Source organism: Malaclemys terrapin, chromosome 3 (assembly GCF_027887155.1).
Source record: "Malaclemys terrapin pileata isolate rMalTer1 chromosome 3, rMalTer1.hap1, whole genome shotgun sequence".
NCBI lineage: Eukaryota > Metazoa > Chordata > Testudines > Emydidae > Malaclemys > Malaclemys terrapin.
In genome coordinates, this window is record NC_071507.1 from 75,900,075 (window position 1) to 76,044,253 (window position 144,179).

Here is a 144,179-nt window from a genome sequence, read left to right on the forward strand (position 1 = left end):
GGCTCAACCCAGCCCCATCCCGCGCAGTGACTGCATGCAGGAGGCTCGAACGCGGCGGTCTAGACTGCTGGGCAGGTCGCGCGCACTCCGAGCCCACTCGCGAGCGCCAGAGCTCGTCACTTGACTTGCGGCGCGCACGCGCAGTCTCCCAACAGGCGGTGCTTTTTTTTTTTTTTTTTTTTTTTTTTGGCCCCCTTCAGCTCCACCGGTTCCGGGTCAGAGGTGAAGACGCTTTACGCACGTGGCTGCGGGGATAGGTCGTCTCGCTTCTCTGCATTCCAAGGCGCGTGCGGCGGGAGCGGCTCGGTAGGGACCAGTCCTCCCCCCCAGTCGCTATAGAGCCGCGGCTTCCCCTCCCCCCCCCGTGAGACGGGCAGAGCCAGCACCCCCAGATCCCGGGTGCTTGGGTGCGGGGACCCCCCATGAAGCTCGGCCAGAGCCAGCGTCCCCCAGCTCCTTCCTCCGCCCCCCGCCGCGCGGCAGAGCTGGGGTGTCTGGCCTCTGGGGCATGGAAACGCCCCGGGCGCTTGGGCAGAGCTGGTGCTCTGGGAAATCTTACAGCGCGCTGGGCCTCGGGGGGGGCGTGTGATAAATTGTTCCGTGTAGAGGCAGGGGCGTGGGGGTCACCGGGAACGCAGAAGTGTGAACATACAAGAACTTGGTCCCCGTTGCCCCCCATGGTAGGCCCGTGTGTGCCCGCACGTGTCCATTGAACGCGTTGGTACCCCCGGCTGAGCTGCTGTGTAACGAGAGCTGTAGTCCACGAAAGCTTATGCTCTAATAAATTTGTTAGTCTCTGAGGTGCAACAAGTACTCCTGTTCTTTATGCGGATACAGACTAACACAGCTGCTACTCTGAAACCTAGCCTTTAGTTAGGCTCAGCTGTTTTATTGTCGGTAAACTCATCAGGCTTTGCTGAAAACCAGAAAAAAAGAGTCTCCTGTGAGATCAAATGCAGTTTGTTGCAGGGTTGCTTTATTTGTGTGTAGTGAGTTTTATTTTATTTATTTTAATATTATGGCTTCTTCCACAGAAATATAAAACATGACATCCCTCGCCCACCAGCTGAAACGGCTTGCTCTCCCTCAGAATGACCCCAGCCTTTTGTCTCGAAGTGAAGCAGCATCCTTGCTGTTTGATTGCAAGGAAGCTGCCAATATTGACAGAGACACCTTCTTTGCAATAGGTAAGTGTGACTATAGGGACACCATCAGCTTAAACCCCACATTTCTATCAGAAAATGTTAGGATCTTCTGTTGTTGTGGGTAACACTGACTGAAAGTGGTTAGAGGAAAAACGATTGTTTTGTTTTGTGCCTTTGAAAGCACTTTGATTTAGTTAGTTTCCTCTTTCTCTTTTATAGTCTCCCTGGTTGTGTAGGTCTTTCCCACTGGAATGTAGGAGAGTAAAACTTCTTAAAATAGAAAAATGTGTTTGTAAAACCTCAGACGTTACTAGAGAGATTGGGGAGCAAGTGTAGTACCTGAAACTACTTTTAACCTAGTTTATTAAACTGACCTCATTTTAACATGACAATGACCTTTTAGCTTATCACAATCTATATCGGGGGTTGGCAACTTTTCAGAAGTGGTGTGCCGAGTCTTCATTTATTCACTCTAATTTAAGGTTTCACGTTCCAGTAATATATTTTAACGTTTTTAGAAGGTCTCTTTCTATAAGTCTATAATATATAACTAAACTATTGTTGTATGTAAAGTAAATAAGGTTTTTAAAATGTTTAAGAAGCTTCATTTAATTTTAAATTAAAATGCAGAGCCCCCCCCCAGACTGGTGGCCAGGCCCCAGGCAGTGTGCGTGCCACTGAAAATCAGCTTGCATGCCACCTTTGGCATGCGTGCCATAGGTTGCCTACCCCGACCTATATCTAATGTAGCATAGGTATTTCTAAGGTATCTGTTAGCTTTGTATTTAAGCACCAAAGGAATCCATGTATTTCAGTGGTTCTCAAACTTTTGTACTGGTGGCCCCTTTCACATAGCAAGCCTCTGAGTGTGACCTCCCTCTTATAAATTAAAAACACTTTTTTATATATATTTAAAACCATTATAAATGCTTGATGCAAAGTGGGGCTTGGGATAGAGGCTGACAGCTCGCTACCCTGCTCCCCCCATAATAACCTCATGACCCCCGGAGGGGTCCCGACCCCCAGTTTGAGAACCCCTGATGTATTTGAACATTTGGTTCTCTCATGTCTCCCTCTGTTTGTTGGTTTCCTTGCTTTACTTGCACCCAGAGTCACTTTGCACTGAGTTTGTAGTATTTACAAGCCTGTCTACAATAATGAAATAGGTTTTTTTATTTTATTATGCTGTAAAAGGAAGAACTCATTTGCTATATACACTGTTCTTTGCATCTCTGTATCTTATAGATCAGAAAATACTGTATTTTAGTTTAGTTCTAAAAAGTACTTCTCATTTCTTATGCTTGTTTGTTGGTGAAAAGTTGTGTTGTACTTTTTCCTCACCAATTTAAAAACTGTCTAAATGCAGCAAAAGCTCTGCTCCTAGACATGTAGAAAATTCAATATTGGTTATTCTGCTGTATGTTCTGTACATAGTAGACACTTAATACTTTTTACTATTGTTATAGCATTTTGCTCCTTGTAACACTCCTATAATGCAAGAGTGATAAGTACTGATTTTACAGATGAAGAAACTGAGGCAGAGGGAGGGTATGATTTGTCCAGATTCACAGATGAAGCTTTACTGTCAGAGCGGGGATTAGAATTACAGAGTTATTGGTTTCTAGTCCTGTGCCCAGATCTCTAGTGAGCTATGCTTGCCTACTTGGATTGTCATATCTATCTCTAGTATACAAAATCTACTTCGTGTAACAGTATGACCTTACAGTTATGGGAGGGGGGGGAAACATTTTACTATAACAGTTTAGTTTGCATGACTCATTCAATGAAGGTGATGTACAGGAGTGCAGTATGAAATATTGCAGACTAATGTTGATGATTCTTGGATGGGAAGGAGAAGAATGTTTTGAGGTAGAGAACTGTTGTGTTTAAACCATTTTCACATACTTCTCATAGGGTGCACTGGCCTCGAAGAGCTGATGGGGATTGATCCTTCCTTTGAGATGTTTCATTCTACTTTGTTCAGTCTCACATCAAAGGGCTTGGAGCGCAGTGTTCAGACTAAAGCAGTAAATGAGCAGCTGGATGAGAATATTTCATCATTCCTGATTCATGTGTCTCCTTACTTCATGCTTAAACCAGCACAAAAGTGCCTGGAATGGCTAATTCACAGGTAATCAAATAAATCACATGCAAGTCAATAGATAAGTTTATGAGAAATACATGGGTTTTTTTAGAATAGTTTGGGTGTGATTTGGCCCTAGTTTCCTTGAACTACGGGTCAAATCCTGGCACAATCAACTCAAACTTTCATTATTACTAGGCAAGATAAGGTTAGTTCCTTGCAAATCAGTATATGGGTCTGTTACAGGAGAACTTAACAAGGGTCTGTATTCTCTCTGGGACCACTAAAGATTCCATGACATTCTATGTACGGGTTTGTCCAACTGTCTTTGACCAAAGTTTCCCAGTTCTGTGGTTGGCTCTTCTGGGATGGAGCAGCAGCAGCTGCTGCATTTTGCAGGAGGTTATGATGCATTTATTTGATAACATTCAGAATGAAAGAGGCTATGTAAAATTGATGTATTTTCAATATAATATGTGAACTCTGTGCAATATAGTCTAGTCTAATAGTATAATATTTTGGTATGTGCTAAATATTTTTGAATTCCAAGGAACTGAAAAGAGTGGGAGAGAAAATGGACCAGATATTTTGTAATATGCTACTGTCCTTATTTACATAAGATGATTGCTGATATAGAAAGTAGAAAATACTTCATGACACTAAAGCATGAATGGCTGTTGCACACGCATCCCTTGGGTTGCAGAATTGCTCTGGCCTGTCTTATGCTGAAACTCAAACTAGATGATCATAATGATCCTCACTGGCTTTAAAATCTGCGAAAATGAAACAGCGTTTGTTTCCCTTTAACTAATTAGGGTAGAAAGATAATTTCCCTGTGGGCAGGTTATTCCATAACTGCTGGGTGCAGGGTCTCCTGCTTCTTCATCTGAGCATCTGATCCTGGATGCTACAGGACCAGATGGACTTCAGGCCTGATTCAGCATAGTATTCTATGTTTAATGTTTTTATTTTAAATCTGTGTTGCAAGAGTAGTATGTATGGACCTCGTGCTATGAAATTTCTGATTGTGTTTGCTTTTTTCCTTAGGTTTCATATCCATCTTTACAACCAGGACAGTTTGGTTGGTTGTGTTTTGCCGTACCATGAGACTAAATTGTTTGTGAGAGTTATCCAGCTGTTAAAAATTGGAGACCCAACTCATAAATGGAATTGGTTGCATCCAATTCAGGTAAAGTAGCTAAAAGATACAGTTCAGAGGATGTATGAGAAATAGTACTTAGTAAGGTCCTGGTCCTGATATTGTATCTATTAACATGCCCCCTCCCACCGCGTTTGCAGCCCCATGGTTGTGGGTCTTGGCTACAAGATTCTGTTGCAGGAATGGAGCCCCAATGTCCACATGTTGTTCCTGATCTCTCTCTTTAAGGGAAAATTAATTATAGCCCTTGTTTTGATAAAGAAAAAAAATCTTTTTATTATTAGTATGTTTGCAGCCAACTTGGAAATATATATTTATTATTAGTACCCCTTATAATTTTATAAAATTATAAGGGGAAGAAATGAAGTCCAGTGAGAGGAAACCATTACTTATTTCAATTTAAATCAGGGTATCAGTGATCATTTAATATGCTTTGGAGAGATGAATGAAGTCTGTGTGTGTGTATGTTTGATTTCACTTTAGAATATTCTTAAGTTTATTTATATTTTTATATCCCTTTTCTTTGATTTTTGTCATGGACAGAAACCAGGAGTCCCCCTTGCTAGGGGTGCTTTGATTACACACTGCTACAAAGATCTGGGTTTCATGGATTTCATTTGCAGTCTGGTGACAAAGTCTGTAAAGGTTGGTAAATTCTTCTAGTTCTGTTGGCCTGTGTGTGTCTCTTCCCCCTCCCCTCTTATGTATGTGCATCATGGTGTGCTGTTTTTGCACGTTTTGATTCGTGTAGCGGTAAACACACTCAATACACAGAAGTGTCTGAAAATCTTTTTTCTTTGAGCCCACTCTTATTTACTGAGATATTAAAACCTAATAGAAATTAGTGTAATGTTGTCATTGGGAACAATACTGAAAATTCTATGGATCAGACCATTGGTCCTTCTGCTCTGATGTTTTGCTTCTGGTGGTGGCCAATATCTGAGGCAAAATTGGAAAATCCCAAGTGGGAGAGACAAAATGAAGTTAGCAAACTGTGCAGTGCTGTATATACAGTGGGAGGTGAAGGGGAGAAGGAGCTTTAGCTGGAGGAGGCTGTGGCAAAGGAAATTGTTTTTTGGTTAATGCAGGAAATTGACTGATGTGCTAGAGTGACTTCACAAGACTTTTACTGTAATTTTTATGGAGAAAGCTGAGATGCTTTTATTTTATATATTTAAAAAAAAAAGCCACCTGATTCCTGCCACTCTATTCGCAAATAATTTTTGCGCTTGGGCACCTCTTTTCATAGGTGTCATGGCTATTTTAAGTGTGTGCTTTGAAATGTTAACAGTAGTTTAAATTGTGGGTGTTAGACCCATTGATCTCAGGGTGGTAGAAAGAATCATAGTTTTCAATCACTGTCAAAAAACAAAACAAAAAAACCAATAGTAATAAAATCTTAGAAGAACGATAGATGTAACAGTCACAATTCCTTAAACTTTTGGAATATGCCAAAATAAGCAAAATGCAAATACAGTGGATTCCACTTATTAGCAACTTCTCAGTTCCTGACAAAGAATTGCCATTATAAGTGGCAAAGCAGGTTTACTGGGCTGCAGCCAGGAAAGGGAGCTCTGGGACTTGCCAAGCACCATCCATAGGCATGTTTGCAGAGTTGAAGCTAGAAAAGTCACGTCCCAGTGCTTCCTTCCCTGGCTGCAGCCCTTCAAACCTGCCTTCAGTCAGGGCCTTTCTTCCAAAATAGTTCAGTCAGTGGCATGCCATTGCCAGTATCCAAATCCCATGAACAATAAAGTCAATGGGACAGGATTGGTTCCTGGCAAAATGTTGCTATTAATCAGAAGTTGTTAATATCAGAAGTGCTATTAAGCAGAATCCTGTAGTAACAGGAACTCTTAACATGAGACCTTAAATATTTTATTTATGTTTTTGATGATCTTCCTAATGCCTAAGTAACTATTTCCCCTTCGTTCTAGATCTTTTCTGTGCATCATGGTGGCGTCTCTCAGTTGAGGGTCCTGTTTACTTTTTATGCCTCCACCATCGTGTCTGCTCTTGGGGCTGTAGAGAAGATAACGGACACTATAATCTCCAAACTGCTCCCTTACATACAAAAGGTACCCAGTATTTCATTCTCTTGCATGATACAGTGTGGCTTATTTTGCCAACTAGAATCCTGTAATTAACTTCCAAGAGGGATTTTCACCCGGGAATAAATTAGAAAAGAGACTAGGTAAACAAAACACAGCTCACTTTTCTGTGTTCCTGTTGCTGCTTCTGCTGACTATTAAAGATGTACAATATGTGTTGACCTCACAATCCTGCGTGATGGACCAAACCTTGACCAGTTCAGGGTTGCTATTGTTGGACTGCATAGGGAGCTGTGTCTGCCTGGCTTTGATCTGATACACTTCTCATAATACAGCACTTTGAGGCTGAGGGAGTCTAGATAACTATAGCTAAGGCCCTCCCAACTTCACGGCTGTGAAAAACGTGTCATGGACCGTGAAATCTGGTCTTTTGTGTGTTTTTACCCTATACTGGATAGATTTCATGGGGTAGATCAGCCTTCCTCAAACTGGGGGTCCCGACCCAAAAGGGAGATGTGTGTGGGGAGGAGGTCGCAAAGTTATTGTAGGGGGAGTGCGGTATTGCCACCCTTACTTCTGCGCTGCCTTCAGAGTTGAGTGGCCGGAGAGCAGTGGCAGCTGGCCAGGCACCCAGCTCTGAAGGGAGCACCCTGCCGGCAGCAGCGGAGAAGTTAGGGTGGCAATGCCATACCTCTCCACCCTTACTTCTGCATTGCTGCCTTCTGAGCTGGGTGGCTGGAGAGTGGTGGCTGCTGACTGCGGGCCCAGCTCTGAAGACAGTAGCGCAGAAGTAAGTGGCAATACCATACAATGCTATCCTTACTTCTGCGCTGCTACTGGCGGCAGCTCTCTACCTGCTTTGCTACAGTGTTAATGAACATATGTCTTCTTTTTCTCTGTCTAGATTTGAGGTTTAATTAGCTCACTAAAGCTTTAACATGATGAAAAGGGGATAATGTACTTGCATTAATGTTGCCCAAAGAGTATTCCTGTACCGTTATTTAGACAAACTGTTTTTAAACTTAAACTTGGCAGAAATGCACTTTGAATTCTTTCTCTCTTGGTAGGGTTTGAAATCCTCTCTAGTGGATTACAGAGCTGCAACCTACATGATCATCTGCCAGTTGGCAATGAAAGTAACAATGGAGACCTCCTTGGTGCAGTCCTTGACGTTACAGATCAGCAAGAATTTGACAAAAACACCTTCTCTAGCCAGGGAAGGGCTGGCCTGCCTACTCGTTCTTCTTCAGAACCAAAAGGGAGAAGGTCTTGGGAAAAAGTAAGTATACACGAGTTGACAGATTCCCTCTTAATAGTTGAGTCCTAAAGATGGAAACTAATGATATTTAAAAGGATTCTATCATTACCATAGGGTGGTCACACCACTATAGTTAAGGTTGAGACTACCATACTGTTTAACAGTCAATATTTCAAAGTGCTCTAAAATCCACTTGCGAAATCAAGATTGTTTTGAAGATTTCTGTGCCTCGTCAGGGGTAGAGTTAGTGGTACAAGTTTGAGGTCTTTTTGTCCAGGCGTTGCTCAGATATAGTCTCTCTCCCCACCCCGCCTCCCCTCTGGAATAAGGTGCTTGTAATGTTCAGGTGTCAACCCCAAAAGCATGAGGCGATTAACTTGAAAATTGGTATGCCTCAAGAGGGGCTAGGGTAGAGTCCATAGTGCAAATTTGGGGTAATTTGGTCAGTGGTTTCCTGAGTTACAGCCCCCCTAAAATGAGCTGTTTATAATATCATGTTCTTACTTTTTGATGCAGAGTTAAGAAGAATTTTTCTTGAAATGTATAGCATGGGCTGCTCCTGGAAACAGCTGTTGACCAGTACAAAGGACCAGTTCAAAAATATTTCTAAAGTTTCTGCACCCTAGAAGCTTTATTGCTAATGCTTACAGATCTGTGAGAGCTATTGTTTACTCTGTGTTTCACTCCCTAAGGAGTTTCTGGGGAATGTGTTCACATGGTGGCTTAGAGGAACAAGCACTTGAGTGCCAGGGCCATTAGTTAGAATCCTCTTCTCTGGAGTTCTGCATTCGGAGTACATTAGTGCTGTCAACCCATCTTTCCCTTGGTGGGTGGGGCCATGATAATGCTCCTTTTGGAAGTGTTAGTAGTGTACGCAATTCTGAGGAATTTCAGCATCTACTCATCTGCCCAAGTCCTGCCCTGGGACAGTTTGGAGGGCAAGACTGTGTCCAGGATGTGAAGCCTGGCGTGGGGGCAGAATGATACAGAGGAACTAGTTGCCACATTGCAGATGATACCGGAGAGGCCAGTGCAAGAGTTCCAACCAGAAATGAATCCAATCTCTGGTGGGATAGGCTTGCTGAACTCCTGCTGGGCACTGGGAACAGACATCCTTGGTGCTGGGCACAGGCACACAGTGTTCATGCAGTATGGAAAGCTGGTAAGAGGCATGGTCAATGTGTGGCACAGAACCCAGGCACTGAGGCGGGAGTGAGAATATCCACTCAGATGAATGGAGCAGTTTTCAAAGCTCAGAGCTATTGTTTCAGGCCTCATTCATCACCAAAAGGTGTCTTCCTTTCATCTGAGCACATCCCATTGAGATGAGTATGCCACTTCACACCTCTGCAATCCTCTTGCTTCCTTTCCTTTCATATCAGCCCCAGAGATCACTCAGGACAGGCTGCCACCCTGATCAAAACTTCAGTGTGTCACCTCCCTCCTCATAGGCCTACAGTGGCAGATTTGGCCAGGCTGCCCCTCTGTCATGACAGAGGGACAGCCAGCCAAATCTGCTGCCTTAGGCAGCTGCCTGGTTCACATGTAGCTAGAGCGGCCTTTTCCAGCCCCCTTTTCCTCCCTCTTCCCCTGAAGTGGAGTAGGGATTCTAGGGCTCCCCTCCCTGTGTCTGTCTGTCTATCTCTAGCTGGTAGATGTGCTCTTCGCAGCCCACAAGTTACCACATTCCCTCCTGCCCTTGGATCCCCTAGCCCAACTGGGCACTGGAGGAGTGCGAAGCAAGTAGTTGAATGGTGGTGAGGTATTCCAAGAAAGACCCACTCATCTCTCCCCAATACACACAAGTACCCCTCAGTCTTTCCCTTTTCCCTACCACCACTTTCTTAAGAAACAAGGGAAATAGACTGCCCAAAAACAAGGCAGAGTTATGGTTGATTGGCAGTGCCTTGTACCTTTGCAGAATGTGATATGCACCAATCCTTAAACCTGTGAAAACTGGTAAATGCATCCCTGTAACCCTTTTTATTTTTTTCATTGAGGCTGAGCCACTTGACAATATAATATGGATAGTTGAAAGTTCTATATAATAGAAAGTGATGGATAAGCTATAACCCAGAGCAATATTCAGTCTTCCTTTTGGTGTTCTCCTGTGCAGGCCATTTCGCTACCTGTGTAACATTCCAGACCTGGTTATTATCCTACATGGCATTTCAGCTGCCTATGACATCACTCCCCTTCTGCATTACCTGCTGCCGCACCTAGTTTGCTCCATTATTAACTCCGCTACTGGTATGTTAGCATGTGCCCAATGTTTTTTCTGGGTAAACCCTTGTAGCAACTTTGCTAGATAAATCAGTTTTAATTGTTCCTGATGATAGACTGCTCCAAACTGTGAGGGACTGCTCGTGTTTTTCTTTCTGTGAGGCTTGTGGAATAGCATTTGTTTCTTTAAATGCCACAGCAGATTGCTAGGCACCTAGATATTCATTTGCAGTGCTCCGTTGAGAACAGATGATCTAGTGAGAGCTACTGTAATTTTACGAAGGTCCTTGACTTGTCAAGTACTGCACGTAGAACGTCACTTGATAGAACATATGTAACATTTGCCACAATTTTTACTCCAGGCATAGAGTGATAATACTGAGCAGCGTGTAATATTTAATCATTGCAACATCTATAGGAAATAGCTAAATTTTATGGTCCCCATTTTACAGGTTGGGAAAGTAAGGTACAGCACATGGTTACTTGGCTTGACCAAAGGGGCACAGCAGGTTAGTGTTAGAGACGGGGTACGTTCCTGTCTCCCCGTTATGTGCTTAATCCACTAGAGACTGCTGCCTATTTTTTTTTTGTGGTTGTTGGTGTAATAAATGTAAAGCGTTTATTTTAAAACAACTGTTCATCTTACAATTAGACATTTTTAAAATAATGTTTCTTCTTAAGAGGGGCACGAGGAATCTGAAGTGACAGATAACCATATCTATACGAGACATCTAGAAGCCATACTTACAAGTATACCACTGGAAAAGGATTTAGATCGCTTATTGGCCTGGTGAGCTAATTTCGATTATTTTCCACAATGTATGTTAATTTCAGCTACAATAGCACCTAATTTGTGACTATGTAATTAGCATTGTTTCAGAATATCTGTTATCTTCCCAGCTTTCATGGGTTCCTGACACGCCCTAATCCTGCAAACATATTGGTGTTTGAACACTGAGTGTTTGACTTCACTGGGACTACTTGCTTGAGCAGAATTAAATACATGGATAAGTCTTTGCGAGATTGGGGCCTTACAAAGAAAAAATTACTTTGGGGATGAAATTTAAACTCAGAAGAAAACCTGTATTTATAACATACGATATGAATCACACAAACTATTCTATTTGTCTCAATTAATAATGCTGATGATTAGTGTTGTCTTGTCAATATGTCTGTTTTGTTTGTGTTTTTGTCATTTTAGTAAATTTCTTGAAGAGTTTATTTCCTATGGTGTGGAGAATGAATCTGATTCTACCAAAATGGCTGTGCTCAATAAACAACTTCTTCCTCTCATCAGACTTCTTGAAAGAAAGTAAGTTAGTTTTTATTTCCTATGCATTTTGTGCAATATGAAAGTATGGTAAGTCACCTGTGAATCAATATATTCTTCTCTTAGTAATTTGTGTTCATATGGCATTTATCTAGAGTACCTTTAGCCTAATTATGACTTCATACATGTTACTTAGGTATGCTGAGTGATTTATGCAAGCATAATTTTGGTCTTTTACAGTACATGTAATTAAAGCCAAATCTATCCTGGTACATTCCCCATCACCTTAATATCAGAGCACCTCAGCTGCTAGCCTCTCCTAGCACTCTTAAGTTATACTGAGCCTTTTCTATTAATCATTTACACTAGTGGTCTGCATATTATTGACCAGCTTTATGAAAACACAATCCGATTAATACCCTCTGAAGAATTATTTACTGTAATTTATTGTAAGTGGATGAGGCTTTCTTTAAACAACTAACAAAATCATCCAAAGCACAGGACTTGGTGGTGATGGGGGACTTCAACTATCCAGACGTCTGTTGGAAAAATAACACTGCAGGACATAGATTATCCGAAGTTGTTGGAATGTCTTGGAGACAATTTTTTATTTTAGAAGGTGGAGAAGGCTACTAGGGGAGAGGCTGTTCCAGATTTGATTTTTGACAAATAGGAAGGAACTGGTTGAGAATTTGGAAGTGGAAGGCAGCTTGGGTGAAAGTGATCATGAAATGGTAGAGTTCATGATTCTAAGGAATGGTAGGAGGGAAAACAGCACAATAAAGATAATAGATTTCAAGAAGGCAGACTTCAGTAAACTCAGGGAGTTGGTAGGTAAGATCCCATGGAAAGCAAGTCAAGGGGAAAACAGTTGAAGTGACTTGGCAGTTTTTCAAAAAGACTTTATTAAGGGCACAAGAGCAGTCTATCTGATTGCATAGGAAAGATAGGAAGTATGGCAAGGGACCACTCTGGCTTAACCAGGACATCTTCAATGATCTGAAACTCAAAAAAGAGTCATACAAAATGTGGAAACTAGGTCAAATTAAAAATGATGAATATAAACAAATAACATAAATATGTAGGGACAAAATTAGAAAGGCCAGGGCACAAAATGAGATTAAACTAGCTATAGACATAAAGGATAAGAAAATTACTCTGAAACTATAGAAAAGAATGGTGATCTTGAAGGTGGATAGTCTTCAGAATCCTGTATGTTGAGGATGGATTCTCCTAAACAAAATAAGTCAATGCAGTTATTTAATTATTATTACCATACTACTCATTTAGTACTACTGATTGCATTCAGTGTCACTCAGTACTACTTAAAGGTGAAATTGTAAAAGGAAGATCTGCCTATTTCAGCTATTTATTTTTTATCACAACTGCATCTAAAATGATAGTACCATAGAGTAACAACTATATTTTTTGCTCAAACATGAGAATTCAAGAATAGTCCAGAAGGAAGACAGGCAGTCCTTAAGAAAGAAGTATGAAATAAAAAAGTTTACCAACCTGAAGATCCTGCATGTTCAGACCTATTCCTTTCATCATCTTCAGTGCAGCTTCCTCCTGAGAAGGAACACTTCCCATGATGTTGTTTCATTCGGGCAACCAGGCCCTGCATTTCTTTGTTGCACTGATTGCATTTTGCATGCATGCCTGTCTTACCCACAGGTAGAGGAACTACATTAAAATATTCCCAAACTAGGTCTCTTTTACGGCCTGCTGCCATTATAGGTTTTCCCTTCTAGTGGGAGAATGGTATGATAGATCTCAGATCAATGAAGGCTACACTCAGAAAGACCTCAAGACTTCTGGAATATGCTGCTCAAACAGTTTCACTTTTGTTTCTACTGCCTGTCCCTCCCTTCTCACACGTATCTCCAGACTTCTTCTCCTTGTCCAGATTTATTCCGCCCCCAACAATCTTCCGTTCATTGAACTTTTTGAAACTTTGCACTTTTAGAGAGAGGTAAGGGATTGACTCTACACAAATTTGCAGAGGGACAATAAGGTTAAGGTCTGTTATTTCTCACCTCTGTTATTTATTTATTTATTTTATTTTAAAACATTTTTGGTGTTAACAAGCATGTTATCTCTGGAGACACAAATCCACCGTTTGAGAACTGCAAAACTAAGCATCGCCAATGGTATCTTCTAGACTTAGCACTGAGTCCCATTGGGTAGACAGAAAGATTAACCTAAATTGTCTATACAGAAGCCCCTGGAACCTCATAAAATTGGGTTCCTAATCCATGAACTATTGGAACTCATTTACAAAACTTTTCTTAAACATTATTGTCTCCTACTATGGAATTAGAATTTATAATACCTACTCAGTGATAGTTTTTTTTTTTTTTCTCAAGCATTTTATCAAAAAAATCTGATTTAAATTTAAAAAAAAAAGATTTTTTTTTTAAATTGTTGATTTTTATCCACCCTGACTGGAGAGGACTGAGAAGGAACATGATAACAGTTTTCAAGTACATAAAAGATTGTTACAAGGAGGAGGGAGAAAAATTGTTCATAACCTCTGAGGGTAGGACAAGAAGCAATTGGCTTATAAATTGCAGCAAGGGCGGTTTAGGTTGGGCATTAGGAAAAACTTTCTAACTGTCGGGTAGTTAAGCATTGGAGTGAAGTGCAATGGGAGGTTGTGGAATCTCCGTCATTGGAGATTTTTAAAAGCAGGTTAAACAAATGGATGGTCTCAATAATACTTAGCCCTGCCTTGAGTATAAGGGACTGGACAGGAAGACCTCTCGAGGTCCCTTCCAGTCTTATGATTCAAACAAGTGCTCCCACATTCGCTATCCTCTGCATATATTTCTGTTGTAATTGGTGCATAACTTCTATAGTAATTCTCTGTGCAGAACCTGTTTCTCTTGGTTGTTGGCAGATATCCTAAAGCCTTAGACTTGGTACTGGAAGAGCATCTGAAAGATGTTACAGATCAGAATGAGCAAGATCTTTTCCACCAATTTATCTCTCTCTCATTGAGTGGCAGTAAATATCAGGTAGGTAAAGGCCCAATTTCTGGACCTAAATCAACTCTGGTATACTGCCTTGAAGTCAGCAGTATTATACCGGGGTGTATCTGTCCTTCCTTGTCTCAAATCAATCACAATACAAGAAAAAAAAATTAAAGTATTGTTGTGCTTGAACAAAACTGATAATGTCTACAGTTATCAAATGTAAAAAGCAACTTGAATAAATGTCTATTAGCTTATATTGTGCTGCTTTGGTCATGAAGTTCTGCTATGTTATGACAAGGTCATGTGCCCCAGTGTTACTTTGGGACACTGTCAATGTCTTGCAAGCTGGATAGAACTGTCAAAATTAGAAAAGGTGGAAGCGCAGCAACCACCATTCTAATCAAGGAAGATTGTGAAGACATTTTTTGTAGTGTTATCGTGTTGCTTTTTACTCTTTTCAAAGGCTGATATTCAGTGACCAGAGGAATTTAGTGACTCCAAGTTTCTTAGCATGCTGTCTCCAAAGGGTAACAGAGCCTGGGCATATCACATATCAGTGCACAGCAAAATCATTTGTACTCCACACTTGTTTTTGTCAAGAAAACTTTAATGTGTGGGTTTTGTGTGTGTGTGTGTGTGTGTGTGTGGGTTTTGTGTGTGTGTTTTTAGCATTCTTATAGCTACATTTCTTCATATTCAAAGCTGGTTACCTCCAAATCAAACATGCAAACTGGCAAAGATTATGGGCCATTAAAAGAAGTGTTTGAGACACTTTAGGCGAATTCAAGAAAAACAGGACTGCATAAATAGCACAGATTCTATAAATGGGTGGCCAATTGATAAAATCCTGGTATGTAAAATTAGGACATAGGACTCTGTTCAAGCAACTTCAGGGTTGCTGAGATAAGCTGCAGACATCTGGTCTATTCGAGTTACCTTCTTAGCTGTCTCTATATGGGTTCTGGTAGTCTGGTGTTCAGTCACTGGAGTTTTCTCAGAACCCTTAGATAAGTGCAGTGTGTTTCTAGGACAAAAAAGTGTGGGTGCTTCCTTACCTTGGCAGAGTGAGAATTTTAGGGCTTGTTTACACATGGAGTTAATCAACCATAGGTATTTCAATTTAAATTCACACCATACCTTAATCTGAATTAACTTTCTCATGTAGAAATGCCCTCCGGCTATAATTTTAAAAATACAGTAAGTCCATACACAGGGCAATTGTACTGTGTTATTCTGAAATTGACATTTTACAATCAGAAATATACAATTTCTATTCTGGATCAGTAGTTACTGGGGATTTTTTTCTTAGTTTATGTATTAATGACAAAGTTTAATTCATTAATTTTCAACATACATTGAGTAACTGTGCAATGTACATTTCAGTTTCTGGCAAACTCGGATACCTCTCTGGTGCTTAGCCTGAATCATCCACAGCCAGCAGTCAGGGTCTTGGCTGTTCAGTATTTGAAGGAGATCATTGAAGCATCAAAGGTTGGTACCTCTGAGTCTCTCATTTAAGTAACTTAATTGATGTCTTATCTTCAGAAGTTATAGAAACTTTTACTGAAGACAAGACAAACATCACACTAAAATATGACACCTACATTATCCTTAATGTTGTTTTCAATCAGTTCAGTTGTTGTTTCTTTAAACTTGGATCCTGTCATCCAGAGTCTTTAATTAAACAGGGTTTAATTCCTGTTTATGAAGCTGCTTGTAGTCCCACAATGGAGTCTGATACTTCTGTTTGTTTCTTCCATTGGTATTAGCAGTTAGTTTCTCCCTAACTGAGGTTTCTATTCTCCTGTACTTGAGTTGATATGTCATGAAAGTTATACTGCCAAGAAGGCTTTGGAAACTAATGGTCCTTAACCGCTTTTCCCTCTTTGTTCAGGAGGGCTTTGACAAGTCCTTCATAGAAGAAGCCATTTTTGCACGACTTATGGATGACAACGTGGAGGTTGTTATGACTGCTCTCAGTGCCTTGGAGGTAAGTCAGTATTTCTTGATAGGTCAGGTGAGATTTTAGCTATTTCTCTATATTCAGAAGCGGTTTGGAATTAATGCTTTATATTAATTGTGCCTTCACCTCCCTGACCTCTCTGGCATTGATGAGAATTTGTGTGTAGCTCTGTCCTGTTAATAAGACAGAGAAGCAAAAATCTAGCAGACTATTCCTTACTTCACAATTTTTTCTCTTTTCGGAGACTATACTAAATCCAGTGTACTATGTTGATCTGGTCACTAGAACATATTTTAATCCAGAGTTCTGCTCATCCTATAAAATACTCTGTCCATTTTATACAAATAAATAAGAGGAGCCTTCAGCCCCCTGCCCAGAAAAGCTCTAGGTGCTAGGAAAAGACATCTGTGTCAAAGTTTTTCGGTCTTGGTGTAGGGATAAGCATGCATTATTCGTTTTTTTTGTTTTGTTTTGTTTTTTAACACTGTTGATTGCAGCCATACTTACTAAAGTCCTGCCTAGTATTTCTACATCAGGCAATACTATGTGTTGTGGGGGAAGAGATCATTACATAAACTACTTTTAATTATTACATATATTAGTATTTCTGGTAGGATTTTTCCTTGTGACACTTGTAGAGTTGTTGATTTTAAGAAATGGTATACCAATGACCACAAAGAGATATGAGCAGAGCACATGAATGATCAGAAATAAAATGTTTTGTTAGCATGTGTTGGGTTTTCTTTTTATTTGCATGTAACAAATACTACATAGAGGAAAAATAATCCTTACTTCATTATGAAACATTCTGGTTGTTTTAAAATCAGTGCATTTTCCATCCAGCTGTGCATTCAGACCATATTCTTGATGGATCTAGCAAACCAGAGCATACTACACGTTACTGTAATTTTCTTTTTCCTTATAATAAATGTACTATCTGACCAACATAAGTTCACTTATCACCGTTTAATTTTTCTACTTAATATGATCAGTGATGCATTTGCTATCATAGTTTTGTAGATTATCTTATCTTGTATATTGGTAATTTCATTTTTGCATCTGTTGATTTGTTTGTAGATTTTCAAGGGACAAATCAGTCCAGAAATAACTGTTTCAAGTCTGTTGACTCTATTTCAAAGAGTTGATCTTTCAAAAGACGGGAAGTGGTATGTGCCTGTGTTTCTTCTGTCTTCCCCTTTCTCCTCCCCAACCTTTTAATATTAATGGGTGGAGCCTGGGTTGTGGGGTTGTTGTTGTGGGTGGTGTGTGTCATATCTTAACTTTGAATTCCTTTAGTTGTGGTAATTTTATATTGAGTCTTGAGAGAGATTTGAAATTACTTGATGACATTTTTTGTGAATTTCATTTACTCTGGCTTGCTATTCAAACTCTAATTTGAATCAATAGGAAGTTGACAACAATTTGGAGAAATGTTATTGGTGATGTAATCAAGTGGTGCTCCTTCAACTTTGTTTTTTTTCCGTTCTAGGTATAAGGTTCTTGAGGGAGCAATACACATTTTATTCAAAGAAGAGATTCTGAATGAGAAGGAAGAGCTATTAAATCGAGTAGTAATGCAGTTGCTACCATTTATGGTAATCACTAATAATAATTCAAAATCCGCAGAATGGAAAATGGCAGTTTGTCTATCAGAATCTGGCCTCTGCTCCCTACATCCTTTGTTGAAGGGCTGGCCAGAAGGTAAGCTATTAAAAACAAATGGTTTGGGGAAAAAAAGAAAAATTATTGGACATTAGAACTTGATGCTCATAGAGAGCTGGCCACCACTAAGAAGTTATCACCCCTAATGTGTGATTAAAAGTCTTGGAAAGTGGGTTATCTATTCAGACATCAAACGCTTGTAATTTATTTATTTATTTACTCAAATTAAGAGAAATACTTTGATATGAAGTGAGATTTTTTTTGTTTGTTTAACATTTATAATTGTAACTGATATGAGGAGTCTTTTTGGGAGGACTTTGATTTGCTGTTTTGAGGCCAAGTCATCTGGACTTTAATGTGGCAAAATTCTAGTTGAACTCAAGTTTAAAAGGGCCTTTCAACAATAGAGGAAACAGTGGAATGGGGTGGCTGACATGTTGAGTAGTGGGATCTTTTTTATTTTTGAAAGAATAACCTCTTAGAATAAACTCTTCTGATGTAAAAAGAGGAGAGGGAATAAGCAAGGGAGGTCAAGAAGCGATGCACATGGAAAGCATCAGTATTTTGAGAGCTTAGTAAAGAAAAGCAAGAATGTTGGTGATAAGAAAATTAATTGCTTAAAGTGTTCAGATATTTCTAAATATTGTCAAGCTGTCAGTATTTTCACTTGTGATTCATGTATCCACCTTTTCTGTTTTATGGAAATAGCTTTTGAAAAAGTGATAAAATCCATCAAGTCTGCAGATTTGGTTGGTGTGGCAAACCAGAAAATGATTCTGCTGTTTTCTGATAACATAACTTCAGGGGATCCTTCCTTAATGTTACAGATGGTATGTGCACAATTAAAATACATTCTTTTTAATGGTAGTCCAAATTTCTATACATACTTACAGACGATTGCTATAGCAGACAGAATGAGATTCGTGGGAGCTTGAAATATGCTGTTTGTTACATTTTACAGCATTATCCAGCTGCTGATACAATATATTTATGGCATAGTCACAAATGTAATGATCAGAATAAATTTAATGCCCATTAACTCTCTCATAATAAGGAAAACCTTGAACACAACACACAGAGTACTATATTTAGGTGCCTTATTAGTGTAACCATAGCAAAACTGTTTTGTGGGCATTATATTCCCCCAAACAATTTGCCAATCAGAGAACAAATATGTAGTGAATTTGGAGGTCTCTGCCCAGTTTGGACAGACAGATGTCCATGGACAAATGTTCACATTGCCTATTGCGATGACGTTTTCTGTATTGATTGGTACCCTTGTTGGAGGAGAGGCCAATGACTGAATTTGCCATAGAGACTGAACTCTAACCTCTCACCATGGAGGTGTTAATATCAGGTCATAATTAAAGTATGTTGATAAGGAAGTATGGGAAAGCTTAGAACTTCTTCTGCCTGTGCTGTGACATTGCTGGAGCAAGGACATAAAAAGAACATATTGTGACGTCTCTTATGCTGTTGTGGGTTTTTGATGTGTGGTTTTTTTTTTAATAGGTGGAAGATCTGATACATGTAGCTGAAAATGAATCTGACAGCGTGAGGCAGAAAGTAATTGCTCACGTAATCAGCTTTGTGCTTGTCCAGTGCTGCTGTAAATCACAAATGGAAGAAAGTTATTGGTCATTGGCTCTCAGAATCTTCAGACTTCTGGAGGGAAAAATAAGAAAACTCGAAGGCAGTCATTCTGCAGAGGTAAGAATTAAGTAATTTTGTAGCTGATACTCTTTTTTGTGAGGGTAAGGTCTTTTTCATAAGTGGAGTAGCAAGATCAGCAACCTTGGGATGGACAGAAAAATCTTGTCTCTGTTCCTTTAAAGAAATACCCTTGTCAGCATTTTCTTAAGGCTAGTATTAAGACTTTTAAGTTTCTTTTTTTAGTCATTGAAGTGAATGCACCAATAGAATTAAGGAATTGTTGTGTTTTACAATGATTGTTACTATGCTATAAACTCTTTCTAAAAAATAGAAAATTAAAGTTTGAATTACCAATATTAGTTGTCTGTCATCTGGTGGAAGGAAGAGAAGTTTAAATAATTGAGCACAGACATACCTGTAGGGTCTGATTTAACTGTAATCCAAAATAAGCATCCAAAACAATATATAAAAAGTTTTTCCTGAAAATAAAGGCAATTAATGAGGAAAGGAAGCCATAAAATCTGTTTGTTTAGAAAATAAAGCTGGTCATTTTTAACAAATGGGAGCCCTATTCCTTGGGAAGAGAGCAAGACAATTAATAGCATTCAAGGGACACTGTCAACTTGAAATATATAGTTGCAAAAAGACAAAGAAATAAAAGTAATTTTAATCCCTCACCTGCTTCTGAGTTTCCTGTTTTGGTTTTCTAAATATTTTCCTATTCTTTTAAAAAGCGTTTTTTTCCTCTCTCCCACACAAGACCCACACAAGAAGGGACAATTGGCCCTGATCTTGCAAACGCTCATGCGTGTGTGTTACATTCCACACATGAGTAAGTCCCATTGAACTCAATGTGTCTACTCAAGTACATAAAGTTTGTTGTGTATATGAGTATTCGGAGGAAATTGCCTGAGTGTATAGTGAAACTGTACACAAAATGCTATTAATTGCACATAACAAACTTCTAAAAAACTGGAGACATTTGTTCTTTTTATTAGTATTATTTTGTGTACTGCTTGTAACAGTAGTAATAATACAATAGAAGGTACAGATTTTCAGCCAGATATTTTTTGTGGTGATACTCCTTTTAACAGACATGAAGTCTGCCATTGGAAAACAAAGTACTAGTAAACTTCACATAGAGAAAATAATCTTGTGACTTTTTGTTTTTGTAATTTGCTGGCGTTTTAACTCTGCAGTCAGCAGCAGTCCCTTGTTTAGATAACCAGGTGATCGGGTCCGTTCAGGCTTTCAGCATTCCTCATTAGCAGCTGTTAGCTGATTACCTGCTGGAGTTAGGAAGGAATTTTTTTCCCTTTTTTGTAAAGTGTTGTACCTTTTGGTACTTTATTTTATTTCCCTGAAGACATTTAGTTACAGGCAACTGCTTAAGACAGGATTCCAAATTTTATTTGTGTGTTCTTGGAAATGGTATTAGAATTGCAGAAGAGACTCTGTTATCAATAGAATTCATTTTTATGGCACTTGCTGCTATTTTAATGTAACTTCTGGCTGATTTTGTAGTATGGAACAAATGCAAAAGCCTGCTTGCTCTTTCCCTACTCTAATTAGTTAATTTCTGTAGTGGTCTGATAATATCAAGTGCTATGCATAAGTGCTACAGTATGTATGATCATGAAAATAAGGACAGGTACACACAGGTAGGAAGGCATTTTGTAATAACCTATAGAGTTGTGTGGGTGTGCATATAAGTTATGTTTTCATTCTCAGGCGCTTCCTGCAAAATGGCCTATCGAGTCAATGCCTGGGGGCTTGGTGTCAGTCGAGTTGTTGAATAAATACATAGAAAAGCTCAACGTTGGTCAGGCTGTTGATGTAGAAGATTCAGCCATGCTCATGCTTCTGTTGAAAAGCTTTGTTAGTGGCCTGAAGCCTCCCGTATCCTTTCTGAAAGGTAAGCTTCAGAACTCAAACCGCGAACCTTCACAGACCACAGGAAGAAAAAATTATGTCCTACGTTTCCCCCCCCCCCCCCCTTTAAATTTCCTTTCTCTAGACTTGAAAACAGCCACGTTTCTTAGATTCTTGAGCTGCAAAGTTGTTGGGGGGAATCGTTTCAGGGGTATGGCTACACTGTTGGCTTGGGTTTGGGCTGCAGAGCTATAAAATTGCAGTGTAGACCAGTGGTTAATATGTGGAGATATACCTATCTCATAGAACTGGAAGGGACCCTGAAAGGTCATAGAGTCCAGCCCCCTGCCTTCACTAGCAGGACCAAGTACTGATTTTGCCCCAGATCCCTAAGTGGCCCCGCTCAAGGATTGAACTCACAACCCTGGGTTTAGCAGGCCAATGTTCAAACCACTGAGCTATGGTTCTCAAACTAGGGCTGCCGCTTGTTCAGGGAAAGTCCCTGGCAGGCCGGGCCAGTTTGTTTACCTGCCACGTCTGCAGGTTCGGCCGATTGCGGCTCCCACTGGCCGCAGTTCGCTGCTCCAAACCAATGGGGGCCACTGGAAGCAGCGCGGGCTGAGGGATGTGCTGGCCGCCACTTCCCGCAGCCCCCAGTGGCCTGGAGCAGCGAACCGTGGCCAGTGGGAGCCGCAATCGGCCAAACCTGCGGACACAGCAGGTAAACAGACTGGCCTGGCCTGCCAGGGGCTTTCCCTGAACAAGCGGCGGCCCTAGTTTGAGAACCACTGGTGTAGACTATCGTGCTTTCAGCTGGAGCCCAGGCTTTGAGACCCTGCAAAGGGGGAGGCTCTGGGAGCCCAGGCTCGAGCCTAAGTCCAAATGTTAACACTGCAATTTTACTGCCCCTCAAGCCTGAGTCAGCTGACGTGGCATGGTCATGGCCATGGCTTGGATCTTTTTTCACAGGGTGGACATACCCTGAAGGTATTTTATACAAATAATGATGGGGGTTTTGTCTTTCTCCACCCTGCTTGTGCCAATAGATGAAACCTGGTGGAATCCTGAAAGTTTGAATGAAAACAGCAGAGAGTATTTACACCTGTTGTTGGGGCTGTTTGACATCCTTGTCAGTGGAGCCAGTGAAGGAGCTGATGCTCTTCAGTTCAGAGCACTGCTGAGTCTTTTGTTCAAGGTATTTTTTTTGTGTGTGTGTTTTTGTTCTTAATGAATATTCTGAATTGTTTCTTTATTAACTTGTTTTGAACCACTACATAATTTTTAAAGAAAGCTGAGAACAGTTCCAAGGGATCCTGCTTAAATATTTATTTGCTTCATGGTAACATCTGAGTGAGAATGGAAGACTGTTTAAGCACTAAGCAATGCATTTCTGAAAAAGGTTTGGTTGTGGGTTGCCAGAAGTCCATTACTATTTCTAAATATGATCTAAGAGTAAATATTGTATGGCGCAATTCCGGTAATTTAACATAGCTTTTTGTGCACTAGTCTTCATTGATATACAGCAGAAAGCATTAAATAAACATCTATAATGGTTTAAAATTTGGTATCAAGGTCTTTTTACAGAAGATTTCATTATATGGACAGTGTTTTTATAGCGATTATGATTGCCTGAATGGAGAAATGTTTAACACTGCAAGGCAGATCTGGTTCAAACAGAGAAAAGTAGATGTGCTTAACTATGTCCAGTTGTATAGCTAGCTAAGTAGATTTCATGGGTTATGTTAGTTGTTTGGTTTACCATATAACATGATAAGAATCATGTATTGTGTTCAGGGGGGAAATGAGCTGGGGGCTTATCTGCAGGGTGTGAGTGGGGTGCCGGGGCCTGGCTGCAGGGAGCAAATCTCTTGGGCCAGGCAGCCCCTATTCTTCCCTGGCTGCAGGGCGTCCTGTGAGCCAGCAGGTGCCAGGACCAGACAGGGTGTGCTTAGTGGCCAGTCCGCATGGAAGGAGCCCAGGATATTATAGCCAGGACTGGGTGGAATCAGGTATTGGGCTGCCCAAACAGTGGAGCCCCCCATGAGGATCAGGAGCCAGGCACAGGTAGTGGAGAGGTGGGGATGAGACAGGCTCTGTGGGGGGGTCACTGCCTGATCCCCTGGCCTCCCCCATTTCCTCAGTTGCCCCTATCTTCTGCCCAGCTCCCTTCTGCTCCCTACCAGGGCTTCCCCCTGCCCAGCTCCTCTTTTCCACTGGGACTCAGCTTCCCCAGGGTCCCCTACCTCCACATACATCTTTTGCAGTGACCTCTGCTACTTAGCAGGTAACCTAGTCTCCCTCCTTAGTAGAATTCTGGTTGCGCCCCTGAGGATGGTGCCAAAGTGTCTTTCAGTACTTTACTCTCAAAACAGCTGTTTGGGGTAGGGGCTGTGTTTGTTCAACACTTAGGTTTGAGGCCCCACTGCACTAATTGGGGCCTTGGGCACCACAATGCTAGTATTAAATAATAATTATAAGTTAAAACAGATCATTAAATGACAACCACAAATCAAACTGAAAAGCTAAGGTTCCAGTTTGTATTAAAAGTACAAGAGCTTCAGAAATCCTTGTGTCAAATGACATTGAATTCCATAGTCCCTGACAGAAAAAGGGGTGGTGGGGGGAAGACTTGACCCTGGGAGTCTTCAGTTGAAGTAAAATTATAGAAAGCTCTCTGGATGGCATAAAGAATGCTGCATGCAGCAAGGGGTTAACGGCTGCCCCAAAAGAGGACAGAGTCCTCAAACAAGATGTTGGCTTTATATTATGCCCAACACTTTTAGTCTCAATCTAAATGAAATGGGTGTTTCTGTAAATACCTTTTCAAGCTATAATAGCAAGAGAAAAAGGACTTTGCATAAAAGAACGTAAAGATGCACAGGACAAAGAAGTAACAAATATATTTAACTTTTTATTTTAAAGGTTCATTTAGAAGATTCAGAGGATCTGTTCAAATTCCTTTCAGTTTTATGGACCTATAACTATAACCTTTCAAATCAGCTAAACTACACAGTGAATGCGATGCTACAGACTCAAGCTTTGTATATAGGGTGTGCAATGCTTATATCGCAGGCTGCCCAAAAGAAGAAACAGCTGGTATCAGCCTCCTCCCCAGGTATTGGGAAACTGTATACTTCTGGCTTGCTAAGGCTTAGTCACATGTTAATAAAAAGTAATATCTGTGCTCTAGAACAAGTGTTAAACATTCATTTTCTTGTCATATGTTATTTCTGTCTGCATTATGAATGCTACATTTCTTGTTGAAACCATACATCTGAATTTCCTAACGTTTTGTCTTTGTCAAATCATAACCATAACAGAGTTGTTTTGGTAGGTAACACTTGTGCATGCAATTGTCAAATAACCACATGCTTTTGAAATTTATGTCTGAGAAATCACACTGTGTTTTATGTAGAGCATAACAAATTTTAAACAAGAAAAGGATGCTATATAGGCTTTAGTAGTAAAACTTAAGTCCTTCATTTTTAAACAAATACAAAAATATAAGCATCTTGGTGCTGAAATTTATGGCCAGATTTCCACATGGCTCATATTAAAAATAGTTACTGTATATCCCTCAAGATTTTTAAGGAAAAGAGCAGACCCTTTAAATACAAAGGAATCTGTTGGTGCTGCTGTAGATGATAATGTAAGAATTCTAAGAATGCTCACTGTAAACAATTTTTTTTCCATTTTCATTTTTTAGTGGTAATGTCTTTGCTGATTAACTTGGGGAGTCCCGTGAGTGAAGTGCGAAGGGCTGCTCTTAATTGTCTTCATTCCCTGAGTGGGATAAAGGAATCTCCATTTCATCCCATTCTTCATAATCTGGTACAAAAAGCAGAGGAGATCATAACTGATCCCATCTATGTGACCCAGGTAAGATTTTTGTTGAGGTGCATGTGAGTGAAATAAATTTTCAGGGACCTATTTGGAATTCCAACTTCTCTATTGGTTAGTGGAGATCATGTTACAGACAAGGTGCTTGTCTATTCTCTCCCACCCCTATTGGTTTAGGAGACCACTCACTCTGCTTTCTTGAGTGGGAAGGAAAGGGCCATAATGGCATTTGAGAAAGTGGAACGTCTGGGGTTGGGGAAGGAGTATCAGAATATTTGCCAGGAAAACCAGAATGCAAAAGAAATTACAGTGGAACTCACTTAAATACTTGAGGACTGAATAAATTTGTTTAAGCCACTATTCATATAGTGAAAAATTAAATGCGACTTGAAAGTCAGCATGTGTGTCTATAACAGAATTATGTAATTTGCAGATAATTTGTATTTCAAAACATCCTAACTTTTAAGATTTTTTTAAGAGATCCTCTATTGAATAAATAGCCACATTTTCATGGATAATAATTACTAATAAAACTAGATGTGGAAGGCAGGGCAGCGAGGCTATTGTTGAGAGAGTTAGCATTATTGAAAAAGTTGGGTGTTCTAGTCCTGTGTCATTTTCCCTTGGAATCCCAGGCAATTTCTGCTGGGATGTTGGGGAGGAAAGACAGGCCACAAGCCACCCACCCTCTTCTCCAAAGACTGTTCCCCTTCTCCAGAGGTTGCTCTTGCTTGGAGGAGAATAAGGCCCAGGAACTTGTCTGTTTTTCCCTGGAGAGAAGCTTGTAAAGGGAAAAGTAGACATTGAAGCCTCTTCCCACAGTTAGCCCCACGGATGAGAAGGATTGCAGAGAAAGGCAATCCCAACAATTTAAAAAACGCATATTGATTCTACATTATTCTTTCAAGCAGTGAATGGGCTGTTTTGCTAATGTCCTCTGAACCAGCCAGATTTTGTATAGAGCAATAGATTCATAAAAGCTTCTATTTGTACAGTACACAAATTCTTTGTATGTGGAATGTTCATACATCTGTCATGTAAAATGGTGTTTATTTCTGACTGAAAGAGAAAAATCAAACTAACTTAAGAAGGACTTAAAAATGAATAATATATTACATTTACTCACGTCTGCCTCAAATTGCATTCACTTTCAAATATTACAGCTTTCTGGGGCCTTTAACTTCTGTGGCAAGGACTTGTTTTTCACACTTTTTTTTTTTTTTTTTGTAAATCAACTAGAGTTTGGGAAGCTTGTTTGAGGAGCTGCAGACACAAAGTAAACAGAAATCCCAGCAGAAGAAGCTGTTAGAAGCTTTGGAACACATACTCAATTGTGTACAAGCCCCTGGTTGTCCATCATATGTTGCAAGAAGCTTGATGAAGATTCTTCAGCAGGTCAACGGTGAGGTGAGTGTGGGCTTTCTGGTTTCTGAATTTATTTTATGGATAGGATGTAAGGTTTGTTGGGGTTTTTTGTTTTAATGATGGAAGTGTCTCGAAATGTACAGAACTCAAAAGATGCAGCTTTATTTAGCAAGAGTAACTTTGAGTTACTGCCAATTAATTTTATAGTACTTTTGGTAGACGTTCAGATGATACTTTAGGTAACTTGCTCTGCAAAGGTTACACATCTGCAAAATATAACTCAAAGATTATCACAAACATTTCCATGCCCCAGCCATGAACTGTTTTCTATTGTAGGACACTGCACTAGAGTCCTTAGGCAAATTTAAAGTCCTGCTGACTCTGGAACAAGGTCTCAAGAACATTTTTCTAGAAGGATTTCACCAAGAGCTATAATGTAATAACAAATGCGCTGTGCATGTTCAATATTTTAAAAATAGATTTATTTTGTGTGTATTTAACTCCCTTTTAAGCAGTATGTTCAGAATTCCCTTCTCTGTACTGCTGCAGAATGCATTAGTTCATTGCGTTAAAACCATGGATGGTGATAGATATGATGTGAGCTTTAATACAGTATAACAGGTTATCCTATTTAAAAGGATTGTGAATGGCATACTGAATGATTGCCATTGTTGCCAGAAATTTAGGGTTTGTCAGAGCTGTAGTAATCATAACTACTCTGAAAATCCAAGCATAGATTTATGCCATGGTGTTCTATCCATGTCACTCCCAGGATATTAGAGACACGAGGCGGGTGAAGTAAGTCTTTTATTTCAAGTTTACACAGAGCTCTTCTTCAGGTCCGTAAGAAGAAGAGCTCTGTGTAAGCTCAAAAGCTTCTCTCTTGCACCAACAGACGCTATTGTCTCACCCACCTAATATCCTGGGACCAACACAGCTACAACAGTACTGCATAAATCCAGTCTTTCTGTTCAGTCCAAGATTTTTAGTGTCTAGCATAACTCATTCATAACTTTGCTAGACACTGGATATATGGCTTATTACAACAATCTATAACCCTCTAACAGCCCTGTCTCCCAGCTGTCTTTACCTCCCTTCCTTTTCCCCCTGTTACTGGAGGGGTATTAATGGGCAAAGTCCCCTGCAATGCCAAGTTCACCATGGAAGGCGCATCCTAGAGGTAAGGACATGCCCTGACACTTTTTATTATACTTACATAACGCACAGTGTGATGTCAGTGATCGATATTGCATTAAAAATGAAACTGCTCTTCTGAAAGTTTGTTAAAGCAACAGTTGATTAAAAAAAAAAAAACCCAACCTCTTATAAATGTTCTTCACTTGTAGATGATACTGTCTCACCTGTTGCCTGCAATAGATAGATTGCTGGAGAAAATGCTAAAGGAACCTGAGACAGTATTGAAAGATGAAGTTGTTCTTCTGCATCTCATCCTGGGGAAATACAGTGAACATTCAGCTGCCCTCTTATGCAAGGATCAGCAGAGTCTGGATTTGTTCATCAGAAGTCTGCACGTTGCAAAGGAGCTTTACAAAGGAATTCCAACTTTCCAGATCACAGCACTTGGGCAGGTATGTGTTTCTGAACAAAGTTCTTTTTCATATATTTTTTTTTTAATTCAGATAGCAGATGTGAGTGTTGATGAGTGAATTTAAAAGGACTCTTTCAACATTAGAAGGCCCTAAATTCTGAATGAAACTCTTTTACATACCAGTTTCCCAGATCCATGTAGCTCTTTTGAAGTGTTTTCCAAACGGATACCTCAAAGCTCTTTGTCTTTAAAATGTTGAAAAGTAAGTGTTTTTTCCCTTTTTATTTTTTTGTTTTTAATAAGGTAAGTAGCCAGGGTTGCTGCTGCTGCTGCTGCTCCATTTTATTTACTTTTCACCAGCTACTGTAGCAGTCTTACCTCAAATTTTTTTTTCCCAAGAAACAAAAAGAAAATATGTAATGTCAAGAAATAGTAATAAGATAAGTGAGAAATATCTTTGCTTGGAATAGAAATCAATTGTTTCTTTCAAATATTGTATTACAGTCACAAAAGTGGGACAATGTGTACATAAATGTGACTGACGCATTTGTGTGTATGTATGTAAATCATTATATATACAGATGTAAAAATAATTTAGATTTTCCCATGTTTCACATTTTGTCATTAAAAAGTGTACCTGGTTTTGGCTTCGTTAAATATTTATTTATTTTTTAACATTGCAGATCACTAAACCATTCTTTGCTGCAGTGCCAGATGGGAAGGTGCAACAGAAGTTATTGAGAGTTCTGTTTGATTTACTGTTAAATTGCAAAAACCCACTTTGTGCCCAGGCAATTAGCAGTGTTTTTAAAGGGGTAAGTTGCAGCCTGTTAGGACTTGGGAATCTATTCAGAATTGTTAAGATATTTCAGGTTAAATTGCAATCAATAATTATATTGATTGCTTATGGAATTCTTAACATGATAGACATCAGAAGCCATATAAATCACATTAAAATGCAATTTAATATGCATTAAAGATGCATTAAAATAGTATTCCTAAAAGATAAGTATCACATCTGTATGTATTCATTATGTTGTAATAATGAACTTCAGAGGAAGGAGGAACATTCCACTCGGCTTCATTTTTATTTTCTGTATGAAAAAAGTCGTTTTGTCTAAAATCAAAAAGTGTTTCTCCAAATACATTGAGAGTAACTGTTGCTTTAATAGTAATTTGTTTGTTGTAATACATAGATGAAAATTGTTCTTGCATTCTGATTGACATAAGAAATGCAGTTAGGACAGTCATTCAGAGCTATTACGATGATCAAGGCCAGATAAATACTTGGGTGGGTGGATAGATGTTTGTTGCTCATATGTACTTATTTTATTTTATTTTGCTCTAGATTTCAGTTGATGCTGAGCAGATTAGTGTAGAGCTAGACCCTCCTGAGAAAGCCAAAGCTCTGGCTACCGTTCAGCAAACTAGGAGACAGAAAATACAGCAGCAGAGGTAATGGGAATAGAGATGTAGAAGTTACAGCCTTTTGTCTATATACATTTAGAAAACACCACTTATTGAGAGAATGTCATAAAATATATAGAAGGCATAGGAACTTCTTTGACTACATCTGTAAAGAAGACGAAAAATCCCAAGGACTTCAGAGTTTAAAGCCTCCCCATATTATTTAAAAGAGCTGACAGAGTGCTTGATACAGAAGACCGCTATCCCTACCCAACAACCTTAAAATCATATATTGAACTTGATGTGCACAGTCAGGCCAGAGCTTATTTTTGTGTGTGTTTACTATTAACATAGATGTAAAGAAAGTGCATGGGTGAGGTTTTTAATGGATATTGACAAAATCTTCTTGCCGTTCAACTAAAAAGCAAAAGTAAAAGCTTTTTTAAGTAAAAGCTTCAGTCATGTTATTTTTATACCCTCACAAAGTAAGTTCAGGAGAGAGAACTTGCGTTCAGTTAGTCTTCCTCTTTCTATCGCTGTTCATCTGTATGCAACCCCTTCACCCACTTAATTTACCGAGGGTCTTGCTCATTAAATTACTTCTTAGTGTGTGTCTGTGTGTTTGTCAGAGGAAAACTTATAGAAATGTAGGCTGGAAGGGACCTCAAGAAGTCAATTCCAGGCTCCTGTGCTGTGCATGACCAAGTAAACCTAGACCATCAATGACCAGTGTCTGTCTAAAGTATTCTTAAAAACCTTCAATGACGGGGATTCCACAACCTCCCTTAAAAACCTATTCCAGAGCTTAATTACCCTTATAGTTGGAAAGTTTTTCCTAATAGCTAACCTAAATCTCCCTTACTGCAGATTGTCCATTACTACATGTCCTACCATAAGTGGACATGGAGAACAGTTGATCACCATCCTCTTTATAACAGCTCTTAACATGTTTGAAGACTGCTATCAAGTCCCCCCTCAGTCTTTTAATAGATTGTTTAATAATTTGTTCCAGTATCTTTCCAGGTATGTAAGTTAGGCCCACAGGTCTATAATTCCCCTGGGTCCTCTTTGTTCCCCTTTTTAAAGATAGGTACTGTGTTTGCATTTCTCCAGTCTTCTGGGACCTCATCTGTCCCCCAAGATTTTTCAAAGGCAATGGCTAACAGTTCCGAAATTGCATCATGTAGTTCCTAAAGTACCCTAGATGAATTTCATATGACCCTGTCAAGTTGAATACATCTGATTTATCTAAATATTTTTTCACCTGTTCTTTCCCTATTTTGGCTTACGTTCCTTCCCCCTTGTTAATATTAATTGTGTTGCATATCTGGTTACCCATAAACTTTTTAGTGAAGACTGAAAGAAAATAGGCATTGAACACCTCAGCTTTCTTGATGTCACTGTTATTAGCTCTCCTTCCCTTCCAAGTAGAGGACCTACACTTTCCTTCATCTCTCTCTTGTTTGTAATGTTTTAAAGATCCTATTATTGCCTTCTATGTCCTTTGCTAGGTGTAACTCATTTTGTGCCTTAATCTTTCTGATTTTGTACCTACTTGCTTGTGCTATTCTTTGTCCTCTTCCTTTGCAATTTTTCCATGTTTCCACTTTTTGTAGGATTCCTCTTTGATTTTCAGGTCATTAAAGAATGCTTGATGGAGCCATATTGTCCTCTTACTATTCTTCCTATCTCTTCTTTGCATTGGGTAGTTTGCAGTTGTTGTCTTTATTATTGTCTCCTTGAGAAACTGCCAGCTCTCCTGAACTCTTTTTTCCCTTAGATTTTTCTTCCCAGGGAACCTTATCTGCCAGTTCTGAATTTGTTTAAGTCTTCTGTTTTGAAGTCCGTCTTTTTATTGCTCTCTCTCTTTTTCCTTGGAATCATGAAATCATCATTTCATGATCACTTTCACCCAAATTGCCTGCTATCTTCAGATTTGCTACCAATTTCTCCCTGTTCATCAGAATCAAGTCTAAAATGGATGTCCCTCTGGTTACTGCTTCTGCGTTCTGAAACAAAAAGTTGCCCCCCTTACATTCCAAGAACTTATTGGAAATTTTGTGTTTTGCCATATTACTTTTCCAAGAGATGTCTGAGTAAAGTGCCCCATTACTACCAGATCTTGTGTTTTGGATATTCTAGAAGTGACTCATCCCCACATTCTCCAGATTTGTGGTCTATAGTAGACCCCTACCATGGTGTCATTCCTATTTTTTTAACCCCTTTTATCTTTACCCAGAGACTTTCAGCTGGTCTGCCTCCCACCTGCTTCTGGACCTTAGAACAAGTGTATATATTCTTGATGTATTATGCAATACCTCCTCCCTTTTTACCCTGCCTGTCCTTCCTGAACAGGCTACACCTCTCTGTACCAATGTTCCAGTCATGAGCGTTATCCCAACGTGTCTCAGTGATGCCAGTTAAGTCATAATTTAGCTTGTGCATGAATGCTTCCAGGTCTTCCTGTTTTTTCTCCATACACCTTGCATTTGTGAATAGACATCTAAAATGCTGAGCAGATTCTCCCACTGATTTTCCTCTCGTCACTTCTGTGACCCTGCTGTAATTGTCCATGTCCTTCCCCTGCACCCAAATATCTAATTCTCTGCTAAAGTTACCTTCTTTTATATTTATCTGTGGGCTTTTGTCACCTACCCCCTTTGAACTTGGTTTAAAGCCTTCCTTACTAAGTTGGGGAGTCAGTGCATGAAGATACCCTTCCCCTTCTTGGTCATGTGGACCAAATTCAGTCAGTGCCTAGCCAGCCAGTAGTTAAAATGAGACTATTGTCCATTAGCTGGATGCCCAGCGGGTCAGCATTGAGACAACTGACTAATAACAGAAAAATGATTTCAGCCGCAGGAACCCATCTTGGATTATAGGGTTGTGTTTGAGTATGTGTCTGTACAGTAGGCACACTGTATTTTAACTTTTTTTTTTTAACACAATTGGATCCATTTTTCTTTTGATAATCCTGAGATTCTATTTTTGTTTGAAAGGCCATGCAAAACCTTTTCAATCTGAACCCAAGTTGTGGAGGTTTGTTTTCTAACAGCGAACTGTGCTCAGTTCATTTTCTTTGAATATATCTTGATTTTCTTGAGTATAATCTTTTTAGAAAACCCCAAGTTCCAGAATCAGTACCTGAAATAAGCAGTGTGAACTGGCAGAGAGTTACACTCATCCTGGAATTACTGCAGCACAAGAAGAAGGTCAAGCGTCCTCAGGTGCTAGTACCTGCACTTTTTAATCTGCTGGCCAGGTAATATGTCATTAAAAATTAATAAGAAACGTCAGTCATTACCTGTTCTCTCCTCATTAATAGGGGAGGTAAAACATTAGAGTGTGGGCTAATACCTAAACATTGTGGCAGCGACATATCAGTGCGCCCTTTTTTTTTTTAACTCCTTTAGTCAGGAGAGTAGGATGCAGGGCTGCTGTCAATATTGTACACTGAATGTTACGGTGGGCCTTTGAGGGTGGTACAACATACACAGCTTGTCAGACATGTGCTTTATTTCTATATTAAGGGGCTTGAGAGTGCAACGGTTTCCCTAAACCCTGATTTTCTGTATGGTCATGCAGACCTGCGCTGATAATGGTGGTGGGGACAACACTGACCTTGTGGTTCCTAATTCAGGGCTGCTAAAGGATGATTTACAGAAAGTAGTAATATTGCCCTTTTTAAAGCAGGCTAATGAAATTACTGCTATTCCTCTCTTGCCCCATTTCCAAATGTTTACTGGTTTTTACATATACCTCTCCCAATCCCCCTAAGAAGCACTCAAAGCCAGATGTTACTCAAACATGTGATATCTTGGCAGGAAGAGCCTTGCTGAATTGCCTGTCTGCCTCCTTGGGACCTAGTCTGTGAAAATTAAAGCCCTAAATTTCCCTTTATTTTGTAACACAAACTTTTAACAGATTTGGTGACTAGTTTTCAAACCTTCAAATTTACCTTTTACAGCCAAGGGAAAGATAGACGTTTCAAAGGGAAGTGGGTGATTCAGTGACATTAAGTGTGCAAATGACATTTCAGTGCACAACAGTGATTATTTTCTGAGGTAAAATAATCTGAGATAAAATAGGAAAATTATCCGCATACTGTGTAAGATTAGTGATGTTTTTATGGAAATCTTTGTTTTAACATTATCTCTGGTTTGAATTTTTAAGATGTGACTAGTCCACTAATTTATCTGAAATTTATTTTTCATCCTTCCACTTCCTACCCCTGACTACCTCCTGAATCTTTAGGTGCCTGGAAACTTCAACAACAGAACAGGAAAATATGGAATATACAAAGCAGCTAATCCTAAGCTGTTTGCTAAACATCTGTCAGAAACTGTCCCCAGATGGCAGTAGGATCCAGTCAGGTAAAAATCACAGCTTCCAGTTCTGAGCACGAAAACTTTCCCTAGCTTTTGTACATTATCTGCTTTTTAGGATTGAAATAGTGTATCTGTTTGTTCTTAACATTGGTGATCTTCTTTTTAAAAAAGTACTAAGCAAGATTTTTTCCCCCTCTCTGCAGATATCCTTGATAAAGAGAAATTCAATGTGGAGCTGGTAGTTCAGTGTGTCAGGGTATCAGAAATGCCTCAGACACATCACCACGCGCTGCTACTGCTTGGTACTGCTGCTGGCATGTTCCCTGTAAGTTGTGTGTGAGGTTTATTAACAACTCTTCTCTTTCGTTTCTGATTTTAAGAGAGGGGAAGACAGAAAGCTTAAAGGTATAGAGGACTTCAGGAGAGAAAACTGCTACTGAAAGAAACGGGACAAAATTTCGATGTCCCTTAAATTCTTTTGAAGAGATTCCCACTCCCATTTTTTATTTAAAAACAGAAAGATACTTTGTCATGGTGTTGTTAATCACTAATTGGGATCGTCTTATCCCTCCCACAGAAAACCCCATGGGGAATGGAAAACTTATTACAAAAGGTCAATATGGTTCAGCATGACATTATCCCCCTCAGGCGGTTTGCACCTCCTTTTCTTATAGACTCATAGATTTTAAGGTCAGAAGGGACCTTTATGATCATCTAGTCTGTCCTCCTGCACAACGCAGGCCACAGAATCTCACGCACCGTCTTCTGTAACAAACCCCTAACCTATGTCTGAGCTATTGAAGTCCTCAAATCGTGGTTTAAAGACCTCACGGTGCAGAGAATCCTCCAGCAGGTGACCCGTGCCCCACGCTGCAGAGGAAGGCGAAACACCTCCAGGGCTTCTGCCAATCTGCCCTGGAGGAAAATTCCTTCCTGACCACAAATATGGCGATCAGTTAAACCCTGAGCATGTGGGCAAGACTCACCAGCCAGCACCCAGGAAAGAATTCTCTGTAGTAACTCGGATCCCACCCCATCTAACATCCCATCACAGACCATTGGGCATATTTACCTGCTAATAATGAAAGATCAATTAATTGCCAAAATTAGGCTATCCCATCATACCATCCCCTCCATAAACTTATCAAGCTTAGTCTTGAAACCAGATATGTCTTTTGCCCCCACTGCTTCCCTTGGAAGGCTGTTCCAGAACTTCACTCCTCTAATGGTTAGAAACCTTTGTCTAATTTCAAGTCTAAACTTCCTAATGTCCAGTTTATATCCATTTGTTCTTGTGTCCACATTGGTACTAAGCTTGAATAATTCCTCTCCCTCCCTGATATTTATGCCTCTGATATATTTATAAGAGCAATCGTATCTCCCCTCAGCCTTCTTTTGGTTAGGCTAAACAAGCCAAGCTCTTTCAGTCTCCTTTCATAAGACCGGTTTTCCATTCCTTGGCTCATCCTAGTAGCCCTTCTCTGTACCTGTTCCAGTTTGAATTCATCCTTCTTAAACATGGGAGACCAGAACTGCACACAATATTCCAGATGAGGTCTCACCAGTGCCTTGTATAACGGTACTAACACCTCCTTATCTTTACTGGAAATACCTCGCCTGATGCATCCCAAGACCGCATTAGCTTTTTTAACGGCCATATCACATTGGCGGCTCAGTCATCCTGTGATCAACCAATACTCCAAGGTCCTTCTTCTCCTCTATTACTTCCAACTGATGTGTCCCCAATTTTGGTTATAAATTCTTGTTATTAATCCCTAAATGCATGACCTTGCACTTTTCACTTTTAAATTTCACCCTATTACTATTACTCCAGTTTACAAGGTCATCCAGATCTTCCTGTATGATATCCCGGTCCTTCTCTGTATTGGCAATACCTCCCAGCTTTGTGTCATCCGCAAACTTTATTAGCACATTCCCACTTTTTGTGCCAAGGTCAGTAATAAAAAGATCCTCCCCTCCACCCTATGCAGCATAGGGGAGCGTCTGGTCCAGATATGACAGTGAAAGATATTCTTAATGGTTTTTATCTCATGCGACAGTGTAATGATTTTATTTAATAATGTTTTAAGTCTTTGAAACTGCTTCTGAAATAGGAGTTCTCTTCTGTGAGCTGATATGCAGCCATTGTTAAAATAGGTTACACAAGTGATGTTAAAGTGTATCAGTATATAAAGGCATATATTTGTTACTTTTTCCCCTGTTGTTCAGTCTACCAGTTGAGAAGTTGAAAAATAAAGTGCTCCTCCCCATGATTAAACTGAAATGTATTTGACAGGTAGTTTTTAATTGCTTTATGGGAACCCAGTACATGACATGAAAACAATTTTCCATCCTTCTTTAATACTGGGTCAGTGACTGGTTTTCATTTTTTAAATAAAGTAAATATTTGCCTGGAATATTAAATATCTTTCTAAACATGGCCTATTTATTCTGCTTGCTAAGCCTGGATGGGAAACCTGTTCACAGCTCCTTTCATTGTGCTCTTATAAAACCAATGACACAGAGGCTTTAGCAAGATGGTGCCACCAGCAGTACTCGAAGAATTGTCGGAAGTTATCTTTAGAGCTTTCACAGCACTAGGCTACGTTAAACTGAAAAATTTCAAATTGAATTTGTTTGTTCGTTCACATTGTGGTTGTGAGGTAGCCTAAAGTAGTCAGAAAACTAAAATTTAAAGCAGCTGCTCAATCGTTCCTTCACATTGTGTCATCTTTCGTATTGCAGGTATTTGAAAGATAGAGGGGCAGTTAGGTGTCCAACTTCCATTGAGAGTCATTGGCATTCATGTCTTTGAAAATCTACTCATAGGTGATTTTGCATACAGCAGTACTGCATTATCTGGATATAAGAGCATGACAGACTTAGTCAGCCTTAACTCTTAATTCCTTTTCTTTACCAATTTACTTAGATTTTTTGTTTTGATGTTTAAATATTACACCTCTACCCTGATATAACACGAATTCGGATATAATGCGGTAAAGCAGTGCTCCAGGGGGGCTACGCACTCCGGTGGATCAAAGCAAGTTTGATATAACGCAGTAAGATTTTTTGGCTCTTGAGGACAGCATTATATCGAGGTAGAGGTGTATATGCCCTTCAGCATAGTTGCTCTCTGTAACTTCAAGGGACACCGTCATCTTGAAATCTAGTCAGTTTAAAAAAAAAATTCTGTGAATAAAGGATTGTTTTCTCTAATTTCTTTCAGTTATAGTAAACTTCAGTACTATTTATTTAAAAATATATATTATTCCAGATAAAGAAAGGGTCAAAAAGCCTTAAAGTATATTGAGAGGCGGGGAGGGAGAATGGAGAAGAACAAAACCACAAAGACCTACAGACCCTTACAGAAATTAGTAGCTTTAGTATCTAAAACTGAGAACACTAACCTGGAGTTTTCTGGGGGCTTTGTTTTTCAGGACAAAGTTCTCCATAACATCATGCCCATTTTTACGTTCATGGGGGCAAACGTCATGCGTCTAGATGATACTTATAGTTTCCAAATAATTAATAAGACGGTGAAGATGGTTATTCCTGCTCTTATACAGGTGAGATTTGTTTTCTTTCATTCGAAGAAGGCTCTGAACAGTATTTTGGGTGTGTGTTTTTTGTTTTGTTTTTAGGGCACTAGTAAATAATTTATAGCATGTTCCTTGAGATTTCTACTGGTTATGACAGACATGACCAGCCCTAAGGTCCAATGAAAAGTACTACTGAAAAAGTATCCTCCTTATCCAGGGGAGTGGAAATGTATTTTACAGGCGGTGGAATGAAAGTGATGACTTGCATAGCTAGTCTGGAGCATGTTTTTGGTGTACAGGTCTCAGTGACATTCTTAAAAGCCTAGTAATGATTTGATTAAAACACCATATGTTATCAGATTGTATGACTGAATGTGGCTTGAAATGTTTAAAAATATATTTTCTAACTTATCAAAGAAATATTAGGAGTATCAAATCTGGCCTTTGCTGGTTTTGTTGGACTCACTGGAGATCGCAGATGTACTATAATACTTATTTATGGGAATGGGAATGTCATTTCTTTTCTTCTAACTCTTTATTTCTGGCCATTTGAGCTAAATGAATATAAACCCAAAACAAACACAGAGTTAGAAAAAGACTTAATAAAAACACTTTCCCTGAATCTACTTTCACTTAGCATTGTCCCTAACACACTCCAGTTGTCCATGGGTTTTCATGAAAAACGTGGTGGGTGAGATCTGAATTTCGAATGTAAACACAAGTAGGAAGAAAATCTCCGGTTGGAAAACCTTTCAGGCCCCCTTCATACATCATAAAGAAACAAAAAAGAGAAAAAAACCATTTTACTTTCTCTGCATGTCACTTTTAGAGAAATGAAGCTGTTCTCCAGTATGTTTTGAAAAGTAACTTTTAATTATTCAATAATGGAGCCATTACCAAATGTGAAAACAAATCTATGTAAGCATATGCGTGTGTATATATAATTATTACATATAGATAGTGGTCTGTTAGTGAGCTGATATTCTCTAGGTCCTACCAAAATTGTTTTTATTAAAGTGTAAAATTTGAGGAAAGAATTGAAATGCATGCTGAGGGTGAGATTTTCAAAAGTGCTCAGCATTGGTCTCCCTTGAAAATCTCCTTTTGACTTCATGGGAATAAATTTAGACTGTTGCTGAGTAATTTTCAATATCCCAGTCAACTTGAGAGCATTTTAATAAAATGCTTTCCTAAAACTCAAAGAAAATTCAATGACTGAAAATTGTTTTGTATAACATCCAGTCTTTTGTTTGCCCCACTTTGCACTGGTGCAGCACATCTACATTAAGGGGGCTTGTACACAGATATGCCAGTGCAGACTTTTGTAATATCAACAAGCCTTACGTTTTTGCAGGATGAAGCCTTTAGATGTTTATCTTGTGATTGTAATGTTTGGCAGTGGTCTTGCTTTGATTTATGTGCCTCACAAGAACAATTCCCACCTCTTTTTCTGTGCATATAAAATCCTCATTAGATTGTGCCTGTTTAGGATAATTTGTTGAACTCCCTAACCTGTTTATAGGCTGAAGAAGGTGGCTCTCCAGAGGCTGCACAGAGTGTGGAGGAGGTAGTTATTAAAATCATACACGTGTTTGTGGATGCCTTGCCTCATGTGCCTGAGCACAGACGCCTGCCCATCCTGGCTCAGCTGATTGATACGTTGGGAGGGGAACGATTCCTCTGGGTTCTTCTAGTGCTCCTGTTTGAACAGCATGTGACCAAAACAGTGACTGCAGCAACCAATGGAGAAAAGGTCAGAACCCTGGGGGGTGAACTCTTTAACTGTAAAAATGTCCAAACTGAAAAGAACAGTATGTTCTCGATGTAAGTGGTGGTGTAGCCTCATCGGTCCAGGATATTATAGAGACAAGGTGGGTGAGATAATATCTTTTATTGGACCATCTTCTGTTGGTGAGAGAGAGAACCTTTTGAGTTTAGAGTCAACTCGAAAGTTTGTCTATTTCACCAACAGAAGTTGGTCCAATAAAAGACATTACATCACCCACCTTGTGTCTCTAGCATGTATTCCATTCAGTTGTGAGATAAGGCCCTTGACTACCCTACAAAAATTACCATCTGTGTAAGCACTGTTGTTGCCAAAACATGAGGATAATGTTTATTATGTGTATTGTAGTAAAACCAAGGAGCCCCAATCATCGACTGCAACCCATTGTGCTAGGTGCTGTACAGACATAACAAAAAGGCAGTTCCTGCCCCAAATTGCTTACAGTCTAAGTAATTATGGGTTAAAACTTTTTTCTTTGCCTCTGTGTCTTACTAAAATGAGATTCTCTGGTGTGGATTTTATTCTTCCACATAGGCAGGAATAAATCATATTATATCACAGAAATGTATGTGTTTTTGTAGTGTAGCCAGGATCTTCATGGAAATTGTTAAAGGGAGAATAGTTTAGGCTCAAAATTCATGGTTTGTTTATTTTTAATTTTTTAAAGGAGGTGATTACATTTTTTTTTTATAAATGAAGGTTTTTCAATTCCCTAACCACGTTGTGAACCCAAACACAACAACACTTTGCTATTGCAGGGTATCCAGAAAGTAAAATAGATCCGTCTAGTTTCTGTGTCCAGGCTGAGTGAAATACTGAAATTATTCAAACAGCATTAATGGGGAAAAGTTAGATTACAATTTTCAGTTTTAATTATTTCATACCATGTTAATAGTACAGCTATTGTAATATTTCATAACCTATTGGCCAAATTCAGCCCTGCCTAGGTTGAAATGCATGTGGTACTCAGTCTTGGCTCAGTTGGGCCCATATTTTCTGCTTTGTTTGTTTTAAAGACCAAGTTAGGCTTTTGAGGAGTTTTTTTTTTTTCTTTTGCACAAAAATCAGCAAATACAATAAATTGCCTACTGACTACTTTTCTAGTGCATTTAGAGGTTAATTCTGATATTCAGTACATGGTACCTGTCCAAAATCGGAAAAGCTTTAGTCTGTGCTGTAAAAAATCATTGTCATCATCTTATTTTTGCTCTTGTTTAGCTGATATTTCTTGAGGTTCTATTCTCATGTGCCAGTTCTGGCAATCTTTTTGTGGGATGGAAAAATCAAATCTAATAATGTCTTCTTTTAATGTTTTTGGCTCTAGAAATCTAGTAGTTTTCTGTTTGGGCTTAAAAAAGACAGACGACAACAAAAAACATCCTACCAAATTGACTGATGGAGTAGCAAAAGAGATTTGTTTTTTCTACCTCAAATAATTTTTTCAGGTGCACGCTAATTTTAATGGAATATTGTGGAACGTTTCACTGTTGATCAGCTGGATCTGAAATAGTGAAGTTAGTGGTAAGCCATAGTCATTACCACAGTACGGCTTTTCGATAGTCTTTAGTGTGTGGAATGAGCTGTTGGTCTCTGTCCATTCACAGGGGACATGAGTCCACCAACACATCTTGCTGCTGTTATCATATCCAGCAACATTCCCTAGCACCGTACATTCATACACATTCAACAACAAACATTTTTTCTCTTATTTTTAGTTCTTGAAATAAATATTTTCTCTCTTTAATCCCTAAACAGGATGCTGTTTTGGAAACAGACATTGAATTTTGGATTTCTGTTTGTTGTGAGTTTAGTGTTCAACATCAATTCCAGAGCTTGATGAAAATAATCCAGTACTTAACAAAACTGCCAGAGAACAAAGAAGGTAACCACAAAACAGACTTGCTCTGCAGAACCAACAGATGCTTGTGAATCTTAATGTTACTTCTGTTGTTCAAGATTTTGGGCTGCAGGATTACCTTAATTGCATCTCTCTCCCTCTCATTCAGTTAGAACTACAGTTGAGAAGTATATACCTTTTTTGTGCCAAAAAATTAATTTCAGAATACTTTGAATTAGCATTCAGGGCCAAATAGTACTTTTCCTTCATAGAATATAGTAAGATGCCCCAAAGTAGTTTAGTTTAAAATAAAAAGGGACCACCCATAATAATTAGTGTATAGAACTAGCATGTATAATATAGCATGTGCCTGTTTTATAAGGCTGTTCTTTAAAGCAATTTACAACACAGGAAGAATCAGACAAAATCTTAATATTTGTATTAAAAGTTAATGAAATGGAGACATGTTTCCCTCTCCTGTATTTTAGTGTCTTGCTTCTGCCTTAATATAGGGATGATTCTGGGACTTTTGCAAAACGAATAGGGCTAGCACAAAGCTGACTGGAGTTCAGAACAGTTCTCCTGCCCTTCTGCTTGAGCTCTGGGCTTGCCTATTGTATAGAATCACTGTGATGATGAAAAAATTAACACGCTGGGGAGAGAAAATGGATGACTTTCAGATGGCATTTTGTAGGAGAATATATTGAAAAATATAGAAGACTCTTTTGAACCTGATCCTTCCATTCTTGCACAAGCAAAATTCCTGTTTGAAGTCAATCAGGATTTTGCCATTGTGAGGACTGTAGGATTGGACCCTAAATCTCAGTTACCCAAGTTTACCTCAACTACTGAACACTGCAGCACTTATTTGCCCTTTAACTGTTGCAACATTTTATTTCAGTTTTAGTAATTGTCAATCAAAAGCTTTTTTTCTTAGTCATGGCTGAAAAAATAATTTTTTGGAGGGGGGGATGTTTCATCAGATGATCCTGGACCAAAAAAATTAACACGCAAGACGAAAACACAAGATGAAGAAGTGCAGCTTTTTAATGTGGAGTCTCACTCAGGCAAACAACTGCGACATTTTAAATTTTTATCTGTCTCCTTCATGGCACAGCTTTTGGCTTCTCAAAGTTTTGTGAAAAAGGTAATGCAGATTTTTTTTGTCATTTTCTTTTCATTCTGAGCACATCTGTTCTTTTAGCTTTCTGAAGTATATTTGGCCGACTGGCTTTTACACAGTTCTGAAGCCTTTTTGCAATTTGTTGTTAGTAAAAGTTTGGGGGGACTTTTGGGGGGTTTCTCTTTTTCCTTTCCAGTTCTCTTACAAAGAGACTTAGCCTGCGTGATTGAACATTAGGTAAATCCTGGCCACAGTGAAGTCAATGGCAAATAGCCTCAATAATTGATTGCTATCACACTATCTGGATTCACCAGATTCCAGCATTATAACTCCAAGGTACCTTTTGTTTTTTGTTTTCGAATTATATATTATAAGGTAGCTTTTGAGTTATAGTGTTGGAATTTTGTGAATTCATATAGCGTTGGAATCTGGTAAAACACTAAATCAGGGGTGAAAAATTATACTATTAAATCTTAAAGAATCAAAGTTTTGTTTTTTTTTTAAAACATCAGTTTAGGGGAACTGGGTGGCTCAGCAGAGAACTGATGAGATGTGACATTTTTCACCTATAGGTCACTGATTCAAATCCAGCCCTAGTTTGTAGCATTTTTCAATCGATCTGACTACAGTTTGGTGGCTTACGTGAAATGTGTCAGTGGTCTGTCTCTTTCTAGTGGATAAGTGTCCGGTCACAAATCCGCCTTTGCAATTGGTATTAGTAGGCTGGGCACTTTGACTGGTAGTCTCAGCAGAGAGGCCAAGGCCTGAAAGGCCATGGAAACTCAACTCCTCTTTTTAGAGGTGATCCCTCCATCTCCGGTTTGAAACGTATTGATAGAATAGTATGAGGCAAGCTTGCACTGCACATGCCAATCCTGTGCATTCCATGAGGACTTCAGTTACCTGGGGCGGTAATCCAATGTCATTAATCAGCAATAGATGTACTATAAAAATGTTACAACAATCTTTAGTTGAGTTTCTTGGGTTTCATCCTGTCAATTTTTTTTATGGCTAAATTACAGCTGCGGAAAAATTGTACTTGAAGTGTTAACATAGCCTTCATGGAAGCAGCTCCAGTGTGTTACTGTAATACAGTCCTAACAACTGTTTGGTTTTTTTGTTAATCAGATAGTCGAATGTGATGGAGCTGAAGAGCTACAGGAGCTGGAGCAGAGGTACACAAAAAAAAGGGAAAAACCCCTATAAACGTCTTATGTTCGTTACAAGTTAAGGATGTTGCTAAGTGGGATATCTTCATAGTGTTTGAAAAAAGATTTGGGGAGAATAAATACAAAAAGGATTTTCTTTAATGTCTCTCTAGTGAAACACCAAGCAGGTTGTTTTTCAGTTGGTTTAACTATTGTCTGATTTTTGGTTTTGTTTATCCTTGACAAGTGAAGTGCTTTTTTAAAAATTAATTCTGTCTGCTTTGCGTGACTTCATGTATTTACTTTATTGTATTGACTTCACATGTTTACATGAGCATGTAGCTGCCATGATAAGAGGGTCTCTAAAAATTTGAAATTATATCTGAAATTTTTCTAACCAAAGCACTTGTTGCTCCTTCACTCCCAGAAAAAATCCCTTATCGATGAAAGCCCTTTTGTCAGAATGAGAGTATTACAGTCATCACAAATGTAATTTAAAAGAGTTGAATGTAATAGATGTTTCAGTGCAGCAAAATTTAGATTTTTTGAGGGAGGTGTAACTTGCCTGGGAAGACAGTAAGTAAAGAAGGGATGTATGGCACAAGTGAAGTGCTGCACTTCTTACCTGGTTCTAGGCTTTCATACATTTCCCGAGGTTTTGGGCAGAATTATTATTCTTTGGAAATGATGATAAATGGTTGGAGGACTAGATGGACTCCTTTTAATATGTGCGCTCAACTTGAACTATTTCCTAATGGTTTTTTGTATTTTAATATCTAGATTTAATGTAAATAGTTTTCTGTACTGGGTATTTTATTAACCCTCATTATTGTCTGTGAAATTTCCTGCCCTCCAGGAATAAAATCACTTTGTAAATGTTACTCATTAAAAGATGTTTCTCCATCTAGATTATTAGAAGAAGTTCTTCGCTACATAAATGTTGTGGCACACTCAGTGGAAGAAAATGCAGACAAACCAACAGCAAAGTTTTGGAGGGCTCTGCTCAATAAGTCTTACGATATGCTAGATAAAGTGAGTTTTCATTACTCCACTTGCTGGTTTTGCTTTTCCTTCCTTCCTTTTTTTTTTTTTTTTTTTTTAAATCATGATTATAACATTTCTGTTACATTTTATTTTTTGTGGGAGAAGGTGGGTGAGGTAATATCTTTGTTGGACCAACTTCTGTTGGTGAGAGAGACAAGCTTTCAAGCTTACACAGAGCTCTTCTTCAGTTCTGTCTAAGCTTGAAAGCTTGTCTCTCTCGCCAACAGAAGTTGGCCCAATAAAAGATAATACCTCATCCACTTTGTCTTGCAAATATCCTGGGACCATCGGCTACAACAGAACTGCATATAACATTTTATTTTTGGAACATTTGTAGAAGGTTTAATATTACATAATTCATTAGTAATCTTTACCAACCAATTTGGGACCTGATGCATTGTTACTTTAATTTTCTAGTGCCAGCAGTATTATTAGGCAGAGCAAACGAAATGAAGTAAACTCAGTGATGGTCATTTTTCTGTTAAGTGGACTCAGCCATGGTTGGAAACAGCCATCTAAATATTTTCAGCATGAAAATAGCCTTCTGGTGTTTTTTTCTAGTTACAACTTTTAATGTTGACTTTTAGTTAGTTAATATTTCTCCAGAAGAATTTAAATGGAGTGACAAGCCTTACTGTGTTTTTCAAGTCTTATTTTTTTTTTTTAAATCAGAAGTACAGATGCTATGTTGGCTTGGTGCCCTAGCAGCAATAGTGGAGCTGTGGATCAGAGGTCTCCTCAGTTCTCAGGGTGACTGGTGCTGAATTTTCTTCCCTTAGAAACTTAGTTGTCCCACAACTCCTAGCCAATGTGCATGGAGTAATGTCAGAAGGATTATTTTGGTGGTGAGCGATATCTAGCCAACTGCAGCCTGGAGTGGAAGAAAACGGTGTAGGAATCCTCGGGTTAAATGAAGCAGAGCAAGTAGTAGGTAGTTTATTTCCTAATTGGTGGCTAGCAGTTAGGGTGTGAGAGTTAAATATTGTAGCAGGAACTTACTTTCTCCTTTTCCTTTCCCAAACAAAGCACTATCAGGACATGCTTTTCCCTTCTTTGCTCTCAGGAAGTCCACACTTCTTTACTTTTTGGGGGGTTTGGATGGTACAGTACAGGAAAACATTTCTGTTGCTGTTTTTTACAGGTCAATGCCTTATTGCCGACACAGACATTTATCCCTGTCATTAGCGGACTGATGACCAACCAGCTGCCTTCTGTGAGACGTAAAGCAATGGATCTCTTGAACAATAAATTGCAGCAGCGCACACGTTGGCAGAAGGCCCAAGTAAGGGAAAGGGTTAAGCCCGTTCTTTTTGTTTAAACTGTTTGCACCTTTCTGCAAATGCGGTGTCGTGTGTAAGGGCAGGTGTAGAATTTTCAGATGGAAATGTGAATTTCGCATTAGCAGTGTACCTTTTGTGTACCAAAATGTGGTCCACCCACCCACAGTAACTTGCAGGATCTGGACCTAGCTATGTTTTTAATTTCATATTTGTGTGTTCTTTCATTCTCTTAGGTTCGGCAGCTCTTAGAACTAATTCCAGAGCTAATCGCTATTGTACAGCGTAAAATAAATGAAGAGGAAGAGGAGCAAGCCATCAACAGGCAGACTGCTTTGTTCAGCCTCAAATTACTGTGCAAATGTTTTGGCACAGACCATCCAGAGCCTTTTGTGCCTGTTCTGAAAGCCACCATTGACCTGATTTCTTCAGAGAGGAAGGAAGAAAGGAATGTGATGGGAAGTGCTTTGCTGTGTATAGCCGAGGTCACCTATACACTGAAAGCACTAGCAGTACCTCAGCTTCCAAGGTATCATCATTTTCATAAAAGGATTCACTGCCGCAGGAACTACATCAGATGAAGACTGGCCTAAACTCTTGTTAAACTAATTGGCAGTCTGTACGTGCAGAGTGTGCTTTGTAGAAATGGATAAAGGCTTCCCAATGCCCGAGAGTCCTCCTGAGTACTTATAGTGAGAGAACTCTGAAGCAAATGATGCACTAATTGTGTAAGAATTGTAAATCATTTAATAATCACAGAAGTTCTTGCAGAATCTGTCAAATGGCCTATATTACCACTGTAAGCCTGGCTGTATTTAAAACATAGAAACCTTGTTCAGCACAGTTGGAAAATAGCTAGGATACAACTCTGCTTAGTCCTGCCTGTTCATATGGAACTCAGGCATTTAATAAACAGCTTTTTAAGAATGCCTTAGCCTTGATAAGAATGATCAGTTTCATAGTGTAGTGGAGCCTTAAAATAAATCTAATATTCTTCACAGCATTTTGAGAAATAGAATAGAGAAGTGAATCCCAGAAGGCCGGGTTTTCAAAAATAGACTCTGAAATTGTGCATGTAGAAATTTTAGACATGAAAGTTGTGCCTGTAGTTTTATAGGCTGGATTGAGGCCTATTTGGAAATTTGCTCCAAATTTGCAACTGACAATGATTTACCTTTCTGTATGTTTTTACTTGATTATCTGCAGGCTGATGCCAGTGTTGCTGAAGACACTAAAACACAAAAAGGAGCTGGTCTCCAATGAGATTTACTTGCTCAGCGCGGTGACTGCGCTGCTGAAAGTTGTGGCAACACTAGCACACTTCCTTAGTCCCTATCTGTTGGATGCTTTGCTGCAGGTGAGCCATCACTGTTTTAATATGGGTGAGGGGGCAAGAATGAGGAAGCTCAAATTATGGAGGTCATGCAAGATTTTGCAGTGAATTAAAATGAGAATTTTGCCATCTGGGTGGTTGGGGGAAATCTCCTGACTGCTTCTACTCAGCCCCCCCTGAGTTAAATCATCATGGAATGATGCTGCTGGTGTTCTCCTCCTGCAACCTTTCAGAGACTTAGCTTGCTCCTTTAGGAGGTGGGATGTGGATTTTGAGGGTTTTTCTCCTGCACCAGTAAGTTGATCAAATGTATATAATAAAAAAACTCCAGTTTTTATACATAGAATGGATGTGATGACCCTCTGCTTATTCCACTGATGAATCCCCTTTTTCAGATTTAATGTATTGAAGGAGAAGAAGTCTTGTATACAAACTTCATAAATTGTAGTGTTTAAAGTAGTAACACAGCTGAACTGGTCAAGAATCTAATATGAGTCAACTACAATGGTTCTTTGTTTTTAATAATTGTTCTTAACACTAATGTAGTGCTTTTCATTTCCAAAATACTTTGCAAATGCTAATTAAACTGAGCATAAACCTTTTAAAATTAAGTAGGTGATTTATTTGTTGGTTCCTAGAGTACAATACTTTTCTAGAGGAAATTATTGTGAAATCAGCTCTTGAAAGATTCGTTTCACTGGTTTTTTTTTTTTTTTGTTCTTGGATTTTCTGATAGGTCGTTCGCTTGGAAAGGATTGCAGTGGAAATGGGTCCTTCATCCCAGCTTAATCTCCGTTTAACATCACTGAAAACTATGTTAGCTACACAGCTTGGTCCCAGAGTTCTCTTGCCGGCGATTACCAAGTGTTACAATGAACTTGCAACTGCTTGGAAGGTTATGATTTTTTTCATTCATTAGTAAAGTGAATGGAAATATAATTATAGTTTAAATATGCGTTTTTATATTAAACCAAAAAAGTTAGAACAGGGAGGGATCCACCAGGCTAGAGTATTCATGTGCTAGATGGCAAGTATGGGAGACAATTCTGCTCATAAAGGCTTTTATTTATTTGTTAGGGATGTACGTTAGGAATTACAGCTTTCCTCTGGGCCTCGCGACTACCTCATGCTTGGGCATTTAAGATTTGCTGCCAGGATGGGGAGGGAAAGAAAACTCTTTAAAGGGACACAGCCTCTTTAAGTCATAAACTGTAAACCAACATGTCTTCACTTTTATTGGTAGTGCCTTAGATTACCAGAAGTGAAAGAATTTTATAAAATCCAGGTTATTTACACCCTGTCAACTTTTTTATTTCTCTCGGCTTGGGCAATGAAAATCAGTTAAATCAAATTTATTTTGTTTAGTCAGATCCACCTTTTGGGTTCTTAATGTTGCAAATTTGGGGTTTCCAACATTGTGAATGGGAATGTTTGTTTGTTTAAAGACAATGATTGTCACCTATTTAATTTAAAAAAAAAAATGTGGAAGGAGTTCAGTTGATTTGATGATCTGTGGATGTGACTTTTTTAATTATGGGGTAACACAACTGTCTTTGTTTGATCTTTTACAGAACCGCCTGGGTCCCCTTATGGACATTCTTAAAGAACACATTGCAGGTATGGAGAGAGACCAGCTCATTTCCCATCAATCTGAGTTGACAGCATTTTTCATGAAAGCCCTGGACTTCAGAACAGAGCACTCACAGGTGGAGTACTGGCAATTCTTAAAGAGCAAGAATGGACGTGGTTTTCTACTAATGTTAATTTTAGAAGTTCTTTATAAGAATGTGTCAGGTCGTTTCCTGCTAAATGCATTTTCTGTGCCTTTGAGAATTGTGTATTCAGCTATGAGAGACGTGCAGTGAGAGATTGCTCCTTGTGAACAGAAAATTTTAGCTACACAAATGTATCTTGGACCTAAACATAGAGATAAAGTCAGACTTTATTAAAAGATGTTCATCAGGCTGTGAGTCTTACTGTATTGATTTTGAATTATACCTTCCACTTGTTCTAGGATGATCTGGAGGAAATTGGTAGAACAGAGTCTCATATTATTAGCTGTTTAATTAGCATGGTCATGAAGCTTTCGGAGGTTTCTTTCAGACCCCTCTTCTTCAAGGTAGGAATTTGAATATAATCCTTTGGTGTTAGCACATCTGTATTTACAACTGCATTAATGTAGCAAAAACTTACCTCTTCCCCTCTCTCTCTCTCTCTCTCTCTCTCTTTCAGTTATATGATTGGTCCAAATCAGAGGGCACCTCAAAGGACAGACTGTTGACATTCTACCGGTTAGCCGATTGCATTGCAGACAAGCTCAAGGGTCTTTTCACGCTGTTTGCTGGTAGTTTAGTGAAGCCTTTTGCTGACACCCTGAATCAGATTAACAGCTCCAAAACTGGTAGGTCTCCAATTACTATAGTTATCAAAGAAGGAACAGTTGAAATATTATATCACTGTAAGCTTGCTGTCTCTGCATGCCTCCCACCAGTGTTCTTCTCCTCCCCCCCACCACCCCCCCCCACACACACACTTTTTCTTCCTGCTTTCTCTTGCATCTTACAGCAAGGTGGCTTACTCATTGGGGGAATGCAAAAGGATGTCTTTAGTTGGGGGGTGTGGGCCAGAAGTCCAAAGAGAGGAATATTCTTCAACTAGGGGTAGTCATTCCACTCATTAAATTTCTCTTGGAGTCAGCCAAAGTTGCAGTTGTGGGATGTGTGAAGCCTATTTCAAGTCCCTGCTCTCTTACTTTTCACTCATTGCCTCCCCTGACATGGTCATATACAACACACCAGCCAGGCTTGGGCTCCTCAACTTACTTGATGAAATATCTACTGCTGTTTTGTTTCATTTTCCCTTCCCCACTTCAAAACTCAGGCAACCAGCAAACACATTGGTAACTGGACTTTTCCATACTTAGGCAGCATGTACATCAGTAGCACTGATTGTCAGGTTCTTCAGTTAATCCCTAGCACCTTTCCCACAAGCTGTGTGCTCCCCAGCTGTATGCCACATCCAGCAGCATTAGTCTAAACAACAATATTCTGAACTGCAAAGAGCAAAAAGGCCATATTGCACCTTGCATTTCATAGGGATATGTGGACTAGATTTAATCACATGATATCCAGGCCATAGGCCATTTACTACTTATTTCTTAGAGAGGGATGGTAACATTGGCTGCTAAGTAATCTCTCCTTTCATTATAGCCAGTTGTGGAGCAAGTGGCTTCTTCATGGGTTTTCCTCACCTTCTTTTCCCCATATGCAGATGAAGCTTTCTTTGACTCTGAGAACAGCACTGAAAAGAGCTGCTTATTGCTGCAGTTCATCCTTGACTGTATGCACAAAATCTTCCTCTTTGATACCCAGCGTTTTCTAAGCAAAGAGAGAGCAGAAACCTTGATGGCGCCCCTAGTTGACCAGGTACCGACACGTACATTGAAAAGAGATTATCCAAGTATTGTATTCCCATTTCATTTAAAAGGTTTATTGCTGACTGTTAAATGTTCAGATTGTATTCCTTGTAATTGGTCATGGATTTGACCTTCTTTGGATTAATTTCTCCCTGTTCCCATTTTATTTTCATTATCATTTTTTTTATTTTAGTATTTGTCTTCAAAGCACTTCAACACATTACCTAAATAACCCCTGCACTTCAGTTTTCTCATCTACAAAATAGAGAAATTAATACTTGCCTACCTCACTGGAGTATTGGAAGCATTAAGTGACTTGCCTAAAGCTGAGGAGTTTCCAGCTCCTTCTCCTTTGCTCAGACGTTTTAATCTGCCCCTGTCACACTATTAGATATTCTGTGGTGTCATCCAACACCACATCCAAGTTGGATGGGTCACTGCTGCATGAAAAAGCGTTTTCTGTCTTCTCCTCCAACTCCCGCAGGCCACGTGTACTCCCTTTGCAGGTTCTCAGACAGCATTTATCAGCCAAAGATATGATGCCCCAAAGAATTAAACCTGAATTTTTCATGTGCCAGTAAACAATGGTACCATTAAATCCTAAACCCAGAAGAGGGAGTTCATAGTTGAAAGATTTTAGGGGAATCAACATTTTTAAATGTAACTTTTTAGATTTTTCATCTTACTGGTGTTTATCTTCCTTAATACTTTGGCCTTTGGAATCTCAGTCCATTAGGCTTTGAACTCGTGTGTTGAGAAAATGTTAACCTGATGTTGGGGGCTGAGGGGGCAGCAGGGTGTTTTTAAGCCTCAGTTAAACAGTTGGGCCTTTCTGTTTTGACTTGCTTTGTGATCATTTTACTCCTGCAGCTAGAAAACATGCTTGGAGGAGAAGAGAACTTCCAGGAAAGAGTGACCATGCACCTGATTCCATGTATAGCTCAGTTTTCCATTGCAATGGCAGATGATTCTCTATGGAAACCACTAAACTACCAGATTCTGCTGAAGACAAGGCACACATCACCTAAGGTATGAAGCTGGATGATCTCTTAGTTGAATATGTGTTTGTTAAATTGCTCTGCATATAAAGCAGATTGCAGGTTGGTTGGGTCAGTGCTTGACATGAAATTTGCTCTTTATGGTAACGCACTGGTATTATTAATACAGAAGGTCCTTTATTACAGTGTGAATGGAATAGCTTCAGAGTGGATGCCAGAAGATAATTATGGGTAATTGTTCATCAGCCTCCAAGAACTGACCTATGTTTTAGCAGGGTTTCACTGTGTCTTTTGTTCATGTTCTACATCTATAGTATATCTAAGTGTGACAGAATTCAATGTTTATATTTGATCATTTTAAGATAACCATGTTCATTTTTAAGCTTTTTTTCAATTTTGATCTATTTTAATTTTCACAGTTGGGTGGGGGGAGTCAAGCAATTTATGTAATGACAGTAGATGTTGAGATTCAAAATTAAATCCTTATAACCATTAAAACACAAATGGTCAGCGTCACATGTCAAAATATACAAACCAAACTCTTAAGTTCTCAAGCAGCATTTTTCTTTCTTAGCCTATCTGTACATTTTGATTATCAAAGGAAATATTTTTTCATGGGTTTGTGTGTGTATGGTGACATCTACTTTTATGGATAAAAATCTAATCCTCCCATGCTGAGGTATATTAGGTCCTTAGTATGGTTGATGAGGAATGATGGGTTATGATGCCTTCTGTAAATTAATAACACCCAGCTCTATTTCTGCTAGACTTGCTGATGCAGCAGAACAGTTTTGTGAGTGGGATGGTGATGAGGGCAAACTGGCTAAGGCCTGGTCTACACTAACCCCCCAATTCGAACTAAGGTACGCAACTTCAGCTACGTGAATAATGTAGCTGAAGTCGACATACCTTAGTTCGAACTTACCGCGGTCCAGACGCGGCAGGCAGGCTCCCCCGTCGACTCCGCGTATTCCTCGCGCCGAGCAGGATTACCGGAGTCGACGGGGAGCACTTCTGGATTCGATTCATCGCGTCCAGAAGTTCGATTGCCTGCTGCCGAACCAGCGCATAAGTATAGACAAGCCCTAAGACTCAGCTAATTTCGATAGGTTGTGGGGAGCAACTGGAAGAATTAGTAAGCGTTAATCACAACTTCAAAAGCAACCATAGCCTGTCTTTTTGAGGCTGGTGTGTAATCTATGGGTCTTATTGGACCCAGACTAGTTAGGAGCCCAGCTTTCAGCTCTTGGTACAAAGAGACCTTTTATTTTGTGTATGAACCTTGATATACTTATTTGTCCTTTTTGTTATGAAGAGACTAGACTTCAATAATGCATTCCATTTGGGACTATACCTTGAGACCAGCTGGAGCCTAGAACTGACATGGAATCCAGCAGTCATTTTATTAAGAGGGCTAGTATTTCAAGAGCACAAACACCAGGGCTCCATAAGCTTTGCTGGATGGTTATAAGCTCCCTGGTGGGATTCAAGCTGTTCGTCTTGACGTTTAGGGTATGTCTACACAGACCGTGGAAGTGAGCCTCCCACCTTGCGAGGACACTCAGGCCAGTGGGGCTCACATTAGTGCTCTAAAAACAGCTCTATAGACAGTACTTAAGGTGCAGCTTGGGACTACACTTGGAAGTCCTAAATGGTTTGGGATCTTCCTCTTAAGACTTGTCTCACTCCTCTGATGATACTGTCACAGTTGCAGTCAGCAAAAGTGCTGGAGCTCCACTGATGTAATGTAGAGGGAGGTGGTGGCAATGTTCTACATGGGGGTCCTTTCACGCTGCAGTTCGGTTGGCCAGAGTTATTAACCATCTGAGTGTGCTTCAGGGCCCATTGGAGGTGGACATTTGTTGAAGACTTTAAAAAGGGAGTACAGTCTATCAGCTAACTTTGAAAATGTTCACGTTCTAACAAACCCAACCCTCCTTACTTTGTCTAATCCCTTCAGCCAGGCTTAATTCTTGACTAATTTTCTGTCCTTTTCCCCTGCAAGATATGATGGCTCTAAATTTTTTATGTATATGGGAGACTGAACTACATTAGCCTCTCCTATAGAGATGCAGGCTCTCCAGCTCTAAGTAGTTTAGCAAACTTTAGTTCCCAGAATTCACTTTATTACCCCTCTCCCCAATAAAGGCCCTGGGAGGAGAAGGGAAAGAGAACTAAATTGATCTAAGACATGGACTATTAAAAGCTATGTTTCAGAGAATATGCTGTATTGCTTGTTTCCCTCTAATAGTGTCTTTTTTCTTTTTTTTTTTTTTTTTTTAATTGTAGGTCCGATTTGCTGCTTTGCTTACTTTGCTGGAACTTGCAGGGAAACTAAAGGAGAACTACATGGTGCTGTTGCCAGAATCCATCCCTTTCTTAGCTGAGTTAATGGAAGGTAATGTCCTACAATGCTTCAGTTGATAACCAGGATATCTGGGTTGTCCATTTTTGAAATACTAGTATAATACAAAACAAACTTAGACAGTGATCGATCACTGATAAATACTAAAAATCCACTGTCCTGAGTGTTACTTTTTTTTTTTTTTTTTTTTTTAAGAATAAAGTTGACTATTACATTACTTTTAATTTCAGTTAACAAGCAGATGCATTGTTTAGGAGCCATAGACTAACTGATGGGAATTCACCTCTGTGCACTGGGCCTGTGCACCACTTAAGTCCCAAACAATCCAAACTGGGGCACTGCTTTTAGGACAGGTTTTTATGATGTTACATTTACCGCACTCTTATGAGTGGAAAAACCACTTTATTTCAAAAATATTTTTATTGCATTACTATTTGAGCATTACTGCAGCTGAAAAGGTAAGTGCTTCCCAAACACCCTGCTTTTAAAGGAGCATACAGTGTGAAAAGACACACTCGTGAAAGGGGGTGTGGGGAGATCTTACAACCTAAGAAAAGTGGTGAGGGTGGAGATAGGCATAGAGGTTAGTTACATCTTTGTTAATGTTTGCTTTTTAGATGAATGTGAAGAAGTAGAACACCAGTGCCAGAAGACTATTCAGCAACTGGAAGTTATTTTAGGAGAACCACTCCACAGCTACTTCTAAGAAGCACCATTATCTCTTCCTTGTAAAGTCTAAATCATGAAATGTGAATGTCTCTCTCACATAAGAGCTAATAATATTGTCATAAAGTTACTATGTCACTCCAATTAAGAGTAACACCTTTTTTTGTAGTAGAATGCTAAGATCTTGCCTATACAGTGTTCAGGATTATGACAATTTCCACAGCTATTAATAAATTGAAAATATTATAGGATGGCTTTTTGACTTCTGTATACCGTGAATTGTAGAAACAGTTCTATGAATTAAGGTCAGGAAAGACAATGGGGAATTTTCATAAACTAAAATGTGCTGCAAGATTGTAGAAGGGGCCGGCTTCTTTTTTTTGTTCTGAACGTAGTTTCTATCCTGTTAAGTTTGCTGCAGCTTTTTAGTCATTCACGGTGACAGTAAGCATTTTCTAGTAGCAGAGTCCCTGACTACAGAAGCTACGGTTTTGTGAGATGTTTTCTTCACGGTAGCTAGTTCAGTAGTTAAATGAGAGATTTTAATGCTCTGTGGGATTCAAGTCTCAATTATACCAGTCTATAACTTCAAACAGTAGTTGTTAACAGCTACAGAAAACTAATTTTGCTTTAAAAAGTGATTATAGTAATCACCATTATGCCATAAGTCTGATACATCACAGGGATGTGCACATGTTGCTAGTTATGTGAATTTATTAGGTTCTTACAACTATGTGTACCCCTGTGTGAAAATCAGGCATTCCGTCTACATGTGCTAGTTTAACTACTTTCAGAATCTTCTATGAAGGATGAAGGGGCAGATGTTACCTGTTCTGTTGCTGTCTGTTCTTTTTAATTGTGGAAGAAAATAAGTGAAGAAGCCAGCCATACTCATTTAAGGCTGTTGACCATACTTGAGATGGATGACTATACAAGATCCCAACTTTAAAGGAGTTTAGAAATTAAGAACTTTGTTCCCATTGCAGGATTTACACTACAGAGTGGAAGTCAAACTTACACAGGGACTTTAGGAGAAAAGTGAAGTTAACTGAAAATAACCTTTACATAGTGCTCTTTAGATAGCCAAGCAATGCCAGTGCTGTAAAAAACAACTTTTCTTAGGCTGAGCTTAAATGTTTAGTGAGGAGGCTGTTTACAGAAGTATGTTTTAGCTGGAATGTACTTTTCATTTAAAAGACTAACAGTGAAAAGTAAATCTAAATTACATACCAGTGTAACACTGTCTAGTATGGGCACTTTTCAATGGGCCTGGTTGTAGCAGTGATCATAGTTAAAGTACACTAAGCAGCAGAAAACAAAGGGTAGGTTATCTATTCTTAGATCATTCCCTTTAGTGCTTAGAAACCACTCCACTAATAAAATCTGAAATATCTCATTTCTCTCCCCTACAGTGTATTTCATAAAATTACCTGGAATTTTGGCTGTTGTGATTGATATTTTTTAGTAAGGTACTATTACTAAAAGCTAACTTTACTACTTCCTGGTGCTTCTAACCCTAAGCCTGTAGAAAAACTTAATCACGAAATATCAGCGCACACCTTTTAAATAACAAAACTGTTTTTGCACACCTTTTCTTCCTCATCATCCCCACTTCCAAATGACATACTGGGACAGTAAATAGATAAATTAATAATGGTCTAAGCATAGTCAAAGACATACCCTAAATTAATACATTTAACTAATAAGAGTTTCATATGCTGCTTGAAGCGTATGCATAATATGGCAAGTGATTGGGTTAGTTATCAAAAGATAACCTAGAACTCATATACACTTTAAAGACAAACATTAAATACTTAGTCATAGCTCACAAAAATTGAGATTTAATTTTTGGAAAGTCATCTTTGCTTTATACAATTTCACAGCAGCCAGCTCATTAATTCCTAAGCCATCTATCATACATTTAAACTGCAATAACTGACTTTCTTTAAGATTTGTATTTCACATTTTATTCCCCGCACCAAGTTGCCCCATCTGAAAACCATTAGCAAATAACTAGATAGGACATGAAGTTATAGAAATACTGGATCAGAACATTTCCATTTTTAACCTCATGGCCTACATATATTCTAGGGAAATGGTATCACAGACAATACTGACTTTTCCTTGTAAACTGTTATAAATGCATCATATAAAACAGGGGTTGGCAACGTTTGGCACGCAGCTCGCCAGGGTAAGCACCCTAGCAAGCCAGGCCAGTTTATTTACCTGATGACGCAGCAGGTTCGGCCAATCGTGGCCCCCACTGACCCCAGTTCGCCGTCCTGGGCCAATGGGGGCAGCATGAAGCCGCAGCCAGCACATCCCTCGCCCACGCCACTTCCCGCTGCCCCCATTGGCCCAGGACGGCGAACCGCGGTGAGTGGGGGCCGTGATCGGCCGAACCTGCCGCGTCAGTAGGTAAATAAACTGGCCTGGCCCGCTAGGGTGCTTACCCTGGCGAGCCGTGTGCCAAACGTTGCCGACCCCGATATAAAGACTTCCTCAGGGACATGTTAATGATGTTGGCATCAGGGGGTCCATGTATATGCTAATCAGTATTTTTTACAAAATGTTTGTTTCAGATAGCATATTATAGTGCAACTTAGTCAATGGGGTAGTAGGTGAACACTCTTGACTATCAACATGTTGAATATGTTCTCTGAGCTCAGATTTAATGCATAGCATCCATGGGTCTACACCCTTTAAATAACACAGATATAACTACTTCTATTCCTGAGCAACCTGAATCAAAAAGGAAGATAGCTCTTTTTTAGAATCTCTTCTATAATACTGCAGCTCTAAAAATTGACAAGATAAGAGCAAAATCAACCAAATAGAGGACAGTGTTATTTCACTTTGATCTCAGCTAAAATTACAGAATTCCACCATAATGGCCAGGGGTTTGTCTATGGGCTTGACTTATGCCACTTAGGAGCAGGAGCTGATGTGACTATGAAAGTCAAGGAAGTGGCTTATAGCATCTGTGCTGCAGTGCAATAGATAAAAAAATAAAATTACTAGGCCCCCAGGGACGGTGTTGTGGTTTTAGTTTTGTTTTCAAAAAATTACAGCTGACATGCAGAGAGGTAACTTGAGTTGGATGTTTTAGGTTTGGGGCTGAAATACCTTTTCAAGATATAGAGCTAACACTAACATTCACTAATTTAATATAGCAGGGTTCTGATTCATCATAGCATTATTCCAGGTTTACCCTGGTTAATATAGCTAATTTCAAGTTATATTAACAAAAACCAGAGTAAAGCAATGAGACTGCAGATGTGCTCTCCCTAAAATTAGAGTACATTCTTTCCTTATGTAATTCCCATTTAACTTTGCTTATAAACAATAAGGGTTAAAATATACTTAGAACTTGATTAGATCCCTTAAGAGGTTGACAGTCCATTTTCAGATACACAGATCATATTTCAGTCCTGCTCTTAACAGACAATATTGAATTTGGTTATTAGCATTCCATAGTACAGCATTCTGTTCTAATTTACAAAATATTTTGCAGTTATTCTAATACTATAAAGCAAATATTTATATTGCTAGGTACAGTAATTTAATTCTTCATATAACAGGAGATCTATGCCTACTGAAGCAGATAATGTGACTTTAGTTTGCCAAGATACTGAAAACTGGGGAAGATCTAATCTAATAAGATTTTGACTGCTGGGGCTCAACTTTGTGATAAGCACCAATACAGAAACTTGGATAAATGGGACAAGGATCTGGGTTATTCAATACCAGTTTGTACTTGAGTAGAAGGCAACAGAAGGTTAACATAGGGTGGAAGAATATGATGCTACGAGCTCCTCACATCCAGTAACTGAATGTCTCCAGTAACCTCCAATATGTTGATCTTTTCAAGCTGTTTAAATCGATGCTTGTACTCCAGGATGTGCACACCATTTACAGCAACCTTGTACTGATGAACATCACAGAAAATTAACAACTGAAAGCAAAAACAGGAACACAACAGGTTTTCAGTTTAAGTTTTAATTTGATTAACATGAAGACTCTGGTGGTCTAATTCAGAATCAGACAAACCTAGCTAACCTAGCTTCTGCTTTTAAGTGTAGGATCTTACTAAAAAAAATTTTTTTTTTTTTTACACTTTATTAACACTGCAAGGGAAAGAACCCATCTTGGACATACAGAGTTTACTGAAAATATCACTTGCAACAGTTAAAGGCTAATTCAGGCACTTTCACTTGTTCAAAGTAGAAAAGAGAAGGGGATTGAATAGAAGTGGTTTTTTTCACAGCAATAACATACTTTGAATCAAGTTTAACTTTAATAGCTGCTTTTTTAGATTCAGTCCCAAACAGTTACTCTCACATTTAAGAAAGTTAGAGTCAGGGACAATAACGCACGCTAACTACATGAGATAAAAAGGCTATCATTTAACGATTTCCATTCATTAATACACAGGCATTGTTTGTTTTTTTCATCCTAATTCATGCAACCTTACCTCAAAGTACATTCCTGGGCTGAAAGGGAAATTAGTGACATCTTTTTCTTCTTCTCCCCAGCTATCAGAAAGACAGGAATTTCTCACGAAAACTTTCGTTTTCATTCGGGGATTCAGATGCAGTGCAATATCCTTTGAGTCACTTGATTTTAGATTAACAGCAAAGCTGAAAAACATTTTAAGATTACCCATAGCAAGAGACAGCACATACATCCCAGACAGAGTGCAGACTTGGAAACCCCCTGTGCCATTTTACCATTATCTATATATCTAGGTGAAAGGTCCCAGACATGTGCGCATGTGTGTTGACTTTGCTATCTGGATGAAAGGTCCCAGGTGTGTGTGTACTTTGCTATTTAGGTGAAAGGTCCCAGACATAGATATGCTAACTTTGCCTTAGCTCAACATACAGGATATGGCCTGTAGGTCCCTTGCATTACAGCCGATCTTACTTCAATATAAATTAATTTATAAACCAAATACTTAAACTGTAAGAAAAGATACATATATGCAAGCAAGCAGGTTAATCCTATAGGCTACACGCCCCCCTTTGACGGGGCGGTTTGCAATGAACCCCGTTACATAGGTATGGATGTAGGTGGTTAAGTATTTGTGGGGACAGTTTTAACGCCATTGTTATAAAGATGGTATTTTGGACTTTGGCACGTTTTTGGAGTGGGCACCATGTACACTTATTTCTTATTTTTAACATTTGGTGGCCGTTGAGGTTTTTGCTTGGGACTGTTGGATTTATACTGCAGGCATTTTAAAATAAGGAAATTACTTCCAATTGCAATTTTTTGGATAATAACCCTATTTTTTAATTTAAAATTTGTCCTGGGAATTGTTGCAGTCTTATTACCCTTATTTATTAACTGGGTAATAGCTTGTTTGGCTTTGTTTATATTGTTAGTCATTTGTATGAGGTGGGTTTTTTTACGGGCCAATAATGACTTTAACTGTAACCCTAGTGGGGGAATGTAGACAAGAAAGGTGGATGTACTTTGGATAGTTAAATTTTGATAGGCTGGTTTGGACTGGATAATGGTGATGTTTTTAAAAGTGAGAATAGGGGAAACAGCTTGATTTTTTTTTTTTTTTTTTTATTAAAGTGGGTTGCTTTGGAGTAAAACAAAATTTGGTTTTGTGACAGGACACTTTAAGGGAACATATTGGTACCTCTTTTAATTGGTAACCAAGCAAAATTGGTTATTTTTAGCATAGGTTACCTTTTTTATTGGAGTTTTTTACTTGGTTAGCCTTATTAGGCATGATGATGATGAATTTTGTAAAAATTTTTTTTTTTTTTTTTTTTTTTTTTTTGGGCAGGTTACACAGAACAGTGTTTGTTTTAAACACCTTACACCAGGGGTTGGCAACCTTTCAGAAGGGTGTGCGAGTCTTCATTTACTCACTCCAATTTAACGTTCCGTGTGCCAGTCATACATTTTAACGTTTTTAGAAAATCTTTCTATAAGTCTATAATATATAACTAAACTATTGTTGTATGTAAAGTAAATAAGGTTTTTAAAATGTTTAAGAAGCTTCATTTAAAATTAAAATAAATTAAAATGCAGAGCCCCCCGGACTGGTGGCCAGGACCCGAGAAGTGAGTGCCACTGAAAATCAGCTCGCGTGCCGCTTTTGGCACCTGTGCTATAGGTTGCCTACCCCTGCCTTACACCTACAAATATACTGAGACCCTTTTTTAGAGCAACAGGCTATTTGTGGTACTTTTTAGGTTTCAGTTGGAGTGTGATAGACCACCAAGGAAGGTGCATTTACACATTCCCTATAGATGTCGCCTTTGAGGTGACCTATAGAATGGATAGCTACCAATTGCCTGTACACATTTTTGTTTGGGTTAAGTACTGGTAATGAGACATACTAGGAGTGTGCCATTATACAATTTTTAGAAAGAACAACCATTTTGGTTGGGGTGAGGTGTTATAGATTTTATTTTATTTTTAATAGCACACACTGATAAATGCTGGCATGAATTTAAACATGGATATATTTTTGTTAAGCCTTTGAAAACATTTGTGACGGTACCAACTTAACAGTTGCTTATTTTTAAATAAGTTAAGAACCTTTGTTAATTTTAAGGATTGTAATATATTAATGATTGCATTTACAGTGTATTTTTTACATCAGCATATAATTTTCTTGTTTAAAGGGATTAGCTGATTAATTTTACGTTGGGTTTTATTAAATAGTTGGGTTATGTTATGCATATTATAAACAGTACATTGCTTTTTTTTAGACAGTTTTTTATTTTTTGTAACATTGGATTGACCACTTGGTTGGCTTTTTTTTTTGGTAACACAATTTATATGTTTGCAAATTTTTTTTTAATATTCACTTGGTTTTAAATTGACACTTTTAAACCAAATAGTTCTGTTAGGGATTCTAAACTTTTAAGAAGATTTAAGCTATGCTTTTTTCTAGAAGTGTGTGGTTTAAGGATTTTATTATTCATCCCCAACAAAACAATATTTTGCACTTGTTGTTGATAGGCTGCAATTTTATTTACAAGTTATACTGAGAAAAAGGAAGCCACTTTGCTATGCTGACAATAGCTAAAAAATTTTAGATACCACCTAGACAAATTTAACACTACAGGAATATGCATAAACTGAACCTGATTAATAACTTTTTTTATTATGGGTGTTGTGGTGAGACCACTAGCAGGTTTTGGGTTTATTATTGGACAAGTTACATTATTGGTATTGGATTGTTATAATTATAGTTAATAATTGGATTTTGAACCTTACGTTTAAATGTTACATTTAGTACATTACTTTTGCCTTTTGATTAGGTTTGAAAATTAGCTATAATGAGCACTTTATATTGCTTTTAATTTTTATATTTAAGTTTATATAAGGTTAAACTCCCCCCACCCCATTATCAGATTATTACAAATAGCTTTGTTTTTTTAAGTTTTATAAGCTATTTTGTGTTTTAGGGAAGTTGAATTTGTTGGTGAAGTGGTATATATTTTACATCCTCCCCCCTTTGAGTTATTATTTAAGGGCCAATTTTTTTTTTAGCCACTGGATGGCAACAAGATTACTTTAAACAAATGATATTTAAAGGTGACTCTTTTTATTAACCTGGTGTATAGTACTGTGGATAAGTTTTGGGTTGAATATAATAGTTTGTGGTTTTTTGTATTGGTATGTTTTGTTTTACATGCTTAGGCAATTGAGCACGACCCTGTCGTTTGGTTTTATGGGGTTGTAACAGTTTACTTTTAAATTTGTGATTTTGGCTTAGTTTTACCCTTAGAGCAACAATAAGGGTGTAGTAAATTAAAAGATTTTTTTTTCTACCCTAAACTCAGGTAGCAAAGTACTCCATCATGCTCAATTCACGGAGTTGTAAGATTTTAATTCAATCTTCCCTTGGTAAGCCAAACACTTTTGCTGTTTTTTTGTACACATTGTGCATGCTTTGCAACAGAAGAATTTTTTTTTTTTTTTTATTCCTACTTGCTTAGCTACCAGATTTAGGGTTTTAATATTTGTAACAACTGCTACAGGGCAATCAGAATTAGAATCTGAGGGGGTTTTATCCGGATTGGGATTTGAGCTTTTATTTGAGCTTGAATCTATAATTTTTATGTTTTGACTTTTTCTACCCAAATGTACTTTTTTTTTTTAAATCAGAGCTATTAGAACTTTTCTTTGGGAATAATCCTTGATAAGCAGGGTAACTTTCCATAAAACCTCTGTTCTACACTTAAGACATCTCTACACTGACGCAGGACATTTTTTAGTCCATTAAGATCTGGTGTAGTAGGGTGTTTTACTGGTACACCAGGTGATACTAGCATATATCAAGCGGCTGTAGAGGGTGCACAGAATTTTAGGGACCTAGGCAATGCTGATGATCGCCCAAATGCCAGTAAGTGTTCACCCAAAAGGGCTGGGTCTTCTGATTTATATGGTCCCAATGTAACATTGTGTGGAGGAGCAGGAATTGCATTCCTTGGTTGTTGTATCTCTTTGTTGTAACCTAGAGATTACTGCATCACAGGCACTAGCTACTTGTGTCACTGCATCTTTTAGTCCCTGAACAATTACAGTCTCTAAAGGCCCTCCCTCTTCACTATCAGGGGTGGACATTAACTAGGGTTACCATATTTGTACATTGAAAAAGGAGGACACTCCACGGGGCCCCTGGCCGCGCCGCAACTCCGCCCTTTCCCCTTCCCCACCCAAACTCCCTGTCCCAACTCCGCCCCCTCTCTGCCCTATTGGCCCCCTTCCCCAAATCCCAGCCCCGCCTCCTCCCCTGAGCTCGCCACATTCCTCCTCTCTCCCAGCCCACCGAAACAGCCGCTTTCTCCCCTGGCTCCCACCGCTCTCCAGTCCCTGCGCCCCCAGCCGGGCGCTTCCCCCGCGCAGCAACAGCTGGGGGGCGGGAAGTTGCTTCGGGCCCCGGGCCTGCCCCAGCGCACTCCCACCTGTGAGGCTGCACCCCAGCCGCAGGCTCCCTCTCTGGCCGGGCTGGAGCAGAGAAGTGCTGCATGCGTGGCCCGGGCCTTGCCCCCAGGCTCAGGGGAGCCTCCACCCCGCTCCCAGCCAGACCCGGCGAGGCTGCGGCGGCTCAGGCCAGGCGGCTGCGGGAGTTGCTGCAACGCGGGCCCTTCCCGGGGGGGGGGGGAGCTCGGGCTCCCGGGAGCCGCCACCGCGCCATGAGAAACTTTCCCCTGCGCCAGGACCCGGCAGCGGCTTCGTGGGGGGGGAGGCTGGCGGGGGGCTCCTTGCACGGCCGGGACGGAGGGGGGAGACTGCCAGAGCCGCGGGGAATGCTCAGAGGAGGGAGAAGCGGCCCTGGGTCCCCTGCAGCTGCCTGCAGAGACGCCACCGCGGGCACGGGGTTGCAGCAGCACGGGGGAAGGGGGTTTGCAATCCGCAGGCTGCAACGAGCTGACACCCCAAGAGGAGAGGGGGCAGTGGGTAGGGTTATCATACCTCCGATTTTCTGGACGTTTATGTATATTTAAAAAATCCTCCCGGACAGTGATTAACAACTAAAAAGCAGGACATGTCCGGGAAAATACGGACATATGGTAACCCTAACATTAACAGAGAGGAGAGGATATTTTCTCCCCCTTTTCTCTGCTCATCTCATCCTTTACATTACTAGTTGCTTTTTTTATGATGACAATCAACTTTACCTTTTGTGATGCCATCCTGGGACTTCCTTTTTCTATCTGCAAACTGCTAGTAGCTTCTGCACTGCTAACTTCCCCTTTTGACTCTCCCTGTGGCTCCTGAGACTCACTTTCCAACTCTGCTCCTCAAGGTACTGTATTAGCCTGAACTAACTCTCTTGCCCTACTTTTAGTAATTGGCGCTGCAGGTTTTTTATTTTCGTTGGTTCCACCATGCCAGTAGGGATGGGAACTGAGTTTTTGTTCTTCTCTAACACATCTCCTATCTTTTCCAATTCTTCGATTCTTTTCAACAGCCAACCAATGTCTGACTTACAGCCGTCCAGTGATTTTAAGCTGGCATCCACTTGCTCCTGCCAACAACGTGCTTGCTTTCCTGCTTCCTGTACCTGGTATCTACACAGTTTTAAACTTTTCTCTAACTCCTGCTTCTTTTGGAAAAGTACTGACCATTTCTTTGACACTACATGTAGCTGATTTGTTAAATTTTGAATAACCTTTTTTACCTTACTCAAAGTTTACCCTTATTCAAAGTTTGCTGGGCTTTTCTGAGTAACTTTCATTTTTATTTAATTTCTTTCCCAGCAAACTATAAGCCACAAGCAGACATTTAACATTTCCCTTAACCAGTTTAGCTTTTTTTTGTGCTCTGTTTCAACATTAAACAACTTACTTAAAAAACCCCATGGGTTACAATGCCCAGAGATCATTTCGCTATTTCTTAGTTGTACTAAACCTCCTTCGTGTTCCTGAATGTATTTTTTGGCAATTTTTTTTTAAAGCCATACTGCGGGTAACTCCAACAGACTCTACTTTTGCCCTGGCTCCACTCATCTTAAGACTTAACATAGAACTCATTTCAATTCTAAAACAAAAAATTTCACTTCACTATTGATTAGCCTATGTAATAAACTATATAATGAACACTTTGCTGTTCTTTACTCGGAAACTGAAGGCGTCCCTTCACAGAAACAACAGGAAACACCCCACGCCAGTTTTTACACTTAGTTCAATAAGTCCCAAGTAAACAATAGAGGGGTTGGAGCACATTCCCCTCTCTTCCCTCGATGGCTTGTAGCTGATCGAGAGGTCTTTTTCTCTGTTGGGACCTGTCAAACAGCTGGGAGAAACTGAGGCAGACGGATCAGAGGTGCAGCCTGGGAAAGCTGAGGGGACTGAAATAAGGTAGCTCGAACCGTACAAGTTCTGAGTTACTGTGGCCTTTTGGCGGCAATTAATGCATAGATTTATCAACTTCCCCGCCACCACTAGTGTGGGTCAGCGAGCCCAATGCTACTGCTAATATCTTATTGGTACCATTTCTTATAACTTTAAACTTCAACAAAGCCCCTTAAACACATACAACACTTTAAATAATAATACTATTACTCTTTATCTTGCAAGATTAAATTCAAACCCCCTAAGCTAAAAGTCTAAGTCAAACCACAGTACATAACAGGAAATACTGGGATCGCTGCCAAGAAGCAGTCACAGGAAATCAAGTTCCTGTGTTCTTAAGAGTGAGTGAGTAAGACATACAATCTTGCTCTCTAACTTTACCTCTTTACTTATGCCTCAGGTGAGATTCTCAGGGGTCTAAAGATGCCTGGAATCCCTGAAAATCCCTGTCTCACATACCTTGAGTCTCCTGGCTGGCTCACCAGTCTCTTGCCTGATTTAGGAGATTAATAATATTAATTTGGATAGTATGGGTTTGGGATTGCCAATTTGTTTGATTAGAAGATATTAAGGTTTTTGTTCCGAATTAGGCTTTACAGAATTTACAAAGGACCCTTGGGGGTAAGACAGGAAGCTCCCACTGAGACAGATATAGCCTTAAAGGCTTGTTGTTAAGATAAATGAAGTTTTAATCAAATGGTAAAATAATTAGAGTTACAAAATTACAATTGTATTACTGCTCTTCAAAAGATGCATATGGTATTATGGTATTATTATGTTACAAAGCTTTGATTAATAGCCTTACACCCTTTCTTGATAACCTGGTGGTGAGACACACAGGACCAGCCTCGCCTTTGGCGGTTCAGGTTCCATAATTCTTGAGTGAGAGGTGCAAAGCTTAGAAGAAGCTAGAGCTAAGAGCTATCGAAGCTAACTTAGAGTTTATTTAATTAACTTAAACTTAAAATTAAAACCTAATAAACAAAACTAAGAACAAAAGCTTAGGGAAACCAAGCTTAGCCTAGTCCCCTTGGAACTTAGAAAGTTTAAGAAAAACAAGTACAGGCCTTTTAGCAAGCCCCTTTTGTATAGGGCACAGGTGTCTGAACCCTCCTTTATGCCCAAACTTTATTTTTTACCCACAAAAAATGTAAGGTGCACTTACTCCATAGGCTAGTATGTTTGTACATATTGATGACATGTACATACATATTAATGACATTAAGATTATACACACGTTATTTTTGTTCTCCCAATTATTTTGGTTCTTTCCTTGTGGTGTACCTGTTAAGTTTGAGCATACAGACTTGGAAACCCCCTATGCCATTTTACCATTATCTATCTGTTTAGGTGAAAGGTCCCACACATGTGGAAGTGTGTTGACTCTGCTATCTGGATGAAAGGTCCCAGACGTGTGTGTGTTGACTTTGCTATCTGGGTGAAAGGTTCCAGACAGAGATATGCTAACTTTGCCTTAGCTCAACATACAGGATATGGCCTGTAGGTCCCTTGCATTACAGCCGAACTTACTTTAGTATAAATTTATAAACCTATTACAATAAACCAAATTCTTAAACTATAAGAAAAGAGATATATACACACACACACACACACACAGTTGTTAGCTCATTAGGAACTTAGCAAGCATCAAAGTTGTTAAATCAAAAAGGCCCATGCATGCGCCCTCCATGCAGCCTCATGCCCCATATTAAGGATATACAGGGCTGCATGGGTGAACCCCCTTAGTTCCTTCTCTACCACAAAGTCCAGCAGAGGAAACTCCAAAGCAATGGGGAAGGAGGGTTCATGTGCACCTGAAGTGGAGCACCCATAGGGGGACACATCTCAAACACCAGTTACTATACAACGTGAGTAACCTCTCCTCCTTTGAGTAGTGTCTGTATGGGTGCTCCTCTGAAGGTGATCCAGAGCAGTATTCCTGAAGGGAGAAGTGATCTTTGGAATAAAGTCTAATACTGAAGACAAAACTGCATTGCCAACTGCAACATCAACTCTAGAGGCATGAACCAAAGCACAGTAGTTTGAGAAAGTATGTACTGAGGTCCTGGTTGCAGCTCTGCTAATTTCAGTAACTGGAACATTCTTGAGTAATGCCATGGAAGTAGATTGCAACCTTATAGAATGGGCTAAAATTCTACAAGGCGACTGAATGCGGAGTCATAACATGAAATGATACACCCAAAGATCCATCTGGATGGAGATTGTTTCAATTGCAGAAAGATCTAAAGGATCCACAAAGAGTGTGTGACACTTTGAATGGTTTAGTTCTGTTCAAATAGAAGGCTAATACCCTTCTAACATCCATGGTGTGGAAGGCAGCTTCTTTCCTTGTCTGATGCAGTTTCCGTGGGGGTAGGGAGAACAAAACAGGAGATGAATGGTCTGGTTGATGATATGAAATTCAGCCAACACTTGAGGTAAAAACATAGGATGTGGTCACAAGAAGACCTTTTCCTTGAAGAACACTATAAATGGGGGGAGAGGGGATCTGCCATTAAAGCCCCCAGTTCTCCAACCCTCCTGGCAGAAGTGATGATCACCAAGAAAGCGATTTTCATTGATAGGTCAAGCAACGAACATATACTTAATGGTTCAAAGCAGTGTTTCATAAGGCATAAGCACAAGGTTCAAGTCCCATATAGGAGTATGATTTCTAATTTGTGGAAAAAGATTCATCAGACCTCAGCAAGCAATCTTGACAGAGTGAGCAAAAACCGAAAAGCCTTCTCCCAGTAAATGAAAGGCTGTCATAGTCACCAAGTGTACCTTGAAAGAACTTTCTTCCAGCAGGCAGCTGACCCACCCGGAAATATATCTGTACCTACTGTGGTCGGATCTGTGGTTCCAGAATCTGACTCCAGAGTCATCTCAGAGCCCATATGTAAATCTGTGGTAGAGATCATCCTTTAATTGAGGGATCACCAATGAATGAATGACAGAACTCCTAGTAAGAACTGATTTTTTTTAAAATTCCAACAGGTAGTCAAGGACAGTGGAAAGAAGAGCAGGTACACCAGAGGTATATCTCCTTCCCTTCTGAAGTTAAGTATGTCACATGGACTCCTTTCTACTGTTTAACAGCACATGTTGAAAAGGACATGTCTAACTCCAAGAACCATCAAGGAACCATGCCTGGAGCCACAGAACTTCCAGCATAGGATGAAGGGTCTGACCAGCATCGTGCAATAACAGATGGGAACTGATTGGAAGTTGCCACAGTGGGCGAGAAGTAAATCAAATGAGACAAGTATAACAAACTGGTCTTGGCCAAGTTGGTGCAGTCAAAATGACCTTGTGCTTGTCCTGCTTGATCTTGTTGAGAACTTTCAAGAACAATGACACTGGTGGATAAGCATAAAGAAAGCCTTTTGTCCATGAAATAAGGAAGGCATCTAGAGATTGAGGATCAAGACCCACTCTTGAGCAAAACGTCTTTCAATTTGCTTTGGTTGCATTGGCAAGAAGTTCAACTTCTGGAAATCCCCAGGTTAGAAATATGCTGTTGAGAACTCAAAAATCCAATTCCCACTCATAATTCTGAGAGAGGTGCCTGTTGAGATCGTCAGCCATGGTGTTCTATATACCCAGAAGGTAAGAAGCTGAGAAACATATCTGGGTGGCCACACACCAACTGCAGAGTTTTATTACTTCAGCACAGAGTGAGGAGGAGTGTGCTCCACCCTGATGATTGATGTAGAACATACAAGCCACATTGCCATGATCTTGATGGATTTGGCTTGGATCAGTGGCAGAAGTGGAAGCAAGCTGACTTCCCTCAACTCCAGAATGTTGATATGCAGAAGACTCTCTTGTGAAGACCATTTGCCCGGGATGATGTGAGTGCCAACATGCTCTCCCCATCCCGAAAGGGATGAGTCTGAAATGATGATGGCAGTTGGAGGAGCTTGAAAGAAGAGAATTCTGCACAGACTTTGAAGGTGTTCTACCAACTGAGTAAGTCCAGAACCCAATGGGGAATGGAGACCCGTCTATTGAGACTGCTTATTGGTCTGTAGACAGTCCTGAGCCATCCCTGGAAACACTGGAGAGGTAATTTGGCATGTTGGGTCATGAAGACACATGCTGCCATATGACCCGACAGCTGAAGACAGTTCTTTGATGAAATTTTAGCAATAAGATTCTGTAGAGTCACAAACCTGTCCACAGCTATAGCAACCTTTAGAGAGGCTCCTATGAAATCTGTTGAACCTGGATCAAAACGATCTTTCTGAGACTGATCTGGAGGCCGTAAATGTGAAGCAAGGACTTTGTCATTTGTATGGCCAATAGAACCTTCTGATTGTCTACTTGGGCTGATTCCTATCGAGATAAGAGAAGACAGTTATGCCTAAAGGACATAGAGGAGCAGCCACAACTGTCAGGGCCTTTAAGAATACCCTGGGTGCACAGGAGAGGCTAGACGGGAGCATGCTGTATTGGAAGCAGTTGTGGTTGACTGTAAATCAAAGGAACCTATTGTGAGAGGGGTGAATTGCAATGTGGAAATGTGTGTCCTGAAAGTCGAGATATGCAAACCCATCCCTGTAATCTAGAGAGGGAGTTATACCTGCAATGATCACCATCTTGAATTTCTGTTGTTTCTGCTAATATTGGTCTTCATCCCCCATTCTTTTTGGGGACAAGAAAGTACTTGGAATAAAACCCTTTCCCTCCTGTGCTGAAGTGGAACTGGTTCTATGGCTCCTATGCCTAGGAAAGAAGCAACTTCCTGACTCAGGAACCAATCATGAGATGGGTCCCTGAAGAGGGATGGGGAAGGAGGGCGGGAGGGAGGGATGGACATGACATTGATGGAATAACTCCAATGTGAAGACCTTCAGAACCCATATTCAGATGTTCTGTTCTCCCATGCAGATTGAAATTGGGGGAGATGGTATCCAAAAGGGGCAAGGAGAATGGAATAATGCTGCAGTAAATCTCTGTGGAGTGAGTGGTTTAGACTCTTGACTAAGCCATCAAAACTGATGCTTGCATGACAGGGTAGCTGGGATGAAGTAACTATGGCAGCAGCAGTCTTCTTTTTTGGGTATCCAGGGCTCTTGGCTGAGAGTTTAGGTGAACTACGGAAGCTAGAAAAATGAGCTGGGTGAGATATCTGATATCTGAGACTAGCTAAACTTTTTGTTTGCAGGCGTATATATCCCAGTGGATCTAAGAGTAGCCTTCAAGTCTTTCAAGGTGTGAAGGAAGTAGTTGGTAGACTCCAAAAAAAATGTGACCATCCAAAGGAAGGTCCTCAAGAGTATTATCTACAGTACCTCCATAGGGAAGCCTGACAACTGGAGCTATGTTGCTCGTTGCATCATGACACAGTGGAAATGGACCATGCAGCAGTATCTGCATCATGGTCCACCAGTTGCATCTACGGAGGCTTGCAATGATGTTCTCACTAAGAGCTGACCTTCTTGGCTGATGGTCTTGAATTGCTCACAATGCACCTCTCATAGATATTCAGTAAAGGTGTTAAATTTATTGTCATTCGAATAGTCATAGCTTGACATAAGTGCCTGATTGTTTGCTGAAGAGTAATCCTTACAACCGAAGAGGTCGAGCTTCTTCTGGTCCTTATTGTAAGGAGATTTAACATAGTGTTGGCTGTCGCACTTATTAACCGCTTCCACTATCCAAGTTTGGTGAAGGATGAGAAAATTAAAAACTCAATCTCTGGCTGGGATGTGTTGTTGTTTTTTTTTTTTTCCTATAAGCATGCTTTACAAGTGGGTGGTGCTGTCACTGGAGTCTGCCAGATGGTCTTAGAAGGATCCAATAAAGCTTCATTGATCGGAAGGGCTACACATGTGGAATAAGTATGGAAAATGTCCAGGAATTTATTATGGGAATCCTGGACCTCTTCTAAGGTGACTGGATGCACTGAATCAGCGATGCATTTCTTCAGCTCCTGGATCTGTCTGAAGTAATCTGCCATGGAAGGTGAGGTGTTACAGCTGAAGCATCATGAACATGTGTAGAATAGGGCTGCACGAAGACTGTACTTTCCATTATTCCTATTTGGTTGGTTGATAAGTTTTGTCAACATGTTACACAACTGTGATGGTTTTGTAGAGCTGAACATATGCTTTAAACTGAACAGCTATGGCCCTGAATAGACACAGGGTGCACATCTGCTAAGTAAAAAAAAAAAAAAATTTTTTTTTTTTTTAAACAATCACTTGTCAGTGTAGAACTTTAAGCTGACTCAGGAGCAGTGCTGATAGGCATCCAGATCTCTTCAGATGGTCAGCCTGAGGTAGGACTGAGGATGTCCTCTCTCTGGGCAGGTGCAGCAAGTAGGGAAGAATCAGACTTTATGACAGAGTAACTCAGATATTAAAAACAGTAGTAATGAACAATGACAGTATTACATGTTACAATTTGATCTCCTACTAGGATGTAAGAGCACTGCAATTTACTGACCTGTTTGGGTTTTTATTCACTTCTCCTTTAATGGCAACTGTCTGTCCAGGACGAAGTGCAGAATTAAGCCGTGCAATGTAAGGAACCACCTGAAAAGGCAACAGTGCTCGGAGTTATAGCCTGTGGCTTTAAACATACATTCTGATGATGCCCATCAGTCACCTCCCTGCTGACAGTCTCTCCTTTTGTATTTTTTAAGTAATCTGAACATGTCTACTTGTCTTTTTCAAATTTTCCATGTCTTTTAATAAATTATATTCACCCACCACTGGGATGATCTAGTTATGGGTGGGAAGGCAAATAGGCATGTTCATTCCAGGATCTTTTATTTAGTATTTATACTTAATTTTTAAAATCTTTTGGATAACAAATGGGACTTTAAAATACTCCAGACAAATAGTACATGTAGCTTCATCCAGAAGATTTTCCCTGGGGTTTTCTGCAGCCATGGCTACCACTGGACAGTGCAACAGAGTAAGTTTCACTTTCCTGAGCTCAGAAATATGTCCTGCCTGCATCAGCAACTGGGTGTTTCCCTTCCTGGAACTGACTTGTGCTGTTTACTGAGCTGGAACAAGCCTATTGTTAACATTACAGCCCTGGAGTTGTGAAAAATGTACCAATAGGCCTCTGATTCTGCAATCAGCCCCCTGTCCTGGTGTGGACAATCCCTGAGGCTTCACATGGGCATCATCATCTGCCTGAGATGATGAGCCTGCAGGTACAGGGTGTGCATGTCAAAGGAGTGATATTAAATTCACAGGCTAAAAACTTATCTAAGCTGGAATCAGTGTTTCAAAGGCTTCTCTGGCTCAATTTAAAGGGACTTTAGTGCCAGCAGCGTTGCCAACTCTCATGATTTTATCACGAGTCTCATGATATTTGACATGACTATTAAAACTCCAGCTTCTGGAAGCATGTGATTAGGTGAGAATCTTGCAACTCCTCTCCATGCAGAGTCCTTACACCTACAGCCCTCATGATGTACAGGAACTCCTTAATATACTATTATTCCTCCAGCAGTCTGGGCCCTGGACATGTTCCAGGCACAGGCCCTTGTTGCTGATATCAGAATTAAGGATTTGTGCAAGTAAGATGAATGTATGGAGTGTAGTGTGTACAATTCTTTCAGTAGAAGGTACTTCTCTGGGGTGGGCACCAGCCCATTGACAATGATTGATTTCAGGAGTGAGTAGCAGGGTATTCCCTTTAAATCCATATTTCCGTGCTTTTAAGGGTTGGAGCTGTGGTGGGAATCTGCACTTGAGCAAGCTTATCTGCCTTTCAGATAAGTTTTTGTGCACAGGATTAAAATTTCCCCCATTAATTCAGGCTATGTCTACACTAGCGAGCTTACAATAGCACAGCTGTGCCACAATAAGATCACTTGTGTAGCTGCTCTATGCTGATGGGAGAGAGCTCTCCCATCGACATATTAAAATCACCTCAACAAGTGGCAGTAGCTATGTCAGTGGGGGAAGCTTTCCTGCCAACATAGCGCTGTGCACACTGCCACTTATGCCGTCGAAACTGAATTTTTTGGTTCAGTGGCAGTTCAATAAAAAAACAAAATCAGTTTTGGGTCAAACCAAATTTTTCAGAATTTTCAGTGATTTGAATAAGTCCATTCTGGATCTGTTCCACAGCAGGGGTTTAAACCTGGGTCTACCTCATCCCAGGTGAGTGCCCTTACCCACTGGGCTAAATGTTAAAGCTGCGGGAGAGGAGACACGTACTCCTCTGGCCGTTTTAAGAATGGCCAAAACTGTGTGTGTCAAATTTGCAAATAGTTTCAGATCATGACTTGATTACAGCCTATAAGCACCTACATGGGGAACATTATTGAATAATGGGCTCTTCGATTTAGCAGAGAAAGATGGAACATGATTCAAATGGCTGGAAGTTGAAGCTAAACCAAGTCAGATGTTTTAATATTTGCAATTTACATATATAAAACAATACTTACAAGTTGTGAACCATCAGGCACTTCTCCCTACCAAAAAAAAAAAAAAAAAAGTTAACTAGAACATCAAAGAATGGGAAGATCACATAACCACAGTATATGCATACGTACATTTTCTGAGTTTATCTTTGTTATTCCTAAAGATGATGGCTGAGAGCCTTGTAAAGACTGCAGAGAAAAGATATTAAGATCACTGATCACATATACTAGAATTCTGATTCTAAACTAAGTTTGTTAGAAAGTTTGTTGTACACAAAAATGTGTGGCTTTAGACTACTATGGAAATCCTGTGACTATGGTTAAAAGTTATTCAAAAGACTGTCTAGTGCAGATGTGGGCAAACTATGGCCCGCAGGACCTTCGTGCCTGGCCCCTGAGCTCCCGGCCCCTCCCCCGCAGCCTCAGCTTGCTCCGCCACCGGCGCAATGCTCTGGGCAGCAGGGCTGTGAATTCCTGGGAGACCTGTCTGACCCTGGTGCTCTGGGCGGTGCGGCTGTAGCGCCGCCAGCCACCGGTGCTCCAGGCTGTGCGGAAAGGGGATAGGGAGCAGGGGATAGAGGGCAGGGGAGTTCGGGGTGGTGGTCAGGGGGTAGGGGTATGGACAGGGCTCGGGGCAGTCAGAGGGTGGGCAACAGGGGTTGAATGGGGGCAGGAGTCCCCGAGGGGCAGTCAGGAATCGGGGGGGGGGGGTTGGATGGGGTGGCTGGGGGCAGTCAGGGGCAGGGGTTCCGGTGGTAGTTAGGGAGAAGGGGTCCCGGGGGGGAGGGGAGGGCAGTCAGGAATGAGAGGAGGGGTTGGATGGGGTGGCGGGGGGGCAGTCAGGGACGGGGGTTCCGGGGGCTGTCAGAGGACAGGGAATGGGGGGGTTGGATGGAGCAGGAGTCCCGGGGGGGGCCATCAGGGGGCGAGAAGCAGGAGGGGTCGGATAGGGGGCAGGGGCAGGGGCTGGGCCACGCCTGGCTGTTTGGGGAGGCACAGCCTCCGCTAACCAGCCCTCCATACAATTTTGGAAACCCAATGCAGCCCTCAGGCCAAAAAGTTTGCCCGCTCCTTGTCTAGTGAAACCACATTGTGCTGTCTAAAAGGATCTGGCTCAGGTTGGACCCTCACTTGACAGGCCTGGGACCTGTCATCTTGTATTGCTTTTGAGTAACCCTTCAGGCAGATCCTCAATATAATACTGATGGGATTTTTTGGAGGACACCATATTCAGCATTCCTAAATGGAATGAGGAAGACAATTCCGCAGGGCCTTTAAGGAATAGGATCCTAGAGGCCATTGGGATTTCAAAGTGATCTGTTTTTTTTACATGACATAATTTACATGGCATATAACTTGAATCTTGAATTTAAATGTTGCTAAATGTGAACAAGCTTTGATCTAGCCACTTTCATATCTCATAACCTCAACTTGTTTGGTTCAGGGCAACCCTTGCCATTCTTCATTGCATAAGATAGCAGAACTGTCCCCACTAGCAGGGAAGGAAAACAGAAAAGTAGAGAAAATGATAGAACTTTGTGGTCAGCCTCAGAACAGCAACAGAGAAACTATAAAGACACAAAAACAGAAAACCTGTGATTACACCATCATTTTCTTCTATGATTAAGAAAACATATGTGTTTTTCTCTTTGTATTGCACTTGGAGGCAGAGGTCAAACTGTTCAACACTTGCCGGCCCCAAAACTACACCCACAATCAGTCTTCTAAAACTGAAACATTCAGCTTCATGTTAACATTTAATCCAGGCATTTAGCTGGTGAGGGCCATAAAAGTACCCAGATATAGAGCTACATCCATGCTGCATACATAAAAGAGCTTGGTGGACACCTCTTCAGAGCCCAGTCGCTGTTTTTCTCAGGCCCAAATTTACCTCCCTTCAATACAGTTATTACCCTGGTGACCTGAATTCGGCTAGAGGTCTGACAGAAAACAAGGACAATTTAAGCTGTGATTAGCAGGTAGAAATCCAGGGAGCTTTCACACAGGAAAAAAAATATTTCCATCTGAGTTTCTATGGAATTTTACTTCATAGCCAGATAAAAGCAACGAGTCGGATTTGGGTATGGAAGGGGAGAGAACGATTGTCCTACCTAACTGCATTTCTGGGCTGTTCCCCCACTCCTTGTGCTGTGCTGCCTTGTTGCACTCACTAGCCACTGTCTGCACTGGAGTGAGGAATGGCACTTTCCTTGCTGTTTTGCTGGCAGTCCCCATGCTGCTGTCTACTGAAGCAAGCCTCAGGCTAGGACAAAGAACAGGGAAGCTGTTGCAGTGGACCTGGCTGCTTCACAAAGGCCTCGTTTGACTGACAGCCCAGAAGGCTGAGCTTCACCTCCAGAATAGCAAGGGAGGGATGGGGAGACCCTCACCTGCCCCTTCATATCTGGAGAGTCTGTGGGGCTTTGCAAGTCTCCCCGGTGTAATAAACAGATCTCGTCTTCTATACTGAGTTGTGCAGGAGAGAGACAGACTGAGCCGTTCCCTCCCATTGGTTCACCTTCAACAGATTTGGCAGTTTGACTGAATCAATTAGGAGACAGCACTGTGCTGCTCCATATTATCTCAAAGCATTGCAGCCCAGCCAAAGGGTGACTCAAAACTCAAAAAGGTACATTCACCATCTAATCAGTCAAGTTAGTGTTGTTTTGGTCGATAAAGTAAGGTCACATATACAAGTAAACACTCTGTAAAGAGTTCTAGCTCTGTCTTAGTGCAAGTGTTTGGAAGTAGATTATTCTGGGAAAGATGCTCTAGGGATCATTTTGAAGCACAAGCAGCTGAAAGTTCCGGTCTTCATCTCCAAGGGGGGTAAATTACACATGCCTATTTCTGCATACAATCTAGAGTATGCATCTGAAGAAGTGGGCTGTAGCCCACGAAAGCTTATGCTCTAATAAATTTGTTAGTCTCTAAAGTGCGACAAGTACTCCTGTTCTTTTTGTGGATACAGACTAACACGGCTGCTACTCTGAAACCAGACAGCAAATGTGAAAAATTGGGACAGGGGGTGCAGGGCAATAGGCAACTATATAAGATAAAGTCCCAAGTATCAAGACTATCCCTATAAAATCGGGACATCTGATCACCCTAATACAATCTGTTTTTCATATTAACTGTGATGTAAGTGTGTAGGCTGGGCTTCTCTCCCCAACACAGGAAGTTCAAATCCAAAATAGAAAAAAAGACATTCTGACACTGGGCAGAGGAATGACTAGCTGTAGCTCTAGTTAAGACTCAGAGTTGTACAGTATAACCCTGGTTATCTGACATTTAAGGAACAAGACATTCAGATAATATTTTGGGGGGATGAATAGGGGAAGAAATCATTATACTGGATATGTCAGGGGACATTACTGCACTTCTATATTGAAGTTCATATAGATTTTACTTCTGTGTTACTTCATTTTCACTGTTGATATCTTACTTCAGTACAGCATAATACGAAGTAGAAAGACATAAGGAAAAGCAACCCAAAATTAGCTATCCAATTCAGCAACTTACATTATTAGAAACAAACTGTATAGTCCGAATCTGTACTTTCCCATATATCCCGAGTGTATCTATTCTTTCCAGGTTAACTCTGTGGTTGTACAGCAGCAAATGTTTTTCATTTACAGACACCTAGAGAGGCAGAAAAAGGCAGAAATGTACTGATATCTTAAATAGTATTTATATACTCAACATAAGATCACTACTAAACCTTTACGTTTCTCTCCATTTTACTCAGTCGTGTTTTGTTTTAGCTTCTTACTTTGGAACATGCCTTTGACAACAAAGAATTTAGGTTTAAATTCATTTTCTTTTCCTTCACATTTTGAAATTGAAATAGTGAACATTATGGGTAATATGATAATCATGGTTAAGTTGCATGAAGTCTATTGACTGTTTTGGGGGTTGATTTTGTTGGCTTACCTTGTAATCACTGACTTCATTTCTTTTTCTTAATATGTTATGTTTAAATATTCCCTTCTCCCCACCCACACACAAACACTTCCCCTTCTCTATTAGCTCCACACCAAAATGACCCTACCACACAACCTCACTAGTGTTACTTGAAATGAATATGGTCATCTGTTTCTTTAACTCAAGAAATACAACACAGTCCTCGAGAAAGCTGTACTCTAGCCACTCTGAAAAGCCCTGGAGATATAATCCATCAAGAGAAGACTAGATGGACTAACCAGGAATTAAACAGCTAGAGACAGAGATATTATCTTCTTCCTCTTCCAGAACAAGGTTAAAGTACACCATGGTTCAGGGAGTTTGGTAGAGAAACAGAAATACTTGCCTAGTTATGTTTCTTTACAATAGTGTGGAATATTTAATGGCATTCAATAACAAAGATAAATTTACTGCACATTTGTACTTTGGTTTTGATATTGCATCTCTCATCATATTTTGATTCTCTCAGCACATCACCATTTGATGACATATGGACTATAGACTTATTTAGAGCTACACCCGTCTTATCTCAATTGGACAGAGCTGGACAAATATTTGTTTCTCTTTAGTGCTTCCTCTGACTGATCCAGAGAGCATTGTTCAGCACTCTTCTGTGTGCAGGAAGGCTGCTGTGTTCAAGAGAAGCCCTTTTACACATGGGAAAGGGAGGGGTTGTGTAACAGCTAGTATAATCAGGAAGATATTTGCTCCCTCAACACACAACTTTTCAGGTACCTGTATATAAAAGTAAAGGCCTACATTATTCAACAGTGCCCCTCTTTCAGCGAAAGCCTATAGTTTCTCTTTGTAATCCAAGTGTACATAGCTGTAAACAATAGTGACACTGACGCTTCCAAATTAGTTTGCGTTTATGGCATGACAAGTGGCTAAATATTCACCTTCCTTAGGGACTCACCTGGAATTTATCCTTCAAAACCATAAAGACAATCTTAAATGGCTTCCCTTTTTGAAAAGGCATCTGATAAGTGATCTCCTCCCAACCCCATCTTTCTTTTTCCAGAGTGTTACAGATTATGGAGCCCGATCTTTTGAAGCGGGGATTGAAGTGAAAGGCCACATCAGCACGAGGTTTTGTGCTACTGCCACACTGGAAGTCTACCTGGAACCTGACCACAAATTAAAACATACATTCAGTTCAGCTCATCCAGAAGTATTCTCTCAACAGTTTCAAATATCTAATTACATTTTGGTTCTTAATACAAAAACTTTGCATTAAACCTAGTAATGGTGATTACAAAACAATTAGAAGTAAAAAACTGAAGTGATACATACATAATATTAATTTATGACTAACCAAAAATGGGAAGATTTTTAAAGGCACAATTGGCAGTTATGCTCCCAGCTCCCACTGAAAATCAATGGGATTTCAAAAATCTTTCCCTTAATCTATTACTGAGAACTAGAATAACTTATAAGCATTTTTCAGGTGCTAATCACCATAACATCTGAGCACTTTAATAAATTAATCCTCATTACCCCCCTAAATAATCCTCATTCCGATTTTAAAGATGGGAAAATAAGTTAAATGACCAAATTCACATTGGAAACTTGTGGAAGAACAGGTAATAGAACCTAGATCTCAATTCCCTATCCTGGACCTTAGCCATCAGATCATGCATCCTCCCTCCTATTTGAAGCTTGATTCTTCCAAGTGACAACACTTTTATTATTTCAGATGCTGCCCTTAGAGAGAAAAGGTTTCTGGATCATAAGAAGCTGAATATGATCAAATGGAGGAGGAAACAAAGGAAGCCAAGCAGCAAAATAAAAGAAGTGGGCAGAGTGCAGGGAGGAAGGTGAGGAGTTATTTATTCTCTTTAAATTTCACCTTGAAGCCTTTATTTACTCCTTAGCTTCCTATTAACACACACATAAATTCAGCATTGTGTGACACTACTGTACATATTCAGAGCATTTTATAAATCAACATATTTTATAAGTGTCTATGGTAGGGTGACCAGATGTCCTGATTGTATAGCGACATATAATGATTGTATAGTCCCGATTTTTGGGTCTTTTTCTTATATAGGCTCCCAATTTCTCACACTTGCTGTCTGGTCACCCTAGTCTATGGGTTCTCAGTTTTTAAATATAAATTAAAGATTTAAGGATTGTGTCACTTTGAAATACGTTAATTACTTTTTCAAAACTGAAAAATGTTTGTTATTGAGGCTGTGGGTTTGTTTTCAAAGATTTCAGTCATTTTCAGTCACACAACTTGGGATCTCATCCAATGTCCATTACAGTAATGAGCCTCTCCACTGACAGAAGCAGGATCAGGTTTATAATGTCCCAATTTTATGATAGAAAAATTAAAACATTTTTAATGAATGTGTATCCCGCATGCTATGAAAAGCCGTTTAGTTGGGTTTTGATCAGCTTGCCTCCTCAAAGGCTTATTCACAATATAACCTCTTGAAAGTCAGATGGCTTTAGACATTACCTGTCGGAATCATCAGGAACACTTCCCTGTATTACAACTAGTTCTCCAGGAAGAAGACCACTAAGGATTGCCCCAGTGTATGGAATAACCTATGAGAAGGAGGGGAAAATAGAATATATTCAAAATAACATTTGGGGATGTTTAGGTCAAAAAGAACAATGAAAACAAAACCAATATAGCAAAATTCCCAGTTTTATCTAATGATTTGGAGAGCAAGATTTTCTAATTAATCAACGTAACAAGATTGATTGAGGTCTATAAAATCATGACTGGTATAGAGAAAGTAGATAAGGAAGTGTTGTCTACTACTACTCATAACACAAGAACTAGCAGTCACCAAATGAAATTAATAGGCAGCAGGTTTAAACAAATAAAAGGAAGTATTTCTTCACACAATGCGCAGTCAACCTGTGGAACTCCTTGCCACAGGATGTTGTGAAGGCCAAGACCATAACAGGGTTCAAAAAAGAACTAGATACATTCATGGAGGATAGGTCCATCAATGGCTATTAGCCAGGATGGGCAGGAATGGTGTCCCTAGCCTCTGTTTGCCAGAAGTTGGGAATGAGCGACAGGGGTTCCGGTCATTCCCTCTAGGGCACCTGGCACTGGCCACTGTCGGAAGACCGGATACTGGGCTGCATGGACCTTTGGTCTGACCCAGTAGGCCATTCTTATGTTTTTATGATGTAGTCATTTTATATGCTAACACTTTCCATTCTATTCGTATCTCAGGAGGATGTTAAATAGCAACTACTAAAAGTCAGACATTTTGAAAACAGCAGGTCCAGATAATTTGACACAAGAATTTTAAAAGAGCCAGATGAGGCGCTCACTGGACTGCTAGTCTTAGCACACTATGAAAGTTCCAGAAGATTGCATAAAAAGATAATGTTGTGCCAATTTTTTAAAAGGGTAAGCAGGATAACCCAGATAATTATAGGCTTCTCAGCCCGACATCCATCCTGGGCATGATAAAGGGGCAGTTAATATGGAATTAAAGGAAGGTTATATAATTAATGACAATCAACATGGGTTTATGGAAAGTAGATCCTGTCAACTAATTTATTTATTTTTTATTATTGGATTACAAGTTTGGTTGATAAAAGGTAATAGTGTTGATGTAATATAATTAGACTTCTGTAAGGCATTTGACTTGGTATTGCATGGCATGATTAAAAAATAGAATATACAATTAATATGGTATACACTAAAAATTAAAAATTGTCTAAGTGATAGGTCTCAAAATGTAACTGTAAATGGGGAATTATCAAGTGGGTGTGTTTCTAGTGGGTTTCCGAAGGAATTGGTTCTTGGCCCTATGCTATTTAACATTTTTATCAATGATCTGGAAGAAAACATAGAATCACTGATAAGGTTGGTAGATGACACTAATTGGAGAAGTGTGGCAAAGAGGACAAGTCACAGATATACAGCTATCTGGATTGCTTGGTTGGCCGGGCACAAGTGCATCTCAGAGTCACACACACGGCTCCCTGTCCCAATCTTGTCTAAACTATCCCACCACACTGTCTCTTCATCAGATCTGTCCCTCCCCCACATCTTTCCCTGCTTCCCAATGATTCCCAATTCCAGTCTCTACCCCCAGCTTCTTATCTGATCTGAGTCTCCCCCTCCCATACCTACTGGCTCCCAGTCCCCTCCCAAGTCCCAGTATCCCATCTCAAAAGGTCCCAGGTCGTCGTCCCCCCCCCCCTCCCCCCCGCCATTCCCAGTTTCCCGCTCCTCTCCATCAACCTCCAGTCCCAATTTCTGCCCCTGACCCCTTCTGGTTTCTTGTCCCAATCTACGCTCCCTGACCCTCCACAGGTCCAGATCTTGTCCTTGTCTTCAATTATGCAGCTTCCTCCTCTATTCTGCCTGGGCCCAGCAGGGTGGTTATTGAGAGCACAGGAGAGACAGGCTCCTTGCTCTCAGTTCATGTACCCGTCCTTTCATAGCCCATAGCCGCAACTGCAAGTAAAGTCCAGCTCAGCCCTGGACTGGAGTATGTTCCGTATGGACAGAAATTTCTGGAAATGTGGCTGTTAATATCTAAGAAGTCTATTGAGCACGTTCAATTTGAGATTTTTCAAAGACTCATAACTTGGCCAAAATTGAACAGATTTTCAGGGGGAATGCAAAAGGCACTTTCATTACACAAAAGCTACCCCTCCACCCCGCGCCAAATTTCAAGTTCCTGCTCCAAAGCATGGACTTCCAAAGAAAACAGAATGGCCACTGACACATCCTCGAATACCAAATATTCCAGTACTTCCGCAACAGCGTGGGCCTGCTTCCACCTGTATGCCCTTGCATGCATGATGATACTGGACAAAACTACGTCCGGTACAGGACAGGGACAAACCTTTCCAAAATCAGGACTGTCCGGCTTAAAAGCGGATGAATGGCCTGCCTGAAAGAAAAGGTCACCAGAATTTTTTAACATGGGCAAAATAACACTTTTTCACTAGCCTCATTCATGGAAACAACTAAACCATTTTGGCTGAAATTTTCTAGAAAACTTCAACCTGAGTTAGACACCTAGCAAGGAAAATTTTACCCCAGTCAACGTATGACAAAGCTATAAGCAACTGAAGACAGGTTTCAGAGTGGTAGCTGTGTTAGTCTGTATCAGCAAAAACAACGAGGAGTCCTTGTGGCACCTTAGAGACCAACAAATTTATTTGGGCATAAGCTTTCGTGGGCTAGAACCCATTTCATCATGTATTTATACTCTCTTCATGTATTTATACCTGCTCCTGTATTTTCCACTCCAGGCATCTGATGAAGTGGGTTCTAGCCCACGAAAGCTTATGCCCAAATAAATTTGTTCGTCTCTAAGGTGCCACAAGGACTCCTCGTTGTTTCAACTGAAGATAGTGTCTTCTACTGAGAAGTGTTGGGCAACCTTCATAATAGGCAGTGCTACCAGCTTCGCCTGTAATGTAGGCTCGTATGTATTTTTATTGGAGGGTGCTATTCCCTTCATAGTTAAGTTTAAAACTAGCTTCCCATTCAACTTCCTCCTTTACATAACCAAAATCAAACCAATACACCTATACAGCTTCTGCAAGAACAAGGTCATGAAACCCACACAAACCTAGAACTACAAAATAATAAAGAATTACACAATGCTGGGTTCAGCCCCAAAAAAGAACATGGAAATTATGAAGAATGGGGAAGATACACGTAGTTGTTCTGGATGCCAAAAAGCCCAACTCTGTCTCCTATCCAAAAGGTATGGCTAAGTGCTCCACCTGATTAAGTCTCACATTTCCATTGAGACGGGGCAATGCTGACACAACATGATGATAAGACTTGTGATACTCCACATTTATGAGTGCTCTCTCCTTTTTGGAAATACTATACTTTAACTTTGAAGATACACACAACTCCAAGTCCCTTACCCCTATTAACAGGAACTGTACTGAAAGCAGCAGGTGTTATTCTCGTGTATATGAGAAATATTGGAGATTACTCAATATTCCTATCATCACACAAACAGCACACAGTTCTGACTAGCTGACGTAAGAGCAAAGTCCCGTGGGGTAAAGCTGCCCAGTGTTTTCAGGGAGAAGCTGTTTACACGATGGGGAATTACCGGGTTATGGATTGTCTTCTGCAGTTGGTCCAAGGGCATCGTCGTCCCTCCTTCAGCCAAGTCTGTTGGCTGTGTGTGACCAGCGATGGATTTTGAATATAGTTAAATTTCTCAGTTTTGTTGGCATTGAAGAAAGGATCCCTTTGGAAAACCAAAATTAAGTTTTAATTAAAAAAACTGAATGAAGTAATCCTTGTTCAGCCTTCAAAATATTAAATTTTCTTCATGCTTTTTGACATACTAATGAAAATGTTTTAACAGGAATTTGCTGGCTTAATTTTACAGTTTCTACAAGATATGAAAATTAAGTGCTTAGTTGCCCCAGTAAGACATACCCCTTACCATAGGGCAGTGTGTACATAGCTACAAAGTTTGCTTGAGAACTCTGGGAATAATTGATTCTCAATAGATATAATCTCTCCCACAGCTCCCCACTGTGCCTGGGAAGTGTGGACAATGCACAGTCCTTAAGCATGGTCCACCATTCTCCTTTCTACACAGCTGTCTAGATCTTGTTAGCATGGAAATTGTGGGAGAAGAACAGAGTTACAGTCCCACAGAGGAGCTGAGAAGGAGTGGTCCCTGTACTCAGGGACTGCAGTTGTTCCTGATCTTTATGTGGGAGTGCAAGAGGGGAAGGCTCTTTGCACGTTTCTACTTCCCACACAAGAGCCAGGCAAAATCTGGTCTGAAATAAGCAAGAGAGCAATTTTATTTTCTTCTTTTGCTAATTCCTAACTTTCCTGAGGGAGAGTCTGTAGGCTGACCTTTGCTTTCTCCTGACCAGTCAAAAGACCATGGGTTCTCTTACCTTTGATAATGCGATGAAAAGACTAGCAAAAACCACAATTAAGACGAAAAGTTTCTGTTTTCTATATCCTTCAGCATATACAATCCCAGATATCAATGAATAGCTCAAGGACAATACTGACAGAGTCACTGAACAGATCGCTATGAACAGCAATGAAACTACAGCTTCTTAGTGTGTCCTGTACTCAGCAACCCCTCCCTTCTTCAGAAGGGCATCCCAGTGACCAGAATGTAATACCCAAATGTAAACCTACAGACAATAATATTATTTATAGTATTCTATTATGCAAACAAAGGCTATTTCATTTAAGCAGACTTAGTGGGGCCTATGTTTGCTGTATTAAAAAAAAAACAAGTTTTACATATAAACAATAGTAAGAGAAGTATCCCCTTTAAAAAAAAAAAAAAAAGCAGTGCAGTAAAATTAATTTGTTACTTTGGAAATAAAGGTTCCCCTGTAATGTCTGTTCCCCAGACTTTCCAAGATTGTGCTAGTACATCAGAACTAGAAAGTGAAGACAGACTGTATAAAGTGAAATTGACTCATTTGAGAAAAACCTAAAAAGTAAACAAAATAAGACTAGTGTAAAATAAATTCGTTTTTAAAGGTTTAAATTTTAATAATCAGAGGAGTTTTTAATAATACAAGTAAAGGCATATTTTTAAAATATGATTTTAACCTTGCAGGGTCCTTTTAATTTTCTAGTTCTTATTTCTTTTGGATGCTCCCCGCAATGGAGTCAAGCCTGTTTTCTGTATCCAAACACATCTGCGTTTTTTAAATTTCAACAGTTTTTTTTCCCCTGAAGGGATATTGTCAATCTGTTTAAATCATATTTAATTTATGCTTACCTTTGTAACGAATAACCTCTTCAAAGCAACAAACTGAAATCTGACTGTAAATCAGATGTATCTGTTTCCATTTCGATCAGTTGTGGATTGTTTTAGCTGGTTACTCTGCTTGCACAGTAAAAATGGTTCCTCCACTCCTATTTCCTGGTTCCCATGCACCAACACAATGACATCACCACATGTACACTGCTCTGAAAGCCTCCTCCCCAGGCATTCCTTAAAGAACCAGTGTGTGTCACAGGTCACTTGCTGATAACATAGCTTTATTTTTGGCTGTTCTGTTTCCACCACATGTGGATTACTGTTTAAAACGGTCTTTTTGAAACAAATTGCTTTATTCTTTTTATACTTTATTTTTTTTTCATGCACTTTAAAATAGTTGTTTGAATTTCATCATGGTGAAAGATGCTGCCCTGGAGAATGAAATTCTTCCTTAAGCTGGATACTAGCTCTTAGTGCTAGCATCATGGTCCCCGACCATGGCAGCTGGTTGGTATAGGGTGGGGAACTTAAAATTAGACACAACTGTCTTCTGTGCCATTGCTTCCAAAAAATGATCCGAAGGCCTGTCAGGAGGACACAGATTTTGCATGACACTAGTGGCTGTAGCCTTGTCTTTCCAGCTCACCACTGAACTGTTTACAGGTAACAGACAATTGTCTGCAGATGCTCTCCCATACCACCTGGGACCACCATGGAGTCTGCTGCGCAGGCAGCCAGGTGACCTCTCTTCAGCTGGAGAATGAGGAGGCCTCAGCTTCAGCAGGACAAGGTAAAGAGGTCCCAGTATTGGCCCTAGAGTCTAGACTCTCCACCCTCTACGTTCCTCGCTATCACAAACCGCATCCCGGTAACCCAGGCACCCAATCCCCTCCCAAGTCCCAGCACAGCCTCAAAAAGCAAACTCAGCAATGTATGACAGCTTCTTTCCTGTCCCTTAAGTTGTCCTAGCTTTTTCATTATTGTTCTTGTTCTCCTTACTTTCCTGCCCCACCACATACACTCCAAGTGCCTGCTTATCTTTGTGATTGGTTTATATATGTAGAATTGGGGTTTGTTGGGTGCCACCATGCAGCTGGTACCCTTTGGGAGACTTCTTTCACACTTGTCTCTCCAGCTAACCATGCCTATGATGATTACCTACGCACCTGCATACTGTTGGCACCATTTCAGAGGCATAATAACACTTACACACTACTGTACGATTATGAGGTGATGTTTGGTGCTTAGTTTCCTCCCTAGTACTCCTTTTAATATACATGGAGACAAGTGAAAACGCTGAGTCTAAGAGAGAAAACCTCACCCTACAGGAAGCCTGGTCAGGGCCCGCAGCTCCTGGCACAAGGTGGAATTTCCCCCATTTCCAACTTGAAGATTAGCTGCAGGAAGCCAGACAGACTCAAGTTTCAGACATCCGCTACATTGTGCGAGTAATGCAGCAGGATCACACCATCCTGTTTCAGATTGTCTCTACCTGCTCTCAGAATCTGCTGTTAACCTGCAACCCTACTCCCTTCTGCAGCCTGGGTCTGGAATTGATGGTCTGTTTCACTGCATTGCCATGGCCACCGTGGGTCCATCTGCACTGCAGCTGGCAGGTGTAATTGCCAGTTTGGGTAGATATACATCATGTGCTAGTTCCATACAAGATAGAGCTCTAAATTAGCATTGTGGCCATGGCAGCATGGGCAGCGGCTCAGGCTTGTAACTAGAATCTCAGACAGGGTTGCTGTTTTTATGATCAGAGCAAGTGAATGTGTGTCTACCTGAGCTGAGCATTACATCTTGATACTAGGGTTGCCAGATGTCTGTTTTTTGACCAGAAAATCCAGTCGAAAAGGGACCCTGGCGGCTCCAATCAGCACCGCTGACCAGGCTGTTAAAAGTCTGGTTGCTGTCGCAGCGGGGCAGGCAGACTCTGTGCCCAGCTCCGCGCAACTCCTGGGAAGCGGCGAACTATGGAGGGACATGTCGCTGTTTCCCGGGAGTTGCCTAAGGTCAGCACTGCCCGTAGCCCGCACCCTGAACCCCCTCCCAGTGCCCCAATCCCCTCCTCTGGCTTAGAACCCCCTCCTGCACCCAAACTTCCTCCTGGAGCTTGCACCCCACACCCCAACTCCCTGCCTGATCCCAGAGCCCCTCGGTCCCAGCTCAGAGCGCCCTCCTACACCCCAAACCTTTCATCCCCGGCCCCACCCCAGAGCCCACATCCCAAGCCTAGAGCCCTCAACCCCCCCCCACACACACACATACCTCAACACCGTGCCCCTGCCCGGAGCCCCCTCCTGTACCCCAAACCCCTCATCCCCAGCCCCACTCCAGAGCCTGCATCCCCCAGCCGGAGGCCTCACCTCTTCCCACACTGAATCCCCTGCCTCACCCAGAGCCCCTTCCTGCACCTGGAGCCCACACCCCCAGCCCAGAGTCCATGCCTCAACCCACACCCAAACTGACTGCCTCAGCCCGGAGCCCTCTCCCACACTCCAAAACCCTCGGCCTCACCTCCTAGCCCAGAGCCCCCTCCTGCACTCCAAACTCCTCATCCCTGGCCCCATCCCAGAGCCCACACCCCCTCTCACATCCTAAAACCCTGCCCCAGCCCAGTGAAAATAAGCAAGTGAGTGAGGGTGTGGTTCAGCGAGCAACGGAGGGAGGGGCATGGAGTGAGCAGGATGCGGGACCTCGGAGAAGGGGCAGGGCAGGGATGGGGTCTCAGGGAAGGGGCAGGGCAGGGGCCAGGACAAGGATGTTCAGTTAGAAAGTTAGCAACCCTACTTGAAAAGGCGCTGGAACACTTTTTAGAGTGGGGGTGCTCCCCCCTGCTCCTCCTAGAGCTGGGGCAAGGAGCAGGGCCTTGGCTCTGGGACAGGGGGACATAGACAGGGACAAGGGAGCTGAGCCCACAGCTGGGAGTAGGTGCGGATCCCCAGGCTCTGGGCTGATAGCTGGGACTCCGCGTGTGGGACTGAGACTGGAGCCCCAGACGCGGGGCCAGGCATGGGGCCGGCAGCCCCAGACTAGGAGTGGAGCCCTGTGTAAAACCTGGGTGTGCTACAGCATCCCCCGCACCCGTAGTTCTTGCACCTATGTTTGAAGCTGCAGTACAGACCTAGCCAATGAGTAGCTATCTTCTCTATCAGGAGCCACAAATGGGCAGAGAAATCAGGAATCTCCCAGGTTTGTGGGACTGATCTGAACCCATGGATGGGATTTCAGAAGCCTACAGTTATGTAAAAATAAACTCTTCCTGGGGTTGCTGAGTGTGTTCGTGCTTTCTCTGGGCTATGATGGGCAGCAACAGTTTCATATACAGTTTGTAGGAGGGAGGGTCAGATCCTGGTGTGGGCTCAGGAAGGGATTAGTGAGAATGGCAGGCAGGGTATTTGCCCAGAGATAGTACCAGGGAGCCCAGTCCTGAACGGAGTCTGTCAGTTCCTTGGTTCCCAACCTCCACTGCTAGTCTCAAGAGCAGCATTTGACTTCCCTTGGGTTTCCTCCAGTCCATAGTTTTCCTTCTGGGCCTACTGCTATTGCTGTCCCAGCTCAGTAGGTAGATCCTCTTTCCATACCCCTGTAAGCAGAGGCAGAATGAGCGCTACCGTGAGATCTGGTAGTGAGCTGTGGAAAAGGACTTCAGGGGCTGATCTCGTTTGCATGGGCACACTCACCCTGCCTAGTATGAAGGACTGCCTGCCCAAATGGTCACTTTGGCTGCTGTGGGATCCCCAGTCTCTTTGTTATTGGGGCAGGAGTAATAAAGGGTTGTTATCCTGGATATGTGAATCAAGGACAGTAGAACTGTACTTGGCATTTTATGATGGAGGGATTCGCCCTCAACTAAGCAGCACTCACTAGGCAAGGGACATGGGTTCCAAAGCCGGGTGGGGGGGGACAGGTATGTGTATCTGGTAGTGTGGGTCCCTTCTGAGGGCCCGAAATACCACTTTTACTCCTCTTCTCTCCAGTATGTAATAACAGAGCTAATTTTGACTCCATTAGGAGTCTTGTTACATGCTACAGAGCAGAAACCTAGGTCTAAGCATTAGACCTACTTTGGGCTAGTGGTGCACCAGCACTGAGGCTCCCCTACTACCAGCTAAACTCACTGAGAGCTGAAGTCACTAAAGAGCTGACGTTACTAAGAACTGTGTTGCTTGAACCAAAGATAAATTCAAGATTTCTCACTATTTTGGTATTTACATTGTACAATAAACCTCCAAGCACAATATTTAAACTGTTATAACTTGTCCAGATTTTCACCAGGATCCTGAAAAGTACCCCTGTTTAACACCTCTCCTGCCAAAGGCAGACTTTCTACTTCCACCTACTGAAGTGCTACTGCTGTTCAAAACAGGCTATCAGAATTGTTTTATACTTGATGAGGGGCCTGTTTCCTGAAATGATCACAACCAGCCCTAATATTTACAGGGTTTTGCCTCCTTATTCCTGACTAACATTTGCCAACCATGCCAAAATCCTCAATTGGGACAGGCAGGCCTCCTAGCTCCCACATGTGTGGCTTCAGCTGGTAGAGCAGATGCCAGGTGGGGTTAGCTACACCACAAATAAAGGAGTATGGAGATTCTTCAGCAAAAACAACTCATTGGTGGGAAGTATTATCATGTGGTCGTGGTTTGCTTTAAGCCATTTTCAAATCAGAGAGTTGCTAAAGATAGGAAATGTTATAGGAAAATATAATATTGTTTATATCTGGGGTATCTGAGAAGCCATACAATGGTATTCCTGCAAAATAGTGATGACCCTGTTCAAATATTAATAGACAGCTACATACCATCTCCTATCCCACATAGCTAATTACACATCACTACCATCCTGGTAGTGTACAACCAACTGTCATCCCTGTGGAAGTAAAAGGCCCGGGTAGAGACCGTCGAATCATGGAAGTCAATGAATGGCTATGCAGGTGCTGTCGGAGAGAAGGCTTTGGATTCTTTGACCATGGGATGGTGTTCTAAGAAGGAGGAGTGCTAGGCAGAGACGGGCTCCATCTAACAAAGAGAGGGAAGAGCATCTTCACAAGCAGGCTGGTTAACCTATTGAGGAGGGCTTTAAACTAGGTTCACCAGAGGAATGAGACCAAAGCCCCATGGGAAATGAGATACCGGGAGGAAGCACAAGCAGGAGAGTGCAAGAGGGGAGGACTCTTGCCTCCTACTGAGAAAGCAGGACGATCAGCGAGTTATCTTAAGTGCCTATACACAAATGCAAGAAGCCTGGGAAACAAGCAGGGAGAACTGAAGTCCTGGCACAGTCAAGGAATTATGATGTGATTGGAATAACAGAGACTTGGTGGGATAACTCACATGACTGGAGTACTGTCATGGATGGATATAAACTGTTCAGGCAGGGCAAAAAAGGTGGGGGAGTTGCATTGTATGTAAGAAAGCAAAGCAGTATGGCTGCTCAGAGCTCCGGTATGAAACTACAGAAAAACCTGAGAGTCTCTGAACTAAGTTTAGAAGTGTCAGCAACAAGGGTGATGTCGTGGTGGGAGTCTGCTATAGACCACCAGACCAGGGGGATGAGGTGGATGAGGCTTTCTTCTGGCAGGTAACAGAAGTTACTAGATTGCAGGCCGTGGTTCTCATGGGAGACTTCAATCACCCTGATATCTGCTGGGAGAGCAATACAGCAGTGCACAGACAATCCAGGAAGTTTTTGGAAAATGTACGGGACAATTTCCTGGTGCAAGTGCTGGAGGAACCAACTAGGGGCAGAGCTCTTCTTGACTTGCTGCTCACAAACCGGAAAGAATTAGTAGGGGAAGCAAAAGTGGATGGGAACCTGTGAGGCAGTGACCATGAGATGGTCAAGTTCAGGATCCTGACACAAGGAAGAAAGGAGAGCAGCAGAATATGGACTCTGGACTTCAGAAAAGCAGACTTTGACTCCCTCAGGGAACTGATGGACAGGATCCCCTGGGAGAATAACGTGAGGGGGAAAGGAGTCCAGGAGAGCTGGCTGTATTTTAAAGAATCCTTATTGAGGTTGCAGGAACAAACCATCCTGCTGTGTAGAAAGAATAGTAAATATGGCAGGCGACCAGCTATGCTTAACAGTGAAATCTTTGCTGATCTTAAACACAAAAAAGAAGCTTACAAGAAGTGGAAGATTGGACAAATGACCAGGGAGGAGTATAAAAATATTGCTCAGGCATGCAGGAGTGAAATCAGGAAGGCCAAATCACACTTGGAGTTGCAGCTAGCAAGAGATGTTAAGAGTAACAGGAAGGGTTTCTTCAAGTATGTTAGCAACAAGAAGATGGTCAAGGAAAGTTTGGGCCCCTTACTGAATGAGGGAGGCAACCTAGTGACAGAGGATGTGGAAAAAATTAATGTACTCAATGCTTTTTTTGCCTCTGTCTTCATGAACTAGGTTAGCTCCCAGACTGCTGCACTGGCAGCACAGCATGGGGATAGGGTGACCAGATGAGACAAAGAAAATATCAGGACACATGGGGAGGGGGCAGAGAAAAAAAAAACGGAGTGCCACCAGCGGAGCAAAAAAAAAATTAAAAAAGGAAAGCCGGCGGCAGAGAGGGAAAAAAAAACGCGGAATGCCGCGAAATGTCGGGACAAACATCGGTCGGGACGCGGGACAAACGCCTAAATATCTTCTGGTCACCCTACATGGGGAGGAGGTGACGAGCCCTCTGTGGAGAAAGAAGTGGTTCAGGACTATTTAGAAAAGCTGGATGAGCACAAGTCCATGGGGCCGGATGCGCTGCATCCGAGGGTGCTAAAGGAGTTGGCGGATGTGATTGCAGAGCCATTGGCCATTATCTTTGAAAACTCATGGCGATTGGGGGAGGTCCCAGATGGCTGGAAAAAGGCTAATGTCTTTAAAAAAGGGAAGGAGGAGGATCCGGGGAACTACAGGCCAGTCAGCCTCACCTCAGTCCCTGGAAAAATCATGGAGCAGGTCCTCAAGGAATCAATTCTGAAGCACTTAGAGGAGAGGAAAGTGATCAGGAACAGTGAGAATGGATTCACCAAAGGCAAGTCATGCCTGACTAACCTAATTGCCTTCTATGACAAGATAACTGGCTCTGTGGATGAGGGGAAAGCAGTGGATGTGTTATTCCTTGACTTTAGCAAAACTTTTGGTATGGTCTCCCACAGTATTCTTGCCGGCAAATTAAAAAAGTATGGGCTGGATGAATGGACTATAAGGTGGATAGAAAGCTGGCTAGATCGTCGGGCTCAATGGGTAGTGATCAATGGCTCCATGTCTAGTTGGCAGTCGGTATCAAGCAGAGTGCCCCAAGGGTCGGTTTTGTTCAATATCTTCATTAATGATCTGGAGGATGGCGTGGACTGCACCCTCAGCAAGTTTGCAGATAACACTAAACTGTGAGGAGTGGTAGATACGCTGGAGGATAGGGATAGGATACAGAAGGACCTAACATATTAGAGGATTGGGCCAAAAGAAATCTGATGAGGTTCAACAAGGACAAGTGCAGAGTCCTGCAATTAGGATGGAAGAATCCCATGCACTGCTACAGAATAGGGACTGAATGGCTAGGCAGCAGTTCGGCAGAAAAGGCCCTAGGGGTTACAGTGGACGAGAAGCTGGATATGAGGCAACAGTGTGCCTTTGTTGCCAAGAAGGCTAACACCATTTTGGGCTGTATAAGTAGGGGCATTGCCAGCAGATCGAGGGACGTGATCATTCCCCTCTGTTCGACATTGGTGAGGCCTCATCTGGAGTTCTGTGTCCAGTTTTGGGCCCCACGCTACAAGGAGGATGTGGAAAAATTGAAGAGAGTCCAGTGGAGGACAACAAAAATTATTAGGGGGCTGGAGTACATGACTTATGAGGAGAGGCTGAGGGAATTGGGATTGTTTAGCCTGCAGAAGAGAAGAATGAGGTGGGACAGCTTTCTGCGGCGTGCCTGCAGGAGGTCCACCGGTCCCGTGGCTTCAGCGTACCCACCGCTGAATTGCTGCCAAAGCTGTGGGACCAGCGGACCTCCCACAGGCATGCCGCTGAAGGCTCCCTGACTGCCGCCACCACAGCGACCAGCAGGCCGCCCCCCGCAGCTTGCCGCCCCAGACACGCGCTTGGAACGCTGTTGCCTGGAGCCGCCTCTGATTTCTAGGGCTTCATTCAGCTGTGGCAGAATGGATACCTGGAAAGTTTGCAACCAGGATGGATTTGATTTGATTTAAATCAAATTGATTTAAATCATGATTTAAATCACTAGTCAGGAAGTCTCAATTTAATCATGGATTTCTACATAAAAGTGCGTTCTTGTTGATTGTTATAACCTTAATACATATTCTTCACAACTCAGAGATAGATGTAGGTTTCATTTTTAGAAGGTACACACTATACATTTTTAACATTGGCCGCCCCTTCTAGGGTTCAGAGTAGCAGCCGTGTTAGTCTGTATCCACAAAAAGAACAGGAGTACTTGTGGCACCTTAGAGACTAACAAATTTATTAGAGTATAAGCTTTCGTGGACTGGTGCCGCCCCAAGCACGTGCTCAGTTGGCTGGTGCCTGGAGCCGGCCCTGCATGTGAAGAAAACTATTGTCCTTTGAGGTGGGCCTGTCCTTGAGTCATTCAAAGAGAATAGCTCTCGTGCTAGTTGGAACCAAGCCTGTCAGAATAAAGCAGAGCTCTTACAGACACCTTAAGCAGCGAATGCTCACTGAAAACTACATCTCTCTGTGCTAGTCCTTTCTGAGGTGTCTGACACCTTTCCTGGGCAGGGCAGTGTCTGGAATAAACTAAACTTGTGAAATCCAGGCTGTTTTTTTCCAATACAGACCACAAAATGGCATTTAGAACACAAAATAGAAGACAGGGTACAAAATGGAAGTCACAGAACAAAATGGAGTTCACAATTCATTACCGACATATCACAGACTCTGTTACAAGAATAATAGCACTTCCCTACCTTACAAATGTGTTCTGAGGTTTACACATTAAAGTTTGTGAGGCACTCAGATACTACAATAATGGGAGGTACCCATTTAAGTACCTTATAGTACCTGAGGGACAGGGTCCAAAAACTAAAATAGCATGTTTGCTTTAATGAAATGACAGTGTAGTTCAGAATCTTACTACAATGTTGACTAAAGAAAAAATTGTCAGCAGCAGTATGGGAATATGCCATCACCTCAAGTGTAAGAATGAAAAATTACAAAAGTTAAGAATACATACCTACTAGAAGAGCTGAAAGTGTGGCCTATAGTAATCAGTTGCAAAATGGGTACTTTAGGGGTGAAGCAGGCTGATTCTGCCAACTATAAAGGGCCAGCTCCCAGAAAGGCATGCTGGGAAAAAGTTCCTATAAGAGGGTAACCCAACAGCAGAAAGGGTTAGTAGAGCTCAAATAATCACAAAAGAAGCTGCTGGGAAGGGGAAGAAAGAGATCTGTATGGTTAAAAGGTCAGCATTATAGCATATGGTGTTTTTACAGAGTACTAAAAACCACTATTGTTAAATTATATAATAGAAGGTCTAATCCCAGATTGTAGTAAAAAATTCAATCAGTCTGATGATTCCCTGTGAAACAAAGAAAGATTCTAGGGTCTCTGAACTTTAAATAGGTTGTTTTTAGAAGCTCTAGTTGCAAAATACTTGTTTAAAAAGTAGCTGTGAGGTTGTAATGCTAAACCCTTTCGATAAACCCAGACTGGGTAGTAGTCATAAAGAGAAGAGGCTTATCCTTTTTTGAGTGGTTTAACATTTACAGTATCTCAGTTCTTTAAATAAATAAATAAATACATAAGAGCCAGGTTTTTGTGCATTTGAAGGTTTGGATCAGGTGATGGGGTTGGAGGAAAAGATGAAATATGGGTGAAGGAGAGCAAAATGAAAGAGAATATTTATAGGAAAAATAGGATAATAGATAAAGCTACCTTCAATATTAAGAGAAGACAGGTAAAATAAAAATCTGAATTACTTCTGACCCAAAGGAGATTTTTAAACTTTATTATTTTGAAATATGAACCACTTCCACATTAAAAACTGTGAAATTTCTGCTGAATTAAATTAGAGAAATGTGCTTGGTTACCTATCTGTAGGTGGCAACATAGAAAGATTTTCCTGTTTCACAAATCCTATTTTGGCTCTTGATGTTGTTGTTGTTATTTCACATTAATGTTGAGATAGCATTTAAATGTTTCAACCAGGCTGGGGTCTAATTGGGCTAGCACTATACAAACATAGTAAATGATGGTCGCTACCCCAAACAGCTTGTGATATATGTATGTAAATAGATAGCTAGATATTACAGTGTCAGTATTGTCAACTTCAGGAGATCAAAAATCATAATTGGACCCCCAAAATCATGAGATTTTTACAAAATATTATATTTTGTTTTTTAGGTCAATCTCTTGATTTTTGAACCTCACCTGCCCATCCCCCGGGGTGTCTGCATGTGACAATCGGTGTTGCTAGCTCTCCCACATGCACTGGATAAGGTGATTTTGATCCCTGTTGCAGGGGCTCTCATCCCATCTGCCCATCTCTTATCCAGCAATTAATCCTGTCACCCATCAGTTCTGTACCCACTCAACCTCCCTCAATTCAGCCCCCACTTAGTTCAGTCCCCCAGCCACATTATCACCACCCCATCAGTTCAACCCCCTACTCCATCAACCCCCACTGCCCTCAGTTCACCTTCCAAGCACTTACCGCATTTGCTCAGAACCACCATCAGTATAGCCCTCCCATCCCATCAGCCATCACCCTCCTCACCCCAGCCTCACCTCTTTTCCCACTTCTTAGGCTGGCAGGGGAGCAGCCGCCTTGGGGCTGTTATGTAAAATTAAGCCTCACTTTTAGAACTTGCAGATGTCAGGATTTTTTTTTTTTCCAGTTGATTCAGTTGCTTAGTTGAGGGTTGCCCCTCCCCTCTTCTTTATATCTCATGAAGTTTCTCTTCCCTGCTGGGGTGTAACCAGCTGTCTCTTCCCCCCCACTTGTTAGCTTGATAGCTTTGTTTATCTGATATGTAAATGAATTCTCAGTATCTTTCAAAGTATTTTTGAATGAACTGCCTGATGGAGAAACCACATTCCTTGGTTTAGGGTGGGATAACTCCTGTTTGACTGGAAACACATTTGTGCCACTGTCAGGGGGGAAAAAATCCTGACATTTGAGAGTTCTATCCTACGATCATGAGTGAGGCTTAATTTTACTCAGAAATCATGATTCTTGCAATCCAATTCGTGAGAGTTGGCTTGTTTGCAGTGTGTATAGACTTTCCTGTTGAACTCCTCTCCTTGTGACAAAGCTATTGTTAAAAAAGTGACTGGTGGTGGTTGTGCTGGCAAAAAAGAATTGGGCCATAGTAAGAGACAGAAAATGCAAATCTTAATTCAGTCTTTTAGTTACAAAATCAGGACCCAGTTGCTAAAACTCATGCACCCAATAGAACACTCAGAGGGTAGGATAATTTCCCCACTAATGTAATTTAACTCCTTCCACTAGAGCAATGTGTTGCTTGCTCATAAAACAGAACAGTCGTATATATTTTGTATAAAAGTACAAGTAAACCATTTCAATGGAACTGAGTTTCATGATTGTTCCCTTTGCCTGAGCGACAATAACAAAACTGATGGCACCATGGAATTTAAACTTTGATCATCCCTTTCTGAGCAAAAAATGTGTTGGGAACAGTACTGTCAATTTTTCAATCAACTAATTTGATTCATAAAAAATTGCAGCTGTTGAATTCATAGCAATTTTCCAAGTGGGAATTGCTGAAGGAAGGAAGGAAATGTTATGGAAAAGTGAAACAGGTTGTTGTTAAGTATCGGGGGGGTGTCTTTCTGAAAGTTCATACAAGAGTTATATTGCAAAATACTGGTGACAACACTGTGTATGTGTGGGTGCTACAAATGTGTATCACTGACCACCCAACCCCGCTGCCCCAGGCACAACACTCTAGCCTCCTGCTAATGACACCCAGCTGCTGTGGAATCTTCTGGCTCCTACATTCCATCTTTCTCTCAGTAAACAAGAGTCAAAAGAGCTGCTCCCACCTGAGAAATGAATTGAAACAACAAAACAAAAAATCTGCATATTCAGCTCTCTTCCACTTGCAGCCCACATCTGATTTCCACACTCAGCATTTTAACTCTTACTTATCTCTATGGAGGATTATGGATTTGTTCAGCTCCTCATTAAGCTGTGTTTACTCCCACCCTACAAGAAAGTCTCTGATGGCTAAATAAGGGGGGCTTCTTTTCAGAGGTGATGTGCAGTTGCAGCACCCACAGTTGTCAGGGCAATTCTGTGGGAGGTGCAGGTGTTCTACAGCAGGAGTGGTGCCAGGGTTTTTGCCGCCCTAGGCGGCAGCCCTCCTCCTCAGAGCATTCGGCGGCCGGGGTCCTTCTGCTCCGTGTCTTCGGGGCGCTTCGGCAGCGGGTCCTGGAGCGAGTGAAGGACCCGCCGCCGAAGTGCCCCAAAGACACGGAGCGGAAGGACCCCCCCACTGCCAAAATGCCTTAACTTTAAGCTGAAAATGTTGGCCTACAGACTTTGTCCATTTGCACTCCTGTGCAAATCTGTTCAACAATAGGCCATGTGTTCCTGATGCCCCCTTTTTCAATACCCAGAGTCAATTACTTTCTATCTCATTTGCATGCAATCCTAAAAGGCTTTGACATTTTTCAATAATAAATACAGAGTAATATTTTACATGTTTACAATAGATTTTGGCATAAACATATCACCACAGTTTAGATTCCTGCTAGTTGGAGGTGATCCAACTATTAGTTGTAAATTTTAGCATTTTTCATCAAATATAGTCTTCCATTATTCAGCCAGTTTTGCCCCAGTTTCCATGGTTATGGAAGGAAAAAATAGGTGATAATGGACTGATTGATGTGCTTTGAAGAAGTTTTGGTTTTGTTAGTTGTTTTAATTATGCTCTGGGTTAGAGTGCAAATTCAATGCTGGTTTTATACCCGGGGAAGGGTTTCTTGAAAGTAAATGAGATTGTTGGGATCACTGTTTTTTTAGTAAAAACAATGCGGAGTCCTTGTGGTACCTTAGAGACTAATAAATTTATTTGGGCATAAGCTTTTGTGGGCTAGAACCCACTTTATCAGATGCATGGAGTTGAAAATACAGGAGCAGGTATAAATACATAAAAAGATGGGAGTTGTCTTACCAAGTGTGAGGTCAGTCTAAGGCAACTCCAATCTTTTCATAGTGGTAGCCGTGTTAGTCTGTATCAGCAAAAAGAATGAGGCGTACTTGTGGCACCTTAGAGACTAACATTTATTAGTCTCTAAGGTGCCACAAGTACTCCTCGTTCTTTTTTTCCAATCTTTTCATGTATTTATACCTGCTCCTGTATTTTCCACTCCATGCATCTGATGAAGTGGGTTCTAGCCCATGAAAGCTTATGCCCAAATAAATTCCTTAGTCTCTAAGGTGCCACAGTGACTCCTCGTAGTTTTTGCTGATACAGTCTAACACGGCTACCACTCTGAAACCTGCTTTTTTTTTTTTTTTTTTTTTAAGTGATTTCGTATCAAACTCTCTCAATTCACACATAATAGCTTTCTAAGTACCAGGCTTGTGAACTCAACCTGCGATGTCCAAAGGAAGCTGCTTTCTTTCTGCCTTGTATGTTGTCAGTAAAAAAGGTCTAGTAATCAAAGTGTAGTTGATATTTTGGCTGATGTGTGAACAGGAAGAGAATCCATATTCTCTAGTAGTTGCATTACTCCTGTTAGCAGAAGTTTCTTGTGAGTAAGCATAATGAATTCAACACAAAGGGGAAAGATAAGAAAACAAAGATTCTATTTTTACCTAGTAACTCTTATGATTATTATAAATGGATAAAGTCTGCTTATCTTAAACCCAAGCTCCATTCTGCTCTCAAAGTGGAACAAACACGTTTATTTTACAGCATCAGAAACTTTGGCAAAGTCAGTGATTAAACATTTCCTTTTACTATTTATGTGTGGAGGTAATATTGATCGGTTTTCTTAAACTAATAGTTCTGGATCTTCCTTATATGTGGATTGGTATTTGAATGACTGCCACTGTTTGGTTTTTCCCCTCAGTTCTAATGTTATACAATGTGCCAGAAAGAACAGATCATTATAGATGAGCACAAGCAGCCTGTAGTCCTTAGTTTATAAAGGTGCAAGATGATGGTAAGATTACTGGCCTGATTCTGATATCACAACAGTTTTACACACTAACTTCACTGACTCAGTGGAGTCATTCCTGATATGAACCAGTGTGAGATCAGATTTACCCTAATGGTATGTCTACACAGCAATGTAAGCCTAAGGTTAGTGGGACTCAAGTCAGCTGGCCTATGTCAGGGAATCCTGGGCTTGAGCGTCTACACTGCATTTTAACCCTAGGTTAAGATTTTCTGACCCATGCTTGAACGTGGGGTTTGGCGTCCACACGGCAGTGCTCAGACCTGAGTCATAATAACCCTATTCCAGAGTGCCTAGCACTGCTCCCCGCCACATTCCATAGTGTCAGCACTGTAGCCCTATGAATGTGTTGCACTGTGAGAAAACTCTACTGCCCACCCTGTTTCCTAACTGTGACCATGCTATTGATGAGACTCAGGTGTCCATAAGGAGCACATGAGTACATGCATAATTAGCTCCTTTGGTAGCTGTCTCAGTACAATGACTGCAGTGTGAAAAGGCTTTATATTGAACTACCATCTAATCTGAGAATTGGGCTCCCCACCTCTAGGCTGAGTCACATTGGCAAGACAATGCCCATATGTACCTGTTCTGAGGATAATTAGGACATCAATCTCCAGGGTGGCAAACTATTAAAATGAAATGTTGCAATTGTTAATTTTTAAAATGAGATATTCAATGAAGGTGTTTTTGTTTGGTTTTTTATTTATTTTTGTCTGTTTTTTGACGTTTGACAAATTTAAGTTTCAGAGGCAACACAGAGAGAGAGAGAGCGCGCGCGCGAGCGCCTGGCGTCTGCGGAGCAATGAAGTGCATCTACAGGGCATGAGATGCAGTGTGCTCCAGGAATCCCGTATCCCTGCTCCCCTCCCCTGCACCCCACGAGGCAGAGATAAAGGATCCCTGGGAGGATGTGGGGAAATTTTGGGGCTGGCTCCCATTCACTGCCTCACAGTGCATGTTGCCCAGGCACCCCTCCACATGCAGCCCCAGGGAGATCGGGGTGGGTGAGCTGGGAGCAAGGGACAAACAGCGGAGCAGGACCAAGCATCTGCACACACATCACCAGGGAAGCAAATGGGAGCCAGCCCCAAAACCTTCCCCCAGCCTCCTGCAGTGGTGTCTCGGGCTCCTCCTTGCTGCTGCACAGAGCTTGCCTGGAGCAGGTAGCAAAGCTGACAGGCAGCTCCTGGCTGCTAGGATGTTGGGGGTCATCCCTCCCCTGGCTGTGCTGAGGAAAGCAGATGCTTGGTCCTGCTCTTAATGTTATGTCTTGTGCACAAAACATTTGCAAGCCACGTTAGTCATTAACAGAAATGGTTTCCTTGTGCAAATTGGGAAATACTTCTCAGCCAGAAGATTTTCAGGTATCATCTGGCTATAATAATTACCAGACAGCCCATACCACCCTGTGGTACAATGTGGTATTACAGTCTTTTAGTCTTTAGTAGTGAAAAATTTAATGACTTCTTGAAATGAACAATGGCTAAATATAGGGTTACCATACGTCCGGATTTTCCCGGACATGTCCGGCTTTTGGGGGCTCAAATCCCCGTCCGGGGGGAAATCCCCAAAAGCCGGGCATGTCCGGGAAAATCGGGAGGGAGGGCTGGGCCGGGGTCGCGGGGCCGGGCGCGCGGTGCCGGGCCGGGGCTGCGGGGTCGGGCCGGCGAGGGGGTGCGCTGGGCCGCGGGGCCGGGAGCCGGGCCGCCGGGGGGGTGCGCTGGGCCGCGGGGCCGGGAGCCGGGGGGTCGGGCTGGGAGCCGGGCCGCCGGGGGGGTGCGCTGGGCCGCGGGGTCGGGTCGCCGGGGGGGTGCGCTGGGCCGGGAGCCGGGCCGCCGGGGGGGTGCGCTGGGCCGCGGGGTCGGGCCGCCAGGGGGGTGCGCTGGGCCGCCGGGGCCGGGATCCGGGGGGTGCGCTGGGCCGCGGGGCCGGGAGCCGGGGGGTCGGGCCGGGAGCCGGGCCGCTGGGGGGGTGCGCTGGGCCGCGGGGCCGGGCCGCCGGGGGGGTGCGCTGGGCCGCCGGGGCCGGGATCCGGGGGGTGCGCTGGGCCGCCGGGCCGGGAGCCGGGGGGGATGCGCTGGGCCGCCGGGGGCCGGCCGGCAGTGCTGGGCGGGCCGGGGGTGGTCGGCCGGGGGCCAGGGCCGGCACCCCAGGGCCCGAGCCGACCCAGGCTGGAGCCGCCGGGGGGGCCAGCCTGGGCCGCACCTCCTCCCCCCACACTCCCCCTTACCTGCCCAGGCTTCCCGCGAATTAAATGTTCGCGGGAAGCAGGGGAGGGGGCGGAGACTTTGGGGAGGGGGCGGAGTTGGGGCGGGGGAGGGGGCGGGGCTGGGGGCGGGGCCAGGGCCCCGTGGAGTGTCCTCCTTTTGGAGGCACAAAATATGGTAACCCTAGCTAAATATTTTTCAGCAACGTCTCAACAATAAGCTGTGCGGCATTTTAAAACCCGAAAGATAGGATGGTCTTGTGGTTAAGGTACTGCACTGGGACTCAAAAGAGTCTTTTTCAAATCTTTGCTGAGCCACATAGGGTGACCAGATCACCCAAGACAAATATCGGGACGCGGGGGTGGGGGGGGGGGGGGGGGGGGGGGGCAAAAAAAAAACAAAAAAAACCCTTCCTCCGCAAGCGCTGGAGGGAGGCCTGGGAGACTCAGGGGAAGCGCGGGGCCGGGGTGAGTAAGAGTCCGGCCTGGTCCTGAGCAGGCAGGACTCAGTTGGGTGGTAGGGAGAGGAGGGGGCGGCCCGCGGGGCCAGGCGGCGGCTGTTCTCACCCCCGGGCAGCGGGACTCGGGAGCAGCCGCTGCTGCAGCTCCCACTGCCGCGGGGGCAGGAAGCGGCCATGGCGCTCGGCAGCTGCAGCTCTGGCGCCCCCGAACCCCCCGAGCCGGGGCCTGCTGCGGGGACCCAGCAGCGCGTACACTGGGCCCAGCCCCTGGCCAGTCGCATCTGGGCTGCTGCCCAGCTGGTGCTATCCCGCGGCGGCCCCGGAGTGGGGGCAGCAGGCCCCAGCCCCCCCGTCCCACAGGGGAACGAACGGGGTTGGGCGACCGATGCCTCCGCCCCGGGGCCGCCGCGCGATAGCACCAGCTGGGCAGCAGCCCAGACGCGCCTGGCCAGGGGCTGGGCCCAGCGTACGCGCTGCTGGGTCCCCGCAGCAGGCCCCGGCTCGAGGGGTTCGGAGGCGCCGCAGCCGCGGAGCGCCATGGCCGCTTCCTCCCCCGCGGCAGTGGGAGCTGCAGCAGCGGCTGCTCCCGAGTCCCGCTGCCCGGGGGTGAGAACAGCCGCCGCCTGGCCCCGCGGGCCGCCCCCTCCTCTCCCTACCACCCAACTGAGTCCTGCCTGCTCAGGACCAGGCCGGACTCTTACTCACCCCGGCCCCGCGCTTCCCCTGCGTCTCCCGGGCCTCCCTCCAGCGCTTGTGGAGGGAGGGGGAATGGTGAGCCCGGGGAAGAGGCAGGGATTCGGGGAGGGAGCCAATCGGGGGAGGAGGGGGCGGGGGCGGGGGGGGGGTGCGAGTACTTCCGGGCTCTAGGCTCTGGGGCATTTCCTTGTTTGTCCAGTGTCCCGACCGCATGTCGGTCGGGACGCGGAACAAACAAGGAAATATCGGGACAGTCCTGATAAAATCGGGACGTCTGGTCACCCTAGAGCCACAAACTTCCTTTATGACCTTGAGCGAGTCACTCAATCTTTCTGTGCTTCAGTTCCCTAGGTGCAAAATGGAGCTATTAATATTTCCTCTCTCTCATGTCTATTTAGATTGTAAGCTCTTTGGGGCAGGGGCTGTCTCTTGCTAAGTATTTGGATAGAATCTAACAAAAGGGAGCCCTGATTTTGTTTGGGACCTCTAGGTGTTACCGTAACACAGATAAATAAGATACAATCTCTACCATTAATTCTTTGTACTAAAACAGAATACCATAATAAAAATTAGAAGGCTATCTTACACATCATGTCATTGACTTTTAATCAACACTCCTCCGGGATTTCAATAGGTAGGTCTGATTTTAAAAGTAAATTATACTATGGCCTATTGTTTTTAGGGTGACCAGATGTCCCAATTTTATAGGGACAGTCCTGATTTTTGGGTCTTTTTCTTATATAGGCTCCTATTACCCCCTACCCCCTGTCCCGATTTTTCACACTTGCTGTCTGGTCACCCTAATTGTTTTTTAAAAAATAAGGAAGAGAAATAGCTTTCAATATCCTTTTCAGTTGAAGTAACATTGGCATTGTATACACCAAGTATATTGGATACTAATGCAGATTAACTAGTACTCCTTGAAGCAACACAGCGATGGTATGATTAAAGGAATAGCAGTTAGAAGGCTGTTAACAGCCTTCTGAGGTGGGAGGAGGCCACATGTGTCATGGTGCCTATTAAGCTCCCTGATGGAACTATATGAAGTAACAGGGCCATTTGTGTTTTTTTTTTTTTTTTTTTTTTTAAAGCACCTGTAATAGTTTGGTGCAGCATCTGATTCACAGGACTGACCTTTTTAAAACATCACTAATCTATAAATCAGACCCAGAATATTAGTCAGTGCTAAAACATTCACGTACCAAAGAAGAGATGCAAGAGGCCACTAAAAATTTACGACCAAGAAAAGTGTGTGAACCAGATAGCCTATCAACTTATCTAATCAGTTCCTAATATAACAAAATTAATGATCCATTATTTAATACTGCCTATCCAATTAAAGCCTTCAAGATTCTTAGAGTACATCTACATACACAGCAGGGTAAGCCCAGGTTTGAGCCTGGGCTCAAGCCTAACCCCCGTTGCATCTACACACACGTCGTATTAATCTAGGCATAAATGCTGGAACTAGGGGTGCTGAGAGCGCTGTTGCAATCCCTGGCTTGAAGTGGTTTCCATTATCGATAGGGTTTACAGTTTGGTTCAATGGCACCCCCACTATACAAATTGTTCCAGCACCTCTAAACCTAGGGCTCGAACCTAGACTCCCCAGATCAGGGGTGGCCAACCCGTGCCTCCGGAGCCGCACGCGGCTCTTCAGAGGTTAATATGCAGCTTCTGTCATAGGCACTGACTCTGAGGCTGGAGCTACAGATGATAACTTCTCAATGTGCTGAGGGGTACTCACTGCTCAACCCCCTGCTCTGCCCCAGGTCCTGCCACCACTCCACCCCTTCCCCCAAGACCCCTTCCCTTTCCCCCCAAACTTGCCATACCCTCGCTCCTCCCCCCTCCCCAGCGGAGCCTCCTGCGCACTGCAAAACAGCTGATTGCGGTGGGCGGGAGGCATGGGGAGGTAGGGGGAGGTGCTGATTGATGGGGCTGCTGGTGAGCGGAAGGCGCTGGGGGCAGAAGGGGGGTAATGGATGGGGAGCTGACATTACTGTGGCTCTTTGGCAATGTTCATTGGTAAATTGTGGCTCCTTCTCAGGCTCAGGTTGGCCACCCTGCCCCAGATCATGCAGAGCTGGAGGATCCGTTCCAGTGCTAAGTTGGGACCTAGGGTCTAAGCCCTATTGCTTTCCTGCATGTATGCAGCCCTGGCTTGACTCGGGTTCCAGAAGTTCTCCAGATGTATCCAAGAGTTCCTTGGGACACATTTCTTAGTCCTCGCTATGGCAACAATCTGTGCTGCAGTCTATTGCACTCTATTGCCAATGGCAGCAGCACAAATCAGTGTTAACCCTGGTCTGCTGAACACCCATCTGCAAGCAAACTATCAGAGAGTCTGCAGGATTTTCAATGGAGACTAATCAGAAGAAGCCTTTTGCAAAGAGAGATGTGCTTCATGATCACAAGAGCACAGCCAAATTTTGGTGCATGCTGCTAGGGTGCCCCTGCACATGTAGCCCCAGAGAGGGAAGGGAGGGACTGGGAGCGCAGGCCAGAGAGCAGAACTCCTGGCTTAGCTTGGCCTAGGGGTAGGATGTCATATTAGCTTGGCTTCGGGAGGATGATCCCGAACACCCAACTTGCATAAAAAGCCATTTAGAATTAAGAAAAATGTCAGTTTGGCTAAATCTTTCCTGTTGATGATTAAACCAAACATAACGTGTCTTGCAAATATTTTGTGCACAAGACACAACATTAAGAGCTTCACATATCATTAAGAGCTTGTTTATGCCAGTATGCCTGGCAGGAGTTGGATGTGTACTTCACATCCTCACCCATCCAGTTCCCCTGCCAGCCAGCCACACTGGCCACATAAACCTGCTCTGTGTGATACATGAAGCTCTTTTGTATAATTGACATCTAGAGGAAAAAAAGCATCGCCAAATCAAGCAGTTTGTTGTATGTATTAGTCCATGCATGGTTTATACAAACTGACTTGTCTTCCCAAGCTTTTTCAAACATGCAAGCATGTTTTTATGCTTTAAACTGTAACCGTTCCTTTTTTTTGTAGATACACATACAATTGTATAGCTCTCACATTGATTATCATATCTTGTGGATCTCAAACACTTACTGGTTTGTTTATTCCTACAAATATAACTACAAATATACATATGGCTTTATTTCTGGGTTCTTACTAGGGTGTTGACCAAAGAAATTGCTTTTCTGCCTACTTCTCAACAAAGGGTTAGTCTACACTGGCAACGTTTAAGCTTGTTTAGTCGCGTCATAGCTCTGGGAGAGGTCCCAGCGCTCTAAAAAACCCACCTCTACGAGGTTACATGTTACAACACTGAAAATAAAATCTTTTTTTTTTTTTTTTTAATTTAACACTATTATAAATTATGGAGGTGAAGCAGGCAGGAATGGATTCACTTTTTGTGGGCCAAACATATTTGTGGGCTCCCCTGGGGAATGAAGGGGTCAGGGGCAAGAGCACAGCAGGCAGGATGGATTTGATTTAAATCATGATTTAAATCACTAGTCAGGAAGACTCTATTTAATCATGGATTTCTACATAAAAGTGCATTCTTGTTGGTTGTTATAACCTTAATACATATTCTTCACAACTCAGAGCTAGATGTAGGTTTCATTTTTAGAAGATACACACTATATTTATTTTGAAAACTTTTCAGATGAGTTTTACAGCTATCTCAGAAAATTGTTTGGTTATTTCATTTACCAAAGGTAATTGAAGCAGATATATATGAAGTCACTGGGAGGTGAACTATCTCCAATTCAACAGGTTAATCATTAATATTTGGAGGATTTTCTTGCCAGGCTGTATTAGAAGGAGAACATCACCAGACAGACATTTAAATTGTTTTATTTAACTAAAAGTATTTATTAGTTAAGTATTCTGGATTTTTTCTTCAACAGCAAACATAATATTTTAACAAAAAAAGCATATGTCCCACCCTTCTCACATTTATCTCCTTGTCCAGATCTAGTCTGCCCCCAATAATCTTCTATTCATTGAACTTTTTGTAACTTTTCACTTTTAGAGAGAGGTAAGGGATTGACTCTGTGTACACACATTTGCAGAGGGACAATAGAGTTGAGGTGTGTTATTAAAAACATTTTTGCTGTTAACAAACATGTTGCCTCTGGAGAGACACATCCACAGTTTGAGAACTGCAAAACTAAGCATCTCTGATGATATCTTCTAGACTGAGCACTGAGTCCCATTGGGTAGATAGAAAGATTAACCTAAATAATCTATACCGAAGTTTATGGAACCCCATAAGATTGGGTCCCTAATCCATGAACTATTAGAATTCATTTACAAAACTTTTCTTAAACATTACATTAATACATTGTCTCATACTATAGAATTAGAATTTATAATCCCTATTCCATGATGAGCTATAATGTATCTTAATTAAAACTATCTTTAGATAGGTTTTTTCCTCAAGAAGTGTTTTATCCAAAAATTCCATTTTAAATTAAAAAAAAGATTTTTTTTTTAAATCATTGATTTTTATCCACCCTAACAGCGGGGCATGGTGGGGGGGCGAAGGATTGGTCCCCAGCTGGAGCGAGGCAGGGGCCAGGGGCAAGATGAGCACAGTGGGGCATGGGGGTAGGATTAGTCCCTGCTGACTGGAGCAAGGCAGGGGTTGGGGGCAAAAGCACAGCAGGGCGGGAGCTAGGGTTAGTCCCTGGAGCAAGGGATGAGCCGGGGGTAAACTGCAAGCACAGCAGGGATGGGGAGGGGGTAAGCAGGATCTCCATCCCTGCCCCTGCCCACATAGAGCAGGTACCTACCTTCTCCCTGGTTCTAGCCCATTCTCTTCATTTCTCTCTGCACTGAGCTGCCCCTCCTCCAGTGTGACAAAGTGGGACTGTTCTTAATGTTTTCTCTGAATACTGTGTGGGTGCCTCAGTTTCCCCTATGCATTTATTAAGTATCTAGGTGGTGGGATAAGGGTGTGTGATTGTTGCAGAACCCTAGGCAGGTGTGATGCTGTCTGCACAGAGAATGGCTGACAGGGGTGCAAGGTCTGGCCAGGAGTTAGGATAAGGGAGGGGGCTCAGGGTTGGGACAGGAGGTTGGGGATGTGGAGCGCTTACCTGGGGCAGCTCCTGTTTGGTGTGAGGGATGCAGGAGCTCCTGTTTGGTGCTCAGGGAGGAGATGGGGGGGGCATGGGGCGGGCATGGGGCTGGTGTGTGGGGGGGGCATGGGGTTGGGGGGGTGTGGGGGGTGAGGGGGTGCATGGGTCAGGGAAGGGGGCTGGGTGTGGGGGGGGGCAGGGGTCAGGGCAGGGGGCTGGGAGTGTGTGGGGGGGCTGCAGAGATCAGGGCAGAGGGCTGGGGGTGTGGGCTGGGGTCATGGGGTGCTCCCAGCCCCCTGCCCTGAGCAGCTCACGACGGGGAGCTGGAGGGGGTATGCCCAGTACTGAGCTGCAAAAATCTTAGGAACCAGTTCCCTACCGGTTCTTCGGGGGCGGGTCCTTCAGTGCCGTCGAAGACCCGGAGCGAGTATGGATGCCGCGCGGCCCGCTGGAGCTCGCAGCCCCACCCCCTTACCATGCTGCTCAAAGCGGCAGGAGCTGCGGAGCTGCCCAGGAGCAATCCAGAGCGCTGGCGCCGGGGCACGCTGAGGCTCTGCGAGAGGGGGGAAGGCGGGGGAGGGGCCGGGGGAGCCTCCCCAGCCGGGAGCTCAGGCGGGCCAGACAGGACAGTCGCGCAGGACGAATGTGGCCCACGGGCTGGTGTAACGACAGAAAAACCTCCCTCTCTCAATTGCTCACCCCTTTAACAACGGCTTCTAAACGGGCTTCTAAATTTAACAACCGGTTCACGCGAACCGGTGCAAACTGGCTCCAGCTCACCACTGGGTATGCCCCAATTCCACCCTCTTCTTCAAGGCCCCACCCCCACCTCTTCTCCACCTCCTCCTCTAGGTGGCAAGCATGCTGCAGCTCTGCTCCTCCCCCTCCCTTGCGCTGGCAAACAGCTGTTCGGTAGCAGGGAGTGGGAGAGGAGGGGAGGAGTGGGGCAGGAACACGACATAAAACCTAATCTGTGTGTTATCTAACATACTTATATGGCCCTCAATACTGTAGTATCTGATTTCTCACCAGCTAGACTAGTTATCTTCACAACACCCCTGTGAATGGGGAATCCCATCTGTAAAAGAGCTGAGGCATAAATAGTGTCTATATGCATTTTATGGCATCTAAACATCTAGTGGGACTTACAAAAGCACCTAAACAGATTAGTCATTCTTTAAAAATCCCAATAGAGTACCTTTGGAGACTTGCTCACAGTCACACAGGAAGTCTGTGGCAGTGCAGGCAACTGAACTCTGGTCTCCCAAATCCTAGGCTAACACCCACATTTCTAAATCATCCTTTCTTTCTTCATCAGTTTCTTACTTCATAACTGTATCTCGAATGTTTTTCTCAGCAGTTTTGCCCCAGTACTTAGATAACGCTCATCAGCCTACAGTTCCCTTGGATCGCCCTTAGATTTTTTTTTTCTAAGACAGGGTACAACACTGGCTACTTCTCACACTATTTATAATGACTTAACACATTTTTAGTAGCGCAGCTGCTTGAATCTTCCGTGTCCTCAATCTCTTGTCTAAACAGCACCTGGGTTCTTGTGACTCGCTGTAAAATGCTTTTTTGAGGTGGGGGATGGTGATAGTAAAACACTGTTGGAAAAAGCATCACTGAATAGCTCTGATCTATATTCATTGACTTCCATTGCAACGGAGATTTACAAAATCTTTCTCTTCATTAAAGAATACATAGAGTGATGGGTGACAGCAATTATTATGCTGGAAAGCATTGGAACATAGGACAATAGCAACACAATAGGTACAACTAAATCTCAATATTCTCTCTCAAACAGTTGAACGGATTTAATCTACTAAACAGAAAACAAAACAAATTCCTCTTTAGGATGAGCTCGAACATGTTATGTTTCATCCCAGCTAAACAGTTTTTAGGAACATCTGAGCAACTGGAAAAGAGGGGATCTCAGACTTAATTATAGTGTTGGCTACCATGAATGCTATATTCCACAAACACAGCATGAGAGAGAATCATATTAGAAATCTAAGATCCAAAAGTAGATATAAATTATAATCTATCATTTAGAAAAACATCTTCCATGAAAACCCTGGTAACTTTTACCAAGCTAAAATAATTTAGCCAGGATCAACAGGTACCATGATTGATAACAAAGTGATTCAGCACAGACAGCTAGGAGATTAACCCATTTTTAATTTGCTGAAAGATGTTCCATAGCCATCTGCATGCAAGAAACTGCAGACTAGACTTGCAGGCCCCAATGTGGATCTCCTTGATCTATGGACAGAGAGAAGATGTGAGAGATCATCCTGCACTTATTAATAAGGTAGATACTGTAAGCAATGCATTATGGACACTCAGCTATAGCAAGAGACACAGTGTGTGTCATTAAAAAGTCAATATTTCAGACAGACAAGCTGGATGTTGTAATGTCTTTTATTAGACAAACTTCTATTTGTGAGAAAGATAAGCGTTCCTGCTGACACAGAAGTCTTATTCAGCTCTGTGTCAGATCTAAAGTTCAACCACCTTGTCGCTCTAATATCCTGGGGCCAACATGCCTACAACATCACTGCATACAATATTTCAGTTATCTTAATTACCCCATTGTCTTCAAATACTTAGACAAAGAAACCACTGCCTCTCAGATGCTTCTCTGCAGTGTTGATTTTTAAATAGTGATATGTATCAGAGCGGTAGCCGTGTTAGTCTGAATCGGTAAAAAGCAACAGAGGGTCCTGTGGCACCTTTAAGACTAACAGAAGTATTGGGAGCATAAGCTTTCGTGGGTAATAACCTCACTTCTTCAGATGCAAGAAGTTCTTACCCACGAAAGCTTATGCTCCCAATACTTCTGTTAGTCTTAAAGGTGCCACAGGACCCTCTGTTGCTTTTTAAATAGTGATGACTCCTGTAATTTAGGCCAGAAGGTATACAGAACAAGGTACCAAGGGAGATTTGTACCTCTAGGAACCATCTCCAAACTTTGTTATAAAGAACATAGCCATGCAGAAGTAGGGTAGGGTGAAACTGTGTTCCTTGATGCATTATGACTGCTTTTGATTTCTCAGACTCACTTTTTGCAAAATTTCAAGGGCCCATTTACCCCCCGCCCCCAGCCCCGATCAACTTAAAATGTCATAGTATTGCATACTTGAAATTTCACATTGAAATACTAGGGGAAACATCTGTGGCATCATTTATTTATGTAAAAAGAAGCCAAGAAGGATAAAATAATACAAACACACACACACACTTGTATTATACAGAATTCACCAGGTCAGACAGGCACAGAAGCAGCCAGGGAGAAAAACACTCTGTTTCCACTACCAGATGTTACCCAGATCTCTGCCAGGTCTTGAGATGCTCAAGTTACCCATCCTGTTGTTGGGGTAAAGCAAAGGGTCAAGCATAGAGCACAGGCAGCTTCAAGGGGGACAGCTACCATATCCCTCCGCAGAATGGGAGCATGCTGTGGCCTAGGTGAGAGCGGTCTCTTGTCACCATAGGACTGCTGTCACTCAACATGAACAAGCAATGGAAGAATGCTAGACTGCATGGACCCAGTCCCTAAAACTTAATAGTATTTAACTGAATGATTATTAGCTGGTTACTCTTCTTTAAAGAATGGTGGTTTGAGGGAAGAAAAGCCAGGATGAGCTACAGGCATCAGCGGTCTGTAACATGATCTCTTGCTTGTTAAAGAACACGCACTTTCTTTACACAGATCTTTAGGCAAGAGCAATTACTGAAATGGGCAAATACATTTGGTCACAGGCTAGCAAGTTTAACCAAGTCAAAACTCCTGTGAATCAAATATTCTGCAGATACCTTAATCCTCACTTGTTTTATATGTTGGTTTAGAATTAGGAATAGAAGGGGAATCAGGCTAACTGGGGCTATGCAAATCTTGCTGGTTTTTGCGTGTGAGCTGAAATGGACTGAGTGTATTTTATACTGGTTTGCAGCCCTTTATTTTTGCTTGGAGTTCCAAGTTCATCTGCAGGATATAGGTTTTTTTTAAGTTTCACTAAAATTGCCCTCCAGACAAGCCCTTGGAACCTTGCTGATCACCCTCTCTCTAGTTTAGGTGTCTTCTGGGATAGAACTACAGTCTGCAACACCTTTCATTCCTCTACATATGTATGAGGGGAAGGGACATGTATAGTCTGACTTCTTTGGGGTGTCCCATAGATGCAATCTAGGGGGATTTCAGAGACCAGACTGAGGTTACGTTTTATGTAGGAGCCTTTTCTTCCTCATTGCTGCTGCTGTTGGGCTACCTGTCATCTGCAAGATGCCACAGGTGTTAAAGAGGAATAGGCTAATTTGCCATGCACTTCCTTGAAGACGAGTTGGAAAAGGGCTCTCCTAAAGGCACTAGGATGGTAGGGAGGGTTGGCAGTAACTCCCTGGCAAAAGAGTTAAAGTTAAGTGTGAGGACTGTGACCTGGTGTGGGAGGATAAGAAGAAGGTAATGAGATTTCAGGTCTAGGTAGATTTTGCAAACATTTGAAGACTAACTGCTAGCCCAGGTTCACAAACCAATTTCTAATATAAACCCAATTTATGGAGGTTTCACACCTCTCTAGTCCCAATCTAGAAAAGCTGCAGCAGCGTTAAACATTCCCTCTGTTCTCACTGGCTATTTATATCCTTATCTTTCATGAGAAAGGAGGAAAGGGATGTGCTTCATAATATTGCAGTGATGATGCATGCTGATGAGAATAAGACAATATTTGTTGCAAGCATAGGTAGTCTAGATTCCACACCTCTGATCTAAACATTTTTTCAGTACAAAGCTACTTGCTGGTATTTTAGTGGTACACAATGATTGTTGGATTTGAGTACTTCAACACCAACCATCTTTAAATCTGTATTCTTTTAAAAGTCTTTTTGCTTACCCTAAGAAATGAAAACAAATACAATAAAATTCAACATCTAAGGTTTGTTATTTTTTCTACTAACATAGTATACATTATAACAGAGATACGAAACATATTCCAAGGCTGATCAGACTAATGTCTTGTAGACATGGATATTCAAGTATGAAAGTATTTGAAGTGTCTAACCCAGTTCATGCCATATCAAGGATAAAAACATTTAAATAAATCCTATTATGTCAACTATAGTAATAATGAGCAACTACAGGTGTAATAAAGCTTAAGGCTAACCTTTTCAAACCAAGCTGCTGAAAGTTAAACTAAATTCATGCTTGGGCTCGTAAATAAAAGTGGTCTTCTCTTCAGAGGTGCTGAACACCTGCAGCTTGTACTGACTTCAGTGAGAACTGCAAAGGCTCAGAACTTGAGCTAGCTGGGAAAATGGGGAGTGTTTTCCCCCAATGGAAAATGTTGATTAAATGAGATTTGTTTTTCTTACAACATTTCCATAGAAAAACTAGTATTTCTGATGAAAACTGAAATATTTTGGTTTGGAAATACCAATGCTGTGCCTCATGCTCCCATTCTCAGTAAGTCAAGCTCCCTGGTTGGACTACATTTCCCATGATGCACCACATTGTTCTAGGTGAGAAGAGGCAGTCCATCATGGGGGTAGAACAGCAGTTCTCAAACTTTAGCAACGCGAGGACCACCATTTTGATTTAAAAATTTCCAGGGACCCCCAAACCCCCACCCCCACTCAGCGCTTGCCCCACCCATTCTGCAAGGCCCCACCCCCAGCTCACTCCATCTCCCCCCCCCGCCCCGTTGCTCACTTTCCCCCCACCCTCACTCACTCTCACCAGGCTGGGGCAGGAGGTTGGGGTACAGGAGGAGGTGCAGGCTCTGGGAGGTAGTTTGGGTGTGGGAAGGGGTGCGGGCTCTGGCTGGGTGGGGCTTACCTTGGGTGGTTCTCGAAAGTGACTGGCGCATCCCTCTGGCAGTGGCTCCTAGGTGGGGGGGCCAGGCAGCTCCATGCACTGCCCCTGTCTGCAGGCCTTGCCCCCCCTCCCAGCTCACATTGGCCGCAGTTCCCAGCCAATGGGAGCTGAGAAGTTGGCTCTCAGGGCAGAGGCAGTGCACAAAGACCCCCAGACCCTCCACCCTAGGGGCCGCAGGGACATGCCAGCCATTTTCAGGAGCGGCATAGAGCCAGGGCATGTAGGGAGCCTGCCTTAGTCCCGCTGCGCCGCCCCATCTCCTGAGCATGCTCCATCCCTGCTCCTTCCCCTCCCTCCCAGTGCCTCCTGCAGACCTGGGAACAGCTGGGGAGGAGGAGGAGTTGATCAGCGGGGCCCGCAGACTCCCAGGAGTGCCCTTGGGCACCCCGAGGGATCCATGGACCCCAGTTTGAGAAACACTGGTGTAGAACGTCATTAGGGTTACCATACGTCCGGATTTTCCCGGACATGTCTGGCTTTTTGGGCATCAAATCCCCGTCTGGGGGGAAATCCCAAAAAGCCGTACATGTCCGGGAAAATAGGGAAGGGGCGGGCGCCGCTGGGTGCTGGGCTGGGGCCGGCGGTGCTGGGCCGGCGGTGCTGGGCCGGGGTGCTGGGCTGGGGCCGGCACCCCAGGAGCTGAGCCAGGCTGGAGACGCTGGGGCCAGCTGCCGGAGGGAGCCGCTCGGTTGGGGGGGCCAGACTGGGCCGCGCCTCTTCCCCCAGCTTACCTGCTGCCTGCTTCAGGCTTCCCGCGAATCAAATGTTCGTGGGAAGCAGGGGAGGGGGCGGAGACTTTGGGGAAGGGGTGGAGTTGGGGCGGGGGGGGGGCATGGGCAGGGCCGGGGGCCCGTGGAGTGTCCTCTTTTTGGACACTCAAAATATGGTAACCCTAAACGTCATGGGAGATTAAGCCTAGCTGGGGAGTTCAGCCCATAAAGGCAAATAGGAGCAGGAGGTGCTTGAACTACAACTCCCATGATGTACTACAGCAGCATTTCACATTCAAAATATTTTGGTTTTCTGCTAAAAACTTCTCACTTTTCGAACATTCAGGTTTTTCAATGAAAAAAAAACACTGTTTTCTTGCGGAAAGCAGATACTTTTCATGAAAATTAATGTAGTCAATAATCCAATTTGCCATCCAAAAAAACAGTTGTTATGGAAAATTTGACCCTTCCTACGCAGACTCTGAAATCAGGTCACTTTATTCTCATCTTTATTGAAGTCAGTACAACAACACTGATTTATGCTGCCTGCAAATCTGGCCCCTAGGTTTGAAAATTATGGCCTTTACCTCTAGCTGCTCAGTAACCACCCCCACTGCTATAAAATATACTCAGAATAATATGCATTAGGCCCTGTGTTGTCCTGAAGTAGGGATCTCAATGCACAATCCCTCTTTTTGCTTCACTCCTCTTTGATGCAGTTTAGTGATCATTCCAAATTTATGAAACTAAACAGTACATGAGCCATAAACCCATCCTAGATTTTGCCTGTGTTTTGGTACATTGGTACATATATAGCAAAATAATGGTGGACAATGTACTAACTCAAGATGCTTTAGTTAACATAAAAGAATGTCTAAAACTACTTCAGTAGTATTACTAAATGGTTAACAGCATTCTCATAATTCTTGTTGTGACACTATAGCAATAAGTGCTCTGTTGTAACACTGATTTTTCAAACTGACTTTAAAATATTAGAACATATATTGTAAGAATTGTAGAGAAAAGAGCAATATCAATTAGTGCTAATCCTTTCTAAAATACATTTTAAGTTTAACCATTTAAATTCAAAGTAGCAACAAGACCAAATTCCTGGTGTGACTGATAAGTCTTAAACCCTCTTAAACTCTCCAGTAGCTATCCACACTCACTCCCTTAAGCCATTGATAGGTTAAGTGGTACATAGGTGATGTGTTGTTTTGCAGGCAGGAAATGGTCTCTAAGTAAAGTGTAAAATGGGTCAGCCCACAGGACTGTTCTGTGATCTCTTCTAGAAAACCACAATCTTTGAACAGGAAAATCCTAGTGAGTGCTATACTGAGGACGCTGTGGGTGAGGCTACAACTGTCTCCACACCTCAAAACAAGAAGCATTGAGAAAAACAGATAAGAATCCTGCAACTGAATGTTTTCTTCAAAACTCTTGGAACTCATTTTTAATATAAAGCATTTTCTTAAATGCTTTTTTGTCCCCAACTCTGGTGGGCCTTGGAAATTCTCTCTGAATTCAATGTGATTTCTTCCATAATCAATAGATAATTCTAATGTAGTAGAATTATACAACAGTTTCATTTAATGTCTTTTTTTTTTTTATAAAAGAGTATCCAAATGAAATTTTTGCAAAATGGGGTATTCAAACATGAAAATAATCCAATAATGCAAATGCAAAGTGATGTTGGAAACACATGAGGTGTTCCTATACCAAAAATATTTAAACACTTTTAACAGATCCTTTTATTCCTCCTGTTAGGGCTTGAAATATTACCAGACACCTACTAAGTAGAAGCTGATATGAAAGATAGGGGCAGGGTTACCAGTGAGGTAGGGGCAATGGTTCAAGCATCTTGGCTGCTGATCAAAACTTTACAAATCAACAGCAGTGGGAAACTGACATTCTTGTCAGTTTCACTCCTTCCAAGGTTCTAAATTTCAAGGGTCATACTGCTGGATGCTGTGTCATTTTCACTCTCCTGCTTGGGAAATCTATGAGCAGTGGAGAAGCCTTAAAATGTTTGTAGACTCAGGAAGACAACTCTGTATTAGTAATATTCTGTTCACATTTGGAAGCTCATCTTTGCTTGGAATACATATATAATAAAAGCTTGCATTCTGCATAAACTGATGGTATGTGCCCTTTCACTGACAAGGAAAGCTTCCCTCTCACTGGTTGTAATTAGACAAGTACATTTTTCAAGCTAACAATTTTCTTTGACCTAGAAGTGATTCTGATAGGTTCCATTCCCTCTCTTTGGCCATTCTTCCTCCACCCACTTCAGCAGCACTTTCACAACATCAATTCTTTGATATAATTTACACAGATCAATCAATTGTTCCACAGTCCTATCACTGTTCCGCAACAAAAATTCCAACGTAGGGCTTTGTTGTTTCTGTTCCAGGAAACACAATTCATCATAGGTCATTCCCCATTTGCTTGCAAAATTTCTCCAGTTTTTTACTGTAGGGTGGCATGGATCCAGCTTTATCCTCATTGTGTACAACAAGTCCTCGTCATTGAGCAAGTCGCTGATGGTTGGAGCACGACACAAACATAAGGAGCAGGTGCCATTTTCTTTGCAGGAGCTCCTCATATCTACAATTATAAACAGTACATTGAAAGGTTAGAATCTGTTCTATTTTCCATGGCTTCTTTTTATGGCACAAACCCTCAGGCACTGCTGAAGAATATCATGTTGTTAGAACTATTTCTGAAATAATAATGGGGATTTAAAGTGTCTTTCCGTATTGAATTAAACTACTTTTAATTTTTATGTTTTTCTTTACTGTAAACTGAAGATAAAACCAAAGAACAATAATTTTTAAAATATACACATTCATTTATAACAAGGGTGTTAAACTGATTCCACTTTTCACTATGATGTGTGGGCTGGGCTACATGGCCTGAAGAAATCCCTTCGCTTTATGGAAATTGCCATAACTTTCAATTGCACAGCCAGCAATGCTATGCAGAAAGGATCTCTGTTAACATCTCATATAGATAAAGGTTACAATTATGTTGGTAGATGTCACAGCCTGGCTTAGTGCATCCAAAATGCCATCTTTATAATAGTGCCGACTTAAGAAAATATTTGACAGTCTTCTTTTAGTAAAGATTCTCTCTGCTAATGGACACACACAAAGCAAATGCCTAATATTTCCAATGATACAAAAGTGTACCTTTCTGTTGTGAAGGGAGATTATTTCAAATATATGTAACAGGCAAATGCTTAAAGAAGTATTCACTTTGAATGGTATTCCTATTTTCCTCATACAAATATAGAGCTGGCTGAAGCTCAATGAATTACTTTCTGGATATGAAAATATGGTGGTGAAATATTCTTTATCATATGACATCGGAGATTGCCATTTAAAAGTCTTCCAGAAAGAATCAAAAGGGTCCTAGAGAGATACTAAAAATGTAACTTCTATTAGTTAGCATAGAAGAAGGCAAAAGCCAGCATTAGTAATATCGACCTGCAAATACTTTTTATTAGGCCTTACTCCATCAATCAGGCCTATTGTGTGAAAGTATTCTAGACACTTCTTCACCAGTTAGACTTTTGGGGGTAAATGGGTAAACCTTTATCTTTGCCATGTAATGGATGAAGAAAGAGAAAAGTCCACAATGGTCAAACTGACACAACAGCAGAAAAGTGCATAATGTGCACAGCTTATAACCACTTGACCTTTTAAAACTTCTGTTTACCATACAAGTTTGAAAGAGGAATATAAAACCAACCATATTCAAATTAAGTCTGGAAAAAAGGATGCTGTAAGAGGAAGTATTAATCAAAAGACTGATGGAAATAGTGAGTACACAATATCAAGGATTGGTTTAGTTACAATTAGAATAGGAGACGTGAATGGTTTCTAACTATAAAAGGGCAAATCATGTATTCAAAACGCCTACTCTCATAGATAAACATAGAAAAGAATTAACAAGTGTGTTAAGGAAGTCCCCAGAGCTGATCTGTGTCTGTGTCATTCTGCAGTTGGGTATGGCCCTGCCTGTGTGTACTGGAGGAGGCTTAATAGCCTGGCTCAGCCAGACAGGTCAAAAGGTGCCCAGGCTGGCAGAACAGGCAGGCTTAGTGATATCTCAGCACATCGGGTGGCACCTTAAGGGGTCCAATATGTCACAGTGTGCAACAACACAGTTTTATGAGAATACATAGTCTCCCATGGAGGGGATGCACAAACTCTTATGACATACAATCACAGAAATGTAGGGCTGGAAGGGAACTGGAGTGGGGGAGGGATAGCTCAGTGGTTTGAGCACTGGTCTACTAAATCCCAGGTTGTGAGTTCAATCCTTGAGGGGGCCATTTGGGGATCTGAGGCAAAAATCTGTCTGGGGATTGGTCCTGCTTTGAGCAGGGGGTTGGACTAGATGACCTCCTGAGGTCCCTTCCAACCCTGACATTCTATGATCAAGTGCAGCCCCTTGTGCTGAGGCAGGACTAAGTGAACCTAGACTATCTCTGACAGGTGTCCTTTAGTCTGGGATGGGCGACAGGGAATAGATCACTTGATGATTACCTGTTCTGTTCATTCCCTCCGGGGCACCTGGCACTGGCCACTGTCAGCAGACAGGATACTGGGATAGATGGACCATTGGTCTGACGCAGTATGGCCATTCTTATGTCTGTCAAACCTTTTTTTAAGAACCTCCAATGATGGAGATGCCACAACCTCTCTTGGAAGCTTATCCCAGAACTTAACTACCGTTACACTACAACTTTTTTCTTAAGAGCTAACCTAAATCTCCCTTGCTGAATATTAAGCCCATTACTTCTTGTCCTACCTTGAGTTGACATGGAGAACAATTGATCACTATCCTTTTGATAACAGCCCATACCACATTTGAAGATTGCAATCAGGCCCCCTCAGTCTTCTTTGCTCAAGACTAAACATGGCCAGTTTTTTTTAACGTTTCCTCATAGGTCAGGTTTTCTAAATCTTTTATCAATTTTGTTGCTGTCTTCTGGACTCTCTCTAATTTATTTAAATCTTTCCTAAAGTGCAGTGCTCAGAATTGGTCACAGTACTCCAGCTGAAGCCTCACTAGTGCTGAGTAGAGGGAGACATCTCTGGTTTCAGGCACTCCATAAGGCCTTGCAGGGTTTTTTTAAAGCTAAATATAAAGATATATAAGTAATACTGCTGTCCTTGTGATGAAGTCAATGGGCCAAATCCTGCTCACTTTTTACTCAGGTATGAGCAAAGCTAACTCCATTTGACCTAATTGAAGTTCTGGCTGTGGAGAGAATGCATTATTGGCCCCTAACATAATTTCATCTCATTCTGCTGTGTGTGCTCAGTGAGGTGAATTGCTCTTGTCAATTTCATTTTGATAAAGTTTGTAGCTATCTATAAATCAAATAAACTTCTGGCACTATACCTTGCATGGAATATTAAAAGCAAAAGAGAGAAGTTTCATATATTCTGGGTCCCCAAGCCTTTCTAGGTAATTGTAAACATCATCCTCACCAAGACTTTTCTGAAGAAAATCTATCAGAAAATAACTGCATACATATATGGTAAAACCAATAAATTACCTGAAAGTGATTCTCCAGTATTGTTTTGACTATCACTCTCTTCTGGCTACAAACAAAAAGTAACCTTGAATTAAAATCACGTATTCAAATAACACGCAATAACTTTATTGATCTAGTTTACCAAGTGGAGAGTCAGTTTAGAAAGATACTGATGTAACTGATTAACTGAACAGAAAATACTTTTTGTGTGTGTCTGTTTCCTGACAATTTGCAAATTTTTTATGCACCATATTTACATTTTGACTCATCCTATGATCATAGAATCATAGAAGATCAGGGTTGGAAGAGACCTCAAGAGGTCATCTAGTCCAACCCCCTGCTCAAAGCAGGACCAACCCCAACTAAATCATCCCAGCCAGGGCTTTGTCAAGTTGGGCCTTAAAAGCATCTAAGGATGGAGATTCCACCACCTCCCTAGGTAACCCATTCCAGGGCTTCACCACCCTCCTAGTGAAATAGTGTTTCTTAATATCCAACCTACACCTCCCCCACTGCAACTTGAGACCACTGCTTCTTGTTCTGTCATCTGCCGCCACGGAGAACAGTCTGGATCCATCCTCTTTGGGAACCCACCTTCAGGTAGTTGAAGGCTGCTATCAAATCCCCCCTCACTTTTCTCTTCTGCAGACTAAATAATCCCAGTTCCTTCAGGCTCTCAACGTAAGTCATGTGCCCCTGCCCTCTAATCATTTCCGTTGCCCTCTGCTGGACTCTCTCCAATTTGTCCACATCCCTTCTGTAGTGGGGGGACCAAAACTGGACATAATACTCCAGGTGTGTCCTCACTAGTGCCAAATAGAGGGGAATAATCACTTCCCTCAATCTGCTGGCAATGCTCCCACTAATATAGCCCAATATGCCGTTGGCCTTCTTGGCAACAAGGGCTCACTGCTGACTCATATCCAGCTTCTCATCCACTGTAATCTCCAGGTCCTTTTCTGCAGAACTGCTGCTTAGTCAGTCGGTCCCCAGCCTGTAGCGGTGCATGGGATTCTTCCGTCCTAAGTGCAGGACTCTGCACTTGACTTTGTTGAACCTCATCAGATTTCTTTTGGCCCAATCCTCCAATTTGTCTAGGTCATTCTGGACCCTATCCCTACCCTCCAGCATGTCTACCTCTCCCCCCAGCTTAGTGTCATGTGCGAACTTGCTGAGGGTGCAATTCATCCCATCATCCAGACCATTAATAAAGATGTTGAACAAAACTAGCCCCAGGACCAACCCCTGGGGCACTCCGCTTGATACCGGCTGCCAACTAGACATCGAGCCATTGATCACTACTTGTTGAGCCTCACAATCTAGCCAGCTTTCTCTCCACCTTATAGTCCATTCATCCAATCCATACGTCTTTAACTTGCTGGCAAGAATACTGTGGGAGACCGTATCAAAAGCTTTGCTAAAGTCAAGATATATCACATCCACTGCTTTCCCCATATCCACAGAGCCAACTATCTCATCATAGAAGGCAATCAGGTTGGTCAGGCATGACTTGCCCTTGTTGAATCCATGTTGACTGTTCCTGATCACCTTCCTCGCCTACAAGTGCTTCAAAATGGATTCCTTGAGGACCTGCTCCATGATTTTGCCGGGGACTGTAGTTCCCCGGGTTCTCTTTCTTCCCTTTTAAAATATGGGCACTATTTTTGCCTTTTTCCAGTCGTCCAGGACCTCCCCCAATCGCTATGAATTTTCAAAGATAATGGCCAATGGCTCTGCAATCACATCAGCCAACTCCCTCAGCACCCTTGGATGCATTAGATGATATAGGGTTAGTGTTTTAAACAGTTCTTGCACTGACCTATCATTTTCACTCTTGGTAGTGACAGGTTTATACTAAACTATTTGTGAACAAGAACAGAAAAGAACTGTATCTATAAATCCCTGCTGATCGGCCTTGGGGTTGCTCCCACAGAAATTCATGACAGCAGTTGATAACCTGTTAAGTGAAGACATCTACAATCTTCAGGCTAATTTCACTTCTCAATGACACCAGTACAAATTGGGAGTAACACCTTACTGTTACACTGGTATAAGTGACCCCAGAATCGGACCTTTTGGTTATAGCCATGTTGAATATCAGAAAACTGTTGAATGACTCACTATCCTTATGATTATGCAGTACCACACTCCATCTTGTGTATTTGGAACAGTTCACACTCTCTCTCCCATGCTATCCTGGCTTCTTTAATTTTCCTTAATGACATTTTATTGATGTTAGTTCATTAAAGTACTCAGTGTTTGAAAATGGTAGGTTGGGCAATGTACAACTGTTTCAAAGTGACTTCCTGGCATACAGGCATGAAATATTACTGCAGAATTGCAATTAAGAGTCACTATCGTGCCATAATCATGGGGGCGGAGGGAAGTCTTTAGGACTTTTGTATAGAGTACCTACAGCTTTTCAGTGATTTAGATTGTTGGACTTAAAAGATTTCCATGCCCCATTTTTTTTTTTTTATTAGAGGCTGGGCCAGACCCTCAGCTGACCCACTGTCTGTTACATGCAACAATAAGGGATTGTTCCACTGACTCTATGGAATTTGGAGGAGCTTCTTTAAAGGATTTTTATATATAGGAAATAGTTCTAGACAAGGGCTGGAATTTACTATTTCTGCTGGCTCAGTTCAAAACCTTTTTTCTTTTGAAGCTAATGTGCACTCAACTGCTTTTTGTCAGCTAATTAAATGTAGAGAAAATAATGTAATAGTTTGAGGTGACAACATGTGTTATTGAAACATCTATATTCCTTGAAAGCAACATCTAACACCCAAAGGAAGGCACTATGACCCTGTGGCTAAGGCAAACTGAAATGAGTGAGAGAGTAAGAAGATATGGGTAGCTGCCCTCACTCATTGGGCGGCTGTGAGCCCAGATGAAATGTCTTTCCTTTATTGAAGATGAACGCAGAAAGGGTTTTCCCCCTTAGACAACTGCAATAAAATACAGCTGACTTTTTTGTATAGTGTCATTCATTCAAAAGTATCAAAGAGCACTTCACTGCATCTTGCAGGCTGTGTGTGCAAATACAAGTAAACTGTATAGGTTACAATACATCATAACAAGATGCCCTATTCCTACTGACACTTACTGTATTATTTAATCCAACTACAAATAGTTGTGCTTGGAAGGATTGGCTTATTATTTGTAAATGTCAATTTCACCATAGATACAAAAACTGACAAATATTTCCATTGATAAAAATCAAAATTTACAGATAAGCAAAGAAAAAAAATGCTGCTTGAGAACTTATTCCAGTTTCATTTAAGGATATTTATTTTTTATATTTTCACATGCGCTGTTGCCAATCTGGATTTTAATGGTTATAAAACTATAATTTTTTGAATCTCGCATCTATTGTCATTACATAATTATTGTCTGACCCTCCCAATTGTCTGGCAAACACCCCATCACTTCCCACAACTGTTAAAATATAAATGCATAAAAACTTTAAAATGCTTAAAATAATCTTTGATATTGTCCATCAAAATAAAAAAAAAATATTTTTGCAAAGCATACAACCAGTATAGGTAGTTTCAGCTGATGTGGTGAACACATTCACACACATGATCTAATCTAATTATGGGGAAAGGTAAATTTGTCTAAAATATTCTATCAAAAATTCCCCACATTTCCCACAAAAGGGAACATTTGCATGCTGTTCTCACTATCTCCCCTGCCACACCCACTGCTGCAGTGGGCCAGATGGTCACAAATGCAGAATAGTTTACAGATTTGTTTCCATTCTCTAATATACAATTTTCCACATCACAAAACTATCAGTGTGTTTGGTACTTGCTCAAGAAAGGTTCAACAATGGATGCACCCCCCATCAAAGTAAGAGGAAAGTACTTGCCATCTTCTCCAAGTACTTTCCTCCTCTTACCAGCATCATTTCAGATGTAGCTAGATAGAATGTGAGCCCAGGGCTTTTCATTTAGCAGCTTCTAACTCAGGACTTTGAACAATGACTATCTAAAAACATTGGTCAGAACTGGATGTCTTGCTCTTGAACATGGAGATCATTTATGGTCATATTATGATATGAATCTGGTTCAGAAGTGTCTATGAGAAAGTCAATAGGTGTTTGATGTATAGGAATTGCAGTTTTGCCAACCCAAGCATTGAAAAATTGAGTCTGGCTAAAAATCTGGAGAGTATGTTAAAAATCATGAGATTTTTTTAAAAATATTTAATTTGGGTTCTTTTATTTGTCTTATGATTTCTGAGCCGTTAGAGTACACTCAAGTATGTTTTCATATTTTTTTTCCTGCAAACATGAGGCCTCAAATTTTTTTTTTAAATGAGAGCTGAGATACTCATGTAAGTGCTTTCAGAAACTGGGGTTTTAACATCAAAAATCTCAAGACTCATGATCAAATCATGACAGTTGGCAATGGTGGGACTGCAACTGTATGGGCAAAGAAAGAAGTAAAGTTTTATTTCCCGTGGACTCAGAGTCCTCATTTTTTGATTAATAAAAAAAAATTTTCATGTAAACTATAGGATTTCAAAAGGCCACTTATTTGTAGCATACACATTTTTTATTTTAGCAGTTCAGCTACCTTCCACTTATCAACTCTGAAGCACAGAGGCTTATCCAACATCACTTTATTGCAAAGATATGTAACTTTCCATAAAATATTGCTATTTAACAGGACTATTTTATTGCCCACTAATTAAAAAAACTGCAAATCTAAACAAAGCTATATATTTGTCTTATGCGTGTGCAGAGGGACCAGAAGAACAAGCATACCCTCCAGGCAAGATAGGGTTTTAGAGGGCCCTACAAATCTAAGTACAGTGAAACAGCTGTATAGTTAAGTGTTTTGTCACTATAAAAAGCCTTCATTATACCCAGTTTCAGTATAATAGAAGAGGGACTCTCAGACAACAAATTCCCTCCACTTCATGATAAGAAATTATTGCTTTCTCCCCATGAGATAGTGCCAATCTGTCTTCTCCTCCTTTGCTCAACCCAAAAGAGAAAATCCCCAGGAATTCAGCCTCTAACACTATCTGGTAAGTGATAACTGTGACATGCCAATGGAATTTGCACAGTGTTGCTCATTTACAGTGGAACATTAGAATGAAGCTTCACTATGGGAAAAATACTAGCCCAAAGTCCATGTATAAGGACTTGATGCAGGGGAGAAATAATTTCCTTGCTTCCCAACCCTAACTCCAAAACTGTTCTGCAAGAACCACTGTCCTGGTTGCAAACCCCACCAAGGGGAGGTGAAGGCTGGAGGAACAAATTATGGCTCTGTATAGCTGTGAATCCACTAGCCCTGTTTTTAATCTTATCCCCCATACCAGTGTGAAAGGAATTCTGGTAGAACTGGATTCTGCAGCATGCACCCTGCCCACTCAGCACAGTGGAACAACATCTGTTCTGCCGCAGGCTGAGTGGGGATGGCGTGTGGGGGCAGGATTTGCCCTTGTCAGAAGAGTTCATGCCTGGATACAAATTAAAGCAATTTTGGATTTCCACTGCACTACAAGTACAGTGTCACTAGAACTAGGTTCACTGTGAACAAAACTCAACCCTAAGCAGAGGAGTCAGCACAACACCTATGAACCACTCAAGTCCCACTTAAGTCCTTCAAATAGGGCTTACAGTGTGCATAGGCTGTGTGTACAGAGTACACTTCACTCAGCATTCTTAAATGGATATTCTGTGTCCAATCTCATTTTACAGAATGACTCCATGCGGTTTAGAGAAAGTTGTCATTAATATTAATAGCTTTCTTTCATCAACAAAAATAACTTTAACAGCTTAGTTTAATATGCACCCATGGGTTTCTCAAACAGATAATTTAAATTTGAAAAGCATTTCCCTTACCTGTTGTATTAGGCCAGAATCTGATGTAAGACTCCTGATGTTAATAGATGCTATTTCCAATGTAACTTTATCTGTTAGGTACTCCTCATCTAAGGCAAAGAGATTCTGAAATGTTGGTCTTTCACCCAAATATAAGCTTAAGTAACAAGACTCTCAAACAAAAATATGGCAGACTTCATACAAGTCTAATACACAAGATTTAATCCCATACGATAATGGGTCATTGGGAAATGTAAAATGGATTTAACATCATCTTAAATTGTTAACGACTGGATTGTGCAAATAGAAAGCACTATCAGAGATCAGACATCAGGGTATATGTAAAATGTTTACTCTGCATCTCCAACATGCTATTACTGATAGCAGGGCTACACTCTTCCTTCAGCAGATTGACCAGGAGCAGCACCAACATAGTGTTTACCTAGCCAATAAATCAAAGATAGCTGAAAAAGTGGAAGGACTTGACAGTCAACCAAACTCTTCTTTCTGCTTTGTTTTAATGACTTTCTAAAAATTCTCGATAGTCTGCCTTCTCCTTTTCCCATGTTTCGATTATGCTCATCCTGCTCAGGACCCTTCTGGAAGCACACGTACCCCGCCCCACCCAAGGTTTTACTCACTGCAACTTAAAAACTGTCTATACACCTTTGTGAGTATAGAGACGTGGGTTGAAATTCACCCTTATGCAGAGGGACAGCACAAAGTCTATCTACCTTTCATCTCCCATTTAGGCCCTCAAAATAGGACTTAAGTGATACATAAGCCTTTTGCCAATTCTGCGCATAGGGTTGAATTTCACTCTGAGATAAGGCCCCTGTTCAGCAAAGTAGACCTCTACCCCGATATAACGCTGTCCTCGGGAGCCAAAAAATCTTACTGCATTATAGGTGAAACCACATTATATCGAACTTGCTTTGATTTGCCGGAGTGTGCAGCCCCCACCCCCCGGAGCACTGCTTTACTGCGTTATATCCGAATTCGTGTTATATCGGGTCACGTTATATCAGGGTAGAGGTGTATTTCAACATGTGTTTAACTTTAAGCCAGTGTTTAAATCCATGTGTTAATTGCTCTGCTGACTCGGGATGAATTGCTGACTTGTGGCTGAAAAGAGGTTATCCTCGACATGTCAGAATCCTCCAAGACTCTTATAATGCTGAAAGGCTTTTTAGGGATAAAAATGCATATGAGTTTATTGTTCTCTCTAGCAATAAGACTCCTATTAAGAAACAGTAGAATGCCTTATATTTAAACAAAAAAAAGTAAGAATTTACTTTTCTTCTTTCACTTAGAATTTGCCATTATTTATTAGACCATTGATCCTAAAAATCCAATAGCCTGCCTCTGACAGCAGCTGATATCTGACAGACTCCTTATTTATTATCTTGAACAGGGTTCAAAAAATAACTAGATAAGTTCATGGAGGATAGGCCCATCAATGGCTATTAGCCAGGATGGGCAGGGATGGTGTCCCTAGCCTCTGATTGGAAGAAGCTGGGAATGGGCAACAGGGGATGGATCACTTGATGATTACCTGTTCTGTTCATTCCCTCTGGGGTCAGGGCCGGCTCCAGGCACCAGCTTACCAAGCAGGTGCTTGGGGCGGCCACTTCGGAGAGGGGCGGCACGTCCAGCTGTTCGGCGGCAATTCGGCGGACGGTTCCTCACTCCTGCTCGGAGCAAAGGTCCTCCCGCTGAATTGCTGCCGCAGATCGCGATTGCGATCGCGGCTTTTTTTTTTTGTTTGGCTGCTTGGGGCGGCCAAAACCCTGGAGCCGGCTCTGTCTGGGGCACCTGGCATTGGCCACTGTCGGAAGACAGGATACTGGGCTAGATGGACCTTTCGTCTGACCCAGTATGACCATTCTTATGTTAGGATTCAGTGGCAAAGAATTCAGCTGATATTACAAAACACAACCAACCAAATTTCACTTGGTCTATTCTTTTGGCTGTTGCCTCCAATATTTGGGTGAGGGAGTAACTATGAACAAAAAGTGAACTTGGAGGAAAAAAAATATACGGGCCTAATCCTGAAAGGTGATGAGTGCCCTCAACTCCCATTAAAGGTGCTCAACGTCTTGCTGGATAAAGCTCTAAGATGTCATGTTAATTATTTTTAAACAAGGGGCCAGATCCCGTACTCTATTTAGATAAAATTTACATTAAAGCCAACTGGAATTTTCCCTAAATAACAACTAAAGAATCAGGCCTGTATGAAGCAAACTCTTGTAACACATTTTATTCACTTATAGATTCAGCAACATTTATAAAACTGCTTTTTTTTTTTTTTTTTCCCCATATCATGTTGAATAGTGATGAAAATTCAGGCTCTCGAGCAGACCAAGAGGCCAGTATCTAAGGAACAATCTAAAATTAACGTCATACAGTTTCCAAACCCACAACAGTGCTAGACTTTTGAGAAAATGAATTATAAGGAAAACTTGAGAATGCAGAAGTTAACAGAATATTAATAGGTGTTTCACATCACTTCCCATTCTCAGACAGGAAATGCTAAGCTCCATTAATGCTTTGATATCTTTACACTGATCATGCTGAAATTTCCTTTCAACAGAAAATGCCACAATTTCCATTTCCCTTCAATTTTACTTATAATTTATTGTATTGAACATGTAGCATCAGATTTTAAACAGCTTTGAAACAGTTACATGTTTATTTATAAATCTGATTTTCTTTGGAGGGAAGATACAATGAACTAATGCCATAAGAGTAAGAAAAATACAATTTAGATAGGAAAGCTATAGAGAAATTACCAAAATTTAAGAAATTTTAAGAAAAACCACTTTGAAGAGGTGAGCAGTCTGCCTGCAACTGAACAGGTTCAAAGTACCATACCCTTCTCCCCTCCAATCTATTCCCCTTCTCTTGGTATCCTCAATGGCACCTCATTTCTATTGCTGGCTCCTTCCAGTCTCCTAAATAATCCTCAATCCTCCTTTGGAACTCCAGTTTTAGTTTACCCAGCTCATCAGACTTTACCCTAACTTTTTCAACCTCTCTTCCCAATTGGATCCTGGATCCCTCCTCAGGCTTTACATGCATCATAGGATTCAGAACAATATGCTTGGAAGAGTAAACTGAGGCTCAAGGCACTCTCAGGACATTCCTTGGAAGGAAGCCTGCAGCAGGGTCTGGGATGCAGAAATAAAGAAGAGAGAGAGGTCAGCGGAGCTAGTGTGGTAGAAGGATTAAAGGCTTAATGATGGAATTGGTTGCAGGGCTCAAGATTTCATCAGTGCAGGAGACCACTGGATATTTCTGGGCTCTCAAATGAATTTCTGATCACCTGCAGACACACAGGTAACCCTCTCAAAGCCATTTTTCAAATATTTTTATTTCCCTCTAATCTGAGTTCTGAATCCTTCCCTCCCCCCCTCCCCCCAATCTTTGTGGTATTGGCTTATTATAGCTTCCTTCAAAGTTGAGAAACAAGATATTCTGTTGATATAATTGGCTTTTAGACCAAAGCTGAGCTCAGATGGCAAACACCAGAGGTAACATTAATAACACACTTTTAAAAAAAATTTGTTACACTGCATAAACTTTTACAATGTAAAAATACAGAACAAATTAATAGAATATTTCTTATACCTATGGTTTTATTACATGTACTACAATAATGTACCAGATTTATAATAGCTGGAGTTTGCTGTGCTTACCTTTAGGTAGCCGTGTATCTTGGACAGGATACTTTTCTCTCTGTCCAAAAAGACCAAGACATATGTTTGTTATTTCCGGTACTTGATAAAAAGTACATTTGAAAACGTTACCACTATGCCTTTTTAAAATGGCATTTAAGTTCACATCAATATACAAATGAATCATTAGAGATGGGCCAAACAGATACTAATACAGGTAGTTTGGGGATTATTTACAATCCAAAATTATATAGTTAGTTGTTTTGCTGCAGTTTCTTGAAATGCAATGTGGTTTAGTAAACTAAGCACAGGACTGGGAGCCAAGAAATTCTGGGTTTTAATTTTAGCTCTCTGCCAGTGGCCTCAATTTCTCTGGGTCAGATTCTCAGCTTACTAATGTGTATCAAGAGTAACTACAATAATAAAGATGGTCCCGTTATTACAAGTATTCTTACTAAAGAACAATCAAAGGTCTCTTCGTTTGAAAATTAAAATTAAACCTGATTAAAATGCAAAACTAAAATACAGCTACCCAGTTTACGGACATATCTGCTGATTTACAACACAAACATATTCCGTCTTCTAGGCTATAGTTTACTAAGAGACCTAGTAAGAGACCTCCCATGTTACCTCTAGCAGCATCTAAAGACAAGAAGACGCTTCCATCAGCTTTTATAGAATCTCTCAAACAAATTAAAATCCTCCTCATTTAGAAACAAAATCATTTTTTAAAAAATAACTTGTATTTGTATCAGACAGACATCATAACTCTACCATAGTTGAAGATCACAGTCTTTATTTTAAGCAATCACAAACCACAAAATGGCAGTAACGACCCCATTCCTATATCAAGGTCTGCTAGCATGGACCTGTGCAAAGTCCCATTTATTTCAGTGGGACTTCACACATGCTCAGGGGTTGGCACTAATGGATCACAATACAGGATCACAACCTAAATTACTAAATTGATTTTCCCCAAAAAGCCACAGGCTAAGGTCAATATTTACACTATCCTCTCTGTTTTCTGCTGATATTTCGATACTAGGCTTCTGATTTGGAAGAAGTCACCCCTGGAAAGTAATAGTTTCCCCTCTCATTATTCATGTTGCTGCATGACAAATCCACAATTTACAAACAAGATAAGGTACTTTTAAAAACATCCATACTGCTACATTATACACTAATCTACTCTGGGCTGCATAATACAATATATATATTCAGTTAATTTTTTTATTTACTGTTACCTAAAGTAAACAACCTGGAGCAAAATTCAAAAAGTCCTCTTTAAGATTACAGAACATTTAAATATTCTTTTTACCCAACATATTCCATGTGACAGCATAAGATTTGCTTCTCCGAATATCCCAGGACACACCAGCAAGGAAAAGCATGCAGTGAAGGTTGTAAATCTCCTAGTCAGTAAAACATCTCTTCACTCAGTTCACCCCCACATCTGGCAGAGCCTCGTTGTTTGTCACATGCATTTCTAATGCCTTATTTAGCTATCAGCCACAACATTTAAAGGAAGCGCTTAGACTATATATAAACAATAATTAAGTTTCTGGGGAAGATCTCATACCACTTTCCAGGGAAATGCACAGTACTATTATTACTGTTTGTATTATAGCATCACCTGGAAACCCCAACAGAGGTCATGAGTGCATTGTGCCAGGCACTGTATAAGCACATAGTGAGAGAAAGTCCTGTCCGAAAGAGATTACAATCTAAACATGGGTTTCACCATGATTATTTATTGATTTATTCAAGATACATTTGATGTAATGATTCATTTTTTTTATTTACAACTGGGTTGAGGCTATTTACATAACATTTCAGTGCGTACAATGGTGTTAATTACCTAGTAGGCAATCGTATATGTGCCTGGTTTCAGTCAATCATACTCTTGGGTTTTTGAGAGCATCCCAGAATTAAATAACTGTACAAAGCTATAAACTAAATATTAGATAACCAAGTATTAAAGTTACATTGGAACAAAACTAGACACACCTACCATTTCTAATGGAAAAGTGCTTGGATCTGTATCTTCCACGGGCTCTTTTGCAGCATGATCTGCCAGAAACAAATAAATAAGCTTTTTCATTTTAGGTTCCTCAAACTGTCTGTTTGATCACTCATGCACTTTCCTTCACCAGCTCACCAAGATGAAACTGTACATCAATTACGTAGGAGTTCATTTGCAATGGGAACTCGTCATAAAGTATAAAGGGTTAGTCACAGGTGCTAGCTGACAGATGAGAAATTCTATTCAACAATGTCATCAGAAGTTATAGCTCAGGAGTTCTCAAACTGGGGGGGTCGGGACCCCTGAGGGGGTCATGAGGTTATTACATGGGGGGTCACGAGCTGTCAGCCTCCACCCCAAACCCCGCTTTGCCTCCAGCATTTATAATGGTGTTAAATATATAAAAAAGTGTTTTTAATTTATTAGGGGGCGTTGCACTCAGAGGCTTGCTATGTGAAAGGGGTCACCAGTACCCAAAAGTTTGAGAACCACTGTTATAGCTGATAACAGGTAGGTGTAAATACATATTTTAAAGTATTATTTTAAAAATATCATAAATAGTTCAACAATAAATAAACCAGAAAACAGCTAAAATGGATAAAACATTCCTTTCTCTGAATAGTTGTACTCAGTTGTGCATTAGCGGCCTTCTCCAAACAGTGAAATACCCTGTATAGGAAATTAATAATTAAGAGGACTAATATAGCATTATAATAACAGAATATAGTTCAAAACTTAATGGGAAAGTAAACTTGGACTAAAGATGAACTATATTTAGTGCTTCTGTTTTTTGGAGTTTATTTCATTGGAGGAGTATTTTTAGCAATTTTTGAATTATGTGGATGTTCAAAAATTGAAATTTTTGGGGGGCTTTCTCTCTATAATGAGTACTGTATACTGTAGTATATACTCTAGTGAGTAATCTCTCTATAATGTTCCCTAGTGCACTTTAATGCACTATTGTTTCAATCAGTACTATGTTAAAGCGCACTAGGGAACCATTAGTGTACATCAGCAGGATCTATTCTACGCAGACCCACTGTGGTTCCTGGCCAAGGGAGCTGCGGGAGCATCGTGTAGAGCTTCCCTGATTGTCCCTCTGCCTAGGGGCCACAGGGACATGCCGGCCGCTTCCAGAAGCTGGGCAGAGCTGGACAGGGAGCCTACCTTAGCCCCGCTGCACCGCTGACCAGACTTCTAACAGCCCGGTCAGCAGTGCTGACCAGAGCTGCCAGGGTCCCTTTTTGACCGCGTTCCAGTCAAAAACTGGATGCGTGGCAGCCCTATCTATATCGCATTTGGGAGCAAGCCTTCCAGCCCTAGTTTCCAGACTTGTGCTGGTGGGGCTTGTGCTAGCGTGCTAAAAATAGCTGTGTAGACATTGCTTTGATGTTGCAGCTTGGGCTCTCAGGCCCCCGCAAGCTTGAGAGCCTGAGCTCCTGCCAAGTTGCAATGTCTACACAACTATTTTTAGCATGCTAGCACAGGCTCCACCAACATGATTCTTTGAACCCTGGCTGGGAGGGGTGCTCCCAGATGCAGTGTAGACATACCCTTCAAGGCCCAGTTAGCCTGGGAAGTGAATGACAAAGCTCATAATATAAACTCCGAGTTCTGTAGTGGCAATGAGTTGGATGGCCCCTGACATGTCTCCCAGAATACTGGACATTCTGGTATTTCCAGGAATGGTGTTGGTTCGCCCACACCTAAGTGACCCCGCCCCCACCTACGTGACTTCCCACATGTCATGTCATGTGGGGGCAGAGCGTCATGCTCTTCAAAATGGCTTCCTCCATTTAATTTGTCTCAGTACCAGACAGGGGACAAACCACAGAAAAACAGGACTGTCTGGCTTAAAACTGAACAAATGGCATGTCTAGCAATGGGCTGCGTGGCTACTAGTCTGTCAGCTCAATCTAAACATGTTTTTAATAGGGCTGGCAATTAATCGCAGTTAACTCACGCGATTAACTGAAAAAAAAATCAATCGTGATTAAAAAAATGAATCGTGATTAATGGCACATATAACAATAGAATACTAATTGAAATTTATTAAATATTTTTGGATGTTTTTCTACATTTTCAATGTTGATTTCAATTATAACACAGAATACAAAGTGCACTGTGCTCACTTTGTATTACTATTTCTGATTACAAATATATGCACTGTAAAAATGATAAAAGAAATAGTATTTTTCAGTTCACCTCATACAAGTACTGAAGTGCAATCTCTTTATCGTGAAAGTGTAACTTACAAATGCAGATTTTTTGTTACATAACTGCACTCAAAAACAAAACAATGTAAAACTTTAGAGCCTACAGTCCTCTCAGTCCTACTTCTCGTTCAGCCAATCGCTAAGACAAACAAGTTTGTTTACATTGATGGGAGATACTGCTGCCTGCTTCTTATTTACAGTGTCACCTGAAAGTGATAACAGGCATTCGCATGGCACTTTTGTAGCCGGCGTTGCAAGGTATTTACATGCCAGACATGCTAAATATTCGTATGCCCCTTCATGCTTGGGCCACCATTCCAGAGGACATGCTTCCATGCTGATGATGCTCATTAAAAAAATAATGTGTAAATTAAATTTGTGACTGTACTCCTTGGGGGGAGAACTGTATGTCTCCTGCTCTGTTTTACCTGCATTCTGCCATATATTTCATGTTATAGCAGTCTCGGATGATGACCCAGCACATGTTCGTTTTAAGAACACTTTCACAGCAGATTTGACAAAACGCAAAGAAGATCCCGATGTGAGATTTCTAAAAATAGCTACAGCACTCGACCCAAGGTTTAAGAATCTGAAGTGCCATCCAAAATCTGAGAGGGACAAGGTGTGAAGCATGCTTTTAGAAGTCTTAAAAGGACAACACTCTGATGTGGAAACTACAGAACCCAAACCACCAAATAAGAAAATCAACCTTCTGCTGGTGGCATCTGACTCAGATGATGAAAATGAACATGCGTCAGTCCGCACTGCTTTGGATTGTTATCAAGCAGAACCCATCATCAGAATGGACGCATGTCCCCTGGAATGGTGGTTGAAGCATGAAGGGACGTATGAATCTTTAGCACATCTGGCACGTAAATATCTTGCAACTCCAGCTACAACAGTGCCATGCGAATGCCTGTTCTCACTTTCAGATGACATCGTAAACAAGAAGCAGGAAGCATTATCTCCTGCAAATGTAAACAAACTTGTTTGTCTAAGTGATTGGCTGACCAAGAAGTAGGACTGAGTGGACATGTAGGCTCTAAAGTTTTACATTTTTATTTTTGAATGCAGTTTTTTTGTACATAATTCTACATTTGTAAGTTCAACTTTCATGATAAAGAGATTGCACTACACTACTTGTACGAGGTGAATTGAAAAATACGACGTTCGTTTTTTACAGTGCAAATATTTGTAATAAAAATAAATATAAAGTGAGCACTGTACACTTTGTATTCTGTGTTGTAATTGAAATTAATATATTTGAAAATGTTGTAAACATCCAAAAATATTTAAAATAAATGGTATTCTATTGTGGTTTAACAGTGCAATTAATCACATGATTAATTTTTTTTAATTGCATGATAGCCCTAGTTTTTAATTAAGTGACATATCTGGGCTACTTTTGGTGACATAAGCTTTAATAATGACTGCATTTGTGACACTGGCAATAAGGAATTCAAATCAATTCAATGTGACTTTGCTGGCCCGACAAGGTGTACAAGTGTTGCCAAAGTGCAAGAAAATATCAGAGATGAAGTAGGCCTAAAAAAATTGGGGCCATGGAAAAGGGCCACTGGATATTCCCAATCCATAGTTAGTTTTTTGGAAGGTCTGATTTTTTTAAAAATATGCACTTGGAAAAGTAAGTGCACTTCTAAGTACCAAGCAGAGTTGTTAAGTAGATGCTACCATAACTGGCCTAACCAAAAGGTGACAGGCTGTCTTGCATCTTTAAGAGCAGTAGAGAGCCAGGGCCAGCCAACCCCATTCCAAGGAATTTACTTATGCATCAGAGGGCTCATACTGGCCTTACTTAAGAGACGCTTTTTTTTTTTTATTTGTAATGAAGTCCTTCTTGGTCCGCAAATCCTCTCTCATTTATCCATATTCTTCCTCCTCCTATGTAAAAGCATTATATACTTGCAATGCTGCCAGGCCTGCCACTTGGAGAAATATCATTGCCTGCACATCAGAAGACAGATTCTCCGCTGGTGTAAATCAACATCGTTCCCTGTCCCTAAGTTAAGTGTACTCTCCTTGCCAATCAGAGAAATGACAAACTCCTTGCTTAAACAGCGAATCCAGTGGAGTTGAAGGAAGTAATGTTTCTGGGTTGATGTAATTTCTAATACCATGGAAGATTTAGCAAGCATTCAGGTTCGTTAAGCAAGATGGCAATACTCTTCTGTTAAATGCACAAGCACTCATTTCGCATCGAGCCTGCTCAGGCTTCTGCAACTAGCTGGGCAAGGTCAGAGTCATAGCTCAGATATTAGTATTGTCATCGCCCTTATTATTAATTATTTACAATACAATAACATCTAAAGACCCCAATGGCGATGGAGATCTCATTATGTTAAATGCTGCACATACATAGTAAAAAGCAGTCCCTGTCCGGAACAGTTTACAACCTACAGAGACGCTACTATCAGTTATTTTCACAGCCAGATGTACACTAGTAATATGATGTATTATGATGTAAGAGCTTGCAAATTATGTAAGAAGTTTATTTCTCTATTTATTTAGAATTAGATTTATTTAGATTTTTCTTCTGATTAGCTCTTTCCAGTGACAGTTGTAAGGCACCTCAGTATTCTGAAGTGTGTTTACAGCTGCAAAGGATAATTGGTTACGCTGACATATTTTGACACATTTTTATCAGAGTTTAGAGTGTGTCATTTTATTTGAGTACCTTTTGCTGCCTTTAACATTATTTAGCTTTCAGAAAACCTCCTGTTTTAGCTATTGGGATTTCCAGAGTGCCAATTTTGTTTCAGATGTGTGGAATCCCATCCATTCATCCCTCTCCCCAGATCTGCTTTTGGCACTGGCGAGAAAAGCCTGGGATGAGATGACAAGAGCTGTGTGATAGTATCATTTTAAACAAATTTTTGAGAAGAATTCCCAAATGTAGCAGAGAGCGATACTTCTCTATTTCCACCAATGAACAAGTACTCTTGGTGAAAAGTGGCAGAGTTATATAATGGAAATAACATTTTTTCCACTTGCAAAAATTCTCTGTTGTGAAAAACACCAAATTATTTAAGAAGCCCCAGAAAAGCATTTAATGCTTTATCCCATGGTTTAGGGTTAACTTGTTTGTATGACAGGTTTCAGAGTAGCAGCCGTGTTAGTCTGTATCCGCAAAAAGAACAGGAGTACTTGTGGCACCTTAGAGACTAACACATTTATTAGAGCATAAGCTTTCGTGGACTACAGCCCACTTCTTCGGATGCATATGCAGTAGCCCACGAAAGCTTATGCTCTAATAAATGTGTTAGTCTCTAAGGTGCCACAGGTACTCCTGTTCTTTTTGTTTGTATGACAAGTTTATACTGCAATGCATTACATTCTGCCTTTCGTGAATCTGTTTACTTTTGGTGCTACATCTCTGTTTGTTACAAACAGTGTAAACTCTGCCACTGACTGGACAGATGTTATTTAAGCTGAAATATTAAAAATCAGGTTTCTAATGGTATGCACTCAAATTCATATTTAAGTGCCAGTGGTCATCCAGTTTGAAGATGTTGGCCTTAATCACTTCCTCAAGCCTTGGTTTGACTAGCATAAAAAAAAAAAGTGTTTGTGGGGAAGGAGGTTAGATTGTATTAGCTAGCACAAACTAATATGTGTTCTAAACTCTAGTGTAGACAAGGCATGTTGTATTTCAGCATGTACTAAATTCCACCAGCACAGAACACAAGTGGGTGTGGGGGGGATTCAAAGTTCTTCTTGTCTAGACAAGGCAAGGAGTCCTTAGTTAACTCCTATAAAACTGGTACAATGGGTTAAAAAATGCTAATATGACGAGATCCAGAATCCACAAAACCTCCCTGGGGCAGGCAACTTTTTGGATCTCTTTGTAATAGACACCTTGTGTTGTACCTTAGGGGTGCTGATAGGTTTAATGTATTCATGCCTGAGCTAATGAATCATAAAACACTTTGAGATCCTCAGCGGTGAGGGGCTATGCAAATGCAAAGAATCATTTTTTTTAATATTCGTCCCAAACTCTCCTTCATACACAATGTGGGGAGAGGAGGAGGGCTTGGCGGCCTCCTCAAAAGCAGAACGGCTTGCTGGGCTTACTTGTGCTAGCTTGAAAGTTTTAATAGGCAAAGTTTCCTGCGGGAGAAAATCTGGCAGCTCTGATCCCATCCCCAGCGTGGCTGGGCTAAGAAGGGAGGGGAAAGCCCCTTGTACGGATCAGCTGTGCGCAGAGAACACAGCTCGGCACACGAAACACACAGGGCTAGACACAGCGGAAGCCGCTGCGGGCTCTCTCCCCGAAAGTGCAGGCACAGCAGGGAAGGAAAAGCCGCCCCGAGCAGAGTAAGGGAGGGTCAATGTCCATCCTGTCAAGTATCGGGGGTAGCCCTGTTAGTCTGTAGCCACAAAAACAACAAGGAGTCCGGTGGCACCTTAAACACTAACTGATTTATTTGGGCATAAGCTTTGGTGGGTTAAAAAACCCACTTCTTCCTTGTTGTTAATGTCCATCTTTGGCGCTCCCGTTGCAGCTCCCAGTGGACACTCCCTCCTCCAGCCCTGCCCCAGAGACCTGCCTCTAGAACTGTCCTGGCCGCGCGCCGCACACGCTCCCACCCTGTCCCCCAGCCAGACTCCAGCGGGGCGCGCGCGCACCCTCCGTCCTGGGGGGAGCGGGGACTTTACCTTCAGGCAGAGGGTCCTGGAGAGAAGCCATCGGGTGGGTGCGGGGGGAGACTGGCAGCCGTGCCAAACGGAGGGTGAGGATTAGTGCCTGTGCGTAACTGGAAAATCCTCCAGCGCGGCCGGGTAACCCCCCACGCTAATGCGAGCGGGCGCTACTGCCTCCCTCTCTGCTTTGCTTTCTTCTCTTCTCAACTTCCTGGTTGGGTATTGAACGAAGGAGGTGAAGCTTCTTTCTGGGGAGCGGAAGCTGCAGGTAGAGCTCAGGCTGAAAGTGGGCAGAGGTGTGTCTGTGCCTGTCACCTGTAGGGGCTTGTCCCCTGCCACCACTTCTCATGCAGCGTTCATTTAAAACCATGTGTTTTTATTTGATTTTCAAATGTATATATTTGCTCTACCTCTATGGTATTCGTTCTCCCCTGTATAGAGGTGGTTTTTATTTAGATATATTCATATGAAAATTATATTCAGGAAAAGAGTGTGTGTGTGTAAAAATATGATTCTCTTGTGTAGGAGAGTATGTATATTATAGAAATGTACATGTGTGTATATAAAAATACATGTACATGTTTAATATTCCTAGAAATAAATTCTTCTCAATTATGCTAAGATAATGAATAAAATCAATGCATTTTACTTTTTAAAAAAATACATAATGTATATGAATTAAAATTAAATATGATATATATTACAGCACACAAAGCAATATAATGTTGCAGTTAGGAACTGTAATTAATTTATTACATCACACTCTACAATCCAAGCATATTCCCTGATCCTGCCAATACTTACGGATGTAAATAACTTTACCTGTGTGCCTAAAGTTAAGGCCCTGATCATACCTTGTGATCCCTGAGGATTGACTGCTATGCCTTTGTGGATCACAAGGCAGGGTCAGGGCTTGATTTCATGTGTGTTTTCAGGATCTGGTCCATCAGACTAATTTTTAAACAATTTTTTAAAAAGGCTCTCTTATCACTGAGGATTTTAGTGTATCTTTTTTATTTTTGTTTTAGAAATCTCCGTAATTTACACTCAAACAGCCTGTGCTAAGCTCTCTTATTTGGTAGAGATTTTTTTAAAAAATTCATGTATTAGGTTTAATATATTTAAAGGTAATAGAGTTCTTCAAATAGGTCATTAAATGGGATAATGTTCTTAATAAAGAATCTCATATGTTGTTATATATACAGAAGTAGCTAAGCTATTTCAGTTATATGTTAACATAGTCTTACATCATTTGCTTTTGTACAATCAACATTTGTATTTATTTTATTAATCTATTTTAGGGCCAAATTCTACTCTGTTACACCAAAATAAATCCACTAATCAATGGATTTTCACAGGTGTAACTAAAGGTAGAATTTGGCTGTTAATATATAGCAATACAAGAAATTGTATAGTTTTGTTTAATTGATTTTTCCATATTCCATGCATGATAAAAATCTAAAGAAAATAATAAATACTAAATTGTCCTAATTTGCATGTTAGTTTCAAATACAACACTTGAATCTATTTTTCATATTTTCAGTAACACTTAAAATTTCTTAGCAATTTTTCAGTGTCTCAGTTTTATGGATCTGTGAATTCTAATAAAAGAAACAGTTGCAGAGAAGTTTCCTTCTGTGTTGTACTGTAAATCAATCCATCCTACCAGGTCCTTTATTTTAAAAGACCAAGATTCCAACCCTGCTTCTACTGAAATAAATGAAAGTTATGCAATTGAGTTAAATGGATACAGAAGTGTTCAAAAAAATCACTATCATTGGCATCACTTATGTATTTCTTGGTGCTTAACAAGCAACGGAAAAGTGTTTACTTGAGCCATGTAATTTGAGTCCCTTCAGATTCCTCAGACTACTGGTTGGCTTTGATGGTTCCCATGTAATTTAACTATTGACAAGTACTCCCAGAAAATGGTGGATTTCCCTAATTATTTAATAACCAGAACTTAGTCAGCAATAAAATTGCTGACTTTGCATCCTCATCCGGGAAGAATTTCTTTTGAAGCACAAACTTTTTTCTGACCTAGTAATCAAGCTAAGGATCTGGAAAGAAAAGAAAACTTGTTTCTTCAACACAGACCTGCACCAGTGCTAGATCAACGGTAGGAATCTCCCCTACAATTGCCAGTGGTAGACAAGGATATACTGTAGCTAAGAATTTTCTGGATTCTAGGCTTGCCAAGCTTATGCCTCAGCAAAGGAATGCCATGTCGCGGATGAAGACATGGTTGCGTAGTGTTGTTGTGCACTGTTCAAAGGTTGCCACTTCTACCCCAGAGGTAGCTGCAGTTAAAAAAAAAAAAACAAAAAAAACAAATATGCCTACACTGGATATATATTAAATATTTGTATATATATATATAAATGTGTACCTTGGTTCCTTCAATATGTAAAAGATTGAATACTAATTGTAATATACCATTGTGATGGACTGCATTTTCTAAATGGACAATCAACCTAATTCTCAATTACTGAGGGACAATCTCCACTCATTGATATACTTTGCTTTCCACAACCGAATCTCTGTACAATTTGCTAAATCTATTCACCTAAATTTGGGTTATTGCTGATTATGTACTCTATGTATCATATGACTTTTATCCACAAATATAAAGTTTGTTTTTAATCTAAGCACTATACCCAGATGTACAGACACTCTTTTCCCAATCTATGTATTATATAATTTTTTTTAACATTAGGTTTAATAAAATTTTTATACCATTGTGACGATGCTGTAAAATACAGAAATTACCATTTTTACTGGGTGCTGCCCCAGGTTTGAGGCTTAGTGCTATTTACTATCTCACACTTCACCTCCTAAAAATCTTCCATAGTTTGGAAGTGAAATAATGTAGAGATGCATAGCTCCCGAATCGCCAGTCCACAGGCGCGGCAAACTGCTCCCATGGCTACGAGGCAGGAGTGACCTTCAATCCAGCGTTTGTGTTTGGGAAACTTATTTGGCTGATTTGATTGTACCCTCGCAGCTGGTGTTCATGCGCTCAAGAGATGGGTTCGTTATCTTATGTGCATGTATACTGCCTGGCTCTTCTATGCGCAAGAATGTAACCACTAAGAAGAGTTGTAAACAAAGTAAGGAGAGAAATAAAAACCCCAGGAAAAGTTTTCCTGGGAGGCTTTTTGCAAGAGGCTTGTAAAGCTCTCTAGCTACCACAGATCTGGCGTTCTGTTTCCTTTCCTGCGTCGTCACCACAGCTGGTGACCCCGACGTGATACCCCTCTACTCACCGGCTGGATACGCCGAGCGCGCCCGCGGCTGTTTGCCGCCCCTTATTCGTGAGTATGGGGGGGAAACTTTCCAGTGCCCAGAAGGAGCACGCAAGAGAGTTACAAGAGATTATACGACAGCGATCATGTGTCGCTGTCCCGGTCGCTCATATTGAGGACCTCCTAAGGGAAATAGATCGCCAGTGCCCCTGGTATCCAGACTGCGGGTCATTGCAGCTTTTTGATTGGATACAGATTGGGATCACCTTGTATAGTAAACCCCGTGCCCCAGTTCAGTGCCTGCTGCTCTGGCAGCGTTGTAAGGAGGCACTGGAGGGGATCGGCCCCAACAGCCCCAAGCCGGTCCCCCTTTTGCCCCCAGGTGATGGGCCACCCCCCTCCTGCCCACAGCTGACCCTCCCTGCGCCGCCGCCCGTGGCGGCGCCCCCCTGCCTACCGGTCGGGCAGGGGGGCGCTGTCGCCGCGGCGGTGCGGCAAGCGCGTGAGGCCGGTCTCTTGACCGATGAGGAATCCAAGTGTGGGTTCGAGGCGTTTCCCGTCTCTTGGCGGGATAATGGAAATGGGGGGCAGATAGTGGACTGGGAGGCTCTCCCCTACTCAGTTCTGCGCGAGCTCCGCAAGGCAGTTCGTGAGACCGGGGTGCGGTCCACTTTCACCCTGGGGATCTTGGAAGGTGTGTCAAACGGTTACTTCTTGCTCCCCCAAGATTGGAAAGACATGTGTCGCATGGTGCTGTCTCCCGCGCAATACGTTGTGTGGGATAGCGAGTACCAGCGAGAGGCGCTTGCAGCAGCAGCGCAAGGTGGGGGGGCTTATCTTGCTGAGCAGTTATATGGCACAGGGCAGTTTTCGAGCATCCCCGAGCAGGCGGCGGGCACGCCCCGGGTAGCTTTTCCCATCATTGGCCAGTGTGTCCGTCGCGCGTTCCGCAGGGTCCCCGCTGCAGGCGAGTCCTCTAAGTCCTTTGCGGTTACTCGGCAGGGTGCCACCGAACCATTCCACCAGTTTATTGACCGCCTCCAAGAGGCAGTCCAGAGGCAGATTGATAACCCGCAAGCCCAGACTGAACTAATGATAAAATTGGCTTACGAAAATGCCAATGCAGACTGCCGCCGTGCCATGCAGGCAGTGGTCGGGCGCCCCGGGTATACCCTGGCAGAATTGCTGCAGGCGTGTGCTGACGTAGGCACTCAGACCCATCAGATGGCCCTGCTGGCAGCTGCCCTGCACAAGGGGCAGAAGCCTCAGGGGAACTGCTTTAACTGCCAGAAGCCCGGACATTTTTGGCGGGAGTGTCGGGCCCCTGCGGGGGGCATGTGTAAAAACAAACCCAAGCCCCGGACAGACCAGAGGCCCCGCACGCTGTGTCCGAAATGCAAAAAGGGCTACCATTGGGCTGCGCAGTGTCGCTTGGCCGGGGGTGACAGCCGGGTCTTGGCTGCTAACCGAGACAACCCCCCGGGAAACTAGTAGGCGGGCCTGCGACCAGCCCGAGACCCAAGGCCGCGCCCCTCTCCGTGCACGACGCCCCCGCCGCCACAAGGGGCAGTGCGGGGATTGACCTTGTTAATCAGGAAAATATGGATATCACTCTCCCCGGGGAGGTCCTCCTCATGCCGTCCCAGATTCAGGGCCCGCTGCCGGAGGGCATGGTGGGCCTTGTCCTACCCCACTCGTCCGCCAGCAAGCAGGGCCTGTTTGTGGTGCCTGGGGTGGTGGATTCGGACTATGGTGGAATTATCCATGTTCAACTGTGGAGTCATCTCCCGAAACGGCTGTTTCAGGGAGATGCCTGGGCGCAACTCATACTTGTGCCCTACTCCCTTCCGGCAGGGGGAAGAAATGTTCCCCGAACCGGAGGCTTCGGGTCCACCGACCAGCGCACTATTCACCCACAAGTGGCAGCAGTTGTTAAAGACATTGGAGCACCCCAACCCAAACGCATTTACTGCCTCAACGATCAGCCGTTCGAGGGTGTTATCGACTCTGGGGCAGACATTACCGTCATTGCCGCTGCGCAGTGGCCCGCCCATTGGCCCACAGAGCAGGCTCCGGCAGTTTGGGGTGTGGGCGGGGCACAGGACTCACAACGAAGTGCCCGATGGTTGGAGGTTAGGGCGCCCCAAGGCATCCGCCGCGCCCGTATCCGGCCTATCATTCTCCCCGTCCACCTCAACCTGTGGGGCCGTGATTTATTGACACAGTTCACTGCCACCATCCATATCAATGATTAGGCATACGGCCCTCCCCCTCCGTTGGCTCACTGACGAACCCGTATGGGTTGCGCAGTGGCCGCTTCCTTTAGAAAAGCTGGAGGCCCTCCAGCACTTGGTTAATGACCAGCTGAAGGCAGGACGTTTGGAGGAGTCCACTAGCCCCTTTAATACCCCCGTGTTTGTGATTAAAAAGAAATCTGGCAAGTGGCGCCTCCTGCAGGACCTTCGCGCCATTAACAAAATTATACAGCCTATGGGTCCCCTGCAGTGTGGTACCCC

The 144,179-nt window shown here is 41.7% G+C and overlaps 3 protein-coding genes across 5 annotated transcripts in view; 1 reads left to right on the forward strand and 2 right to left on the reverse strand.

The window, feature by feature from the left end:
• The first annotated feature begins 230 nt into the window (after positions 1-230).
• On the forward strand, positions 231-54,583 carry HEATR1 (HEAT repeat containing 1). The gene is made up of 45 exons (XM_054021389.1): positions 231-306; positions 1,035-1,187; positions 3,060-3,276; positions 4,276-4,417; positions 4,931-5,032; positions 6,325-6,465; positions 7,506-7,717; positions 9,813-9,946; positions 10,601-10,709; positions 11,121-11,231; positions 14,092-14,209; positions 15,551-15,658; positions 16,062-16,157; positions 17,208-17,296; positions 17,620-17,831; positions 18,501-18,622; positions 19,305-19,502; positions 21,177-21,360; positions 22,364-22,512; positions 24,240-24,432; positions 25,024-25,196; positions 26,397-26,564; positions 27,869-28,111; positions 28,755-28,886; positions 29,420-29,526; positions 32,597-32,740; positions 33,733-33,851; positions 34,010-34,131; positions 37,244-37,372; positions 38,868-39,098; positions 40,887-41,013; positions 41,952-42,115; positions 43,220-43,266; positions 44,148-44,271; positions 45,425-45,565; positions 45,797-46,089; positions 46,767-46,917; positions 47,630-47,788; positions 48,465-48,599; positions 48,908-49,012; positions 49,126-49,294; positions 50,164-50,318; positions 51,179-51,337; positions 53,596-53,704; positions 54,289-54,583. The coding sequence occupies exons 2-45, from the start codon at positions 1,046-1,048 to the stop codon at positions 54,375-54,377; spliced, it is 6,474 nt and encodes a 2,157-aa protein (XP_053877364.1). The 5' UTR covers positions 231-306; positions 1,035-1,045; the 3' UTR covers positions 54,378-54,583.
• Positions 54,584-56,162: 1,579 nt separating this feature from the next.
• LGALS8 (galectin 8) lies at positions 56,163-85,383 on the reverse strand. 2 transcript variants are annotated; one of them, XM_054021390.1, is made up of 10 exons: positions 85,264-85,383; positions 83,602-83,742; positions 79,998-80,086; positions 78,450-78,660; positions 77,093-77,212; positions 73,703-73,759; positions 73,595-73,621; positions 71,629-71,717; positions 58,812-58,977; positions 56,163-58,292 (listed from the first exon to the last, which is right to left on the reverse strand). In XM_054021390.1, exons 2-10 carry the CDS (start codon positions 83,638-83,640, stop codon positions 58,143-58,145), a joined length of 948 nt encoding a protein of 315 aa, XP_053877365.1. In that variant the 5' UTR covers positions 83,641-83,742; positions 85,264-85,383; the 3' UTR covers positions 56,163-58,142. The 2 variants fall into 2 exon arrangements, with proteins under 2 accessions (XP_053877365.1, XP_053877366.1); XM_054021391.1 differs by lacking the exon at positions 73,703-73,759 and having other exon boundaries at positions 85,264-85,382.
• Positions 85,384-114,629: 29,246 nt separating this feature from the next.
• Positions 114,630-144,179, reverse strand: part of EDARADD (EDAR associated via death domain) — a 34,831-nt gene continuing 5,281 nt past the window's right edge. Inside the window, exons 1-6 of one of the 2 annotated variants that reach the window (XM_054022837.1) lie at positions 138,434-138,597; positions 131,529-131,587; positions 129,539-129,578; positions 125,862-125,950; positions 120,020-120,065; positions 114,630-117,054 (exon numbers count right to left, since the gene is read on the reverse strand). In XM_054022837.1, coding sequence (XP_053878812.1) covers positions 116,678-117,054; positions 120,020-120,065; positions 125,862-125,950; positions 129,539-129,578; positions 131,529-131,587; positions 138,434-138,464 — 642 coding nt within the window. In that variant the 5' untranslated portion in view covers positions 138,465-138,597 and the 3' untranslated portion in view covers positions 114,630-116,677. Of the gene's footprint in view, positions 117,055-120,019; positions 120,066-125,861; positions 125,951-129,538; positions 129,579-131,528; positions 131,588-138,433; positions 138,598-144,179 lie in introns of those variants that run through there. The other variant, XM_054022838.1, reaches the window with a different exon arrangement.

What these genes read in the sequence shown, in the direction of transcription:
- HEATR1 (XM_054021389.1), top strand. Translation starts at nt 1,046, where the DNA reads ATGACATCCCTCGCCCACCAGCTGAAACGGCTTGCTCTCCCTCAGAAT. An exon ending in ATCAGACTTCTTGAAAGAAA is followed by an intron (nt 11,232 to 14,091) that starts GTAAGTTAGTTT and finishes GGTTGTTGGCAG; the next exon opens with ATATCCTAAAGCCTTAGACT. An exon ending in TCAGACCCCTCTTCTTCAAG is followed by an intron (nt 49,013 to 49,125) that starts GTAGGAATTTGA and finishes TCTCTCTTTCAG; the next exon opens with TTATATGATTGGTCCAAATC.
- LGALS8 (XM_054021390.1), bottom strand. Translation starts at nt 83,640, where the DNA reads ATGCCCTTGGACCAACTGCAGAAGACAATCCATAACCCG. An exon ending in GTTCCTGATGATTCCGACAG is followed by an intron (nt 78,661 to 79,997) that starts GTAATGTCTAAA and finishes ATTTGTGGTCAG; the next exon opens with GTTCCAGGTAGACTTCCAGT. An exon ending in GCCCAGGAATGTACTTTGAG is followed by an intron (nt 58,293 to 58,811) that starts GTAAGGTTGCAT and finishes TTTTGCTTTCAG; the next exon opens with TTGTTAATTTTCTGTGATGT.